Source organism: Glycine soja, chromosome 18 (genome assembly GCF_004193775.1).
Source record: "Glycine soja cultivar W05 chromosome 18, ASM419377v2, whole genome shotgun sequence".
Classification (NCBI taxonomy): domain Eukaryota; kingdom Viridiplantae; phylum Streptophyta; class Magnoliopsida; order Fabales; family Fabaceae; genus Glycine; species Glycine soja.
In genome coordinates this window covers 53,456,646-53,578,383 of record NC_041019.1, presented here as the reverse complement: position 1 = coordinate 53,578,383, position 121,738 = coordinate 53,456,646, and the positions used below count along the sequence as shown (strand labels likewise).

Sequence of the window (121,738 nt, the reverse complement as noted above, 5' to 3'; positions counted from 1 at the left end):
TTACTCTCAAAATAACTTGATTCCTCATTGATATTTTATATATAACCTTTAGAATAATTATCAAAATTTAAAATATTAAACATGATAATTTATAATTAGTATAAAAAATATTTACATTATTAATATATTTTAAATAAATTCTTGAAGAAATATTTTTTTAAAATTTTTTGACACAAATTTTGCAAAAGACAATCATTTCTCTAAAATTAAGTAAAATAAAATATGTAATTCTTCTCCTTCTACATTTTAAAAAAAAAAAGTGGGCTCTCAATAGTAGTGCTATGATAGAGATTTGGGTTTTATGTGGTGCTGAGTCCCACATGGATGAATATGAGATGCTCAATGGAGTATTTAAGTGCTTGGTTCTCCCCACTCTAACAGGTAGATTTTTGGGGTGGATTCCTCAAGTGCTTAGGTGTAAACAATATGTAATTAAATGTCAATGTCAATTAAGATTTGAGATGGAACCAAAAATATACTTCTATATTTTACACTTTTTCACAACAAAATACAAACAGAGTAAAATAGGCATAGAACACAAACCTTCATAAGATACAAAATCGAAGTAAGAAAAACAGAAAGTGTGGGATACCCAACACAATTCAACATGTGGCATAACATATTCTCCCACCAATTTAGACCCCTAACAATTGTATAAATATTTAGACTCTTCACAAATGTAAATTAACTAAGATCATATTAAGACAACATACTATTTTCTCACTCCCTCCCTTATCCATTTTCTCTCAATCTCATACATCTACACACTTGTGGGAAGCACACCAACATATTCCTATACTTTAATTTATTTATCCTTTTGATCTTTGTCATCTAAAGTGATCAAACGTTGTTTGAAATGAATGTTGATTGAATGACAAAACAAAAACATAAAGAAAACTAAGTAAGCATAGAGCTTACTACATCAGAAGATAAAAAAACAGTAACATAAGAAAGGAGAGTCTCCAAGGAGATAAAACCAAGAGGACTCCTTATAAAAGAATGTTATTACAACTATAGGAATAATAAAAAAAGAAATTAAACCAATTAAGATTTGATGTAGCTAAGTGTCCAATACGTGAAGTAAATGCCAGTATTAAATTAGTGTAAATAGTCACTTAAGTTCTTATTTTGTATGTGCTGATAATTTTGTCTCTATACTATAACATGGTCAATTTGACTCACAAATATGCAAATGTACTAATATTTTAGTTCCACCGTTAAGTTATCTTTGTTTCAGTTAACATTGACAGTAGATGTGGCATGTCATTGTTGATGAGACAAATCCACATGTGTAGGAAACATTCTACATCAATCAATAGTATTTTGAACTAAAATGTCAGTGATTTTTTCTCATTATTACCACTCTTTGATGGCTTCGTGATTCTGCCTTTAATGGCTTAGCGATTCTAACAAATAACTCAGCAAGAACGTATTGATTCTGGCAAACAACCCTCAAAGCCATTCTTCAAACCCTGATTTTGTTGCAATTCTAACTTGTCCTAGTCAAACTCACTCTAAGTCAAGACCTTCAAGACTCTGGAATGGAGCTGTGTGCAAGCAGCTCTCAGCGTTCACCTCAACCATTGAAGGATGAAGGGAGAAAAGGGAGTGGAGTTGTCGAGGAGGGTTGGTGGGTGGGTGATGACAATGATGGATACATCTTGATGAAGCTGCCATAAGTGGTACACAATGGAGGGATTGTTGGAAAAAAAAGGGGGATATTTTCTTCAAAAAGATAGAACTAACAAATTGATACCTAGTTACTTGGCCTAACGCGTGGAAATCACTTTTGTCATGTGTATTTGTCACATTGTCCTATACTTGCCACGTCATCATAAACAATAACAAAAATAGATACAACTTGATAATTGAACTAAATTGTCATTACATTTATATTTTTGTAGACTAAATTAATCATTTTCATAATATATGAACGGAATTGTCGGTATTTGTAAAATGCAAGAACTAAAGTGGTCATTTACACATTAAATTATTAATGTGTCATGCCATCCAATCTCGTTAGAAGGTTGGATATTATATAAAAAGGCCTTTACAAGGATTGATAATGGAACCGAAGTTCCTAAAAAAAATAGGATTGTCTATTGTTCACAAAATCCAAACACACAGTCACCAATGAGAATTGCTTTGTCAATTTCATCGATGCTGTCCTTGCGGAGATCACAACATATAGATAATAAAATAATTGTAGGCCTGTGAAAGCGAAAGTTAATTGCTAGCACATAGTATGGGAGATATTTTCTGACTTTTCTACACCAGCCACCAATTAAGACCTTAATCAAATCCAAAATGAATCAGTCTCTCTAAATCAATCCTTATCTACTTGTTTGTGTATGATTCAATCAACAGAATTTCATAATCAGCTGATACTAAGAAGAAAGAGAAGAGAATAATATGAAGAGCCATGTCTCAGAAAGGGTTCAGCCTTTTGCCAAGTGCCTCCAGAGTTGAGATCACCTCGGAATAAAACTTGGAGAATTATTACAATTTTCAAGGTGACAAAAGTGCATGTCATAGATTTTTTTATCCTTATAAAATCGAAGACAAGTATGGTAATTTACAACAGTCCACGCATCCTGCTCAATCAAGACCTCCTGGTAAAGGAGATGTCATAGATTAAAGCTACACACATGCTCAACAAAGTTCTTACTCTCAATCTCCCTTAATTATGTTGCAACCCTTCACTACTTGCTTCACCTTTCTTCATAGGAAGACCAAATTCTTCCTCAATAAACCAAGAATCAAGGACATGATGAGTGCATGCCGCAAGAGGAGACAATCCAACAGAAAATTCACTTCAAGTTCTGACTTGTCAACCTCTTCTTTCCTTCACATGGAGCTCTCTACTCAGTTTCATCAAGTTTTCAAGCTTATCGACACTAATGGGGATGGGAAGATATCAGCTACTGAGCTCAGTGAAGTGCTCTCATGCCTTGGATACAACAAGTGCACTGCTGACAAGGAAGCTGAAGGCATGGTGAGAGTGTTGGACTTCAATGGAGATGGGTTTGTGGACTTGGATGAGTTCATGATTGTCATGAATGGCATGGAAGAAGAAGAAGAAGAAGAAGAAGGAGAAGAAGAGAAATTTGGAAGTGGCATGGAGCATGGTGGTGGTTACCTCATGGATGCTTTTCTTATCTTTGACACTGACAAGAATGGCTTAATTTCAGCCAAGGAACTGCAGAGAGTTCTGATCAATCTAGGGTGTGATAATTGTAGTCTTAGAGAGTGCAAGCGCATGATCAAAGGGGTTGATAAAAATGGAGATGGGTTCGTGGATTTTGAAGAGTTTCTATCCATGATGCAAAGTGGACTTGCCAATTAGATCTTGAAATGGGTTTGTGCTGTATTTCAATATTACTTCCTTTGTTTTCTCTTTTTTTCACTATACACAAACATATCTTAAGATAGCGTAATGTGATATGTTTGCCAGGTGATGATCCTGTTAAAGTATGTGGTTAAAGGTTTGTTTACCAAGTTTATGTATATGTAAAATCATCTATTGAAAAAAACTATCAGCTTAAACAAATTTTAATACTTTAAGGAATTGGTCTCTAGTTTTAGTTACGATTTAGTTATATATGATATCCCATAATTATCTATTTACTGATTAAAAAAAACCCGAACTCCTTATTTAATATAATAATGTAAAAAAAATAGAAAATGTGTACATTAATGGAGAGATGCATAGTATTATGTTATGGTGTATAATTATGTCAAACTTAAGGGATGCAAGTATTATTTGCTTTTTTCTTTTACTTCACGAAGTACTCCATAGGAGTGTCAAATAGCAAGATGAGAGATTAAGCAACGCAATTTCCTTCTGATTAAGTTGGTTGAATACTTTAGAGGACAATTATTGTATATAAACTGTTTATAGGAGATTACTTTTCAAACAAGCATTTTGTGATGAGATAGATAATGCCTTTTGAGCAAGGAAAATGATAGGGTGACATCACAAGTACACAGAAGAATGAACACGTGTCTCTGATTTCATATCTCGGTTTCATGTGCACTCTTTTCCTTGGGATTTTTTTGTGATAAGTGGATGTCATTTGATGAATTTGTCTCACACTATCAAACTGTCTCCCCACTCTGATGATTTGATCTAACAAAGAGAGAGAGAGAGAGTTATGGGCACTGTTCTCTTGGACTCTTTGGTCTATTCCTCAAAAAGAAAATGTCAATTTGTTAGGCTATCCTTGTGCCTTGAAAGAGCACATACGAGTCATTGGATACCACACTTTTCACAATATGCCAAGGAACGAGGAACTTTGGTGGAGTCCTCAATAGCTCAATCAATGTCAATGAAAATGAGCATGAATTTTTATCATGGGATGTCTTTATTTTTCTTTTGTGTTCAGTGAATGCATCTTGTCCAAATATTGTGAATTCTGTTTTATACTCCTATCGTTCTAAAATGATTGATATTTTAGATTTTTTTACACAAGAAAATAAATATTTTAAGAGAATTAATATTATTAGAGGAATAATTTTACTATAGTATCTTTGTTCTCTCTTAATTTCAATAAATATATTATTAAGTATTTTAAAATAATATTATTTATTATAAGAAAAAATTGAAATAGATATTTAAATATCTCATTAAAAAGTAAGAACATAAGTTAATTTGAATTTTTTTCAAAGTTAAAATTACAATTATTTTTGGGAGAAAGAGAGAATTGTTTTTCCATGCTCTGTGCCAATCATTTAATTAAGTTTCGGTATTATTATTGGTGGAAAAAAATCTTTTCATGGTGAAACTTATCATCTTTATAGATCATTATGTACTGTAGCTTAGGCAAGCATGAATAGATCACGTTATTTTAGGGTATTTATAGTGAAGAATTCACTGGTTAGAAAATAAATTAAGAAGAGGGTGAAATCAAATTATACAGTATAATATTTATCAACTATTATATCGTTGAATAACTTTTAATTAAATAATATTTTTTCAAAATCTATAGTTAGATTTAAAGTTTATTTCATCAGAATAAATATTATATTAATACAAAATTATTTGATATTTAATTCATACAAATTAAAATTATTTAAATATTTAAAATTCATGTTAAAAACTGAACTCTTATAATAAATGAGTTGAACTTACTCAAGTCATGTATAGTTTGATTCAATTGTTTCATGAATCAACCCAATATATATTGAATAAAATGGCTTAATTGTAAAAATAGTCATCATATTTCTCTCAATTCAATAAGTGGGTCTCCCTACATTTTAATTCACTATTAGAGTTTTTTTTTTCAAATTGGCTATTTGAGTTCTTATGATTAAAATTGGATGTTGACTCTTAACAAAAAATGTTGTCTGTCACGTGTCATTATGTAATTAGATAATGACACGTGACAATTAACGTTTTTTCTCTTAACAGTCAACATCCAATTTTTGCTTTAAGGACATATATAGCCAATTTAAAAAAAGAAAAAAAAAATAGGAGACTCTGATAGTGAATTAAAATATAGAAAGACCAATTTAGTAAGTTGGGAAAAATAGAAAAACTATTTTTGCAATTAAGCCAATAATATATTTATATTATTAACTTCATATAACTAGTTTTTAAATTAGTTTCATATTATTTTTAATTTTGTATGAAATAAATAAATATAAAATAATTATAATTAAAATAAATCGAGTGGCTCATTAGCTTGTATCAAGTTGAGTTTGAACTAAAAAAAAGTTCATATTAAACTCAAATCGAGTTTCAAGTCAAGTCAATTTTTAAGTGGAGTCTAGTTAGATGTAGCTCAACTCAGTTTGAGTTAGCTCTACTTATAATTACAACACAACAATTTAATCTATCCATTATTGAAATCGATAAATTCGTTTAAAAAATGTTGATAACGTCAATGTTATTCTTCAATATGTGGATACCATAGGTGACCAGTCAGGTTTCTCAATAAAGATTAGTTATCAACAAAGTCAATAAATATTTCGTACCAATAGCATAATAAAAAGAATTCTTCAATATTATGGATGTAGTGATTTGGTTCTTGATGAGTTAATTTTATTGGGCCTACAACTCACTCATCATTTGCAATAGGCAATTGCTGTTGGTTCCAACCAAATTGTTATTAGCCCTTATCACCATTCCAAAACTCCAAATTTACCCTTATCCACAATACACAATGGAACTACGCTTATGCTACTAGGGGGTGTGAAAACTATAATAATAGAATTTTGATTCCATTATATTATTTTTGGCACATTCCTCGCATGCATAATGGTTTATGGAAAAACTGTATAACAGAATCACGATTTGATTGTGATCTTCATTGAGATACATAACGAATTCATATTTTTGTTGTTTTTTTAATGGTTTTTTATTAATTATAAATAAAAGTTACCTTTTTCTAAAGTAATCAAATTAATTGTGATATAATTTATCATTTTTATTAATACTCAATATCTTTTTTAATTAAAATTAAATTAATTGGATGCAAGTTATTATTTATAAAGGTAATCAAATTAATTATTATAAGAATCACCTTTATTAATAGTAACCAAATCAATTCATTATATTAATTTGATTACAATGAACAAGAGTAATTTATCTGATCGTTAATTTAAATTTATATAAAAAAGATAATTTATAGAACAATTAATTTGATTAATGTTGAAAAAGTAATGTATGTTGTCATTAATATAATTTATATCAAAATTAATTCAAGTAAGAAATAGGCATGCAAGTTGACCGAGTACGGGTTTGGAGATTAATTGACTTTTTTAATCAGGGTCAGGGTCGGGAACGGGGATGTCACTATCCGTCCCATATCCATTCTTGTACTCGCCTCGATGATGAAATTAAAATTTTATTAATTACTTGTTTATTTTTGTATAATTTTTACATAATTGAAGATTCATTTCTTGATGATTTTTGTAGACAAATATGTTACAAATACAAGCAGTTACAAAAATAGATGTGTAACAATCATTTTTAAAAAAATCAGATTTTTAATATAATTTTTTTACAATTTTTTTTTTTACAAATCTAAACCGGGAAGGGGACAGGATACCTGATATCCGACACCCGATCCACACTTGGGATAATAAATTTTAACCCATAGGATATAGGGAGGTGGTGTGGATGTGGTTGTCTTGATTGTCAATTTGTCTACTCTGTACTTACATTTAATTGTTATGTTCCTCCTAGGATGGTAAATGGACTTCTTAAAACTGCCCAAGGTGTCCCTCCTGGTGCAACGACCACAGTTTTGCCACCTCAAGCGGAAACACTAAAACATGAAGCCATGAAGTGCTTAGTTGCTGTTTTAAAATCAATGGGAGAGTGGATGAACAAACAATTGCGCATTCCAGATCCTCATTCAGGCAAGAAAGTTGAAGCAGTTGATAATGGCCATGAAGCTGGAGGTCTTCCCATGGCAAATGGGAATGAAGAAGAGCCAGTTGAAGGATCAGACAAAGTCAATAAATATTTCGTACCAATAGCATAATAAAAAGAATTCTTCAATATTATGGATGTAGTGATTTGGTTCTTGATGAGTTAATTTTATTGGGCCTACAACTCACTCATCATTTGCAATAGGCAATTGCTGTTGGTTCCAACCAAATTGTTATTAGCCCTTATCACCATTCCAAAACTCCAAATTTACCCTTATCCACAATACACAATGGAACTACGCTTATGCTACTAGGGGGTGTGAAAACTATAATAATAGAATTTTGATTCCATTATATTATTTTTGGCACATTCCTCGCATGCATAATGGTTTATGGAAAAACTGTATAACAGAATCACGATTTGATTGTGATCTTCATTGAGATACATAACGAATTCATATTTTTGTTGTTTTTTTAATGGTTTTTTATTAATTATAAATAAAAGTTACCTTTTTCTAAAGTAATCAAATTAATTGTGATATAATTTATCATTTTTATTAATACTCAATATCTTTTTTAATTAAAATTAAATTAATTGGATGCAAGTTATTATTTATAAAGGTAATCAAATTAATTATTATAAGAATCACCTTTATTAATAGTAACCAAATCAATTCATTATATTAATTTGATTACAATGAACAAGAGTAATTTATCTGATCGTTAATTTAAATTTATATAAAAAAGATAATTTATAGAACAATTAATTTGATTAATGTTGAAAAAGTAATGTATGTTGTCATTAATATAATTTATATCAAAATTAATTCAAGTAAGAAATAGGCATGCAAGTTGACCGAGTACGGGTTTGGAGATTAATTGACTTTTTTAATCAGGGTCAGGGTCGGGAACGGGGATGTCACTATCCGTCCCATATCCATTCTTGTACTCGCCTCGATGATGAAATTAAAATTTTATTAATTACTTGTTTATTTTTGTATAATTTTTACATAATTGAAGATTCATTTCTTGATGATTTTTGTAGACAAATATGTTACAAATACAAGCAGTTACAAAAATAGATGTGTAACAATCATTTTTAAAAAAATCAGATTTTTAATATAATTTTTTTACAATTTTTTTTTTTACAAATCTAAACCGGGAAGGGGACAGGATACCTGATATCCGACACCCGATCCACACTTGGGATAATAAATTTTAACCCATAGGATATAGGGAGGTGGTGTGGATGTGGTTGTCTTGATTGTCAATTTGTCTACTCTGTACTTACATTTAATTGTTATGTTCCTCCTAGGATGGTAAATGGACTTCTTAAAACTGCCCAAGGTGTCCCTCCTGGTGCAACGACCACAGTTTTGCCACCTCAAGCGGAAACACTAAAACATGAAGCCATGAAGTGCTTAGTTGCTGTTTTAAAATCAATGGGAGAGTGGATGAACAAACAATTGCGCATTCCAGATCCTCATTCAGGCAAGAAAGTTGAAGCAGTTGATAATGGCCATGAAGCTGGAGGTCTTCCCATGGCAAATGGGAATGAAGAAGAGCCAGTTGAAGGATCAGACACTCATTCTGAAATCTCCAATGAGGCTTCTGAGGTTTCAACTAATCAACTATTGAGCAAAGCCGGGCTTATAAACTGAAACTTCAGGTAATCAAGTGCAGAAATTTTGGAATTGCAAGCAGATCTCTGTTATTTCTTCAACTGTTTGACATCTGAGAAGCTAATGCTAAGTTTATGGCAGGAAGGTATATCACTTTTTAACAGGAAGCCAAAGAAAGGAATTGAATTTGTTATAGCTTGGCTTTCGAGGCCCAAGTAACCTCCTTAGAGAGAATAGACGAGAGCGAGAGAGAGAGTTGAGGAAATGCTTCTTCTTCTTTCATTCATAAGCGTTTCTTACATTTATAGGAGTTACTGTTACTAACAGAAAGCTAACAAACTCAACAATAAGCTTCTTCTAGAAGATACTAGCGCAGTATACCTACGTACATGCATGCGCCCATGATCGACTATGCCGTTACTACGTTACTACGTAATTTGCCTCTTGGGCCTTGCTGTTTGTAACTCCTTGTTGCTATTCGTATCAGAATTCCTCATCAATGCCAACAAAGTGGGTAATTCACCAGAGGAAATAGCTGCTTTTCTTAAAGATGCATCTGGGTTGAACAAGACTTTCATTGGTGATTATCTAGGAGAAAGGGAAGAGTTATCCTTGAAAGTAATGCATGCATATGCGGATTCTTTTGACTTTCAAGGGATGAAGTTTGATGAGGCAATCAGGGCCTTTCTTCAAGGCTTTAGATTGCCTGGTGAGGCACAGAAAATTGATCGAATCATGGAAAAGTTTGCAGAACGATATTGCAAATGTAATCCAAAAGTCTTTTCTAGTGCTGATACAGCATATGTCCTTGCATATTCTGTGATACTGCTTAATACCGATGCCCACAATCCTATGGTGAAAAACAAGGTGCAGTCTGTCAATTCTAGAAGTTGATTTTCATATGATTATGATTATGATTATGATATATGTAATGAGGTTCTTTTTGTTTGTTGAGTTATGCAGATGTCGGCTGAAGATTTCATAAAAAATAATCACGGCATAGATAATGGAAAAGATGTACCAGAGGAATACTTAAGGTCTTTGTATGAACGGATATCTAGAAATGAGATCAAAATGAAAGAAGTTGATCTGGAATCCCAGCAAAAACAGGCTGTGAACTCTAACAGACTTTCAGGCTTGGATAGTATATTGAATATTGTGGTCCGGAAGCATGGGGAAGACAGTAATATGGAGACCAGTGATGATCTAATCCGACATATGCAAGAACAATTCAAAGAAAAAGCTCGCAAAACTGAGTATGTTCTCTAGTATTTTCCCATTATGTTGGAAGGATTCTTATTAGTTGAATTTCTTTTCTCAGGTCATGAATTAACCTTAATCTATTTTTTTCATGAAGAACCTTCTGTTGGCTTTTGAATCCTAACGACATAATACACATACCACTTTTACTATTATATATCTGTTGCTTTACATGGTCCATGTTGATTTGAAGTGTGATGTGTGAACCTGAAATGTTCACAGTAGGGTGTTTTTATGCTTTCTTTTGGATCTATCATGCCAATCAGATCATTTGTTTGGAATTTTAAAGTTGATTTACTCCTCTTTTTATACTTCTTTTTCTTTCTACTACTATTTGTTTTAAAATATTTTGGGGGGGAAAGTTCTTATGTGTGTGTTATTGATATTTATTTGCTTGCAATTTGTAGGTCAGTCTATTATGCAGCAACTGATGTTGTAATCCTCAGATTCATGATTGAGGTGTGCTGGGCACCAATGTTAGCTGCCTTCAGTGTTCCTCTTAATCAAAGTGATGATGAAATTGTAATAGCACTTTGTCTTGAAGGCTTCCGTTATGCTATTCATGTAACTTCTGTAATGTCCATGAAGACTCACATAGATGCCTTTGTGACTTCATTAGCAAGTTTACCTCCCTGCATTCTCCTGCTGATATTAAGCAGAAAAATGTAGATGCAATTAAGGTTGGTAAATTTACAATCCTTTTTTAGCTGGCTTATGAATAGCTCCAAATTGAGGGGTGATTAGTGGTTTTAGTTTTGTTCTTATTTAAAAAAAAAAAGTGTCATTTACTATTTTTTCTTTAGAAACTTATTTATTTGAAAAGGTTTAGAAAGGGTTATACACATACATTTGAATTTGATGCTGACCTGTATTGCCTTCCCTTTCTTCTCTTTTAATTATCTAAACACGGGGAAGGCAACTTTCAAACATAGTCAAGTGGTATTCCTTAAATATTTCTTTTCATGTTTTGCACAACTCCATCCTGACAAATTAATCACAATTTCCCCTGATTTGATATGAATTCATTTATATTGGCCTGACTTTTTGATGCTGTAGGGGCATGTTTTAAATCGCTTTAGAGAAACTTTTCATTAATGCACTCTGTTGTAGAAGTGGTTTTGAAGAACTTATTAATTTTCACATTGCTGTACTTTTTGCACAAAGTGCTTTCAGCAGCAAGTTCTTATGCACCACCTTCACATAGTTTGAACAAGTGTTAGTTGCAAAATGGATCCTGCTTGATGATTCAGAAATATCTAAAGCTTTATTCTTTGCGAGTTATTTTCCACTACTGCATATTAATTAAAAAAGACTGTCTTTTTTTTAGTGAGATCACAAAAATTTCTGCTGCAATTTTAGTAATTGCTGAATTATTGGAATGTGTTGTGGACGTTTTCCTGCCCGAAGTGAGAAAACATTATGTGAAGATGCTTATACTTAATTCCACTTAGGAAAAATTATAAAATATCTGAAAGCAAACGTTAAACTCTTGTGGATTTGACTTCAGATTTTGCATATGAATTGTTGATAGGTGATTGTTACTATCGCTGATGAGGATGGGAATTACTTACAAGAAGCTTGGGAGCATATCTTGAACATCTACATCTTCTAGGAGAAGGGACCCCACCAGATGCCACGTTCTTTACATTTCCTCAAAATGATTCTGAAAAAACAAAACAAGCGAAATCAACTATTCTCCCCGTTTTGAAGAAAAAGGGACCTGGGAGGATGCAATATGCAGCTGCCACAGTGATGTGGGGTTCATATGATAGCACTGGAATCAGCAGTAATACTTCTGGAGCTGTCACATCGGAACAGGTGAACAATCTAGTTTCTAATTTGAATATGTTGGAACAAGTCAGAAGCTGAATAGTGAGGCCATAATAGATTTTGTTATGGCTTTATGCAAAATCTCCATGGAGGAACTCAGATAGTTGAGATTGCGTATGTATTATCTTTCTACTAATGCATGTTACTCCCTTGCTTCCCTCTGAACTTTATTTTCGCTCCAGGCTCTTGGTGATTAGTATAAAACAATAAATTTAAGGGCACTTTTGGAACCTTGATCTTCTTGGCAGTTTCAATGTCCATTGCTGGTTATAATCCAGGAACTTTGTTTTCCTGGTTACTTTTTCTCATTTGACACATTGCCACTTTTAAATCCCCAAATCTCATGCAAAACCCTTTGTAGGTTGGGAAAATTGGTCATTTGAATTTTGAACTTGTATTCTGTCCAATTCTTGTAGATAAAATGTGGGATTGCATGTGAAGAGACCAATTTTTTATGGGGAAACAATTCAGAAATTATTTAATTTTATTGGTGAGGGAAAGTTACTAATGCCCCTAAAGATGACATTGGGAAGGTGCAACTGATCCAGAAAATAAAAAATTGGGACAGAACATTAGGTTTATGATTTTGTGATTTGCGATTATTTAATGTTTATACACTGCTGCCTTAATTATACTGTTTGACTTTGAGGTGATTATTCTGTAACAGGCACTATAATATGAACCGCATCAGGCTTGTGTGGTCAAGCATATGGCATGTTCTCTCAGATTTCTTTGTAACCATTGGCTGTTCTGGAAACCTTTCAATTGCAATTTTTGCAATGGATTCCTTGCGTCAGTTGTCAATGAAATTTCTGGAGCGGGAGGTATTGGCTAATTATAATTTTCAAAATGAATTTATGAAGCCTTTCGTCATTGTTATGCGCAAGAGTAGTGCTGTTGAAATTAGAGAACTTATCATTAGATGTGTCTCAAATGGTTTTATCCCGTGTCAACAATGTAAAATCAGGATGGAAGAGCATTGTTCATGGTAGGGCTAATTTATGTTCCATAGAGGGCTTCAATTTGCATGGAAAATGTTTTTGTCTTCCGAAGTTTTTCTTTCATTATTTCTACTCATTGCTTGTGGACATAATTCCAGGCATTCACAACAGCAGCATATGATGACCACAAAAACATTGCACTGTTGGCTTTTGAAATTATGGTGAAGATTATTCGAGATTACTTTCCTCACATCACTGAGACTGAAACCACCACCTTTACAGATTGTGTGAATTGTCTAATTGCATTCACCAATAGTAGATTTAACAAAGAGATTAGTCTAAATGCCATTGCTTTCCTTCGATTCTGTGCACCAAAACTAGCAGAAGGAGACCTTGGATCTTCATCAATGAATAACAAGTTATGGAAAGATATCTACTCCATCACCTCGAACAGGAAAAGAGGGGAAACAAGATAATGGAGAGGTGACAGACAAGGATGATTATCTCTATTTTTGTTTCCTTTATTGGCTGGTAAGGACATTGTATTATGTTCCAGGCATGAATTAGAGCTAATCTAGATAGCTTATATTTTGTTACTGGCTCAAATGATTAGCGACTACTTTCTGCTATTTGCAATCAACCTTTGTTTCAATTTATATGAAGCTCAGTGGGTTATATATGTACTTATTCAACACATATTTTTGTGCAGGTTTGTCTGAGCTTAGCTTTGACCCAAGGTCTGAGATAAGGCAAAGCGCCTTGAAAGTCCTGTTTGAAACCTTATGCAACCATGGCCACCTCTTTTCACTACCTTTATGGGAAAGAGTATTTGAATCAGTCCTATTTCCAATATTTGATTATGTTCTTCATGCTATTGATCCTTCAGGGAGTAGTACCTCAGAGGTCAATGAAGTAGAGACTGATGGTCAGCTTGATCAAGATGCATGGCTTTACGAGACATGCACATTAGCCCTCCAATTGGTTGTAGATCTTTTTGTCAACTTCTATAACACCATCAATCCACTTTTAAGAAAGGTGTTGATGCTCCTGGTAAGCTTTATAAAGCGCCCTCATCAAAGCCTGGCTGGCATTGGTATTGCTGCATTTGTTCGTTTGATGAGTAATGCTGGGGAGCTGTTTTCTGATAAGAAGTGGTTTTGTCACTAAAAGAAGCAGCAAATGCAACACTACCTAACTTTTCATTCCTTGGCAGTGGAAATTTTGTGACTGTAAATCATGAGCATGCTTCAATGGCTGAAGATGACAGGGATCCTGCAGAGTCTGGCTCACATGATAATTTAGAAAGCCCGAGGACTCAAAATCTTTATGCATATTTATCTGATGCAAAGTGCCGAGCTTCTGTTCAGCTTTTATTAATCCAGGTAGGTTTATTTAATTCCTCAGAACATTGTTAAATGCCTTATTGAAAGAACGGGCTAAAAAAATTGCCCAGTGGTAAAAATGACGAAGAAACCATAACAAATGTTTCACTTGAAAATGCTTTTCTTAGTATATATTACCGTCATAGATTACTATTTTAGCATTACTAAAATTGTATATGCTCTAATGAGGAGGAATCAATTTCCATTAATACATCATTTCTGTTAAAAACATTCGTATCTAGTTTTTGAAAAATAATGTTAACTTACTGAAATTGGCAGGCGGTGTTGGAGATCTATAACATGTACCGATCTCAACTTTCAGCAAAAACCATACTAGTCTTGTTTGAGGCTTTGCATGATGTGTCATTACATGCTCACAAGATTAACAGCAATATTATTTTACGTTCAAAGTTACAAGAGTTTGGCTCTATGACTCAAATGCAAGACCCTCCACTGTTACGCCTGGAGAATGCATGAATCCTACCAACTATGCCTCACATTTTTACAGAACCTCACTGTGGACAGACCTCCTAGTTATGAGGAGGTTGAGGTCGAGACACATCTCATTCGACTTTGTATATTGAAGTTGCAGGTTCTGAAAAAGTATCTGAATCTTCTCATGGTAGACAGCTGCATTGGTTCTCACCACTCTTCAAGCTATTTGTAATTTGGGAGATATATCTTTTGAGAAGAACCTGGCTCATTTTTCCATGTGATTTTGTGTTTAGATATACCTTCCCCGTTCTTCTATATCTTAGAAGCCTAGAGTTTTACCAATCCGAATTGATCTGTATTACCAGGAGGTTTAATGTTGTATCTTGTATGCTTGATTATTTTATCCCAATTTTTTTAAAAGAATTTTGAGTTTTTCCACCATTAGTAGTTTCGTTTGTCAAGTTTGGCAATTTTCTTGGTATATGGATATTACTTTTCGAGTTGTGGTGCAATGCACGAGATCATTTTGTTGAAGCTACCTTTAACGAGGAGTCTTTAGTTAAAGAGAATTGGGATTTCAATAGATTAAGATGAATACAATTGTATATCTAATAGTTAAATTTGTCTTTTGAAAGTAAGATGCTTACAAATTAGTCTACGGAAGATATAAAATTCAAATTTTTTCTTTGAATGTGTGACAAATTAGTCTTATAATTAATTTAATGATAAATTAATTTTTAAGCTTTATAATTTAATATCAAATTTGTTTTTAAAGAGTATAAATTATTGATAAATTACATTTGGATTTTTTATCTTTCAGGGATTAATTTATCATTGTATTATACTTTTTGGAAATAAATTTGATTATTTATCCAAATTAAAAACAATACTTTATTTCAAATTTTTTTTTTAGATAAAGGAAAAAGAGTCCTGATTTTTGGCCATTTCATAATTTTAAATAATCATCAACATCTATTATTTTTCTTTTCCAATCACGTCATATAACCTATCATATTTATATATATTTTTTTCTCTCGCTGTGTTAACTAATATTTGGGGGTGTCCACAAATATTTTTCCAAACAAAAGTTATTAAAAGATGGGAGTAAAGGGGTACCCCTGCCCTTTACATCAAGATGCCCAAAACCTGCCACACCACACGTTACCACCAACACACACCCCAGGCACGAGTCCTCACAATCCCATTCCACCGTCAGATCATACCCCAACAAACAGACACAAACGTATCCACACACACCACACCCTCCTAGCTTAATCTGTGTGATACCCAATTCCCCAATAGCCCTTGAGTTGTGGACAAGGACTTAACTGGAGCACCAAAGATAGAGGACAAGCTCTTTTTCAAGCTCGGTGGCCATTACCATTTTTGTGAAAGTTGTTCTTTGTTTGAATACACATATTTAAATATCTATAATTTGAATATGAATAATGTAATTTAATATTTAAGAATTTGTTATGTTTTAAATTTTAGGATATTATTTAAATAAAGATAAGAATTATTATCAGTCCATGAATAAAAGTTCAACAAATTCCTCCACGTAATACATCTCCTTTAAAAATATTTTTTCTACAAAAAAATGAACAATTTGTATCAAAAACGACCTTTTTGCAAGATATATGGAATGGATGCTGAAGCAAATTTTTAATAGCGGCTCCCCGTCTTAGAAGAGAAAGTACTACCTTTAGAGAATCCTATATAGACTCTTTACATATATGGGAAGCCATGGAAGATTAGGAAGTTAGTATTGTTCTCAATAAAATTGTTCTTGTCCCCTACCAAGAGCAATTATTAAACTACTTTTTTTTATCCTATTCTTTCTCATCTCTCCTATCTCCTATCTTGAGGCTCCTCTCCACTTTTTCTTTTTTTTATTTGTACTTCCTTTTTTATCTTTCTTTGTGTTTTCGCTCTTCACTCCCTATACTCACGCTATCAAGTATATATTTTTTTTCATGGTCAAAAGGAATCATGATTCCTTTGTGAAATTTCGAACAACGAAATCATGATTTCGTTATTTTTAGTGTTATTATGTATTTTTTTTAAAAATAATTATATTTTTTGTATTGATTATGTAGGTCAATGGATTAAAATGTGTTTACATCTAACGAAATTACAATGCTAGTTAGATGGAGAAATATGGAAATGTATAATGAAAGTATGATTCAAATACACATCATACAATAGAATCATACTTTTGTAATAATATCATGTTTTAACCCCTTGCACAACATAATCAATTTGTTGTGTATTTTTTTCACATCCCAAAAAGTATTATGGCATCGTGATTTGCTGCAAAAAGGGGTGTGAAATTTTTGCACAATTTATTGTGCAAAAATTTCATATCCCTTTTTGTGCAATGAAATCATGATGTAATGTTTTTCAAGGAGAGGTAATCTTGAAATTTTGAGGGATTATAAGGGCTAGTAACAACTCCCAGAAGATTATAATATTCATCCACTACCAAATAACCTATAGTTTACTGGTAATTTGTTGGTCCGAGTAATACTAGACACGAATCCGTTAAGCAAAATCTCAACTTCAAGTCTAATAAATAAATAAAAAAAATATGATTATAAGAGAAAATCCCATTAAAATTAAGTTTTCAATAAAGATTAATCATACTCATACCAATGTCATCGGTAAAAAAAAATACATGTGTACCCACATCATGGTCAAGATTAAAAATCACGGAGAAAAAAAACAAACAAAACAAGGCAAAGGCATGTTTGTTTGATTGTCTCGAAAACCATCTTTGCGAAAACCAAGACTTAAAACAGTGAGTTTTTTATTTTCTTTTCTTTTCAAAATCAGTTTTTCAACATTTTTATAAAAATTAGAATACAAACTTCTTACCGGCATCAGCGGAAAGTTCCCACGCTATATATTTATTGCATAAATTTTATTTTCTTGTGTTGGTCTCCCCTATAGTTGCAATCTGGGTCCGCTCCTGTTTACCAGAATCATAGACTCTCAAAACAGCAGATTTTTATTTTTTTTTTCAAAAACAGTTTTTAGAAAACAGATTATAAAATTAAAAATTGAGATGAGAAACAAACAGATTCAAATTACAATACAATGATGATTTTCTAACATAGGCAACAAATAAAATGATGATTTTCATTACTTACACAAATCAATAATCAATTATAAATACAATATTGGGCAGCTCTACGTAAAATTGTGGTAGTCAAAATTTGACCAACCAATATTTAACAACATATTCTCACCTCTCCCCTGCCCAAAAACCTCATTTTTCTCTCCATCAATTTTCCCCCTCTATCAATTATACATACATTCATTCTTGTCAGTGATGGCTAGATATAACAAGTACCATCCTAAACCCCTGCTTCTCGTAACAAAAAAATAGCAAGGTAAGCAAGCATTAAACAACTGCCCCCCACATGCTACTAGAAATAATTCTCAAGAACGAGCCTCACGTGCTGGGGAACAAAAATAATTGCGTAGTCCCAGGTACATTTATAATTAAAAATCTATACGCAATCGCCGCAATTCCAATTTAAATGTTGAGACAGAACTGAGAGTTCGACGAGCAAGGTTTCGTATGTCCTCCCGTGAACAATCTCGAGAAATCCGGACAAGCTCCCAAAGAGCACCTCCACTAATCAAGTCCTTTGCATTCACTTCTGTAATATTTATATCACGTTGGATGTTTAAAGTTTACAAGAATGTGTTTAGAAAAACTGAAACATGAGAGAAATCACGTTACCATGTTGTGCCAAGTGGCAGAGTGCAAGCTCAATGTGACGCCGGATTGGTGCAGCTTCATTATTAGCATTTTGTACTATCCACGGAAGGGCACCATCTTCTATCAAAAAGGATCTGCCACTTTTTATCCCTGAGAGTGCAAAATATAGTTGTAAGGGGTCCAAACTACCTCTTTATTTTGTTAATTTCTCTTTGATGCTAATAATATTTTCAGTGGCTTTGTGAAAGTAAAGTGGAGGGAGAAAATTGATCGTAATGGCTTGCTTAGAAACATGAAATACACATTAAGTTAATCAATGCAGGACTGACATTTTTTTGGTGCATTCCCGAGTAACAATTTTGTACATTTTCTATCTAAGTGGTTAATGTTTTCAGCATTGAGAATCAAATAGTTATGAGGAAAGTAGACCTTGATTAGATGCACGAGACTCGCATTTTGCAAAGTTAGCAATTCCTCGTGCAACTTGGGAAAGAACATCAGGATGTCCGCATCTTACAATTCCCAGTAAAGCCTTAATACCTCCCTGAGATCTCAGGGTCATCAATATTCTATCTGTCGACCATGAAGACAAAATCACGAATGAACATCAAAAAACCATATATTGATGGAAATATGAATAGCATTGACTTCAAATGCAATATCTACGAGAGCACCATCTTTAAATATGCTACAATGTAACAGAAACACTAAATGACTTGCCACAAAACAACAAAATGTACCATTTCCACATAGGTTAGCAATTGCTCCAGCAACCATTCGAAGAGTTTGTGGATCTTCAGCATCAGATGCAGTCATTGATAACAGTGTAATTCCTCCTTCAGCCATAATAAGTTCTTGATTTGCTTCTGATTTGCCACAAAATAAAGAAGACAATATCAATACTAACATTAGCTAAATGCTCAGCTGCAAATAAACTGAGCTAGTACCAAAGTGTTAAGCAAGATCCAGTTATCTAAAACACACACACACACACACACACACACACACACACATATATATATATAAACACTACTATCAACATCACCATTCATAGCAAGATTGGCAATTGCCCCAGCAGCTACTCTGCGAACAGTTTCATCCTCATATCTTCGAAGAAGCATCAACAAGGAAGTAAGACCACCAGCTTCAACAATTCTCTTTTGATTAGCCTCTGCATATTAGATTGAGATAAATTACTAAACAAATCATACACATAAAAAAAGATGTATGAGCATATAATAAAAGACCACAGTCTTGATTTCTGGAAGGCTTCAATGTGAATGCACAGAAAATGAGGAACGAATGAATAGTCTGGAGGGCAGTGAAAACAAAGAGACTGCATGTTCTTTCAACATTCACTCAGACAAATTTTATGGAAAATGAACACATCAAAGGAAATTGTTTTTTAGAAAAAAAAATAGAGTTTCCCTGATGAATCACAACCAATCCAAAATAATCAATGGCCAATATCTACCATTATAAAAAAAAAAAAGATTACACAGCAAGATATACAACAAGCTGTCCTGTTTCCATAATCTTAAAGTTTGTTAGCCAATTGTCGGATACAGTTAATAGAAAGTAGATGATCAAATAGCAGAGCCTTAATATTTGGTTAACTTCTACCTTCAGCCGCTAAGTTGGCCACCACTTTCACGGCATGAATTCGTACATTGGCATCATCTGACTCCAGCAATGACAAAATCTTTTGCAATCCAACTGTTAAAATAATGTGAGTCATAAACATAGATGATGTAATGTTTCAATTATAACTTAAAACACTCATACCTTGCTCAAAGAGTGTAGCAACAGATGACTTTTGACCATTCGCAACATCCTTGAATTGGGAATGCCTAACTTGAGTCGTGGAGGAATCCATGGCAGAATATGTGCTTCCAGAGCTTCCATCCAAACACCTTCTCATCTATAGACATAGCATTAAATCATTCTGTACCATAGATTCAAAGCTATGCTATAAAGAACATAATGTAGCATGCAGCTAGAGGCTATAGAGAGACCAAAGAACCTTGATATTACAACAACTACTACTACATTGTTCAGAATAGGGTTATGTTTATGACTTATATTTGGTGCTCTGCTTGTGTTTGTTTCAAGAATTTTCTACAAATGATAGATATATTGAACAGCGTTGTGCATTTTATGGCCACTTTCCATTAAATCACTGAAAAGTCAATGACTCAATGTATGGAATTAGAATCCAAGCTAAAATGTAATACTCAAGAATATGCCGAATGCTCAAAATCTCTTGTCAAAATAAAACAAATACCTGGTCAGCTTCAAAGTTCAATTGCAATAATTGACTCCTTAGTAATATGATTTCTTCTTCAAGTCTTTTTTTCTGATTAGCCTCGTCCTCCAGGAGGTTGCGAAGCTTTATAATCTCCACATCACCTCCTGCCTATACACAAAAAAGTTTCTAATATACCAGAAATCCATTCTTGGAAAATGAAGAAACAGAAAAGTTTTCCAGTTAACTTAAATCTCACCTCTGCTTGTGTATGTTTCCCCAGCTGACTTTTTAGATGTTCTACCTCTTCTTCAGCTGCCTTCCTCCGATTTCTTTCAGTTTCAAGCAGCATTTTGACCTCAGCAACGTCATCTGTAGAAGATGATGCAGGCCCCTGTGCCAAAAAGACATAAACAACTGAATAACTAAAAACCCAAAAAATGTAAAAAAGAAAACCTCTAAGCGATGATAATAATAATTCAACCAGCCAATTGTTAAATTTTTAACATTGAGACCGGTGAAAATTTGTGTAAATTATAATATTGAATTTACCACAGGGAATGAGTACTTAGAAAATACTAAAATAGGAGATTGCTTGATATAAACATTTGTCATGAAAAAACAATCCCAATTTGATAAGCGGAGACACATGAATGGTTTCATATTTCATCTCCTGTTTTCCCTGTTTCCTTGTTTCCCTAATTTATTTAGTTTCCTTAAATAGCTTGATTGTGATTCCTAAACTTTAGGGATTGACAGCCTTTATATATATAAATAAGTGTACAAACCATTCAGGAATACGCAAGAAATCATTCTTCCCATTTCATTGCACATAGCCAAAAAAAGTAGGTCATTACTTCTACCAAAACTATGAAAGCAAATAATCAAGAATTGGTCCAGGAACCTAGGACACAACCAACAACCAACATTCACCAGAAATACTGAATAAGGAAATAGTAACACATGTTGATTTCTTAAAAAAATGTCACCATTAATTTTTAAAAAGTGGAAAAATAATCCACCTCCAAGATTTGCAGTGTTACTGTTAATATTTTTTTTTGGAAGGCAGAAAATATATAGTATTAATAAAAACACATCAGTACCAGAGGTACTGGTGAAATATGAACAAATACAAGACACCTATGGTGCCGCCCTCCAAAAACAAAGAAAGAAACCCAACCAGGACCCCACCACAGAAGATAAAGGTACCCAACCCAGCTTAACCAAAAGACTCTGAAAGATTGGTAGACCAATGGTTAAAAGGAGTGTTGAAATCTTTCTCTCTAGCTTTTAACCAAGACCAAGCTAGAAATAAAGCATCATCCATCACTTTGGATGAGTCAAAACTATTATGAGCTAATATTGCTTCAAAAGGAATATACCTCTTCATTATCAGCCACAAAACTATTACAGTCGTGTCGTTCTTGATTCAAAACCAACTTCTGCTCCAGCTCCTTTACCAATTCCATGTACTCCATCTGGCATTTCAGTCTCTCTTTCTACAGGGTACAATCATACAACTCCATTTAAGACATTGAGCAAAGATTAGAGGTGTTACCCAAAAAAAAACCTATCAGTAACTTAAGTTTTCAAAAGAATGGGGCATAAAGGTTTTGCACCATGTCTAACATTTGCTTCAGAATACAGAATAAAGAAACAGAGACAGCCTAAAAACTAAAAAGGTATAAAAAGAATGTTTGATAGCATAATAATGAAAATCAAACAAAGATAACATAGCTCATTCCTTGGACCTTAATAGCTGGAAGGGCATTATTTCAATACTTTACACCACCATGAAAAGGTTAGAAAAAGAGATAGGAGACAAGTCGCACATGACGCTCATCCTAAAATAATTAGTCCAGAAAATCTATGACATACAGATGCCTAAAACTTCATAACAATAACTTAAACCTTAGTCTATTAGTATACAGCATTCTGCATAACAATACTTAAAAAAGAAAAATAATTTGTAGTAAGATCTTTTGTATAGCTAATACAACAAACCTCTAATGCATCTGCAAAGTTCCTCTCAACCTCAGCAATACGACATTGTGCCTCAAAATTTACTTTTTCAACTTCATCCTCAAAAGCTTTCTGTTGTCTTTCATTTTCTGCAATAAGCTTATCTAATTGTATCTCAAGCTTTCGAGACAAGCTTTTATAATCAAATTCTTCCTTTATTTTCAGCATATTCTCAACTTTCATAGCCTGATGAAACAAAAATACACATTAATTCATCTGTCACAAAAACAGCAAACCATATCGATCATCATCTAGGTCTTTTCATTTTAAATAATGAAAAAATAAAATTATCAGAATTGAATATAGTTTGCATTTTGATGGGAGATATGCCAATTTAACAGTAAAAGCATCACCTGCTAGCCCTAGGAAACTCATTTCCCCAGGTTATGCTTCTTGTAGGTCCTCTCTTTCCTGGGTTTTGGAGATGGTTCACAAGTTTACATATTAAGTTTTGGGTAGACACTCAGGTGGGAGATGTTCCTTTTTTCTGACACATTTCCTAGACTCTAACATCTCTCCAATTAGCAGTCTCCTTTAATCCAGTTTTATTCCTCTTCTGAACCTACTGTTTCTGTGTCTATGTATTTTAAGTTTTTCAGAAATTCGAATAGGGAATTCTCTGAATTACAATCTCTTTTCGGCTTGCCGGATTTGGTTTTGGTCAATTGACACTTCAGGTGTTTTTCTTGTAAATCCTACCATCCAGCTTGTCACTTCATCTCCCAGTAATGATTCCTTCTTTAGGAAATAATAGCTCCTCAAAGGTTAAATCTTTTGTATGGACTGTTGTTCCAAACTGAATTAATGTCAATGATTTACTTCAAATTTGAAGACCTCTCTAACTGCTTGCTATCTTGATTACTGTGTTGTTTGCAGATTTAGTTTTGAAAATGCTTTTCATTTGTTATTGCATTGTTCAACACCATCATTTTTTTGGATAGATCTGTTTAGTTGGTGTTGTTGCTCAAGATTAGATTTTCGCCAAGGATCTCCAGAAGGCCTTGTGGATTAATTTTAGAGGTTTTGACACCAACAGAGATGCTGAAAGGCTTTGGCATTGTGCTCAATTTGCAGTTGTTTGGCATATTCGGTTGGAAAGAAAAGCTAGAATTTTCACTAGTCAATTCTTACCTTTGGAGATCTTTTAGTGTAGAGTAGTACACTTCTTTGGAAGATCTTCAGAGATTGGTGTGCAGTGGTACACGTTTTCTAGTTTTTATGTCTTTTGTTATTGGATTAGTTTTTTGAGGAAATCTTATCCTCTTGAATTTGAACCTCCTTTCTCTCTTAATATATTCTTTGATTATAATAATGATGATGATGTCAATAACAAGTCATTCAAAATATGTGATGATCGCTTAACTACAATAAGGTACTTGAAATTTTTAGGGGGGAAATTAACTTGACAAAATGAGCAAATTAAAATACCAGAAAGAGCAGATTAATTAATGGCACAAGGAGGAAGAGGTGAATCTAAGGGCGTAAAATTAAATGCATTTAATGACCTTTGATGCTAGAGATCTCTAACAATGGCTTTTCAAAATATGTTCCAACACCGACATCAAAATACTTGAAATATAAAATATGCACAATGAAACGGGTCTAATGGAATATAAATTTAATAATGATGTTTTAGTTCATATTGTATGAATAGAAACTATATACGAAAGTACAGATCTCAGATACGAAACTGACCCTTTGGCCAAACAATATGGTACTAGAAGTCTCTCCTCGATGACGTGGAGATGGGCCAATAGTCACAATCAATGAAGTCCTAGCTGTGCCTGCAAACAGGAATAGTGTCCAAGAAGAATATGGTATCTGATACAAAGACTAAGACAAAGATACTGTAAATATGTCAATCAAGGATTTAAGAAACCAGTTTCGTAAACCATAAATGACATCTCACTAAATATTTGATCACATCAAGTTGAAGAACTGAAGGATATGATACTAAGATATCTCATCTGAAAAAGATTAAGGCATCTTACCTCCAAAAGAATCTCGAAGCATCCTGGTAAGCTTCGAATCACGAAATGGAACATGAGCATTGTTCTCTGCTAGAGCATTAATACATTTTCCCAGTGAACTAAGTGAAAGATTGATAGATTTAGCTTCCTCTAGCATGTGCCCTTCACTTCCTGGTGGGGTAAAACAGGGGAAATCTCAAGTTTCAGCACATACCAACTTAATAACAGAAGCTACCAACTCATTGAAGTTAAAGCAAGGACTACCACAGAATGAACATACCAATTTCAAAGGCCACACGAAACAGGGAATATTGAAGCTTGTTTGGTTTAGAGAAAATGTTATTTATTTTCATTTTCTGTTTCATTTTTAATTAAAAAATGCCATCTTATTTTCATTTTTGTTTCTTATTTTCAAAAGTTCATATAGGAAACAGTAAAAACAATAAAAAAAAAGTATTTTCACTATTATCAAGACAAATATTTTTAAACAAAAAACAAATGAAAACGAGGTGAAACTTTTGTAATTAAAATTGAAAACAAAAGTCAAAAAACATTTTCTCTAAGTAAACAGACCCTTAAAGGGTGACTGGTTGTTTTCCAAAAAAAAAAAAATCAATTAATAGGCTTTTAACTAATAATTACAAAATACCACACTGTTTTAATTTTTTTTCCTATTTTCAATATTTTTTATGGAAATAGTGAAAGCAATCCTTCACAAAATTGAGGATTCGTCAAACAAAACATTTTCTCCCCATTTTTCCAATCCTTTTGTATGATTTTCAAATCCATTTTTCCTGCTTATTTCAATGATTTTTCTAGCCATATTTGATAGTACCCCTTTTCATCATTTTTCCAGATTTTTTTCCTGCCTATTACATTTTTTCCTCTAACTTGAATTGTTCTTTCCTGTCCATTTTATTTTCACTTATCTGTGCTAGGGGGGCATTGTTTTGGAGCAATTTTCCTAATCATTCACATAATTTTCTCTTCCAGCTCATTTGAATGATTTTTCCTTAAAATGCGGGTTTGAACCTAATTTAACTCCAAAAAGCTAGCTCAAAGAATGAGGGTCACCCTCACTAATATACTCTTTCTTAGCCTTATCTCTAACTGATATGGGACTTGTGGTTTTTCCCAATATTTTTCCTCCCATTTTCCAGTATACTGCATGCATGCGCACACAACAAACGCTTCATGAAGAAGCCACTCTCAAACAAGAACCATTGATTTATGACATCCACATTTACACACATATACAAGTTTTAAGTTCAGTATGCACCTGACTTATGGACGCGTTCTGAACCTGCCAAGTCTACCACAACCAACTTGCTCTTCCGAACAAGTGGTTTTGAAGGTTTAGTCAAATGAGAGGCATCACCATTTTGACTAGACATATCTTCATTTTCCAAGACAGATCTCTTAATATGAACCTGTAAGAAACAATAAATTTAACAAGATTGGATATTATTTAAAGAAACAGAAAACAGTGACTAACTGGTTCAATAGAAAAGGTAATTAAAACAAAGAATATTCTTTCACCATTAGCATGGCATGACTGCGAGAAGATTCAGTATTCAATTTTGTGTTAGCAGCGATTCGATTAGCTTCACCTACTCTTAACAACTCCAAAAAACTATGTTGGTCTGTGATTTCTACAAGAGTTGCCCCGGGCATAGATACGTCACCACTTCTTGGGTCTTCCACTATAGGAATATTATCATTTGCTGGATTCAGCAAGTCCTGGAGAGTCTCCATGTAAAGCTACACATTTTTTGTAGACAAAATATGAGTAAAATAGCCAAGAATAGTTATAATACAAAACAAAGAACACTTTCATGATCAAACAAAATAGGACACAACCTCAATGAATACTAGAAGGTAAAACTCAATGATGCAAAAAACAGTATACAACCTGCAGATAAGAGACAGTGACAGAATCGGTATCTGGTGATAAGTCAGCAAAAATATCCTCCATGGAACGAACCATTATACCACGGTCAGAGGCATCTACTTCCCCCAGTCGTCCAAGTGTAAAAGTTTTCCCAGTTCCAGTTTGACCATAAGCCATCACAGTCCCATTATAACCATCAAGAACACTCTACAAACCAGACATCAAACACATATTAAGCTATAGAGAATTGAAGAATATGACGATATCTCGATGGATAGAATGCATTAACTATTAAACCAAGGAAATGATGTTATCAAATCATGAACACTAATATAAAGCAGAATTAGATAGGGATATCTCAGTAAAGGATGTTCATGAACAATTAGGATATGCACCATTACAACTGACCTCCACAACTGGCTTAGCCACAACTTCATAGACACGTTTCTGTGATGCAAATTCGGTAAGCACCTCATCAAACTCATAAGTGTCAGAATCCCAATTGTTTCTACGAAGTTTCAGTCTTTTAAGCTGAAGGATAGTAAAAACACAAAAGGCTAAACATTAAACAAGATTTATGCATAAAACAATCCAAGAAGTATATCTATAAATCAAAGCAAAACTTGAAATCTACAAACAGTAGTTAATCAAATAAAATTAATGTACCTCTGGTTGTAATTCAACACAGTCAGCAAAATCAGCATCCGCCATCATTTCTTCAGCATTCCGTGGTCTCAATCTTACTGCCACTCGAACTCTTCCAGGAACTGTACACAAAAATGTATAACAAGTGTAGCAATACCACCATACCAGATAGCACAATAAAAAGAGAGAATTAGATTTAAACAGCCACACTGTTTACAAGCATTGGCTTTCATTCAAAATATAAAAAATAAGTATAATGATGTTGCAAGGAAACTAAACTTCTAAACCCTGATATATCTAGAATTTGTAGAATTATTAGTGGCCCTTAAACCCTATACTTTCCTCATGTGATTAGCTGATCTGTAGCCTTTTCACCGTTGTAATACCAAAAATCTTCTCCTACACAATATTCATTTACCAGATTGCAATAGATGGCAAATGATACAGGAGCATGCATGAGCCCCAAATAGTTTAGTTGTTAGATGAGGAACCTCTGTTTAAAGTAAAGGCTCTGCCCTGAATTATTTTATGTGCCTGGATTTTAAGAGTGGTTTCTCTTCTACACCAAGTGGTACCAAAACCTGGTTGAACCATATCATCTACACCGAGTGGCACTACCAAGCATTAATGGAGTGCTCTTTTCTTTCCAAAATATCAACACTGGAACTTCAGTCAGATCCATATCATCTACATATGGACCAGGAAAACCCTATGAAGTAGAGGCTGTCACCCAATATCACTCAGGCTTTTAGGAATGGATTCTCCACTACACTACAATAGCATGTTCCCGATGAGCTGAGCATGATCACAAGATTAAGTAGATGTTTTTGCCTTTGATTATGTAATCTACATCTAAGATGCTAATTTGAGTCTAGCCTTTCATGAAAGAAAATACAACCTATGTCATTTGGGTCTGGATATTAGCATTTCCAATGTCAATGGCATTTTAACACAAGCCCTCCAACCACACACAAAAACCTCACCAATCAAAATTCAAAAGCTAGTAGATATTTGCACAAACAAACTCTGCACTCACACCTTCACCCCTAGCTCTAATGACACAACACATCCAAAACTTCAGATCTAAAATACACTCGAGGTAGATGCGTAACTAACCAATGTCCAGAGAGAGCAATGCATCTAAACGTTTGGTCCTACATCACAAGCTAGCTTCCCAATTCATCTAATCATATATAACAGTTTAAATTTCAAAGAAAAAGAAAATAAAACACATTGAACACCAGAGCATAAATACAGAAGCAACAAACAATGAGTGCTTGTATAAATACGAACAAAGCGAGCCGTGTCTCTAAGCAATCGCTCTCGGAAGTGACAGACTCTGATATTTAGAGGTCATAATCATGAGAGAGCGGAATCTTCCAGAAATAGAGAAGGAGCTAGGGAGCTTCATTATTGTGTCCTAATCCTAGTTACTTACAAGTTAGAGCTTCATTACACTCTTTCTACCAAACACACTAAACACACAAGTACACACTCTATTAGTCTGTGTCTAGGGTTTGGAGAGGGACTCACCGGCGTCGCCGTTACGTGCGGCGGCGTTGGGGCGGCGAAGGGCGGATCCCGGCGAGGGGGAGGATGGGCGGGGGCGGGACTTGAGAGGGCGATCAAACTTGGCGCTTCCCCTTTGGAAGCCGTTACGGTTCGACGCCATCGTAGACGGAGAAGCGAGGTAGCGGTTTCGGAAACTCGAAGCCAAGTAAGGAAGAGAAGAAAGAAATGAAGAAGTCGTGGTGGGGCCCAAGGGGTGGGAGTGTGGGGTAGGTGATTGATTGTGGGGACCACGGTCTTTCCAACTAATCATATGAAATATTAATTTTGCTTGTGTTTGTTAGCTTAAAAAACTTTACATAAAAGTGAAAACTGTACCTGATTTCTTTTATTAAATAAATTATTTTTACTTATAAACATAATAGCAATTTATATTATTATCTCAACCTTTGCTTATAGAGAGAGAATGTGACATGGGAGTGGTGATACCAGGATAGTGTAGTGGTATTCATGTCTTTGTTGTTACATTTTTTATTCTTATTTTTAACAAAATTTTAGTTGGAGTGTCACTAACGTTTTTGTGTTGTTTTTAGAGTTTTATCCAATAATTAGCACCTTAACTAAGGAAATTTAAGTCAACTATATTTTTGGGAACTCAAATTTTATATCTGCTTTAAATTGACTAGCCGAAAGACAAGGTTGTCTGGCTATATCTTTTACCTTTATCTGATACTTTTTCTTCTAATCTAAAAATACGAAATTAAAATACTTGTTTAGTATTATAAATTATTCAAATGATTATTATTATGTCTCTGTCACATTTTCTTCTTAATATCGAAGCATAAGTTTGATTTTATCGTATATTAATGATGTGGATATAAAAAGTTCCCTTATCAATGAAAAACATATTCAGAAAATCCAAAGAATGTGATTGACACATTTTTGTTGAATGGTTTGTAAAATGTTGTTTGGTAAGAGTGTGATTGGTGTTGTTGGAGCATTGGAGCATCTGGGAGTACGGAATAAAAGGAGAACAAGATGCCATGTCACAACTTACAACTCACACCGTGTATATTGTCCGCAGGTTGCAACTGGAGATTATGGTAGGAATTCAAATTGAACAATGATAAATTAGGAGTGTTTAGTCCAGTTAGCAGCTAAGTTAAGTTAAGTAGTGTAAGTTATTATAAATTTTTAGCACTTGAATTTGATTTTTAAAATAAAAAAATTATTGATAAATATGTACCTTACAATTGATGGATTGTATTGGGGATGTAAAGAAAGAAAAAAAATGATAAATTTGATAAGCAATGGAAAAAAGAAAAAGAGAAAAAAAAAATAGAATAAAAATAAGATGAAATATTCCTATTATGATTGTGACCGGATAAAAAAATTATAGATGGTAGTTACTTTTCCTATAAAAAATAAATAATAATTCTTGTTTTCTAGTGAAAAATTAATTGATTGGATCAGTTTTAACATGATTATAAAATAATGTCAAGTAATTAAAAAGAGAGAGAGAAATTTACTCCTCAATCATTAATTCTCAAACTATTTGAGAAAATATTTGGTATAAGTGATGGTAACGATTTATAAGACTAAAGTGAAAACAATACAAGCAATAAAAAATAAAGATAAAACTGCAAGAATATAAATGACTAAGTTTGAATTTTGATTGAAGGTCCTCATCCCTTTGAAATACAAAGAGTATTAATAGATATTTTATCTGCAAAGCAACATTAACCACGGGTCTACACTATATTTAATCTAATAGATTGGCGTAGTAGTTAGACATCCGGACATTATGAGGATAATCTATGTTGTGGGGATAATCTATTTAGTGGGGAATCTCTTGTTTGATTTTCTTGGTGTGTAAAAATTCTTTGGACCAACACAATATAGTACCGCAAACAAAATAAATCTATGATCCAATGAACTAGGATACCCAAAAAAAAAAACAACTCACAAGTTATTTGAGGCTTGTAATTAATAGCAAAATAGTTGAAGCTAGAAACATGAAATGGGTTAGTACCTCCCAACCACATGAGAAAAGTTAAGGCCTTTGTTTGGGGTGATATTTAGTTTTGAGTTTTGAAATTTTTAAAAATAACAATCAGTTTTTAGTTTTAGTTTGAACAATATTTTTAAATAGTTTTTAAAATATGATTAATTTCAAATAAACTCAATTTAGAAGTTTTATATTATATTAAAATTAGTTTAGGAGTATTTTTGTGTAGTGATAATGATGATAATGTCAATAGTAACAACACTAAAGATATCAATAGTGGTCATAGTAACATTGGTTACAGTGGCACTAACGACGATGTTAATGGTGGTGGCAGTGATGACATGGTGGTTGTAACATCCCCAAAATAATCTAATAATTATTTAGATAAAAATTATCTAAATATTATTTTTAGTATAATATATTAGATTGGATAAAAATAATAAAATTAAGAGATAAAAAAAGATTGATTAAACAAATATCAAAAGATACAATTTCAAATTATGTACAACGCTTATATAAGGATAGACGATTTATTTTTCTAGAATCACACAAATAAATAGTTTCTCTTGACATTAGTGGGTTACTTAAGGATTGAGAAGAGAAAAAAAAGTGAAGAAATTTTATTGAGACAAAATAACAAAAAACTCAAATTACTTGTTTGAAGATATGAGTAAAATAATTTATTTTTTAAACCTTCCATGACGTTTTTTGAAAGATATGACTTTTGGGGTTCTTTATTAGAAGGTGTTGGGTTAGTGAAATCTAGATTTTATAGCCTGACTTATATATGTGAGTCCTTTTAAATTTGGGTATGACTTTCAAATGATTGAAATTCATTGAAGTGTATTCAAATTTTAAATTATTGCACGTGAGTCCTTTTAAATTACTTGAAGACTATTTAGACTATGACCATGTATTACATATTTTTTAGAATATTTTATTATATAATTTGGAATAAAGGCTTCGATGATGCTGCACATTAAATTATAATTATAATTCATTATAATATTCTTTCTTCGTTAATTATGTATAACTCTGATGTGTTACTCTTGATTGTTAGTTGATGTTGGAAGTGCTATAGTTTGTTATCATGGTTAGACTTTTAAAATTTATTTGTTATATGAAGTTTGAAAATTTAAACAGGTAATTATAAGAGATGACATATTAATAGTTGTGAAGTCGGTCATTACCTTCTTGGAAGGAATGATGGTAAACATTTTCTACTCCAACTAATTAACCTAAGGTGAGGGAGGAACTATGAAGGCAATATAACCCTATAATTTATGGATGATAGAGCCAATCTACTCACTCTTTGAGTTTGAGCTCTCTAAAACATTTTCTATTTGTTTGATCTTATTTAGAGCTTTAATAGGTTGAAAAAAAATAATTTCCCTAAACCTTTATTTTTTGTACATTCTGTGCATATTGGTTTTGATGGGTTGATCTTCAAGTTTCTTAGTTATTTGAGAGATTGATGATGTTAAGTGATGGAGATATAGTTGCATACAAGGATCCATGAGATTAAAGCATCTACATGACCCGTTGATGGTATTATATATATGGACTATGGATTATATATGTGAGTCCAATAATTTTGGCATGTATTCAACTTATATTCAACTTTTACATCTTATCATGTAAAAATACCACCATAACCTAATAATCATATAAACCTCAGTATAGTCTTAAACTTTTACACACTTAATTTTACACACTTACAGAAACCTCAGTATAGTCTTAAACTTTTACACACTTAATTTTTTCTGAACAATATTAACTTGAACGTTGAAATCCTTTAAATACATTAGCAAAAATCAACCGATACAAACTATAAGAAAAATTTACTCGAATATTCTATCCTTAAACTAGTGTACTTAACACATTCGGAAGTCTTCAATTTACTTATCTCAACCAATTTCCAGTGTTTGGTATTATGTCATTACTGTCATGTACCACTGGATGCATGTATAATCTATGCGACAAAAACTACCTTATCCATAATAGGGGTGTTTGATGTGGAGAGACCGAGACAGAGCATAGGATTTGTTAGGAATAAATATGTGTATGCTTAATATTTAATTCATCGTGTAATTATTGTTTTTGTTTCATTGTGATGATTTTACTACTTAAATAAAATAGTTAAATTAATAAGGTTGTTGATTAAAATTATACTTGTGAAACTTAGCTCGGTCATTGATCCGGTCAGAATAGTGGGTCAGTGATTTAACCAGTGAATCAGTAATTGGTCTGGTTTGACTCAGTATATATTAAAAATTTAAAATTATATTTGTATCTATTATATATAAGTATATAACTAATATTATTTGAGTAAGAAAAGTTTATCCAAAATCCAAAATATCAATTAATAATAATGACACATCAAAACAATATCGTAGAGGTTGTCTATTTTTTTTTGGTAAAATCGGCCGGGTTGAATCGATCCAACCGAGATTAGATACTTAACTGACCGGGTTTGGTCGAGTCATTCCAGATCAATTGCATGACTGATCTAATAGTGAAATAGATCCGATTAGGCCATCGGGTTCCGGTTGGACCAGACCAAACCAGATTTTACAACTATGATTAAAATCATAGATTTGTTTCGGCAATAAAAATTATGATAATAAAAAATAAGTTTTTTTTTTTTATAATTTTAATCAAATTTGTTACTGATAATAGGATTATTATGAATAAGATACCCATAATTTGGATAAATTAATATATGGGACGGTTTTTATTAGATAAAAGTTAATAGATCTTATTTATTCAATTATATATGTGATGATTTTTATTTGATAAATTTTAATCAAATTTGTTATTGATAATATGATTATTGTGAATAAAACACCCATAATTTAGATAGATGAATATATATGTTGGTCTTTACTAGATAAAAAATAATTAATAAATTTTATTTATTAAATTACATATATAGATAATCAAGTAATTTGACACAAATGATTAATCTATTAAAGTTAAAGTTAAATTGTTAGGATAATATCTAAATTTAATCATTAAAAAAAATAATTATTGATTAAAATTTATTTATCTTTTTACCTAATGTTCAGGTAAATTTAAAATTAAGATAAAGTGGAAAGATTAGAAACAAATCAAATCCGTTTCCTCAAAGATGGTTTCTAAAAGGAATATTAGCGTCATTCCTAAAACATTACTGTCACCCTCATTAGATTGCGTATTTTATATTGTTTCGCTTCTCAGCCGTTTCAAACAAAACTTAGTTTCATTATTTATATAGCTTAAGTCTTGAGACAATTGAAGAAAAGTTGATGTTTCGTTACACAATTTAAATTTCTCAATTTGATTGTTATAATATATTTTTACATAAAATAAATCTTTTTATTCCATTAAAAAGTGTGTTATGAACGAACGCTCCCTTTAAATTATCAGGATACACGTTCAATAATTCGTAGCAAACATTCGTTAGAGGATAGTTTATGAATTTTGAGTCCCATTTATGTGTCTACCTAGCTAAGCTGTTTTCAAGTCTGGCGCCCCTAAATTGGGCCTTTTAAAGTATATTATGTTATTTTGAGTGTTGCTAGGTGCACCAGCTTTATTGTTTGCGTATTTAACATTTTTTATTAATTTTAAAATTCTTGCGTCGAAGATATGCGGGTTTGTGATTGATTCGTATATTTAAATTAAACTTACAAATTACATGATTTGTATATTTTATACGGATCATATAATCCATAAGTTTAATTTAAACATACGAATCAAGTTGATCTGTATAATTTGTATGAATAAACTTGATCTGTATGAATCATACGAATCGTGTTGATCCATATGAGTCATACAGATGAACTTGATTCGTATGAGTTATACAGATTAACATGATCTGTATGACTCATACAGATGACTATATACGAATCAAGTTCATCCGCATGACTCATACAGATTAATTTGAGTGAATGATATTTTTGTTCATTCACTTAAAATATTAAGTACACTAACAATAATGTTAAGTACATCTATCATTATCCTGTCATTTTTGGTCTCTGAGCCCATAATTTCAGTTTTTCGCTAACTGCACACGTACAGTATTCTGAGCCTATTAGGCCTATTCTGTGTGCGTTTATATACAAAGAAATTGTATAATTATCAATTGTAATTGTATGTATGCATTGTCATTTGTTAAAAAATATTTTATTATTATTGAGAAGTAAAAAAAAAACAACAACGTTTAAAATTTAAGATAAAATTCTATTTTTATCTAATATTGTCCAATGCATTTTACTAATATTATATATGGATTTTTTTATTAAAACAATGAGTTATTACTAAATAAAATTTTAGACTTTGATGTGGGATCGTTAGCCAATGTCAGACGAACATGCCAACTTCTTAACATCCAACATGCCAATGGAATAATAGAGCTAAAAAAAAGTTGAAAAGACAACTCCACGCGGTTCACGTTTTAATTTTATATGCTTATAAATAAATAAGTTTGTTGGAAAATGCTTACTTAAAATTGGATTTAATTTTTCATTTTTCGAATGATATCTCTCTTTACATTTTTAAATATTTTACAACATTTTAATAATAAAAGGAGGAAGGGTAACAACATACTTTTTAATACTCTATTGTCAACATATTTTTTATTTGCTTTTATATCATAAGTTATGTAATATACATTTTGGAGACTGAGATTTTTTTTCTTATTCTTTCAATTAAATATTTACATTATTCTTTCTCTCTTAACCCTATCTCTTGTTTATTTTTGGGAAAGCCTAATCCTATATTTTGTGGATGTGCACTCACAACTAGCTTTTTTGCCCCCCTCTCAATCACAATAATTTATTCTTATTTATTTCTATCACGGAATTAAATTTTAATATTTTAAATTATTTTATCAATAGTTAAAAATAATTTTCTACTTCAATTTAAATTATTCACCATAAATCTAAAATATACTATATATTCAAATATAGCCTATAAAACTATATATTCTTATTATGAATTTAATTACATTATAATTTTATATATTTAAAATATTTATTTATTAATTAAGAATATAAATAAAAATTATATTATACAATATGTGAATATATTGAGTTAACTACTAGTTAATTGAAGTTTACGTGTGTCTTGTGAATTTAGAATTAATAGTAAAACTCATAAAAAATGTAATTTACAATATACTGTATCAGTAAAGAAGATTTTATTATATGAGATAATGTGACATGATAATTTTATATTTATTTTAAAAAAAATATTAAGTAAAATTATTTTAATGGATATTAAAAGCAATTAATTATATTTGATTTAAATGAATATTAATATATGGTTGCAACCAGGATTTGAAAATGCAATCAATTCCAATTTAATTGATTAATCTTATATTAATTCATATAATAAATAAATTAATAATAAGATATTAATATATTCTATTTTACTTTTTTTTATCTAATTATAAATTTAGATTTATTTTTCTCTCATAATAAATTCTATTTTATTTTTATTTTCTATAATAATAATTATAGTAAATGAACCAAATAAGATATAAATTAGTTTGATGAATTTGTATTTTACTAATTGATTAGCCTAATTGCACATGTATATGTTTAATATTTAACCTCAAATCTATTTGTATTTATAATTTTTTTAAAAAAGGTTCGTGTTTATAATTAGATAATCAAATTTTCAAATTTTATAAAATGTTATTTTTTAATTACGTGTTTTATATAATCATTATATTATTCTTTTACCTAAAAAAATAAATATTAAAATTTTATTAATATGTAATTAAAATAAAAATAATTTACATATTAAAATAAATTTACATAATTTGTATAACGTACATATTAATTTAACTTAATTTATGTAATTATATTATTTTATATAATCAGAGTAAAAATAATATAATATGTATATTAAAATTAATTTACAAAATAATTTATATATTAATTTATGAAATTTAATTATAAACCAGTAAAATTAAAATATGTAAATTATTTAAAATACAAATATATAAAATAAAATAAAAAATATTTCTATATTAAATATTTTTTTTAATTTATAAATTTTAATAATTAAAAAAATTAATAACTCTTGAAATTATAGAAATCAAAATCACATATTTCAAATTATGAAGACCAAAATTGTCTAAAATAAAATAGTTAGGGAATTGAGTGACAGTAACAGTACTAGTGAGCAGTGTCAGGTTCCGTTTGTTTTGCTTTTAGTCCGCACACGGCACACAGAACACACAAGTCTTCCTCGCCGCCAATTTCTTCTCCTGTCATCTAAGATCTCTCCGCACAAACACTTCGAACGACACCGTTTTAGGCTTCGTCGGATTCCGATCTTCCTTTTTTCTTCCTCAAGTCATGGCCACACTCAAGAGCGTCTGCTTCAGAGGATCCACCTTTCCCGTTTGCCCCTCCAATTTCACGAACACTAGAAACACCAGGTCCATTCTCATTCTCATCGTCATCATCATCATCATCATTATAATGTGTTGTTTGTTTTTTGTTTTCTGAATTTGAAAATTGAAAATCCGACTTTGATGGTTTATTGATGTGTTGATTTCTAAAATCTGAGTAATAGTGTGTGTGTGCTATTTGTCCGTGATGGATTGTGTTTTAGATTCTTTTTTAGTTCTTATTTTGATTTGTGTGGGTTATGGCTGAATCTGCATGTCATAGGAATAATAAAGAAGGGGTTTCTATGTAACCATTGTTGGTGAGGTTGTTTATTACTGTTTTACAGTCCAGTGGTTTAGGTGTTAACGATGGATTTCTAGGTTTGGTTCATTTTTGGATAAGGTTTCTCTGAAGTGAAAAAGCCTCTAATAAGGGGCATGCATGAGTTAGGGGATATTAGCTTTTGGATTGAACCACTTGAATTTGAATCAACACTGTACGCACCCTTTGCACTTCAGAGCGTACTGGTGAATAGTTCAGATAGATTGCGGTGTTTTGTGCGGTATAGCGGCTCAACTTGATGTGTTCTAAAACACCTTGTTTGATACCTATTCAAAGCATTCATTCAACATGCACGACACTCTCACCCCTTTTTTTAACTCAAACCACCAATATTCAGTGCTTGCCAGTGTTGTTTCTAGCAAAGCCAAGCAAAACATTTTTAGGCAGAGCCCAGGCATACCATTTCTCTGTTGTATTGGTCATGCATCCTTTACTTATATATTAAGACTTGAAGGCATCCACTTGGAGGCTTACACTTCTAGATGTTTGTTGTTGTTGACTTGTCTGTTTAGAGAAAACAAATGAGAGACATATGATGGATTATGTGTGTCAATTACACTACAGAGAATATTATTTGTATCTTAAGACTCTGAGTCGTAAATACATGGAGTTACAATTACCAACATAATAATACACTACATGAAATCAGCAGTCAGCACATGATATTTCAATGTGTTGATGAGAAGTGGAATGAATTTTAGAGACATAAGATGGTAGTAAAATGGGGGTCCCTTATTCTCCTTGTTAATGTATGGATGTATTAAAAGTTTTGTCCCTTGTAATTTCTTTGTTTGGCTTAATGAAAGGTAGTAAAATGATCAACTAGAGTGAAAAGAATGCTGTACTCTGCCTCCGTATTTGTGGGCGACTGTTTTATACTTTTTAATTTTTAGTTAAGGTTAATGCTTATTCTTTTTAAATTAGTAATTCTGTTTACCTTTTTAGTTGCAATATGGTTTTATCAGCGCCATATATATGTGTGTGTATACCGGTGCAGAAAATACCACTTTTTCCAAATTTTGGTATGTTTGATGCTAAATATTTGTCTTTATTAATCAGGAGCTCATGTTGGAGGCCTGCACAAGCAGCTGTGAAGTCCAATTTCCATCTCCCAATGCGCAGTTTTGAGTTAAAAAATAGGTTGGTTTGAAATTTACTGTTCTAAATTCATTCATTCTTCTACTAAATATATCTCTTTATTTGTTTTATTCTTTTCATTTCCTTTGTTTTATTCTTCTCATTTCTGAGAAAATGTTTTTTATATTACGTGTTCTTATATCTGTATTGTCCAAATTAGGTGGGAACTATAGAATGCTTGCTCTGGGTATGATTTCTGGAAGAGAGAGAGACAATGATCTTCTATTCTTTTTTGTGATGTATCCAGAGTTTTAAGCAATGTTCTCTCTTACTAATTTACACTTTGAACTTATTTATCACTCTGTCTCCCATTTATCATTCACTAGGAGATTTGGTTTGGATATACAAGGAATCCTGGATCCAAACAACTGTATGAGTGTGCGTGTATTAAAATAGTGCAGTTGTATTAGTACATATTTTATGGAGTTTAATAAAAAAATTGTTCAATTCAGCTAAAAATAAAAAATTGTTCAATTCAGCTAAAAATAAAAAATTGTTCATGTGTTTCTGGCTTATTTGTGCTGGTTTTGTTTACAAGTCTGTATCATAATAATTTGCACTAATGAAGCTATATGCGTTGTATTTACAGGACTTCTCCAGAGGACATAAAGGCTCTGAGATTGATAACTGCCATTAAAACTCCATACCTACCTGATGGTCGTTTTGATCTTGAAGCATATGATGACTTGGTGAATATGCAGATTGGACAAGGGGCTGAAGGTGTTATTGTTGGTGGGACAACTGGTGAAGGCCAATTAATGAGCTGGGAAGAGCACATAATGCTTATTGCTCATACAGTCAACTGTTTTGGTGGGAAAATTAAGGTTATTGGAAATACTGGAAGCAACTCCACCAGGGAAGCAATTCATGCCACTGAGCAGGGTTTTGCTGTTGGAATGCATGCTGCCCTTCACATAAACCCTTACTATGGCAAAACCTCCTTGGATGGTATGGTTGCTCACTTTCAAAGTGTGCTTTCCATGGGACCCACAATAATCTACAATGTGCCTGCACGGACCGGTCAAGACATTCCTCCGCATGTAATTCAAACCTTAGCTGAAAGTGTTAACCTGGCTGGTGTCAAGGAGTGTGTGGGAAATGACCGAATCAAACAGTATACAGATGATGGAATTGTTGTGTGGAGTGGGAATGATGATCAATGTCATGATGCTAGATGGGGTTATGGGGCTACCGGAGTGGTATCTGTTGCGAGCAACCTGGTTCCCGGTTTAATGCGAGAACTCATGTTTGGCGGTGTAAACCCTACTCTAAATTCTAAACTCTTGCCTCTGATTGACTGGCTTTTCCACATGCCAAACCCCATTGGTTTGAACACTGCTCTTGCTCAACTTGGGGTCATCAGACCCGTTTTTAGGCTACCTTTTGTACCTCTCCCTGTGGACAAAAGGATAGAGTTTGCCAATTTGGTGAAGGAAATTGGTCGAGAGCATTTTGTTGGAAATAAAGTTGTTGAGGTTCTTGATGATGATGACTTTTTCTTGGTTAGTCGTTATTAAGCTACATTGTAAGATCGTTGTATCCTTTCTAGGGGTTTGCCAAATTTAAAATCCAGATGAGTCTATTGTAGTGAACTAGTTAATGATCATTTAGTTTCTTTTTACTGACTACTTTGTAGTTGCAAACTGGTTCAAATTTATTCTGAATTTTAAGTGCTCTGCATATTGTATTGACCTTGTTTTGACCCTGATTAACATCATTTTACAAACACAAACCCATGTAACTAGAACTCACTTAAATTGTGGAAGGTAAATATCCAAGCAGTGGAACATTATAATGACGAACAAATCTTTGATTTTCTACCCTTACGTTCCTCTATTTATCATATAATGAACACACTTGGAGATGTGACTTTTGCTCCCAAGAATCCCCTTATAAATTAAAAAGATACGCGGTGAAGACGAAAGTAGTGGGGTTAAGTGGAGAATATTTCTTTGCTTTCCTTCTCCTTAGTTTTCTGTGTTGGAGTGTGTAACTCTTATTAAAGTCAAGAATTTTGCCGATTAAACATTTCATTTGGTCTAATAATCTATAATTAACGAGCACCAGAAATATATTCTGTAGGTCAAGGAAATCTAATTTAATTGATTAAGGGTGCCTAAGCTATGGTAAATCTTGTGATACTATCTTTAATTTCTATAATATATATATATTCTATAGAAATAATAGTTAAGGTATTGGATCACGAATCTCTTTTCGACTCTTGCTTGATAACATCTGCTGCCATTGTGATTGCATCGAGTCAAATAATCGAAACTTATCTATTTGTACACTACTCTTTATATAACAACGTTATTACAAACGAATTCATTAGCTTAATCAAATACACTTAACAAGAAAAAGAAAAAGCTAGGACACTATTAAGTAGTATTCTCGAGACACACCATCAGGAAAATTAACAAGAAATGATAAATTTAAACTCTTACACAAGTTGCACGATTCTATATTCCATGTAATGCTTACAATTGGCATATTACCTATTTATCTTTATTTTACCACTCTAAACTTATTGCTAGAAAATTAATTAATTTAACCTCCCACTAAGATGCAACCTAAAAAAAAAAAAGAAGCTAAGTCAACAAGATATAGGGCTAACATAACATTTGAGAAAAAGATCATCGACACAGACCCTTTAATTTCTCCTACCCCTTGCCACACTATGACACAAATAAACTGTTTATATATTAATTAGCTAATAGCTAGTTATTGTTGGTATTGTTGTTTTGTCCAGAAAGCTTCTTTTGGAGCTGAGACGAGAGGGCCTGATTCTCTTTGTGCAGAAGCATGGCTTGTTTCCTCAACTTCTCATTCTCCTCTATGATGGTTTGGTTCTCCATGTACAACTTCAAGTTCTTCATCTGAATCTCTGATTTCACAACAATCCTTTTCCTTTGTCTGGCTTCTTTCAAGTTTGCCCTCCTTCTGCATCATCATCATCATCATCATACAACAAGCCAATGTTACAACACACACAAACACATATGCACACAAGCTGTGAAAAACAGCAGAAAAAGACATAGTAGAAAGCTACAAGACTATATAGAACAGTACCTGTTGAGCATGCCCAACCGAAGGTGCCTGTGGCTGTGGTGGTGTCTCTTAGATGTCCATGGACGAGGAAGTGCCAAATAAAGGGTCTGTTTTGAAGAGAAAGAGCACATGCTGTTTCCCTTCTAAAAACCAAGTCTCTTGAGGGAACAAGAGCTAGAACTATAAGCTTGAGAGATAAGGTTCACTTACAAAAACTGAATAACAAAATAAACAAAAAAATGGGATGGTGAGATGTAACAAATAGGCTACAAGGGGTCTTTATAGGTGAGAAGAAACTTGGTAGGAAACTACTAGGGTGAAAGAAAAGTGTTATAATATAGCTGTGATTTTGTGGTTATATGAGAGAGAGAGAGAGAGAGAGAGAGAGAGAGACTTTTATAGCAATGATGGCACAAGGACTCATGATTACGAAGGGCAGCAATAGATGAGGGAAAGCAGAAGAGGATGAAGAAAAATGGCTCTCTTCTTTCTAGGCCTTTTTGATTGCTTTGGTTGAGAGTCTAACTTGGGGTGGCGGGGTAACATTTGAGAAATTGAGAAGGATGGGGGAGGCACATAGAAAAAGTACCATACCCATTATTCTATTAGTTGAGTTACACTTTTTGGAATAATTTAGAAGTTTCCCATTCAGTTTGTATGTAAGACTGTTTAGGGTCCTCTCACTCACTCTTGACACCATGGGATCCTCAAAGCAGAAAAATAATAATAGTCATAAAAGTCAGTCATGTGGGTTGTGATCAAATTAATTGTGCTAATTATGGTAGAATAGAAGATAAGTGTGACATCACACTCAAAATGGGTTATGCATTTACTCCAGGTTCATTTAAAATGGGCCAATGTATGGTTGCTTGTGGTTTCCGCAGTTATTGTTGCTGTTAGCACTGTGGTTGCCCACTTCCTTCAGGTAGTCCCATGTAGCACAAGTGCCACAGTCTCACAGATTGTAAAGCTAACCGCCAAGGGCTTTTCTCATAAAGAAAAACATAGATTTGGTTGCTCCACAGTAAAAAATTTCCAAAGATTGAGGATGAAAAGAGATTCACTTTATCACATTCAACAACAAATTCTTATTCCACCGGTGAAATTCAAAGATTAAGTTATCATTCCATACAGTTAAAAATCAAAGTTTCAGAAAAAACAAAAATAGATTCACTTTATTACATGAACTGATTTTCTTTTAGAGACAAAAGTTATATTTGAAAAAATTCTCTTATGAATATTTAATGTAGTTATATACTCAAAAACTTGAATTTAAGACAACGGATTGCTCCATGTCAGTTTATCTAAAACTTCGGTGAAATATGAATTGGTGATACTAGAGAGGAGAATCAAAATTATATAATTAGTTAACAAATTCGCGGGTTTATGAGAGAAAAAAAGTTGGATTAGATGTATGAGATGATGAACAACATCAAAATATATCGTCCAAGGTAGCTGAGAATTTATGAGTTTAGTAACTAACTACATAATATATGGTCATATATAATAATATGCCAACAACCAATCGTTTCTACTAAGAAATGTTAGGTAAAAGATCCCCAACATAGCGCATAAGTTGATATTAGGATCTATGGGAGTAGGAACAAGCTAGCATCCCTATAAACATGTATCCTTAAAAGCATAAATTTTTGGGATAGATAAATTATTTGCTTAAAATATGTTATTTTCATTCCAAGAAAAAATTTACGATTGGTTATATTATGCATAAATACTTTTTATTATATTATTTTTCCTCTATTTATTCCATCACATCAACTATCTTATTATACAGTTCTCACTCGTTTTTCTTGTCTCATTCTTTGTTCCACAAAAAATGATACAAATGAGTAGTGTAAATACAATTTCTAGTTTAAGATTGCCAATGACTTTTAATTAGTTTTTGCAGCCTGTGTTTCGCATAATCTAAGCTTGTTGTGATAATTTTAAGTTATTAACATAGAATGAACAATCTGTCATAAAAAAAACAGAGAATGAACAATCTGGCATTGCTAAAAAAGGCAGTAGAAAATTAATTGTAACATGTGTAGATGTCTCTTTAAGCCATAAATAATGTGACCGTTTTAATTTAAGTTGTAAAGCATACTCTCTCCCTCAACTTTGTATCCCAATGATAAATAATCCATGTGTATATGAATTTATCAGGATTGAGAAATGCATATTGGTGTCTAATTAAAGTCTAATTTTAATTTTCAATTTAATCATCAGCCTTAGTCTTTGACCTTATAAATCTTTTTACATCCTATGATATGTAATAAGGAGACTAATAGTCCAGTAATTGTTAGATTCCATAGTAGAATAGCTTCTTCCATATCCTTTTACCATTTATGATAGTTGACAACATGAGTAGGCTAATAAGTAGCATACAGTGTAGTACAAAGTTCTACAAGAAAGGGAACTTTTCAATCATAGCTAATATATTTTTAAAAACTTTTAAGAGGAAAAAGTCATTTACTTATAAAAGAAATGAATGCAACTTGATTTTTTTTACTGGGTACTACGAGAAAGACATATTGTCATATTCTTCCAAGAGAGAAAATTTTAATTAAAAACTTGCTAAAGGTGAAACTTTTACAATAAAACAATTGATTCCATTTGTTATTTATCCTTGATAATACAAATGTAGCCTTGTATCGATCTTTCAATTTTAGGTTTCTACTTTATAGTATTATGTGAAAGATTATATTTATACTTATATGCAATTAGGTCAACCCTATTCCACTTGTTCCAACAGGCTGTATTGGGGAAGAAGCGCTACGTTTGAGAATTAACATAACATCACAAAAACTGTGTAAAAAAGAAAAACACTTTCCTTGTCTTATTGGAATCAGCACTAGCAAGAACGATTAAGATGATAAACATTCATCTGATCATTTGTATTTTAGTGATTTGTGTGTGTAAGCAAATAGGCCTCTCTAGATAATCAACAAGCACAAGTATGTCTACCTTTTAGAGCTAACTTTTTTCACATTCAATCTTGTACTATTGTAAATTTATATCTGTTTTGGATTTTCCTACGATAGTAAGTAAATTTAGGTCATATGTAAGAGCCTCCATTGTTTTTATGCTCATCCTTTGATAATCATTTCTTTTCTTACTTCCTATACATTTCGACCGAAAGAGATCATAAGACTTTTCAAAACCTACAAGTTGGCCTGAACCTCTCACAGTAGAAGTTGACGGATCATTTCTTTACCTTTGATTTGTCGACACTGTATATTATTTTATTTTTGAGTATTTTCTCTATTTTCATTAAACTAAATAATATTAAACCATTTCAATTACTAAAATATATCCTTTTTTGCTGTGCAAAAAAGAAATGAGAATTATTTTTTGTGTAAGGGAATCGCGCACACCTAAACACATAACAAATATCATATTTTTAATTTTTTAGTTCTTGAATAAGCACTTTAAAAACACTTATTTATAAAAGTTGAATTAACGGACCCTTGTTTACATATATATGGTCAAAAGTTGTTATTTGTTTCATATAAAATCGTTAAGACTGGTCTTATGTACGTTAAGAAAGTTTTTGTTTCAAAAGTAGAACCAACCTTTCTAATCCTATTTTTTCTCTTTCACATTATGGATTTGTCTTTACGTGTTAGGATTCTATTAAACAATGAAATTACACAACATTGTCATTATGCTTAATCTTTTACTCTCTTTCTCCGAAAGTATAACCCACAACGTTTTATTTTTTATCCTCTAGATAGCTTATTAGAGACGTAATCACCATTTAATTAATTAGTTTTGGAGAAACAAACTGCGACCAATTAAATATCCGGGTCAAAACACCAATTAGATACAGCTTCATTACAGGACATCACTTATTTTATTATATAATTAAATTAAAAGAATTGAGTATGTGTTACTTTAGAGGCTCCAATCCAAGTCCAACTTCAAAAGAAGAGTCACATGGGGTGTCACGTGAAAGTCACATGCGATTTAGATGAAGCCAATTAAAAATGAGTGGAGTATTGGGAGAGGTTCTATAGAGGTAATGGGGATATGGAGGGGGTAAGTAGTCAATGTGGTTAGGTCCCTTATTTTGTCCCTTTTCTTCATGTAATCGAGTACTAACGCCATGCTCATTTATTTGGAAAATGAACCCTATTTTGGCTTCATCTTCTTCCCTATCATCATGACCACCTTGCCCCCTTCTCACATTCATTGGGTGATTTTTGTTTATATATCATGATGGTATATAGTGGAAGCTAGAATCTTGTCCAACTTCGGCTGAACCATTTCACATATTTTCCCCTTAACTTGTTGGCGGCAAAATTTACTAATTAAGGTGTGGCTCACAAGAAATTTGTGACATATTTTACATTGGAAGTGCTACAAATGATCATAGATAGTAGTTAACCAAGATGGTAAAATGAATTGATTGTTTTATACATTATGAGTTGTACACAAATATTCCCCTCCTAGATTTAGGATGAAATGCATCAATGAGACACAGGTAGAACTCATGTGGATATGGTGTAGCTAGGAAAGCGAAGTGTCACACTAGGGCAAAGCGTGTGGGGATATTTTGATCTTGAAGGGGAGTCATTTTCATTTAGTAAAAAAGCTAGAAAGGAAAAGGCAAAGGGAGGGGAGAAAAGCAATTTGCAAACATGGCTTTATATTTGGATGGTGATTTGTATCTATTTTCATGATAGCGTAAATTTATGAAAATACTTTTACAAGTTTGATCTTTACCAAAGATACATTTCAAAGATGGGTTCGTCTTGAGCCCCTCATCATACCCTTTTGAACAAGGAAGGTTGAGCTATTTGATGAGGACAAGGACCACAAGCTTTCACTCATTTCTTGTATTACTACCACCAAAATACTTGCACTACGTGGAGGAAGTAGTCAACTATGATATCAAAATCCCTACCCATTTTCAAGATTATCTTATAGCTTTTTTTGTGTGTGAGCATGTGTGAATAGTTTATAGGAGTACAACTTATCTATATATATTTTATTTAGTTTTAGAGGAAATTTTGGGTGCATGTGTGTGTGGCATTTAAGATTAGTCGGTGATATATACTGAAGGAAGGTTATAAAACTTTCCCTCCCCTCTAATTAATAGGACAACAACTTATCTTTAAATATTTTACTCACGTCTAATATTGTAAAACCAGAAAAACAAAAAAGAAAAGAAAAGCAAAGGAAGAAACATCAATTTTAATTGATTGCTATCCCTACCTATTTAGTTATTTCGCTCATCAAAAACTTTTTTTCATATCAATTTCACTAAATGAGTTTCTTAATTTCACTTAAATATACACAGAACTCATCTTTAAAAAAAATAGAAATCTTATAATCCTATTTGAAAATTCAAAAGGAAAAGTGATTTAAAAAAGTAATAACTAAATATATATTATTGCTAAAATCAAGTTTAATTTGGTTAAATATAATGTGTATGTGTGTGTCATATCTCTTTAGTTTCTCCTGTCTAAAATATGGTTGGCCTACTAGTATGAGATTTAGATAGTACGAATAAGGTTTTAAGTTTGATCTTCAATGTAACAATGTAAAAAGAATTAAAATTTCTCTTACCTCCGGTTGAATTTATGATTTTTAATTTTGATATTGAGTAGCATGTTTTTTATCTCTGTATTTTTAGTCAAATTTGATTTTAATTTTTATAATTTTAAATCTATCAATTTAGTCTTTATACCTTAATAAACACGTGGATTTAGTCTTTGTTTGGTCCTTGGTTGTTATTGCACAAAAACTAAATCTACCTATTTTTTTAAAGTATATAGATCAAATTGATTAATTTAAAATAATAAAAACTAAAATTAAATTGGACTAAAAGTATAAGACTGGATACATATTTTATCCTTTAATACTTCATCATTCGTTATCATTTTGATAAGTTTAATATATATGGTCCCTTGTTTTATGATGTAATTTTGATCACACATTCATAATGTGACACCCTCTACCTTAGCATGTATATAAATGAGAAAAATATATAAAATACAAAATCTAATTAAATCAATTTTATTTAATAAGATTGTGAATAAATTCATGCGGGTAAAAGATTCATATTTATTTCAATGTTACCAAATAAAACTTTTTAAAAATATTTCTAGCTCAAAACAAGGTCATTAAAGTTTACAAAAGAACTCAAGTTAAGCAACAAAATAAAATAAAGTAAAATAACATGTTCAAAACATCATGCAATTAAAACAAAAACTCATATTTCAATGTTATATTTTATCAAAGCATTGTGTCCCAGCATCCTCCAGCACGAGGTTCCTTAAAGCAATCCACCTAGTTATTTGTTCACGCGAACACAAGGTTCGAGATCATCACATGATCTAAACACAAACAACACATGGGGAGTGAATCATCACATTCCTCAATGAATAGAGATAAATAGAAGCATACAAGTATGATATAAATATAACATCAATATAGGTATAACAAGACTCAACTTTGACACAGTTTGCATCATTTCAACACTCAATACGTAACATCACTTGTCCTAGAATTTAATAACAAATCACATTTCACTCCTTCATGATTAATCATATATTCAAGACAACACATCTCAAATACAATACCGCATCTCACACTTACACAATTCATTACACACCATCGTATAACAAGTCACAATGATCATTACACAAACGTTATGCAACAGATACACTAAGACTCAATCCTATATGTAATGTGGTACCATGTTAGTGAAAAAAACACCAAGGCGCCTAGGAGTACATAACAAGACACATCATACAAGGAGTATGTCAAGTCACTCCCACTAAGTGAAATCATAAGGTGACCAGTCAGGATCACTCTATTTTGCAAGAATGTTCCAACCATATGGAATCAACATAGACTTAAAGGAGCACTCAAACCGAGTGTATTTACCCGCAAGGCCTAGACTTCAAAGAATCTGTTAGGAAACCTTCCTAATTCAGGTCCAACCCATAAAACAACTTTTGCACGCAGATGCTGCTCATGAATTATACAATACTCATGACTTCACACTTGTTTTCAAACAGGTTTAACACATTGCATTACAATTTAATATCCCAGGTTCCTAACTTGGAACCCTACACTTTCCTTTTAACACATCACACATAAACACTTTAATCAAGGTAAACACCAGTCAGGTTATTGTATAATTCAGAATTCACAACACAAGTAATATCACATTAAGTATTAACCAAACACTTATTTACAACCATATTCGATGTCCAGAGTTTAATATCTTAAAACGTCACAATCCACCATCACATGTTCATGTGTATCTCACAAATTAACGCATGCTCAACTTGCCATTTATACTCAATCTGAATCACAATTTCATAATCCCAAAACATCATGTCACTATACCTCATGAATTATATATAAATCACACAATAGTAATATTTATATGACACAATATATATATATATATATATATATATATATATATATATATATATATATATCATACAATAACAATCTTCAAACATTTAAGGCATATAATCATTCACTTATTCATTCAGTTAATAGTAACCACACGTACATATATAATAAACAAGTATATCCTTACATTTTCTCATAAGTTACCATGATCTTTATAGAGTAAAATTACAAGTACAGGGAATGTACTAATCCTATTAAGTTCATACTTATCTTGTTTTACAGCTAAGACAATTATCTAAAACTCTTATGTTGATCACAAAATCCAATTTGACCATTAACTATGTCTAAACCTAAGGTAAACATTGGATCTTTACTTAATCCTGACAAATCGACCTTTTCTCAGTAATTTGACTCTCTAGGGGGCTATACAACTCCGAATTGGGTGAAACTAACGGAATTCGTTAGCTAACATTTGGGGATAGAACTTTCATGACCACAAAACTTAATTCAATCATTGTCTTAGTCATTTTTAGGCTACAACTTAATTCACATTGTCAGGAAAATAGTATGGGCTTAAAACAACTGATTTTCACTAAGCGCGAGTGTGCTCTCACTAATCACGATCGTGCTTTGCAAAAAACCTCCGTTGCGTGAAGCAAAAGAGGAACAATTTAGACCTCAAAACATACCCAAATTCAAAATGAATAACATAGAACATGTGATCACATCATAGGGAACAAAATCCCTCAATCAATTTCAAAAAAACATGCAAGAATTCTCAAATTTCTAGATTTCTAACATTCAAAGTCAAACATTCAATTAAACCATCCAATTCGCATCACGACATCAATTGACTCATCAAACATGGAAAATTCTTAGTTATCATTGTATCGAAAAATTTAAAACGCATAAAACACCCCACAATTAATCTCAATTTGATCCTATAAGGATTTCTACACATGTTCACTCTAATCTCAATTGCGACAAGCTCATCTCTTACCTCTAGGTGGGTTCACGTGTGTAATCTGGAATTGATAATGACATCTTTAGCGGTTTCCTAAGATTCTTCAAGCTTTTCCTTTATTTGTTTTACTAGAGTTTCCAAGCATTAGAGAGAAGGAGAAGAGATTGAAACCTCAATTTCAATGTCTTTGTGAGAGGGATATTTCTCTCTCTACAGACATTATTTCACTAATTCCAACGGTGGACATGCGAGAAGATGAGTTTCGAAGGTGATGTCTAAATTTCGAAATGATCCAACAGTTAACGAATCCGTAATCATAGTTTTAATGGGACAAGGTTTGAGAGTATCCAAGAAGAAGATAACGTTTTGGGAGGGGAAGAAAGAAGAACATATTTGGGAAGAAGAGAAAGCGTAGACATATATAATAAATGTAAAAAATTGACCTAATATGTCTATGTTTATAGTTAGGATACTCTAAGTCTATTAAATGAATAAATAAAACATCTTTTTTATTTTCTAAAAATACATTTATTTTATTTATCTTAAAATCATTATTTTAATCAATAAAACTATTTTTTCTTATTTATTTAATTACAAAAAATTCATTATTTTTTTAAAATTCTATTTATTTTTAACTAAAACCTTTTTTAATTTATTTTACGAAAAATATGTATTACACGTACTTTTTTTAAATAAATTAAAACAAAGACTTTTTTTTCTATCTTGGGAAAAAGGCCTGTGTTTTGATTCTTGTAAAACGCATTTTGGGAGAAGAGTGACAAAATTTTAGTGTAATTATTTTTTTCAAGAAGCGATTCTAAGTCCTAGCAAGAAGCGAAAATCATTTTTTTTCATGTTTGATTTATCTAAATTAAATTATTGAATCCTGAATATTAACCCTTGTTTCTTCACGGGGGAAAAATCAGTACTCACAATTTTCAATTAGCCAAAAGTGTCCCTAACGTAAGTATCAAATTAATTAAACTCCTTTTTGCCTTTGATCAAATAATATTGCATGGGGAAATGCATAAAGAAAAAACAAGAGGTAATATAATATTATGGATGGATAATTATAAGTTGAAGTGAGAGGAGAGGAGCTGTAGTTTCACATGCACTATTTATGTATGGACACTGTTTGCTCATTCATCTCTCACCATCAACTATGTGGTCCACCTCAACATCACAATTTCCTTACATTCAAATTAGAAATCTATGATCTTACTCTCTGCCACTCAATCATCCACTGCCATTGATTGCCTTCAGAATTGGTACACATCCTCATCATCATCATCACTAAGCCTCGTCTTCTATTACCATCATCATCATGACATATTTAAACGTGTACAATTATAGCTCTATGAATTCATTTGCCCCCAGATTGTTACAGAGCCTGGATCACTCTCATGCCGTATAGTAGTAGTAGCTGCCATCACCTTACAATGTAGTATTTAATTTGCATATCTCTTAACTTATCATAGAATATATTGTGACAATTTTGGAAGTACTACATATAGAGAATCTTAATATACATTATCCACTTCTCTCAAATACATTGTTTAACAAAAGTTGAATGAGAAATTCAGAGTGCCACATATAAACCTAATATGATATCTTCACCTTCATAGTAGAAATTTTTCTTTGCTTCTATTTTTTTTCCACTCGAAATATACATTCTTTTTCAAGAACCTGCTGTTGATGATACTCAACTATTTGAAACATCCAATCAATTTAATAAATGATCTGATGATAACATAAGTTAATAAATGTATTGTCTTGTTTGGGTCGTTTTAAGTATCACTTTTCTTTTTGAGAATTTGTATTGTTAGGTTCCAAATAAATTATTTATATATAATTTTTACTACATCGTTCTTGCACTAATGTTTTATATGATAAAAGAACGTACGTACATCACAGATTTTCTTATCTATATTTCTAACGTGCAAATACAAAGCTCATATTCTAGATTGTCCTTTGATTAGACGTTAACATCGTTTCTTGTCACAAAAGTGTTATCAAATAACGGATTGTGATCTTCTGGAATTGTAAAATAACTGTAGAACATAATATTTGTTAAATTATATTTTAGTTTCTATCTTAATGCACAGTAAAAACATGAGTTAGATATCGTACAGTTCATTTAAAACTGTATAGGAACAAAATCCAAAAATAGTATTAATCAAATAATTATAAGCATGTGAGTATTAAGTTATAATTTCATCAGAAAATAAATAACAAAAGCAGCAGAATAACTATTTTACAATCAACACGACAAAAATTATTATAAATTGGATTGTTGTTTCAATATTAATTTTACAAATATGCAAGAAGCAACTTGAATTGAAACACTTATTTGATTCATGAAAGAGAGAAAAAAAAATATTAATCAACCTCTTTCTTTTTCCTTTCCTTCAAAACCAAAGTGTAAAATTATTGAAAGAGTTTGGGCACTTAAAGTCCCATGCTCCTTAGTCCTTAGCCATTGATCTAGATGGGTGTTTGCAACACCCAACCATACCCGTTTTATATTTGAATAAGTGATTTAGTAGTGGGCAAATGCATTCTAATGCTCGCCCGTTTCAAATCATAAACATAAGGGAATTTTTCTTCCATTTGTCTTTCCTTTTTTTTTTTTTATCAGCCAAAATAAATATATATGTGTATTAAATAAGTACCAGAGGTACTAAAAGGTACAGGATTGAGATTACAATTCTGCTGTGTTTGAATTCAGCCAACTGTTTGATCCACCCCAGAATGGGGGCCTCATAAAAGAACCTATTACAAGTATTTGCCCTGCACTCCTAATGTCAACTACATCTAAAACCGTGTGTAAGATTTGAATACCACTGATTTGTCTTTCCTTTTCTACTTTATTCTTTTCTCCTTCCATATACCAAAATACGAAAAAGATTCCCATTATTATACCAAGGGCCAACATTTCAACGCTGAAACGCACATAACGAATTCCAAATATAAAGGAATTTTTCATCCATTTATCTTTCCTTTTTGCTCAATACTTTTTAATGTTATTTTTATTATGATAGTCTCTAACTTTCTAATTTCCTGTTGCCATATGCTACTAATTACTTAAACCATATCCATAAAATATTATTGACAATATCGTCAGGCAAAGTGGCAACATTAGCATTCATGTCATGCCTGGCGAACTACAGTTTCAGATTCAGATTCCAAGCATACAAGATACTTTCCGGCTAAAAAACTTCTGTCATTCAACAAACTGATACTTTAATAGAAAGATAATCATACTTTATCACCTTTGCATTTAATCAAACAAACAAAATGGCAGGAAAACCCATACGAATAGTAAATTAAATAAAATGCCTTAAATATAATTAGGGGGGGGCAGTAATTGCAAAAATACAGGAGATTCCTTCGGTATCTATACAACTTACATACCCAAATATGCAACAAAATCAATCTTCTTCAGTGTCTTCATCATCATCATCATCATCCATGGCATCATCCTGCTTTTGATCCTCATCATCATGGTCACTAAGCTGAGTTTCTTCATCAGATATCGTTCCACCCTTTGCTTTGGCTATGTTTTCAATGCTAGTGTTGCTACAACTCTCAGTATCTGAGTCAGATGAACCACCATGGTCTTCTCTCTCTTGGTCACAATCATATGCAGAACCTCCAAATTGCTCCCTCAAATCGGGAGCAACAATGCCAATCATCTCACTTAGTGCTTGTCTTTCATTCTCTCTGGCAACTGCAGCATCAGAAGTTGTGTTCTGACTCTCAGCCACTAAGATATTTGAATCATGCAATGCTCCTGAACCTTCATTATTATCTCTGCTTCTTGGAGATTCATTTTCTCCGTGCGTGGAAGGGGCGGTACTGCAAGCCCAACTACCAGCAACTTCAGAAGTTAAGAGGTCCGCTGTTCTGATTAAGCCTCCAGCTTCTGTATCCTCAATGGTCTTTTGAGTGTCTGAAGGATTATTTGATTGTGAGTGATGTAAACCTTCACGAGAAGTTTTTTGAGCATGGTCCTCGGTTTCTTGTACGTTGTTATCATCATCATCAATTTGCATTGTGTCCCCATCTAAACACTTGTTCAAATCAATATTCTGTTCACCCTGATTTACAGGACTTTCAGTTTCAAGAACTCGCTCAGTGCCTACAGCAGCATCTCCCTCCACCATAGTTGCTGTGTCGACACCATCAATATCAGAACCAAAGCCGCCTCTAACACTATGGTCATGATCAGCACTGGTGAATTCTCCCTCCTGTGTATTTTGACATTCTTCACTTCTTATATCACAGTCATGCTTCTCAGTGACACTTGCTTCATTGCTCGACGTTTCAACATGAACTACGTTGAGCCTTTGTGCAGAAGTAGTTGACCCTGCCTTGGCACAATTTTGGCCATGGAATCCATCAACTTCTTTTTCTCTGCCAGAGGTTCCAACAATGACTCCATCCATTTCTACAGAAGTATTCTCATAATTTTCATCATCTTCTAGAGTTCTCTGCATAGACTTCAATTGTTCCTGTTGCTTAGCAAACAATATTTGTATCTCTTCAGTAGTGGAATAAAATGCTCGAAGCTGTGTTTCCCTGCATGACAACACAGAGCTTCAGCTGAAAAATCTAGAAATCTACAATCATTATGAAGAATAAGACAGGAGTGCATGATGCATTACAAAGCAAAACTGTCAGACAACACTTCATATAGTACAATTCAGTAGTACACTAACCAACTGGAACTTGTAACATACTGCTGGAATAAAAAAAATATGAATGACAATACCTACTTATGGGACACCAGGATCTCCCCATTTTCAATTGAAATAACATTGCTGAATAGTGTATATTCAAATCAAAGTAACACAAGTAACCACAGCAGCCCTTCTTTTGTTATAATCACAGCCCTCAAATTAGTCATGAACATGCTTGCATAGACACTCTACAGAGATGCCAACTTTTGATCTTGCACTCAATTATAATAAATGAAGTATGAATAGAAAAAGGTTTATGAGCAACAAATACTCTAAAAACATCTTCTAAGGTTCCTTAAATCCTAATCTTGCCGAACATGACTCTACATCCTTTTTATCCAATTTCCTTTTTAGATCAGTTCAAAAATTAGTTAAGATCCATGAAAGAAATGTTTATAAAACCCTACTATTAGTGCTTCTTTGAAGATTTTATTAGAAAGACTTAGAATCCCTATTTAATTCAATCTACATAAAGAATAATTAGTAATTATTATAACACAAAAATCCAAAGAATGCAACAAACAAGTAGCTGGAAGAAGTAGCAGCTAGGGTGCTGCCCTGTGTCCTCTGATATTCTATGCCAGTATGTGCAGTCTATGTTGGAAATCCTACATACTTTTCAAATTGCAGATGTCCAATGATTATAAACAACAACAAATCAAGCCTTACCGAAGCATAAGTCTTTCCCTGGCACCTTTTAACCTCCGCCTCTCAAAATCAAGATCTCGCATTGCAGCATTTATCTCAAGCTCAAGAACAGAAACTTTAGCCCAAGCTTCTTCTCGAGCTGCCTGCTAACAACATCAACAAATATCTCGGCTTCAAATAAGGAAACTTGACCCCCAGGAAAAGGAGATTAAAAAATGAGGATAAGATATAGAACAAAAAGAGAAAAAAAAACTAATTAGAAAGCCAAGCAGCATATAAATTATAAGTTTTTCTTCATTCTTTGGACCAAGAGCATTAGTCAGTTAAAGTCATGGCATTTGTCATATCAATAACTTCTTCTGCAGTCTTGTCAAAATAACATTAGCATGGCACCTGGATGTAAAGCAGACAAAATTCCCATAAAAAAACCTTTGTATCAAAACAAATTTTGTATTCAATGACATGAGATTCTCATATCTACCTTTTCGCTCTCAAGCTCTTTCCTTAATCTTCTTGTTTCCTGTTGTTCAAGTTCTACTTTCTGCTCCATGAGTTAGAATTTATTTTCAGATAGATATCAAGCAAAATATGATTAAGGAATACGATACTCTATGTAAAATTATCAGATTACCTTCATCTCATTTTCAGTGGCAAGCTTCTCTTCATGTACTTGGGTCTCCAATTGGCGAACCTTATTATCAGATGCAACCAATTTTTGCCTGGTATCTTCCTGCAACAGAAAAGGAATTAAGAGGAAAATCTCTATATGAATTCTGAAACTGAAGTGCAAAAATTTTCTTAAGGCTAACAGGAGCAAAAATGGAACAATACCAGTTTGAACCTCAAGGTTTCAACCAGCAGAGACATTTCTCTCTCTGACTCCTACAATATTGAGACAGCATGTGAGCTCCTGAAAGTAGAAAGGGTCAAGTTTCTTACTAATTTAGCATCAAAACTTTCAAACCTGTAGCTTATTTATTGTTTCTTGTAGCTCTCTTTCTCTTCTTAAGGAAGCATCTGAGAGTCGTTTTAATTCCTCCTGAGCCTCAGACTGGGCTCTATGAACAGCAGCTTTTAAATCACCAGCAGCCTTTTCTCGCTCTTCTTTTCGTTGAGTCCGCTCTTCATCCAATTGTTCCTTCAGTTCAGCTATATTTACCTTTTGACTGCATCAGGAAAGAGAATTACTGTACCGTGCAAAATAAATATAAAACATTACAACTTTAAGAATTTAGATTTAGCCATCTGTAACAAATTAGTAGAAAGCAAAAGTCCACACTCCTATGACCATCATATACTAAGTCAGTCAAACTAACTGAGCAAATTACACTCACCATCACTGAACTTAAGCAAAATTACATCCAATGCCCCATCTACTTTAGTCCCTACACAGATCTCCTTAAAATTCAATTTATATACCAAAATAGAACCATGTCCCCTTCCCAATCCCATTAACACAAACCTCCCTTATTTTGTAATGCTCTTCTATAAATTAGGGAGGTCATGTGGGGTCAAAAAATGGAAGGGTCTCAAGTGCAATATTGCTAAAGTTAGGGGGTGTATGTCTAAATGTGTAATTTTCCCAAACAAATTTAAGTGTTCAGTAACTTTTACATAGAAAGACAAGTTCTTAAAATTCGGGCTTAAGGCATAACTCAACCTTCCAAGAAGTTGTAAGGTAAGGACTGCCCAAACCTTATAAGTACTTCTTAGGCTATATAACTAGGCAATGTGGGACTAAACACCCCCTCGCATAATAGATTACCATGACAGGAATAACTGAGGGAAACCATTTCTATACTGTGTATTCTCTTGGCAACATAAAGATCAATCAACAAAGGCTGAAACTACATCAATATGAATCACTTAAGTCTACAATACTTAAAAGAAATATTGAAACAAAATGATATTACTAAGTACAAAAGTATTGAAGATTGAAGAATTAAACCATAAGAATTAAATAATTCATAGTTTCATACCTACTTATTATAGAATTTGCTTCAGCACATGACTGTATAGAAGCACTAAGCCTCTCATCAAGGTCTTCAATGGCATGTTTTTGTTCAGCAGATGCTCTGTTAAGATCCCCTAATTCCTTCTGTTTGAGATCCACCATTTGCTGTAATTCTTTTAATTGATCAAGGTAACATTTTTCAACTGACTCTTTGACTGATTTTAATTCCTACATAATGGATCATAAATTAGGTAAGACATTGTAAATTACAAACTATATGAATAAGTAAGATGAAATCTAGACAAACATTTCTTTGAGAATCAACAAAATTGAAGAGATAGTTGTTGTACATCAAATCTTTATTTTTTTTGAGACAAGGAAAAGTTACAAACTCAGTGACAGATAGAGTATCATGAATACCATTGCTGGGAGGTGTTTAAAAGGGTAAAATAAAATTGAATGTTAAAAGTTGAGAGAGAGAAAATGAGAGGTATGTGATGAATTCTGTGTGTTTGAATCACACAACGTAACATATATTTATATGAGAGGTCATTAATACAGGGATAATTAAAAACATTACAAGAATAAACAGTTAATCTAATTATCATAATTACATAACATATAATCTGCCTTTTTTACATTATTTCTAAAATTAAGTATTAAGTTTAAAACATTTTTAGGGGAACCTCAGCTTAATCTAGGTGTTGTCTCTCTAAGTTCAACAATGATTGCGTACACTTTCATGGCGTTCAACAGCTGCACGATTGTCACTACGCAAAGTATCAATTGTAACCACCTGATTCTCCAATTGCTTTCTCAATTCCTGTCAAGAAAATTGGATACAGTTAAAGAACGAAAAAAGTTTACAATGCTCATTAATACTGCAATGCTTCTAAGTTAACACACCATGTTTGATCTTTGAAGACTTCGAAAATCATCTAGAGATATGGGACCCTCAGGAGCACCAATGCCTAAACCTTTCAATCTCTTGTTTTCAGAAACAAAATCCTCTACACATTGAAGATAAGAGGATGAAAGGAAAAAAGAAAGACAAAAGTATTAGAAAGTGAAATAAAAGTAAAAATCAGCATCAATATATAACATAATATATCTTAAACATCTATAAAATGTGAGGTAATTACAAAGAGTACAATCATATGCACTTGAAATTATGAACGTCAGCACACACATGAAACTCCAAATCCACATAATATTAGAAGCTTGATTCCACTTACAAGCATAAATCAGAGAAGAATGCAAGAATGACTAAAAAAAGGTAAATGTATGAGCTGCGGATCATAACACTACCAGCTTTTCGTTTAGCAACTGCATTATCTGGCATGGGGCTGGACACAAGCACCTCTCGATATACAAAAGCAAATGCCAGATCTGCATGATAAGACCAAATTATAATAGTTAGAAAATAGAACAAAACACAGAAGGCAACAGATACTCAAAAGCAGCAATTCCTCGATTTCATTAAAAATAATTACAGTAGTTGTCCAACTTTAAAATAAATGTTCAGAAACAAAAGGAAAAGTAACAGAAGTCTTCTTAGTACAATAAAAAAAATATTTTATATAGGATAATGCTTTATTTTATTTATTTTACAAATAACAGCAAAATCATAAAAAAGAAAGGATAGATAAGTAATTTCAGTAATATTAACTTTCCCAAAGCCAATTTACGACAAAACAATTTAATATTTTTATAACACTTTTCAAAGTTAAAGGAAATTAAAAGAACAGATAAAGGGAAATAGTGATGAGAACCAAAGCATTGACCAGTAAAACAAAACTGCAACAGCGGTGAGAAAAGGTGGAATAGGAATAAAAGAAAAATTGAAATATTAAGCCCATATAAGGAATTCAAATTACCATACCATGCTGCGGAGGAGCAGCAAATGATATAATATCACCATGGCAGACTTTCACAGCAGCACCATTCTTTTTCAATTTCTCCCAGTTAAGGTAAGTTCCATTTGTGCTGAATAAAGTTTTACAAAAATCAGAATATGAAGAAAAATGGAGAAAAAAAACTCTTTACCTCCTCTTAAGTGGGAGGGAAGAGAGGACCCCAAGTTTTAAAAAGAATCCAGAACCTTGTATCTTTCAAGAATATTGATGTGGTATTCTCCATATTTTCATTAGTAACTTTCATCCTGTATATTCGGCAATGATTTGCACTAACAGAATTTGAATCAATCTGGAAACGCACATCCTCTACCAATCGACCAATACAATGCTCATCAGCAGTTAATAAAATGTTAATTCCCTGGTTACAACAATTTAATAAAAAAAAATTAAAAGAGAAACGAATAGTTTAACAAAAAAATTTGAAGACAAAGGAAACGCAAACACTATTGGTCACAGTGAAAACGAGTAGGAATAAAATACCACACACAATATAATTCCAGCACAATTTCACAGATGTTTACAGCTCAAACACAGCACAATTTGATTAGAAGTTTATAAATTCAAAATCTTGGACATTTGTGGGTCTGAGTCATTTACTTAAAATACTACTAATACATTCAATTAAATTATGCTAATCAAAATTTTCCTTAACATGTGCTTTGGATGATCAGTAGTAATATTTTAGTTGAATATTGTACAAAAGCAACCAAGTGCCACCCTCATCTAGTAGGGTCTGGCCGTCTGGGGTGGGAAGATAATACAGATAATACACAGCCTAACTGCTGCAAGTACAGAGATCGTTTCCATGATTTGTACCCATGACATGACCTCTATCTATGTCATAAGGCACTAAGGCAGCAACCTTACCATTGAGCCAAGGCTCACCCTCATACAGGAGAACCCAGTTTCCACTAAAATTGACAATATATTATATATATGACATCAACAAACAGCTCTTAGTTTAAACAAAACAACAAAAATTTCCTTCTGACAACCTCTGTTTTATCTTTTTCACCACAAAAAATACGGTTTTCAGTGTGGTTGACACAACCAACACTTTAAAGGACTCAATGAAGATTACATTTACCCAAAAATAATGAACAATAGGGTCAATTCCTCATGACTATTGTTATCAAGTAACCAAGTTAACAACATTTTAACCTTACCTTCAACATAATAACCAAAATTTAATAATGGGTCCATTCTACATTCTAAAAGTATAAATTTTATATAAAAAAAGGGATAAAATGGCATTTTAATCCCAAGAGCTAACCTACAATTCAGTCTTTTCATTTAAGAATGGTTTTTCCCGATCCTCCCTTCCTTATAGCACCCTTAAACTCAAAATACTTAATTCAAAATAGAGACAAGACAAGGAAAAAAGGATAAACCTGGTGCCTTTTGCGGGCATTGTTGGAGATAGCAGTGAGAACGCCCCAAACTTGAGGATCGGAGTTGTGAAGAGGCTGCGAGGCGATGTTGGAGGCGACGGAGACAATGCGCGCTCTAGGGCTCAAACTCTGCGAGCAATTGTCACCACCACTGCCAATGTTGCCTCTCGACGCTGTCATCGGAGTTTCCACTTTTGCCTCTTCCATCGCCACTTTCAAAACCCTAATTACCTGAATTTTCCCTCTTCAGTCTTCGCGCGCTTCCACCACTACTGGGAACTGGGAACTGTGAACTGTACTGGTAAGTGTGTGTTCACTTTGATGATGGGTCACGCACTCACTCACGCACGAAAAGAACAACAAACTAACCTTAAGCTTGCATTGGAAGCTTTGGAACTTTTTTTGTCCCCGTCTCTTTTATTAATTGAATAAATCATCATTTATCAATCAATTTTATCCTTAAAAATATTACTCTTTCTTTTACATAATCTTTTAAAATAATAAGACTATGAAGCAAGTGATTGGTAAAAAAATATTAATTTATTGAAATTAAGATTGAATTTTTTCAATAGTACATGAATTTGATGTTTGATAACAATAATTATTAATTAAATTTTAGTTATTTTATGGTTGAATTTTGAATTAGTGAGATCTTTTGTTTCAAGGGTTAAAGAAAATAATAATAATAAACTATGTAAATATTTTTTAAAAAATGTAAATAATCTCTTAAATAAAATCATATATGTTATATCAATCTCCCGAATATTATTCTTTCTCCTAGTGAAGCTTTTTTCCACAATAAAAAAAAAAGATAAATCGTTCATTAGTCCTTCAACATTAATAAAAATATATGAATTCAAGGATTAAAGTAGATATTCAATATATTTGAGACTAATTATTTAATTTTAGTATTTTAAAATTTATTTAGAAGAGATTAAAGGAGTTTAGCTTAGTTATTTATTTGAGAATGAGGGTAAGTGTACTACCTATTTGATTTTTTTTTTACAGAAATAAATTTAAGGGTTATGCAACGTGGAGGTTCATGACTCGCAATGATGTGCGTGGTGGTGATGGGTGGCAGTGTGGTGGTGGGTGCAGTGCTGGTGGTGGGTGACGGCAGGGTGTGGTGGTCATGAAGGTTTGGAGGAGAGGTGGTCATGGAGATTTGCTTGGGACAGAAATGGTAAGAAGGGTATATTAAGAATTTTGGGAGTACACCAAACAAAACATGGTGTGCTAAGTAACTGTCCATTCTTATTTGTGTTATTACATGGTTGAGTTAATTGAGACTTTATCTTACCTTAGAGTCATGCTTATAGAAATAAGTAACATTATATACATTTATTATTTAAAATCATCTACAAGACACGATGTTTGTTAGCGAATATAGAAAACATGCAACTAAATAAGGCATAAGGCAATATAGAGCTCTTTGCTTTGAGAAAATGTTAGTTTTTTTCACGTTTAATGAGAAAGTGTTACCTTACTTTCACTTTTTATTTTCAAAAAATTATGAACAAATAACGAAAAAGCTTTTATTATTTTCTTATCTTTATTTTCTGCCACACTTTCTTAATTTCTTACACAAACTTAAAAACAGAAAATAAAAATAGAAAATATTTGCTCCACCTAAACATCCTCTAACGTATGAGTCGTGAAGATCGAAAGAGTAGCTTGTATAGATCCTCCCATATCCACAATTAGGCCTTGTTGTAGTCTATCAAATCCATATATGTAAGTGGCAAACCCCTTTGAATAGAGTTGGTGCGCCATGATCTCCATAGCAATGTTAATCTCTTGACACAATATTTGTCACACAATGTTATTAGTGTGACCATTTGATGCAACTCAACCACCACAAGTAAAAAATAAAACATGTACTTGATGTGCCACCACGAGTCAGAAAGAAGAAGTGACACCAAAGAAGCCAAGGAAAACGAGCCAAAGAGTGTCATGGCAATGCTTAACTGAGTGGCATATAAGGGAAAACATAGCCATGCCCTGAAGGTCAAGTAGTAGCATAGTATGCCAAACACAGAAGCTTTTGTGGTCAAAGGGTGCAATTGGAACGGGGAAGCTGTGTTCCCTGCACTTTGAACTTGAAGGAAGGACAAGAGTGTTGGCAGTGTGAATGCATAGATTTTGTGGCGTTGTTTGGTGAAGGAATCGTGAGCAAAGTTGCATGTAACTGAGACAGGAGTGCTGAGGTTGAAGGTTTGGTGGTGGACATAGAAGGTGGCTCGCCATTGAGAAGGACCTGTTGCCATAGTCATATGCTATGATATGTATGTATTAAGCTATGATACTAAGCTAAGGAGTTGTGGTCTGTGGTTATTCTTTAGTTTCTAACTTTCTATTTATAAACTTTTTTTTTATTTGTTTCAAAGGTCAGAAATCACCTATGTTTTTTAACTCATTAGATTAAAGATTAATCTATGTGATTGTTGTTGACTTAAAAAAATTTTACACATGAAAGGAATCAATAATTATCCTGTTAAACATATAATTTTCTTACATGTGATTGTAACGAGAGTTTACACGCGTTAATCTTATGATTTTTTTGTATGTGTGATTTAAGGGTGTATTGAAAATCTTTAAAGTGAGTTTAAATATCATTTTATGAAAATTAACCTGATTAATGTAGTATGAATCTTTAGCAATCTGTTCATAATATTTGAAATTGAAAAGAAGAATATAGAAATAGCAGGTCAACACTTTAGGATCGATCTTTCCGATTTGAGGATTATTTTGTTTTCATAAATAATTACGAAGATGTCAAGTCATTTTCATTTTATTCACTAACTTCAAAGTTTTGTATGAGAAATGGTGAAAACAATTTTTTTCCACAATTCTTATACAAAATTTTGAAAATAGGTAACAAAATAAAAATAATAATATTTTTGTAATTATTTTCGAAAAGCAGAGAATGAAAAAAAAATGTTTCCTTAAAGAGCAAAGATGCCCTTATGCTCTATTCAATTATCTCATCAGAGTTTGTAATAACTCTCTCTAATGGGTTAGTTATTTTCGATACCAAATGTAAATTGCTTCTCTTTCTTTCTAAGAATTTTACAATAAAGTTTTCTAGTTTTGCATATGAAAGTTTACTTTAGGTTTATCTATCTCAACCCATCTTAATCTAAATTTAAAGTGAGTTCCGGATACAAAGATCTCAAATCAAGAAAATATATACGGGTATCGTATGATGTTAAAGTTTGTGATTCTTGTCTTCAATTAAGTATCATCTTATCAACCATATTATCCATGCATGAATCATAGTATAATAGGGATAACAGTGGAGGATCCGTGTTGACGTTCGAAAATGCCAAAAACATAGATCGCAGAGGAGAATCCAGGTTGAATTTGGATTGTCTGTCTATGTTTTTCAAGATTTAGACGTAGACCCTTTAAAAACGCCTAAAGTTTTGAAGACAATGAATCAAGTTATTTAAAATCCAAGAAGGTTTTTAGTATCACTAATTTTTTAGTGGCTGAATCACCCTTCAAGGATCTTCCAAATCGTTCTTTTTCTTTACTTCAATTTAGACTTGGCAAACCTCATCCAACAAAATACATACATCTTTGAAATTACAGATAGATATTGAAATTTTATTAACTGTTTGCCAAAAAATTCTACGATTTGAATTTAATAGAAATTTCGTGTTAAGTTAAACAAATCCTAATCTTCATCATGACATGCCTTTATGATTCTGTTCTGTTGAACTGAGTATGCTACAGATACAGTTTTGTTACTATGTGCATTGAGATCATGACCTTAATTTCGATTTATAATATCAATGCACTTTTTTTCTTTTATAATTGTCCAAGCATTAGTAAGAAAAAACACAAGAGCTCGGATTTTTTTATTCTATCATATATTACACAATTACACGATAGATCAAAACTAAATCTAAAATCATTAAGAAATATTGTCCTCAACATAAATATTATTATAAAAAATACTTTTTCCCTCAGCCAAAACATTAAACTTGACAAACAAAATTGCCAACATTTCGTGCACTTAACATCGGCTCCAATATACCTTTAAGAAAAGAAAAAAAAACCATCGGCTCCAATATGAAAAATATGATATATATTTTGTGTCCAAGGCTAGCATGAATTTATCGGATTTCCATTTACTATAAGAGACTAAATGTTATGTTAATTTGGAAAATCCTCTATATAAAACAGATCCTTGTACTAGTATCTTTTTTTATTTAATCTGTAATATCTGCATAGATCAACCTATGACTATGACCCAGTATCGTTGTCCGAGGCAGTTCAATCGAGAATTTTGTCTGCATGTCAACATTATTACAGTAGACAATGTGGTGCGACAAAATTGTGAATCAAACTAGTTGATGTGACATGGTAAATTTGTTTATAGTTTGTGCAGTAACTTAGCAACAAACAGGTGATTTACTTGAACACGCTTTTGTCAGCAATGGATGTATATGGAGACACATTCTAGCCAGTTTCACAAGGGGAGAAAAACCTTAATGTGTAATTGACAAAGGGAAAAAGAAAAGAAATAAAAAAAATAAAGTGAATTTGATGTAAGTCTTATAACTTCTAACACTATATTTTAATTCAAATATTTTTCTTATTTTCCTATCTCAGCAAAATCCAACATAAATGTATGACATTGAGACCAAGTAGTGTAAAACACAGTCAAACCTGACATCAGCCTATCGCTTGAGATTGATATTGTACACTGAATCGAGAATTTTCTTTTGCCATGAGAGCAATGTCACAAAAAATAAATTTAAAATCTCTACAAATCAACACCATGCACATCACTTCACAATAGTGAGGAGGCAGCATCAAAATGAAGGTTAAAATGAGGCGAGACCATATGTAATCAGACGATGAAAAGTATGTAAAGTGATGTGTGTGGGCAACCAAGTGTGAACGTAATAGCATTAATCATTGTAAAAAAAATATTACTTTTAGTCTATTATGTTTTAATATTTTTTTTTATTTTAGTGTATCAAATTTGAAAATTATCCTTTTGTTTTTTATATTTATAAGATTTCAATTGATCTTTTTTTTCATTTTCAATAAAAACGTTAATATTCTGATAATGTTTTAAATTTTGATGGAATATAAATATAAGTAAAATAATGACAACTAAAATAATTAATTGTATCAAAATTTAAAACATTAACAAAACACTAATGCTTTGAGACCTAATGCCTAGTAAAATAGAGTCGAAGAGACCAGACTTCCAACAAATACCCACACAGTGAAAAATAAAATCAAATAATGCAGTATCAGTGTCAAGTGCACTTCGTCATTTGCTGTGTTCATTTTTGGCAGAGCACAAAGTGTGGGAACGCAGTACGATAGCTGTTTTGATTCTACCTGTATTAATGTTGCTTTGGAAAACAATATTTTCTCCCCTTCAACATCATCAGCTCATGTAATTTACCATTCAGTTCTTCCCCCATGGCTGCTCCCCACCCCTCCTTATTTCTTTCCCTTTTTCCAACCAAAATTACTTGAAACCAAATCAAGAACAATGGATATTTGGAGCGAGCTTGACTTGCACAAAAGAAAATTTTTAATATCTAAACACACTGTCATTGATCTTCTAGGATCTCCCTGTGTACATGCATGCATGATGTGCTGCAGTATTTGTAATTATACCGGTGGAATGGAACTTTACCATCAAGTGATGAATTACAACAGGAACAGTAAATGTCACCTGCTAATCCGCATTTAGGTTCTGACATGCTAGCTGCAGTGATTGCACTATTAGCTTGAATTTTGAGGGCGGCTATTCTCCTCTCTGCAGCAGCTGCTCTCTTTTCTCTTTCAGCAGCCTGTGCCATTCTTATTTGGTCCTGTTTGAAAAAATTTAAATATTAAACAGTCCAGCAGTTAAGAGTGGAAAAGATTCAGAAAGAGTTACATAGTCTCATAGGTGTAGCATGATTTCAACACATCATTAAAGTTTACAAAAGACATGGCCAGATTTTCAGCAAGCAAAAAATCAGTATCTAACCTCTTTGGATAATTGCACACCACTTTTTAGTTGAGATTGTCCCTTAATCGATGTTGAAGCAGTTACTTGCTTCTCTATAGTTTTGGAATCATTCTTAGGCAAGGTGGCTTCAACCTGAACACCGCATTCAAGATTCCTCAGAAAAATATTTTTGACCACGGTCCACAAGAATGATGAATAATGAATAAGAAAAGTATGTGTGTAGATATATATTTATATGATTGGAAATGCAAAATATGAAAAACCAAAGCTTATCAATGAAAATTCTTCAGAAAAAAGTGTAGCTGGCTGAGGTATTGGTCTAGGACTGAAACCACAAGCAACAGAATAAAGCACAACAAAAAATCCTCACAAACTGGTGAAGTACAAGTTTTCCTTTCCTTTTCATAATTCACAGAAAGCTCATTTGTTCATGCACACTTTCCCAAGACTCAATCACAAGCTAATTGTGTGACAAGTCCCAACTAATAAATTGAAATCACAATGATTAAAGTCTGTAAATGTTATGAAACTATGAATTAAATAACATTTTATAAACCAAGGTAAAATGCTTTCAGAAACAAGTCCCAAAAAATGAGGTCATCATATAACATGAGATTCAATTATTGAAACCAATTAAGATGTACCTGAGCCTTCTTTTCTTTTGCTTTACGCAATTTCTTTAATTCTTTTGCTCTAGCTTTTCTCTTAGCATCTTTTTCTGCCTGTACTAGCATAAAAAGAGGTAATCATTAAATAGAGATGGAACTTCTTAGATTTGATCATCAAAAGTCAAAATTTTAAGATCAATAGGGCGAACAATCATTTAGATTTTAAATCATAATTCAAAACTTGTTTTAACAAGTAGCAGAATCACCTGCTTAGCAGCTTGTGATTCTTCCATTTCTTTGGTCAATGCACTGGGCACTTTTGCAGCTTGCCAATCCCATTTGTCAAGATTTGACGCCATAAACCTTCTGAAAGTATCCCTCACTTCTTTGTCATGTGCCAACATATATGGGGTCCTCCCCCTTTCATCTTTGATGCAAGGATCCAAACCCTTTTCCAAGAGCTCTAAAACCTTTAGAGAGTCACCCGATTGTGCTGCCTGATGTAAAGGAGTTGATTTACCAAATAGTTCATCCTCACTTTCTCCATTACTCAAAATTGGGAGTTCATCATTTTGTTTACTTGAACAAGCTTCAGCTTTATTTTTGTCATCCAACTCAGCCACTTCAGCTTTATTTTTGTCATCCAACTCAGCCATGTCCCCCTTGCTTAAGGTTGGACTGACATTTATTTTAGAAATGTGAATTGATACCGAATCCTCTTGGTTTCTTTGCAAAACTTCCTTCTCATCGCCTTCATGGGTTACCTGGGTCAACTGGCTATATACACGTTTTGCTTCCCTGAAAGTAGGCCTCCGAACAGTCAAAGCAATATTTCTAATATCACATTGCTGATTGGTAAAGTATGATCTCTCTCCATCATAAAGAAGTTGACGACTACTTGATGGTGCATGTATAAAAATGCTATTGGAAGCATCAAAATAAGGTTTCCAAGCAGCAAACAGTTCATGAACTTCCTAAAATATTGGCAGGCGAATAGTCAGTCCAGATTTAAATATTGGTGTGCACAAATGCACATGCACTCAGTCTCACACAAACAAAGAAGACACTAAGTAAGAAAACATTTTCCACATCTCCATGTGTGTTTGAGAATGAATAATTAAGTAAGAATTGGAAGAATAACTGTTGTAACAATCGATTTGTCAAAATTCATGACCAATTATAAGAACCCATTGATTTAAGAAAATGTTTTCTATTCTTACTTCCTGCTTTCACAAATAATTACAAAAATGTAACCTTGTTTTTATTGCATTTCCTATTTTCAAAGATTCATACCAAAAAGGATGAAAACAAGATTTTGATGTTCTCACTATTTGCCGTACAAAAGCGCAAACAAGGTGACATATTTTGTAATTATTTGTGAAAACATAAAATGTTTACTCAAACCAAGAAAACTGATATGTAAATATAAAAAGAAAAGGATGTTAGTTAGTTAGTTTTAGTCAGCTGCTGTTATTTTATGGCTGTTAGGTAGTTGTCTATAAACAAGGCAGGTTTGTTGTATTTTAGACAGACTGAATGATAATCACAGACTGAAATTTCTGGTACAGATAAAGTTAAACATATGATATATATTTTCGATATAGGAAATAGCACAATAACAGATTATATTGCCCTTGCCCAAATAAATTAATAATAAAAATTCAGTAATTTTCTAAAAATACCTTACTAGACTAATTTCAAGTAATTATAATTTCAACCACACAAGTTCCTACTTCCCACATTATGAAATGAAATAAGAAAAAATAGCACCATTTTCAATTATTTATTAACTTGTATATAACTACCTCCAATTCAAAGACTGCAACACAACAATTGGCTAGCATGGAATTATCAATAAATAAATAAATTGGCTAGCATGAAAATAGAAAACATGACAAGCAAGACAATATAGCTTTGATTTGAACACCTTCTTTAATGCAAGTTCATTATATCGACGAAGTGAAGCCCCAGCAGAATGAGCAGCCCTGCCAGAAGCATCTTTAGACGATTGTTTTTTTCCTGCCTTGGCCCTTACAACATATCTGTATAAGAATGATAAGAACTTATGAATACAAACAAAAATCAAACTCCTTTTACAATTTTTAGCAAATAGAAACTAGCAATAATAAAATGAATAAGAAAATAATGATACAGGTATTTGGTCAACTGGGAAGTACAATACATGCTTTACTGCCTTAGGAAATAAAACAGGGACAAGGAAATAAAAAGAACTGCTGAAAAATTAATCAACTACTTACAGAAGCTCAAAAACAAATAATACAACATTTCACACATCCTCCTGCAAAAACTAAGTGAAACAGACTAAAAGAACAACATTTGTTTCCATTCAGATAGAACTCATTGCACCTAATCACTTGCTTGTCTATTCCTCATAATAGATAAGCTAAAATGTGAATAACTGAATCAGTAAAAATTGATTCAAAGATATATGGGATTTAATTCAATGTCTCAAGGGAAAAAAAAGATGTGTGTACCAAAGATGTTGTCAACATAATAAGGGTAGTTCCTAACGTAATCCAATACTCTTAGGAATGGGTAGACTGGATTCTTGTGAAATAGTGCTTTTGAGGGAATATACTCTAACAACAAGGGCTGTTACACATACAATTTCACACAAGCTTTACAAGATAGGCTTGCAACATTACATGTCAGGGCAGAATAATCGAGTTTTGACAGCTAATTCTCATGCTTGACTCATCCAGGTAAAAGAAAAAAATTGTGAACAGCCAAAATTGACCCCAAGTCCTAACACAATATTTCCAACAGACTAGAACTCCAATGGGACAATAATTGACACAGATACATGCTTCACAGATATTCTAATAGTAATCTTTGTGCACAGTTGAATGGTGTATGCATTATGCATAGATTGCTATTCCCCCTCTACACAGTTTGCCTAAATGAAACTACAATCGTATTCATTTTTATTGAATAATACTCAGAAATACTATAACTATTTTTCTATTGTTCAGTAGCAAGAAGCATATTCTAACCTGTGAAATGTCTTGTGAGCCACAACAGCATCACCATCAAAGACACAACCTGCAAAGTGTCCACCGGACACAAGCAGAACAATTCTCAAATGGGTATTGTCTCTGGGCTCAGCAGTCAAAGATTTCAACTTCTCAACCACTTCATTCTCTGCCTTTTCATTATCATACAATACATTTTCAGTCACATTCATAATCAAGCACTTCCAGACAGAAACTCTCTGCCCTGTCTGAAGACGGAAGAATAGTTTATGTTTAAAACTTTCGCTCAATTTGTCATGCAATGCACTTTGACTTTGAGAATCGGTTTCACTATCATCGTCACTTTCTGATCCTGATATACTTGACACATCATAGTCTTTAACAAATTCAGATGTTAGAAACTCAAAATCTTCTTCCTTCACAATATTCTTTCCAGCAATTGTCAGCTTCACCTATAATCAATACAATCCCGTTTTAGAAGCTACAGGATAACCACTAGAATCCACCCTCATCCCCATACCACAACCCACATTGTCATTGTGTTAGCATTTTGAACTTACACATAATCATATCAAGCTTCCAAAAAATAAAACAATCAGAATAAGTTTTAGCCCTTTAAAGAAAAATGGGTATTCTAAGTTCACTGCAAACAGGACCACTCGGGAAGGGTTTTTTTTTTTTCTCCAAATAAGAATAAAACAAAATTAAAATTTCGATTTTTTTTTCTTTTTTAGAGCCTAATTTTCATGCATCATTACAATGAAGATTTTTCTATTCTCAACTAATCAGAAATCATTATATCTTTTAAAGTAGTTATTATGAACGTCATCAAACTTACCGTACATGCTAATTAGTTACAATATTAGTGTATTCTAATTAAATTATCTTTCTAAATGCAAAAATGGGTATTCTAAATTTTACGAAAATTCACTGAAAACAGAACTACTCTGGATTGATTGAATCTTACATTGAATCGATGAATGTCGGATTTGAAATGGGAACGCTGGTCCTGAAGGGAATCGAATTGAGTCTTGCAGGTATTGCAGGTCCACCTAGGCGCGGAAACGACGGCGTTTTGAGGGGCATCCAAAACGAAGTCATCGTTTGAGGATGTTTCGATGATTTGGGTTTGGCCTACGCTGTGGTGGTCGGAAACGGATGAGTGAGGAGAAGGGAGAAGACGACAAGAGTCGAAGAAGTTCCGTGGAACTTCGAAGATCGAACGGTGTCGTTTCTCCTGAGACGACGTCGTCGTGGTGGACTTCGTTGCAGGAAGATTAGTCGCCATAGTGTAGCTGTCGATAGCCAGAGATCCTCCGAACAGCTTCACGATTAAATAATTAACACCCGAATTTATCATATTAAATATTAAATGATGTTTTTAATCTTTTATCTGACGTTGGTTTGATTTTACAATAAAGGAATATCGGCTTTCAGTCTAGTTAGCATGTTTTTTATTATGGGTTTAGGTAGAACTGAAAAATAAATCCATTTATTCCCTATTCATTAAATTTATTCACAATAAATTCATCTAATCTATCTATTACACACAAAATAAAAATGGATGAATCATTCATTTAATTTTATGAATATTTAATGATTCATTCATTAATTTTTAAAATCTAATAAATACTGTAATCAATACTTAATGGATTAAAATTGATCCAAATTAATAATAAAAGAATATATAGGTAATATTCAACCAATGTCAGCTAGAATTTTGTTCAGTCGTAGTTGGTCGGGATAATTTTTTGGCCGATAATGTTTTTTGCCTAATATTAATCGAGATTATTTTCACCTAATGTCAACTGAGCCTATTTTCGATGGAAGTCAGTTGATGATGTTTTTTAACTGACATCAACCAATGCTATTTTTTAGACGATTTCAGTTAGGAATTTTTCGATCGACTTTGCGTAAAACTATTTTTTGACCAATGTTGTCTAAAGTTTTTTTGGCTGATTGCAATTGATGATGTTTTTCAGCCAACGTCGATCAATGTTATTATTCAGGCAATGTTTGTCGGGGTTTTTATGTTTGACTTTAGTTTAGGTTATTTTTTGTTAATGTCATCCAAATTTTTTTTGGTCTACTTTAGCTAATGATGTTTTTCAGCCAACGCCAACCGATCTTATTTTTCAGATGATGTCGACTAGGGTATTTTTTTGAATAACTTTGTTTGGGACTATTTTCTAGTCGATGTCATCCAAAGTTTTTTTTTGGCTAACTTTGGCTGATGATATTTTTCAGCCAATGTCGGTCAATGTTATTGTTAGACAATGTAGGATAGGGGTTTTTTTGGCCGACTTTGGTTTAGGTTATTTTTTGGCAGATGTCGTCCATAATATTTTTGGTCGACTTTGGCTGATGATGTTTTTCAGCTAACGTTAGTCAATGTTATTTTTCAAATAATGTCTGCTAGGGTATTTTTTGGCCAAATTTGTTCAAGACTATTTTTTAGTCGATGTTGTCCGAAATTTTTTGGTTGACTTTGGATAATGATGTTTATCAGCCGACATCAGTTGATGCTATTTTTCGAACAATGCTGCCTTGGAATCTTTCAACTGACTTTGGTTGGGGATATTTTTTGGCCAACATCTTCCAAAGTTTTTCGGGCCAAAGTCGACTAATGAAGTTTTCGATCGACATTAGTTGAGGTTATTTTTGGTCGACGTTAGCTAGGGTTTTATTTTGGTAGATATCTTCCAAGGCCATTTTTTGGCCGACGACGACTAGGGTTTTTTGTTGACATCAGTCATGTCTATTTTTTGCTAACATCAACTAGGTTTTTTTTCTACCGGTGTTAGTTGAGGCTTTTTTAAGATTGACATCAACCAATGTTTTTCTAATCGATGTTAGTTGGAACTATTTTTTGGCCGATGTCGACTAAAAAATATCACCGACTAACATCGTCTAAAAAATCCTAGCCGATGTCAATCGAAAAATTTCCTCATCTGACAATCAATCGAAATAACCCTAGCCGACATTAGTCAAAAGATAACTTTGGTCAATGTTGACCAAAAAAACCTAGCCGATATCGGCAAAAAATAGCCATGGCCGATATGTGCCAAAAATCATCATCGGTCGACGCTGGCAAAAGAGTAGCCTTAGTTGATGTTGATCATAAAAACCCTAGTTGATGCAAGCAAAAAGTAGACCTAACCAACGCCAGAAAAAAAAAGCGTAGTTGACATCAGTCAATAACATAGTCATGGTTGATGTCGGCCTAAAAATAACCTTAGTTGGCGTCGATAAAAATAGAAAACCTTAGTCAATACCTGCAAAAACAAGGCATGGCTAATGTCAACAATAAAACCTAGTAATGACAACAACAACAACAACAAAAAAATTCAGCCGATTTCAACCAAAAAATCCTAACTGATGTCCACAAAAAAAAAAAGATCGACATTGACATAAAAAACCTAGCCAATCATTACCAAAAAAATATTCTTAGTTGACATCGGCTGAAAAAAGCACAAGCTGACGTCGAGAAAAAACTTAGTTGATATCAAACAAAAAATATCATCGGTTGATGTTAGCTGAAAAATAGTCTCGACCAATGTCAGCAAAAAGAATTAAGTTTTAATTTTTTAAACTAAAAATAATTAAGTTTAAATTTTTTTTGTTTGTGGATGGACTTGATGGATATTCATCCATGAAAATAGTGTTGATGGATGAATTGGATGAATTATTTAAATCAAATGGATCATATTGGATCGAATCCATTAAATAATTTTTAATTGATCAAAATGGATTATTTGAATCCAATCTATTAGGATATGGATAGGGATTTATCCGGCTTGTTTTGTTTCAAAATGGACTATTTGAATCCATTTACCACTCCTAGGTTTAGGTTTATAAATTACTCATTTTTTTTTTGGGGTTTGTGGTTTCAATCTTCCTTCACTTTTGTTGGAGGATGGGGTGGTTGTTGAAGGATTACAAATTATAGGGTTTTAAAAGATTGAAATTGGATTGAACCCTAGTTGAATAAATTGGGGATTTTGTTTTGAGTTAAAAGCTAATGGGCCAAATTGAAATTGGGGATTTTGAGAAATTTGGGAATAGAATAAGAAGTTAAAAGAAAAGGTAATTTATGATGGTTTAAAGCTACTAGAAAAATTATTTATTCTCGTGAAAAACTAAAACAATTATTGGGTTTGTCAAAAATACTAACTTGCATTTTCTTCTAACGTTGAAACTAACATTTGTGATAGAAATGGATGAAAAAGATTAAACTGAACCGTTTTTAAAATGTAAATGACTAAAATAAACTTTTTAAAAGATAAATGATCAGAATGAAGATAAAAAAAAAGATAAAGAACCAAATTGGTCATTTAGCTTTAGAAAAATTAATTAGCATTTTGGTTATCAATGTTTTGCTTTAGTGTGTGTTCGGGTGAATGTTAAGAAAATTGATTTTGTAAAAATGATTTTGAAGTGATGTGATTTTTGTTTGTATGTTTTATTATAAAATTAAGTAAGGAATAAAATTCAATACCAAATTTTGAATTAAACATTGAAACTACTCAAAGTTACTTCAATCCAAAATTAATTATAAATTCTTTTCTAATGTGAAACTAAATACTTAAAAATATATCCAAAATCAATTTCTCTGTATGAAACCAGTCTCACGCTTACACTATACCTACAAAATTTACGTTTTAGTTCTTAGGTGATTAGGTGAACAATTTTTTTTTATATTTTAATTTTTATGCCTCCATTATTTTTGATTGATTATGCCTCCATTTTGTGACAGCTTTATATTACTAAAAATTTGACTACAAGAACTAAAATAAAACAAAAAATGTTTTTATACGCATTAAAACAAAAAGTTTAATTATGATAACTAAAACAAAAATATTACTTAGAGAGAAAAAAATATTAAACCTTAAAAAAATATATTATATTCAACTTCATTTACAAAAAAAATAAACTTATCGATTTTTTTATAGATCACAAACTTATCAATTAGTCATTATAAATATAAATATTTTTTAATAAATCGTTTCTCTTTTAAATAAAAAACTAAGTAAATATAGGTTATATTTAGATGGATAGAAGAAAATGCAATAGAATCTTTAAAAAATGGAATAACAAAATTAAGATAAAATCAAATAGATGAAAGTAAAAATTTCATTTTCTCTAGAAGCGCAACGAAGATTTCACCTCCATTACATGAATTACTAGATGAAGGTAATTTCAACCACATAACAAATTAACAACACTATCACCAATACATGTTATCTCATTTTGAGACGAAGTAGGATTTATAATTCTTTGCCATTACTTAGTGATAATTGTTGGGAAATGGTGGGTGGTTGCAGCGAAAGCGAAGGCGAGATCCCAGGAACAGAGTCTGGCTCTGATATCATGTTAGATTTCATCTTAAAACCAATTGGCATTAAGTGAAGTTGCTCAACAAATATATAATTAGCACTCCAAGGACTGAGGCAACCGATGTGGGACTTGGGTATTTCCCAACAACAATAAATGGAATTCAAATTTCGCTTCCCCGCATGTTAAAGTGGAAAAGAACCATTGTTTGAATATGATGAAGGCTTCTTACGTGCAATGGTTGTTGTTGTTGTTGCAAAGGGTAGATCCTAAGGTTGATATCAACATTATTAGGGGTGGAGAAATGGTGTTTTGCGTGCATTGATGTAGAATTCGATCTTATTCAACCTGCTATCGGAGAAGTAGAGCTTAACAGTCAAGTACGAGGGTCTTTACATAATTTGTGTTTAGGATGATTGTTATGGAACTTAGTCAAAAACTAAACTTTAAAACTCAAGCCTACTTTTGATTTTAAATTAAATAATCTCACCGCAAAATGTTTAAAATAAGAAGAATTAACACATGTTTTTTTTTTTTACAGAAGAATCAAACATGTTATTAAGTGTTAAAAGTATAGAAATGATTTTTTTTATAATCGAATATTTTTTATACATAAAAGTACTAATATATAAATTACAAGTCATATTTATGTTTTATCTCATGTGTTATATTTAAATTTAAATACATTCTTTCTTTATAAATTAACTATATAAAAATTGCATTACCCATTTGTGCAAGTTAAAATACAGTAGGAAGTTCTAATTGTACTCCCATTTTTCTCTTCGCACCTTCCAACTCTTTTATTTTATATTCCAAAAATTAGTTTCTATAATAGAAAAAATAATTTCAAAAACTTTTTTTTGAAAGATCAAGAAAAAAAACAGAAATTATGAAGATATGAAAAAGGAGTGCTGGAAAACCTCCCAAATACTACTAATGAAAAACGTCATTATGAAGGCATGCACATAGCCCACAACACGACTAGATTAATAGATTATGATTCGTATGAGTATGAAACATAGTCATGATACTGAAGCTTCATGAAAGTAATTTTCCAATTTAGTGATTCTTTTTTGTGTGTGTCCAATTTAGTGATCCTTCACTATGGAATGGTAGTAGAAATCTCTTACAAACACCCAAAGGTCAGGATGAAATTGTCTGTCTGTTGATGATACTCTAACTGCAACCAAAGTACATTACTTCCTAAAAGCCAAAGAGAAAATTCCCCATGAATCATATCTATGGCCAGACTTGCAAGCACAACATAGCAACAAGAGATGGTCAAAACTTTTATAAAAGAATCAAATTATGGCGTGACATGCGCCACGTTGTTAACAACATTCAATTTATTACTCTAAATTTTATGAAATCATCCTTAACACAACATTAACTCCTAAAAGCATCATAAGAAAATAGTCACTTTCTTTCCCGGTTATCTATCCAAATTTAACTCACTTAAAAAGAAAAAGTAGTCTTTGATGACAAATAACTGCATTTATGTACCAAAAAATGATTAGTGCACATACATAACAAATATATCAGTTATTAATTTATCAATCAAGAACTAAACTTTGTTCCTTCACTTTTAAAAGTACCAAATTCCTAAATAACACCTACAACTCGATTTCAAGTTAATTATTGAGACTCTTTGCAATTATTTTAAAATTTAAACAAAAAAAGTCTTGTTCACAGTTCACACTAATTTGAATTAACATGGCTTGTTTGCTTCTGAAATTCAAGAAAAATGACGAAGTTGACCAACATCTTAAATGGAAGACAAAAAAGTTCCACAAGAGGAAATATTTTTGACATCTTACTAATTGTTAACTACTCATGCAGTCATGATTCTCATTAAGTCATTATATTAATCCCAATGGCTACCACCATTTTTCTAATACAAACAGAATCATGAATTGAATTAGTGCGTTTAAAAATCTTAAACCTAAACTCGCGCGTGCATCACCTAGATTTCTAAACCATTCAAGAATTGAAAAAATGTTGGAAAATGTAAACTATTCGTCGCACAGTACTCAGAACCAGATCTGAGTTCTATTCCATTGTATAAAAGAAAAACACATTAAAATGCGATGGTCCTCACCAAAGGAAACACGTAGGATCCACTAATACTCCGCCACGTGGCCTTCCTTCACCTCCACCAATCCCACCCCAAAGGATAACCCATTCCACAAAATACTAAATAGAAAGCACCACAGCAGATTCCACCACCCAAAAAAACACCAGAATCTTCCATAACTCAAAAATTAAAATAAAATAAAAATACACAACTAACACGTCGCAGTGTCGTACATCACCACATGCCTAAATTAATTTATAACAAAAAAATAAATAAACCAAATTCCCTCGTCCAATCACATCCCAGGAAAAATAAAAATAAAAATAAAAATAAAAAGCGCAAATTTAAAAAAAAAAACTCAAAAACACTTACAAAAAGAAAATCAATAAAAACTATAAAAATATTAAAATTACATAAAGGTAGCAGAAATCACAAAGGCAGACAATGCAATCACTGCAACAGTGAGAGTCGCAGAAGCTTTCACGTGAACACCGTCACTCTTGCCGGAAGTGCTCCGCTCAGCCTCCGAGGACGGTGCATCCGCCGGAGCACCGGCAGGAGTCTCTCCCGCTGGAGCCGGAGGCGATGCCGGAAGCGGCGAAGGTGCTTCCGATGGAGTTGACACCGGCGAGGGAGAAGGCGCAGTAACCGGTCCCGGCGCCGGGGCAGGAGACGGCGACTTCGCGAACAGCTCCGGCGGAAGAAGAACGCTGTCCACAGAATAAATCGAAAGCGGAGTGGAATCGAGAATCGTCTCCGCTATCCTCGAGGAATCGACTCCGGTGTGGAGCGTAAGGGAATCTCCGGCGACGGAAACGGTCAAATCGAACTTTCCGGCGCCGTTGGAGGCCAACGTGTTAATTGAATCCTTCGTCGTTTTCAGAGATCCAACGGGAAGATACTTAGCGGCGGCGTGATACTGTAAGAGCGAAACAACTTCAGCGTTCGTGAGCTTGCTCAAATCAGGTACGCCTTTCGCCTTAAACGCTTCATCGTTAGGAGCGAAAATAGTCAAACCTTTATCCGCCGTTGACTGAAACGTTTTAATGAGTCCGTTAGAGGAGATGAGTGAGGCGAACGTTTTGCATCCGGCTTTTTCGATGAGCGCCGTTATGTTAACGTCGGCTGAGGGAGGCGGAGCCGCGAGGATCCCCGGCGAAATGATCGGCGCGCTGATTTCCATGACGGAGATGTTGTAGGGGATTTGTTTGACGGATTTGGTGTAGGAGGAGTCGAGTTTGGAGCCGGGAGCAGCGGAGCCGAAGCCAACCTTACCGCCTTTGAGGTCGGTGATGTTGACGGAGCCGACGTTGCCGTTGGCATTGCCGGTGGTTTGGTAGAGAGTGGTGGAGAGCGTGGTGCCGTTGGGGATCTGGTGGAGCTTTGTGTTGTCGAAGTAGTCGAGGAGGATGTGGAGGCTGAGGAGGTTTTTGACGACGGAGAGGGGGTGTTTTGCGGCCACGGCGGAGAGGGCGGCGTTGTTGAGGACGAGGACGGTGATGGTCTGGCGGGTGTTGATTTCGCCGGCGAGGCCGGTTTGGGAGAGGAAGCCGTTGAAGTCGCTGTAGTCGGGGTTGGCGGCGAGAATGTCGGTGATATTGTGGGCGGAGGCGGTGGCGGCGAGGAGGGTGAGGAGGAGGAAAGGGAGAATGTGAGCCATGATGGAGAGACAATAAGAGAGTGTGTGAGAGAGTGGAAGTGGAAGTGGGAGTGGGAGTGGGAGTGAGGAGTTAGAGAAGGAGTTAAAAGATGGTATGGGAGATTGGGGTGAGTGTGAGTGGGGTTAGGTTGGGTTTGGTTAAACCATGGTTAAAGATTTTTTTTCTCTTTAATTTTAGTTGTTTTTATGAAAAAATAAGGTACAGATATCCAACAAATGGATACATTCGTTACGTTTTTTGTATTTTATATATAATAAATCTTTTTCTTTTTACAAAAAAACATGTGTTTTAGTTCTTTAAAATTATTTTTAAGGACTAATATTAATTAAGGATAATTTCAAATCATCGAATGCAAAAACTTTGTTTTTTAATATTTCAACACATTAAGTATACTTACTTTTTTTATTTTATACCTATTTTAATAAAATAAAAAGAAAATTATTAAAATAACATTGTAAGAGGGGATTTAACATTTAATCAAAATTGCTGTAAAAAAACATTTTAATCAAAATTTTAAAATAATAACCATGGCCATATATAGTTTAATCAAAGCCCATATGTTTATTTATTGATATTTATGTAAAATTCAACTAATTTAAAGATACCCATCCTATTTCAGTATTTTCTCTTTTAAGTTTTTTTTTATACGAAATCTCGATTATAACCTTCAGAAGCCTCATCTCAATTCTTAATAGTTTTTACAAGGGAAAAAAGGAGTATAATGGCTAAGGAAATGGTAACTAACTAACTATGGTTGAGTTGTGGAGGGCCATGTGAGGGGGGGCTAGGATGATTTGGTCACAGCTGGAAAATGGAAAGAGGGGTCGTGGCATTTGTTGGCTTGGTTTCTGCTCTTTATGGTGAAATGACTCATGTGCCCTTGTCCCTTTCTTCTGTCTTTTTCAAAGTTTTTAAGTTGTGTTTGGGGTCTTATGGAACGCTGTCTTGTGTGTGTTTGTAACGTTCTAAATTCGAAAACCGCGGAAGGGTTTTTGTATTTGTAACGTTACCAACTTTGCCATAGAATAGAATAGAATCTTTGTTAGGGTTGCCCATTTGGGAATAGTTTTGTAGCCAACAATCAAAAGAGATTTGGGAGTAGTCTTGATCTTGATGAAGGATTATTATGGGTGAATCATGAATTGCTGATAGCTAATAAAAGAATTTCTAATAACATGTTTTTATGAAAATATTGTTGATTAAATTTTATGTACAATTTATCAGATGATAAAGAAACTCGTGTAATTTAATAGATTTTACATAAATTTAGCATATGATGATCAAACTTAATATTAATAAGCATACATATTATGCATGGATAGTGGGAAGAGGCCAAAGGTAAAAGACAAAAGTCAAAATTGATTATAAAAATTTCCAGTCACTCGCAGTATGTGTTATTTTACCAACTTAGCCAACCGACACACTTAATTGTACTATTTTTTTTTTTTTTGAAAGATTTAATTGTAGTACTACTAGTATGTACACTCGTGTCGTGTCACGTGTGACATCAACAATAATTTTTAAACTAACTTTTAATTTTAATTATTTTAAATGTCCAAACATTCTTAATATTTTTAATTATACAGGTAACTAGCAATAAAACTTATTTTTTGTCAATAAAATATTTCAATTTCATTATTTTTAAGCTGTTTCTATTAAACTTATTTTTTGTCAATAAAATATTTCATCCTCGATTGCAAATTGAAATTTAAATAAAATATATTTTATATTATGCTTAGAATTAATGCATTTTTATGCTTAAATTAATTTTACAAATTAAAAAAATCAATTATAAAAATTAAAAATTAAATGTATAAGATAGCATATATTAAGTGAAATATGTTATTAATTAAGTATGTACAAATCAAATTAATTGAAAATTATTCAAATATTATTTTCATTAGTAAGAATAAAATTGAAAGATGATAAAATTATGAATTCGTTAAAGTAGTAATAACTTATATTATATTAATGTATATTTTTTCTTTATTTATGATTAGTACAAGTAAAAGCATTTTTTTTGTAATTTTTATAGAATTAATGCATTTTATGTGTCATTTCTTTTACAAAATTTGTAAAAAAAAAAAAACTTTACCTATGAAATGATAAATTTGAGTAGCAAAAATTTGAAAGTATAAGATAATATATATTTTTCTATATTGAGATATTTAACTGAACAAAATTCAGTTTCCTTTGACTTGAGAGAGAGGGGACTACATTCCAACAAAAAAACGAGAGAGGGGACTACATGAATATATAGTATGCATTCTTAAATATTATATTACTTTTCGAATTAATGTTAAAAGTTATTTAATATCATCCTCAGTTATTTAGAAGATATATATTATTGTTATTTCAAAAAAGAATATATTTTATTGTTTGAGGCAAAATCATTTCATGCAAATGCAATTTGATCTAAGTACATAGTATTAAAAGATATAGGACTTAGGAGTCATAGGACAATAGGAGTATATGCCTTTTTTATTTCTTTCTAGGACAATCCTATTTGAGTATACATTCAGTACCTCCATATAAAATAATATTTATGTACTAACTTGTCAAACATTTCTGTGTATGAAACTTAAACCTTGAGCTGGGATTTCCCAGTTCAGTTGCATTTACCAAGAGCTAGCTCAATTAAAAAAGAGAAAGTGGTACAAACAAGACCATACTGCACGTGGTTAACATAAATTTGCAGCGAAAAGGGGTTTGCAGAGAGACTTATCTGTTTGTTTGTTTGAAAGTTCAGCACTCAAGTGATGATTTTCTCCCTCTTTTTGACCCTCTTCCAACGGTTACTTGCTATGATGAATTTGTCCCCTTTTTACCTGCTTCAAATTCAACTCTTGCTTGGTCAATATAATCATTCAAATACTCCCCCAGTTTTGTTTATTTACCTTTTTCTTTATCTTCTTAAAACATTAGTGAAATATTGATGATTTGCTTTTAGTTTTATCCTCATTATCACTAAAGAAAAATAGCGTTAAAGTGATTATTAGAAAAAAAATCATAATAATTATCAATGCCTAAAATGATTATTATTAATTTTCTCAAATAACCCAATCAAATACCGTAAAAGGAAAAGGAGAAAAGAAAAACTAGACAAATCACGAACGACGCCATGAAAAAAAGTGTTTGGAGGTAACTTGTACACAAAATCTGATCCCATAAACCATATTAACTTTTCTGAAAAAAAAAAAAAAATCTTTTATGTATTCATAGAAAACTGTAAGGGTAGGTTACAGAAATACCCTCACTAGGAACAGCTAGCACAGCACGCCTTCAAGTTTCCAATATTAATTCATAGGTAATTTATATAGTTGTATTATTTTTTTCTTGATTAAATTTACGTGTATGATATGTAATCCTCTATTCCATTATAATTATTATGTAAGAAAAAAATTGTTCTAAAATAATTATTATTTTAATTTTTTAATATATCTTCAATTATGTTTTTTCACTTATATTTTTTATATATTAATGATAAATTATAAAATTTAAAAATAAATTAATAATAATGTAAGAGTAATTTAGTTAAATTACTATTTGCTTTCATCAAGTAATTATTTTTTCTTAGTTAGTCAGTATAAAATAATCTAGAATTATAATTATCTTGCAAGGGATTAAAAAATATCCACACATAATTAAATGCATTTTTCCATCTTTAACAAAATGATTTCTCCTTAAAAGAAAAACAAAATGATTTCTGATATATATATATATGGCTGGCAAGAGATAGGTAATAATGCCAACTTTAGTGTCTGCAATGTTAAAAGAGATGGGACCAAGAGATGCTATAAAAAGAGATAATATTGTGAAATGCTAGAAGCATGTTGACGATTGAGTATTGACCCTAGTGCTTGGCATGATCCATTTATGGCTGGAGGAAAGTGGAATGCACATCATAACGTAACCATAAAAACTTTCCCACATGTCCCCAACATAACCATCACCCACTATTATATGATACTTTGGCTAGTTTTCTTATTTATCCCAACGACACCATGCTTGGTACTATAAGTATATATAATTTCAAGCTCCTTTAATTTGGCTTTCTTTGCCCTCACAAAAGTTTTCCTCCCTTTGCTTGTGTCAAGAGAAAATAAAATATGACAGTTGTCATATTTTGTTAATTACTTCACAATGTTATAGAAGAAAAATTCCGTAAATGCTACCTTTGAACTGTGGGCGAAAATTCATGGTGGTTTTGCTTGCTTATGAAGTTGGTAAATAGACAAACAAAGAAATCTTAAAGGGTAAATGATCTTTGTCTTTTATTTTTTTAAATTTAGTCCTTTATCTCTTAAAAAATTTAATTTGATCATTTTATCTAAGATGATGTTTGATTTAAGTGTTTTTTGTTTTTATTCTAAAAAAACAAATAAATAAATAAAAATACGATTGTTTAAAAGATCTAAAATTGAAAACAACAAATAAACATTTTCTGCCTTTTTTGTTGGTATCTTCAAATATTTTTTTCTTGATACGTGTTTTCTAAATCTTGAAAATTTAAAAATAAAAATTATTTCAAAAAATGAAAACAGAAAATAATAACTCTAATTAAGTGTTACTTTGTTTTTTTTTTCAGTTTAGTCATTTGTATTTTTTTAAAAAGTTGAATATGATCATTTCTCTTATATTTTGGTTTAATTTAAACATATATCTTTTTTTTGTTTAGTTTAATATGTGTCTATTTGAAATTAACATCATTAATTATTTAAAAATAAGTTGTTGTTCAGTTTTTTTCCCTTCCACTTCACTTCATTTTTAACTAAAAAATTTCATTCTTAAATGATTTAAGATGTGAATCTTAAAAGGATTGAATGCCTGAATTGAACAAAAATATTATATAAATGATCAAAATAATCTTTTTAAAAAATAGATGATTAAACTGAAAAAAAAAACGATCAAATTAATTTTTTTAAAAGATAAAAAATCAAAATTAAATAAAAAAATAAGATAAATAATCAAATAAATCATTTGATCGATATTAAAAGATGCTAACTAAGAGTAACACTCATTTTAAGCTATGTTAGATAAAACATTTAAAAGATAAAAAATCAAATTAAATAAAAAATAAGATAAATAATCAAATAAGTTATTTATTCAATTTTTTAATTATTATTTTTAAATAAATTATGATTTTATTATTTTTCTATAATTTTACATTTTTTAATTACTTCATTACTTAATTTTATAAAATACTTATAATTTAATAAATTAACTTTTCAAACTTTTATCTAATACCTACCAAAACTACGCTACAGCCCACATTTTATATTTTAGCTAACTTTTAGTTATAAATTATAACAAGATTGTAATTACATCGAGAATTACATGGGATTATATGTTGTAATACACAGATTCGTGAAATCAAGTTAGATATTATAACCAGAGCAGGACTATTGATCTTAATTATATTTCATTCTATAGCAAGCAAAATTATCTGAAATTTTTTTCCCTTTCATGTTACTTGCGTGTCAATTAATTTTCATAATAATAATAATAATAATAATAATAATAATAAATATTATATTAGTGGATTATACTACATTTATTAATAAACTTATGATTTTTAATATTAATAAAAATTATTGAAAAGATTATTACTAAAAAAATAGTTATTAGAAATTTTATATTCAAAATATATAATAACTTTTATTAACTTTCATTATTATTTAGAATAAAATTTGTGCATAAAACATATGTTTTATGTAAATAATGCTAACTTTATTAAAAATGATATATAAAAAATTAAATGATACTATTTAATTTTTATTCATTAACAATGTATAATGTATTTAATTATTTATTAGATTCATGACTGTTCAATTAATTTGTGGTTGCAAACCACACACACCTGATACCACATATATGCAAACCACCACTTTAATTTGCCTTGTTGGTGTTGAACCGAAGGTTCTTCACTCATCCATATATCTCTCCAATTTTATTTTAAAACCATCTAGATATGCCAGGATAAATAAATAATCAACTTTTTATTCATTCTATATTTAATGTTTGTGGTGTTTTATTTTAAATTTTCTTTATAGTAAATCTCATGTTCCCACTTTATTTATTTTTCAATTCCTTAATTCATTTACTAAATACTTTTTTGTTGTAGATAGAAAATAGATGCCCCCAACAAAGAAATACAATTTTTAAAGGAAATATAGAAACCCCAACATTCAATGCAAAAAGTAACCAATGAGAGTTGTTGTAAACTAAACTAACAATCGTTTGAATAATAAATTCATTATAATTTAAAATGATTAAAGTAAATAATCTGATGTTGGTTGCAAAATTTAGATATTATTAAACATGTGCAACACTTGATAATAATTAAATATGTATAATTTGAATATTAATTATTTCCATCATATCCACCTACACAGCTATACTCTTATACAGATTCTCCATCGGCAATTCTGATAATGATTATGCATAAAGAATTAAACAAAAAAAAGAGAAGAAAGTTTCACATAAATTCTCTTATAACTTTTGGAATGTGAAACAAATAAAAAAAGAGATTAAAAGTATTTTCTGGAGCACATGGGCTCAATTTGGATTGGTGGTGGCTGTGCTAGAAGATACAGTATATTGTCAGACAACAACAAAGTAACACAATTGGTATGAATACAAAATGAGAAGTTGTTCCACACTTAACTCAATCATAGTGTGCCATGTGTGTCTTTGGCCTTATTTAGGCTTCACCGTGTGCATAGATATTAGACACTCCTTTCCACGCTCTTTTTTTCGTGGATAAGCTTCATTTGATTCATATCCTATTTAGGTGGATTTTTTTTTTTAAATAAGAAGTTAAAAAATAAAGTCGGTGTTTGATAATTTTTACTATTTTCTAACTTGAAAAATTACCAAGAGAGAACATAAAGAATGGGAAAGGAGAGACCAAAGAGTGAGGAAATAGATGGGGAAGAGAGGGGAGGGCGTAAGAGAGAAAAGAGTACGGAAAAAGAGGGGGGAACAAATATTTATATTTTTTTATCAACTCATTTTTTTACTTTTTATTACCTCTTCCATAAAACGAATTTGATCCGCATATATAATTTATCATTAATTTTCATGAAAAAAAATGTTTAATTCTTGATATTTAAGATATTACCTGTATATTATGAATTATGTAATATATCATGAGAGATTATACAAATATTTCATTCAAATTATTTTAAAAAATAATTTATTTTCATTAACTTTTTTGAAATTCCTGAACTTGTCTCAGACCATGAATTTCAAGGTTTCTAACTTGTCCTGATGATTGGATTGTGACACAAGATTAACAACCATTTTTTAAAATTGAAAAAAATAAATCCTGAAACTGAATTAAAAATTGGTTTTTAAAACTAAACCACTCAAAATGGGATTTTAACATATTTTAAAAGAAATTTATTTATTTATTTCTTTTAAAAAATTAAAGTGCTTAACTTTTTTTAAAAATCTTTCATAAAATGTGTTTAGTTCATCTCCTTTTAAGAAGAAAAAGATTCAAAAAGTTTGTCAAGCATTATATACAATTAATTATGGTGCATTATATAGGACCCAATTTATGAATTTAGATACCATTACAATACAGGTAAATTAAGAGTTGTAATTGATAATTTTATCACACCGGTTTAAGTATATTCAAATACTTTTTCTTCCAAGATAGGAGACTAGCATTTTCTTGGACATTTGTGAATATCCATTAAAATTTCCTTCTGAGAACGAAGATTTCCCCATATTTTGCTAACCAAGACAAAAATTCTGTCAATTTTTAAAGTATGGAATAAGCTGTAATAGGTATCTCATTTTTTATTTCTTATTTTTTAAGGAAAAATCCTTAACACTGCATTCAGCTTAAAACATTTTTTACTGCATTTTATTAACAACGTGAAGAAATGCTAGTCATGTCCGTACATCAGATTGGATAAGATGTGAAATCTGTTAAACTTATTTTTTTTTAAGTTTCTTCGTGAAAATTGAATGATACAAATGTTACATTTAACGATTAAACTAAATTAAATTAAAGCATACAAGAGAAAAATAATAGCCAGTGATATGAGAAATAGACGAATACTTGTGACGTAAAACATAGTCTCATCATCATAAATTATGTCCAATATGCTCTCGAAAACTAGGTTTATGATAAATCCATTACCCTGGTTCAACTAAGTCTCAAAGAATCACTATACTCTATTGATAAAAGCAAAAAAGAATAAAATAGAAAGAATTACTACACTCCGATTTAAAAGCTTGAAAATTCATATACTGCCATGTTTAAAAAAAAAAAAAAACCTTCTTTTGAATATTTTTCTCCCCTCATTTCCAGGGCAATTTATCAATCTTTTTTCTTCCCAGAAAACCCCCGGGGGAAGGGATTTACAATTCCTAAATATGGTAATCTCAGAAAGATATACAAAGAATAAATGTTAAAATAAATAAAGGCAGTCATTTAAGGCTAGCCGCTAGAATTATTTTAGCCACTGACCTTGATGCCTTCGTCTAGTCTAATTTCAGTTATGTACACAGTTTTTTTTTATTTTTATTTTTTATTTCATGCATATATATGCATCAGAATATGACTTCAATTAGAACCAAAATCCTCATTCCAACGCTCAAGCTCTTCCCACTTACTTTTGTTTAAGCTTGGCCTAATGGTAGCCATTGCCTTCTTAAAATCCTCGTACCTCAGTCCTCTTACCTGGTAAAACTTAAAATAGTTAACTTTTAACAATAAAAGAAAGGCTTTCATTTACAAGATTATACTAATCCTATCCAAAGACATAGTAATTTCAATTTTCAAATAGCATACCTGATTAGCCTTAACAGTAAGAATGTCAGCACCCAGCTCTCTAATGGGCATCATTGCGGCTTCTTCACACAAGGCTTGTAGATCACTGCCAGAATATCCTGCAAACCAACAATATCGAGTATATCGTCATATTTAAAAAGGAAAAAAAAGAATATCTCAACATTCTGGTTTCTTTCTCATCAGGACTCAAACTTGTAACAAGCAAAATGTGTATTTTAGCTACAAATATTACCTTCGGTCTCCTTTACAAGCCTCTCTAGATCTCTACCTGCAACATAAAATTCCGAAGTTTTCAGTTAAAAGCAGAGCAGGGAAACTAATAATAATAACGTTGAGCTTTCTTTTATGAAAGATGTAAATAACAAAAGTTTAAAGCATACAACAGAAATACAAACTCTTACAATTAATAAAAAATGTCTGTTCCCTGTGAAATCAAGTATCTTGTTGGGCAAACAATAGCAAGTAAACTAATTTGTCCAAATTTTGCAATAAGTTCCACACACAACCATAATAAATAAGATTTCACACACAACCAGAATAAATAAAGAAGGTATAAGCCAGCCACAATAAAACCAGAATACTTAGAAGAATAAATAACCAGGAAATACATTCAGTAGCATCACATAGTATACAAATCAAAAGAAGTATAACAAAGCATAAAATATGAGCAAATTGCTTACTAGGTAAGGAGAATGCTTGACCCTTGAGTTTGTGTTTTAGCAGTAGCTTCCGAACATTTTCATCTGGTAAAGGTATGTATATTCTCTTTACCTAGTAAATATTTCACAGCAAACCCAAGAATAGAGTAAGTAGAGAAGCAGCATGTGGTTCAAAGATCATTATAACCACTATCACTATCCATGGCATACTATCATGCATAGATTTCAATGGGCACAAATGGCATGTCTCTTGAAAAATATAATGCAAAGTGTTTTAATGATTCTTTTTTTTATTTGAAATCTATTCTATTTTTCCACTCAACCTTTTAGAATGTTGTAAGAGGAATTGTAACAGAGAACATAAGTCCAGGGGAAGTATACGAATTCCATATTGCCATGCAAAGAAACTCCCTATAAAACAATTGCTAGGAGCCTAAGAAATTTGTCAAGGTACATAGAAGAGAATACTGATTATTAGAATAGAAGTTTATGGTATACCAAATACAGTCATGTTACAATTAACAAAGGTATATATGAAACATAATATTATCAACAAAAGGGTTTCTATTTCATATGACCATTTTAAAACAACTATTCAAGACAATACGATAGAATCACATTATTTATCCATTACTTAAGGTATATCAACCTAACCTATTGCAAGGCATATAAAAGTCATTGGACTAAAAATAAAAAAATATCCCTGTACAATATTTCACACCATCAGCTCAAGAAAAAAAAAATATGTATTCATATATATATATATATATATCAATGAGAATAAAATTAGAAGATCGTTTATATCTAACAGATAAAATATCATTTAAAAATCACATTAGCAACATGACATTCTGGAATTATATTTCATACACTTCCAGTATAGGACATTAAAGAAATTTTTACCAGTCTCCTAAGAACTGCATCATCCAATTCTTGTGGCTTATTTGTCGCACCTATATTAAGAAGGAAAAGGAAATTTATGAGTTTAGGAAGACTAACAGATTTATAGACACATGACCAGGCATTCACTTATCTATATTCAAACTCACATAATATTGCGAAATAAAAAATAAAAAAGATAAAGGAAGCAATTCCACATCTACAATAGCTAAATTAGTCTTGCATCCATCATATTAAGATGCCATGTTTTTAGGAGGACAGAGTACAATGCAAGCCATATAGCAAAGGAGTTAATATTTTTCCTGACATACCACACAAAATGTGAGATACAGCTAATGTAAAAGAGAAAAAGAGAGGTAACTCTAATAATTGTGTAATGGCCTCACGATGTTCCAATAGATGAGATTAAACAGCTATTTCTGGAACAGGCCAAAAGCCCATCTACCAATTATAATTGCACAATACATGTTATTCTGTTAATTACCACTGTAGTGGATCTAAATTCTAGATCATGCTCATTTTTAGAAACAGAATGATCAAGAATCTTCAGATCTAATGCTTACCAATTACAATCACAATATCATCAGGATTGGAGGTCACCCCATCAAACTGGATAAGAAATTCAGATTTTAATCGTCTGCTGGCATCATTCTCATTTGCCAACCTTGTTGACATTATACTATCAATCTGTTATCAGTTAAGAAAGGAAATTACTATTGTTTGAGCGGAGAAAAAAATTGAGATGTAAAGAATACAACCTTTTCTTTCTGCTTTATGAATTCTCCTATTTAACTAGCATGGCTTTGGGAAAATAAAACTAATAGTTAAACACAACAACATAGCATGACTTATTAACTTTACACTATAGCCATCATAAGGGATTAGAATTTGGGACAATCAATGATAATGCTGGTCACCCTGAGACTAAGAGTGCTACAAACCAGGGCAGACTAATGTGAAAAAGAAATAATCTTTGTTTCACTAAAAATTGACACTTTATTTTTTTATATGCAAGGCTATCAAACTCGAGAGTTTGCATAAACTCGTGAGAGTTCTATAAACTCGACTCGTGGACTCAACATGTAGACTCGTAAGCAAGGTTATCAAACTCAAGAGTTTACGTAGACTCGTGAGAGTTTCATAAACTCGACTTGTAAGAGTCCACTTCATATAAAAATAATAATAAAATATCTATAAATAACATAACAATTAAACATTTCAACAATATAATAAAGTAAAATAGTAAATCATAAATTTCACAATACTTAAATAACCAAGTCTAGTAATGCATCACTACTAGATAATAACTTACAAATGTTATAGTAATGGTAGATCATTCCTATCGAGGATTTGATATTATTAGAGAACAAGGGTTTGATGTTATTAAAGGTGAGAATTTTTGTATTTAAGAATAACACACTAAATGAAGGTATGTTGAAAACTAAACAGACAAAAAACAACCAAAAATGACTTACATTTTGGTCTAATTTTTTTAACTTATTGACTCGTTGACTCGGTGGTAAATTCGAGAGTTTATCAAGTTTACTTAGAGTTTATAGAGTTTATTAAAAAAAGAGTTTACTCAAGAGTCAACTCACAAAGAATAAGTAGACTCATAAACTCGTAAGAGTTTGATAACCATGCTCGTAAGGGTCTACTTCATATAAAAATAATAATAAAATATCTATAAATAATATACCAATTAGACATTTCAACAATATAATAAAACAAAATAGTAAATCATAAATTTCACAATACTTAAATAACCAAATCTAGTAATGCATCACTACTAGATAATAACTTGCAGATGTTATAGTAGTGGTAGATCATTTCTATTAAGGGTTTGATATTATTAGAGAACAAGGGGTTTGATGTTATTAAATGTGACATTTTTTTTATTTGGAAACAACATACTAAAGAAAGGTATGTTAAACACTAAACAGACAGAAAATAACCCAAAATTACTTACATTTTGGTCTAATTTTTTTAACTTGGTGGTAAACTCGAGAGTCTACCTAGTTTACTTTATAGTTTATAGAATCTACCCAGAGTCTACTAAAAAGAGAGTTTACTTATGAGTCAACTCACAGAGGGTAAGTGGATTCGTAAACTTGTAAGAGTTAACGAGTTAACTCAAGAGTTTCATAACCATGCTTATATGAGTTATATGCATCATCAATCTTAATAAATATTTCAAGTCATTAACTAATTCAGTTAGAAGATAAAATTACTAGATACAACTTTTATCAAAAGGGATCCTTAGCCACATCATTTTAAAAAAAAGCGCTCTACGCTCTTTAAGAATAGTAGTTCAATGAAATTTGTTAGAAATAAAGTAAATAGGGTGTGTGGATATATTATTATTATTATTATTATTTAATCAAGATAATTAGGTTTGGATTACTGTAATCTTTGTATTTATGACATGACACTTATTGTATATAATAGCCTCCATTGTTTAATTGACACACAGAATTCATCACATGTTTCTTGCTTTCTTTCTCTCAACAATTAATGTTGTGCTCTGAACCAAGTTTCAAGCAAAAATAGTTGAAATGCAGAGTACATTTATTTGGACATTTTCAAAACTTCAAATAGTTATCAAACAAAGCTCTGGGAGAATTGATTCTGAAGTGGTTCATTGCTTCTAAAGCAAGCTAAAAAAATATTCCCTATTCCCTAAACATATTCTTCTATGATGTCTTTCTAGTCATGTTTAGTAGGGGGAGAACAATTTCTTTATCTATACACATGAGAAATACCTCATCAATGAAAATTACAGATGGCTGTCTGGATATAGCTACCATGAATAGTGTCCGGACAAGCTTTTCACCTTCACCCACCTATTGAGCACAAGTTAATCATGGAGAAACTTCTGAAGTCATAACCATTCCTTAAACATATTAACATAAGAAATAAATGAGTTAAACAAGGATACTACTAGAATATCTGAAAAATTATCCAATAATATCTTGATTTTATTTTGGAATAATTCAGAATATCTAGGATTAGGACTACCTGTTGGGGATTAGCTTCCATATTTTCTAATATTTCATGATTTGTAATTATACCTAGCATTAGTTTAAATAAGGATTTTGTAACACATAAAGCATCATATCAAATCAAGTAAAACGTCAAATCTCCATGTATTAAGTTTCTTTTATTTCCTTTTCCTCCTTCTATAACTAAGACCTTATAATTCCAACTGATACACAAATAGAGACATACCCATTTTGATGTCAAGGAAGCTGCTGTGACATTAAAAAATGTTGCTTGTGATTCTGAAGCCACTGCTTTGGCAAGCATTGTTTTTCCATTACCAGGGGGACCAAAGAGAAGCAAACCTAGAACAAATGTTCAGCAATGTCAATATTTGGCATTTTCATTCTACAATTTTCACCATGATCCAATATAAAACCAAATGAAATGAGGTCCTATGGCATTACCTCTGGCTGGCCTTCGAAGACCCGTAAACAAGTCTCTTCTCTTAGTTGGCAAAATAACCATCTCCATTAAAGCTTGCTTTGCCTTTTCAAGCCCAGCTGCATTTCCACACTAATAATCAAAGAAATGATAATATACAAAACAAAGAAGCGAACATGCATAGATTCTTACCAACATCTTCCCATCTAACAGAAGGACTTCTATCTACTATGGCAGTGTTAATCATTTCAACTAGTTTGTCATCATAATTTACACCAGACCCTTGACTAGATTTTGGGCTTCCAACTTTATTCACCTGACCTGTTCTTTGAGGGGGCTTTTGTAACACATTTTTTCTAGTACTTGATGGCTTAATCGGAACTGCCACAGTTTGGGCAAGTTTTGAGGTGCTCTGCAAACATTTTTGAGGAAAAAGAAAAGAAACATTAAAGGTTTATCTAATCATAAAATTAGTACCCTATGACAAATATGAAGTAAGAACACTCGATGATTGTAATTTAACAGGGTTGCTGAAAAGTCCAAAGGCTCTGAACTCTGAACATTGGCCAACATAATTACTTCTTAAAAATACAACTATAACTGCCTACATGGAAGTAATCCGAATCCCCTCATTTATGATACAAAACACTGCCTCCATTCCATATCTATTGATGTTTAAGGTTAACACAGATTAAGAAGCACTTAATATATGTAAAAAATAATAGTTAGATTTGAATTAAAATACCTTATTTAATAGCTCATTACTGGTTATAAATTACTATTGTAAGTCAGTAACAATTGTTAAATAGGATATATAAGTGAAAATCAATAAATTAATCAGACCTTTTTTTTCTTAACACAACTGCATACTCAGGCTCAGAGCTCAAACTCAAGACAACCGTTTACACTGAAACAAACCCATGTCAGTTGATACACAGTCTCGGTAGTTTAATTAACGAGACTTTGATGTACAACATCAATAATCAATAATTATGAAGAAAAAAAAGTCTAAAACATCATGGAACAGAGGTAACAGTTTTAACAGTTAATGTGTTCCTTACAATGACACTTAGCAATCTCAACCTCAAATTTCAGAACAACAAAGCAAAAACTAACTCTGCAAACAACACATTCTGCTTTGAAAATCTAAACACCAACTACATTCATACCTGATTAGCAGATGAGCTACCAGCTCGTCTAGCGAGAGTCTGCAATCTCTCAGAAACCTGACTCTGCCATTTGGATATCTTCTCTCGATAAGATTGCACCTTCTGCTGTTCACTGCCACAGATTCCATCAACAAAAAAACATTCATATTATTAGAACTCATTCAGAAACCCTACTTTTGCATCGAAGAAACAATTAATTGGCGTGAAATTGTGAGTGCCTGGAAGTGATGTAGGACGGAACGGGAGTTGAATTAGCTTCGAGGAGGATCGAGTGCGCGTTACGGTAGTGGAGAAGCGCATCGTCGATCAAGCCCCATTCCTCAGCCCTAACGCCCTTCGCGATCTCCTGCGTCGCCAAATCGAAGTAGCCTTTGAGCTTGTAGGCAACGCGCTCGTTCGAAACCGAAGGAGGAAGAGGAGGAGGAGGAGGAGAAGCTTCCATTCGATTCGTTGAGGAAGAAGAAGAAGAAGGAGAATTGGTGTCGTGATAATTGTTGTTATCGGGTATGAAGATGGAGTTGAAGGAATCAACGATACCCTGCAGGAAACTCATTCCTCAGTCGCAAACGCGATTCTGTGTTTTTCATCACTCGCAAAAGCCAATTTGGGTTTGCGTGCGTTTAACTTATTATTGTATATTTAGATTTGATTTTTGTTTTTACTTTTTAATGAATGTGTTGTTCGATTTGATTGATTTTTGGTAAATAAAAGTGTATTGGGTAAGCTTGTTTGGCTCAAAGCCTCAAGCAGTCACACGACAATGACGTGCTTCGGTAAGCAAAGGAATAACTGAATATTTAATTTTTTTATTTATGACAATAATATTAATCTCATAATTGATTAAAAAAAATAAGTTTGTAAGAATCTATCAGAAAGTTAAAATTTCTAATTATGATAATTAAAAAAATTGTAATAACATGTGTTAAATATTTAAATGATTCTGTATGTCTTTAAATTATATATTTAGTTGATTGATTACAGTAAAATTTGTCACGAATGTAACTGGTTTTGTATAAGTTATCAAATATATACTTAATTGGTTGTAGTAAAGTTTTTAAAATATTTAACTGATTAAGTAAATGCTATTGATTAATCAAATAGATGTATCAGACAGGATTTCACTTGTAAAAAATACATAATACACTTGAAAACGCCACTATCATCATGCAGTATTAGTATCAATTCAATGCTACATAAAAAAACCTCTTTTTACAACAGACTCACAGACTAACTAGTTTTTTCATCCTTATATCATCATGGTAAGTTAAAAATCATCATGTTAAGAAGCGAAAGTAATCATGATTTTCTCCTTTAACAATAAATGTGACCCTTCGAGTGTATTGAAATAAGCAAATTAATTACAAGAGCTTACTACTGTCATATAAACTTTTCATAGCATTTACCTCAAAACTTGTCTAAAACTAGGTTAAAAAAAACTTGCGAAGAAATATAAGTCCCTTTCTTAAAATCACGTTCCCTTCATAAGCTTAATTAAATTCTTGCTGTAGTACACAACGAGCTAAGCTATACAAGCTCTTCCAAATAACCTTACAGATTCTTTGAATTAGCTAATGGAATATGAAATGGGATTGGAGAGAAACAAACTAATCTACACGCAAAAATCAACTTAGTGTTCTCCAAATAAAAATTAAGCAGTTAATATGTACAGTAAATACAGATTCGGCGGATCAATGCTACAAAAGAACACTAGTGGTTCAACTTGATAACACGAGATATCCTTTCAAAGAAGATGGGGCACATGCTAGGGCTGAACATGATGTCCTCCTTCATCCATTCCGGTGCCACTCTTTCAAATGTGCCTAGAGATATAACATGGTACAGCAGCTCTGCTTCCTCCTCTCCTGGTGATTTGCCAATCCACGATAAACTGAAGGAGTAACCTACCAAGGTTGCAATAAAAGAAACATGTTAACCAAGCAGTTACATGTATGCAAAATGTTAAATCACTAGAATTTTAGTTAAAACTTAGAACCAAGATCAGCTTTGTCAAAGAAATACCCACGAATGAAACAAAAGGTCTTGCTGAACCGAGAATAAAATAACTTTGAACTAAAACTTGAAGATCATCAAGTGTCCAAAAACTAACACTTGTTCCCCCCACCCCCAAAAAAAACGAAGAAATCCTAGATATTCTGAAAAGAAATTGTGAGAAGACAGGAATACGAGGAAAACGAAAATTTCACTGGCAACTGTGTGTCATGTTTGTGTCTCAGACTGAGGTAGTACAGATAATGAGCAGAGTATCTCCACCCCTTCCCTGTTTTTATGCTCATTGCAGAATTAGGATCTGTGTGTCCTGATTCAATGCTCTACTTTTTTTTTAAGAAAAAAACCCAGTAACCCTCCCAATTTTTACCTTTATATAGGTAGGGGTAATTTTGTATTTGTATGCAATTTATTTATTTATTTTTATCAGCAAAGGTAAGATTATATTATATACTAATAATAATAGCAGTACAAAGGGTACTGTTGTATATACAAACCAGCACCAAAAAATGCAGAACTATGGTGTCCTAATACAAGCTATACAGCAAGAATTAAGTAACCATAGATCTGACTGTAAGCTTGGCACTTAACTACACAGTATCTATATGCTAATCCCCCTGATATAACTGGACCAATGCTGGAATGGGATGTCAAATCCTTTTTCCAAGTTTTTTAGCCATGTCCCGCAGAAATATAGAGCATCCTCCGTCAATAATTTATCGTCAAAGCTGTCGTTTGAAAAAACAATCCTCTATTTCTATGGTGCCAGATACACCATGTTAGGGAGATCCACCAAGTCTGCCATCTCTGTAACCTAATATCAGAAAAGTTGCAGTAGGAATGTTGGAGGAAATGATGTCTTGGAATTCGCAGGAATACTCCCACCATGTTTATCCAAGACACCGATTCCCATCAAAGCGGCATGATTTAAGCACACCTGAAGAATAAATGTGCTGCATCCTCTTCATTATCTCTGCAGAATGGGCATATGGCATCATTAATTTCCACGTTCCTCCTTTTAAAATTGATCATTGTTGACAGTTTGTCCTGGATTAATCTCCAAGCAAAGAAAGAGGCTTTACTTGGGATTTTGAGTTTCCATAATTCAGTAAAGACTCCATCCTGATTCTCATCTGTCGAATCCCTGTCAAGCAACATGTACACATTCCCTATTGTATATGTCCCACTTAAATCTCATTTCCAGACCCAATTGTTTTGTCGCTAAGTTTGTACAAGGAGACCTTCTATTACCTCCATAAACTTAGAAGTCATGTCTATTTCACCTTTGAAAAGGAATCTCCTCCACTGCAATTTCCATTCCCAATCTACATCTGAAATCATCCCCATCTACTAGATATATTGGTACTGCTGTTGAGAAATGTGGTAAAGTCTAGGGTACTTCTCCATCAACGGTATACCATCTTCCTTCCATCATCCTCCCAAAACATCACCTTTGATCCACACCCAACATTCCATTTTGTCCCACTTTTAAACCAGCTCCCCTCCTCAGTCGAATGACAAATGAAACTATGGTCCTGCCACCATAAAGATTATATGTTGTTCCTTCTTGCCTCATCCAAGTTCCTCCATCCTCCATATTGAGTCCAAAACTTGAGCCCACAGTTCTCCTAGGTGGTGAAACAAATTCCGATGCCATTTTTCGAGAAGAGCAAAATTGAATTTCACCAGATCCCTAATTCTCATACCCCCTTTTTTCCTTTGGTAGACAATAGATTGAACCCCAATTCACCCATGCAATCTTCTTCTGCTTTGTGTCTCCTCCCCACAAAAACCACTACTACAACCTCACCAACCTATCCACCACTTTCTTTGGAACCCTGAAAAAAGAAAAGAAATAAATAGGGATCGAGTTCAGGACTGACTTTATCAAAGTCACCTTACCCCCAAAAAAAAGATACTTTTGTTTCCATTTTGACAATTTTCTCTCACATGTCTTAACAATAGAATCCCAAGTCGCACTACGTCTTGGGTTTGTCCCAATAGGGATGCCCAAGTAAGGAAAAGATAAAAACAACAATCTGCAATTTAAATAACTTGCAGCACTATTCATCCATTGCTAAAACATCCCAATCACCCCAAAACTACTTTTTGCAAAGTTAATCTTTAACCCTGATACCAACTCAAAATTCATCAATATCACCTTGATTGCTCTTACATTTTCCATCGTTGTTGCCTCGAAGAAAATTGTATCATCTGCAAACTGTAATATACTTATTTTCACATTATTTCTTCTAACTGAGAAACCTTCAAGCAGATTTTTCTCCTATGCTTCTTTCATCAAACCAGATAACCCCTCTGCAACAATATGGAACAAAAGTGGGGCTAGTGGATCCCGTTGTCTGAGTCCTCTTTAAGGAGTGAACTCAGCTATGAGGCTCCCATTAACCAATATGGAAATAAAAGCTGATTTGAGAAAACCATGAATTCATGCAAATCTATTTAGAACAGAAACCCATCCTCCTCAACATGTACAACAAAAAGTCCCAACTTACTGAGTCATATGCTTATTCGTAATCAACTTTGAACACTAGGCAGCTCTTGTTACATCTTTTTGTTTCCTCAACCGCTTCATTAGCAATAACTACATAGTGCAACATATGTCTACCCTCTATGAAAGCAATTTGTCGCTCATCTATAATGATTGGCATCACCTTCTTCAGCCTTCTTGATATAGCAGTTTAGCCACAATTTTATACATGCAACCTATTAATGAGATAGGTCTATATTCATTGAGATTATGGGGATCATGAACCTTAGGGATCAATGCTAGGAATGAAGCATTGCTTCCATTCAAAAATACTCTATTAACATAGAATTCATCCAAAAAATGGAGCAAGTCAGGTTTGATAAAGTCCCAAAATTCCTTGATAAACTTAAAATTTAGCCCATCCGGTCCATGGCTCTTCTCATTGCCACATTCCCACAATGCAACCTTGACTTCTTTCTCATCAAAGCGCTCCACCAATAACTCATTTTGCTGCTAGCCAATAGACTGAAATCTGAACCCATGTAATTTGGGTCTCCCACTCAATCTCCTCAAATCTCTTCTTAAAGAATTATTGAATTTCCTCTTTGACCCTGCTAGGTTCATCAATCCAACACCCATCAGCAAACACTCCTCTCAACATATTGTGTCTGTGGTTACAATTTACTATCAGATGGAAGAAGCGAGAATTGCAATCCCCTTCCTTGATCCATTTACTCCTTGCCTTTTGCCTTAAAATGGATTTATGAGAATGAGTTGTAGCCCACAAATCCTCCTACAATTGCTTTAGCAGCTTCTTGATCATTCCATTGTCTTTCATCCCCTTCATTTTCCAGCTTGTTCAACTCCAGCTCAATTCTTCTTAGCTTATGCTGAGTATCACCAAACCGAGTCTGGTTCCAAGCTTTTAACCTCTGCTTTACTCCCTTAATCTTTTCCTTTAACACAAAGCCCCCCCAACCCCCTATAGAGTTCGCTGTCCAACACTCACGAACAACATTCCTGAAAGATTTGTCTTGAAATTAACAGTCTAGAACCCGAAAAGACTTCAGGCCCTAATCAACAATTGAAGATCTCAACAGAATTGGACAATGATCTGAGAAATTCTGCTCCATTATAAACTAAGTACTTCCTTGCCATTTAGTAAACCATTCAGCAGATACAAGAGTTCTATCCAATCTACTTTTAGCTGTCCCATTTGGTCTATACCAGGTGAATTTTCTTCCCACACAAGGCACATCCTCAACCTCTAAGTCTGCAATCCATTCATTGAATTCCTTCATAATCCTCTCATCTTGCCCCCTTTGACAAATGCCTACTCTTTCTGATGTTCTTTTGATGTTATTAAAGTCACCTAATATACACCATAGGCCTCCCAAGTTTGCATTTCTCAATTGTCTAATTTGTTTCCACAAGTTTCTCTTCATAACCAAATCACATGGTGAGTAGATGTTCAGTATAGTCGCTTTCGCACCATCAGCAACCCAAATTCCTTCCAAATAAATGAAACCACGGCCACTGAACTTCTTCTCCAGTTTGAAGGTTTGTTCACTCCAAAGGCATAGTATTCCTCATGCACTATTACATGTTGGCTGCAATTCCCAGTTGACATCCCAATCACCCCACAAAGCTTGGCATACAGCCTTATCTAATTGTTCCTTCTTAGTCTCTTGTAGGCATAACATATCAATTCATTCTTTTTTTTACTAATTTCCTTATTGAGGCCCACTTTACCCCCCTCCCCAACCCCCTTATATTGTAAGCTAGGATCTTCATTAGTCACCCTCCCTATTTCCCAACCTTCGAGCCTCTTCCTTATCTCTTTCTTCCATACTAATCATCTTAGAGACCATTGAACCCTCTTGTTTACTGCAAATTACTCCCAAATTCTTTGCCATGACCCAATTCATTGTTGCTTCTTTTACCTGGTAACAGGTTGTAGGACTTGGAACTAATGTTGAAGCCCCTATTGCATGTTGTTCACTGTTTTGTTCCTCCCATCCAACAACTTCCTTCAACCCACTACCCCTCATCACTAATGGAGAAGTTTCGTGTTTACCTGAGTCATTGCTGGGCTTCTTTCCTTCCTTGTTTGTTTGTGTTATTTGTCCAACTTTGGGCCCATCTGTTTTGTTATGACCCAGTTGCTTTTTGCACCATTTATTTCTTGAGTAAACCTTCCAACTAAGGGCTGGCCCATTTAATTTAGAGCCCAGACAATTATTTTTCCCTTCTTTTGTTTCAGCAAAGCCCAATAAAGGGCTGTCACCTTCCTCATCTTCTAGATAGTCATGTGACCCCCTCCCCTTTAATTCAAAATTTTCTGTCAAAAGTGGGCCCCTTTCATACTCATTGTTTCCATTCTTGTTACTGCTGTCATTCTTCTCTTCCAAGACCACAACAATATTTCCCCTTTTCCGCCATAGTCCTTGCTGCCATTTCCTCCTAACAACGGCCTCTTTTCTCCTTCATGACCTTACCACCACACTATTGTCGCTGGGTAGGTCTGTGATTTCCACTAAAAGCTTTCCCATCCATTTCCCCTTGTTCTCGACTTTCATCTCTAGACCGAATTTGATTTGGTCCTTGTGTTAGTAACTCAAGGTTATTACCTTTAGGTCCTAACGCGAGACATTGCCCACCGGACAATTGCAACTCTCGACCAGTTTCGTTCTGCTGACCTCCTACATCTGCTTGCCTAGCTGTCGCTGGAAACTCGCCTTCCGACGACACATAATCAGCCAATAATGGAAGCCTCATTTTGCTCTCATCGAAGATTATCTCATCCAAAGACCCTATCAGGCTCCCCGTAAGGCATTTACACCTACAGGGGTTATAACATGTCTCCTCTTCCATATGAACCAAATAATCGTCCCTATTAATTGACACTGTTATATCGTGGTTAATTGTAAGGTGTCATGGGGTTTTAATGAGCACCCGTGCCTTATCTAGACGTTGAAGATCTTCAACGCCATCGTCGACCTCCACCTCTTCCCTTACCCCCGATGCAATCTTCTTAATGTTCTCCAAGTCCCATGCGTGTAGTGGGATTCCCCAACACAGAATCCAGACCAACCTGTATCCAGTCCTCAGGCTTGGACTCTACTTCTCTAGGGTATGGAACATCGACATTCCATTCTCAACTTCTTCCCTGCAAATTTCTTCTGCTCTAGTATCAGTGAGACCCAACAATAGCACCATGTCATCTCCAAGGTACTTTGTCTTAATATCTTCGCCTTCATCCCACATGAATTCATCTTCTATTCTATCAAACGCCACCAAGTTCCTCAGACTCCCTACCCAGACGTTGCTGAACCATGTCCTCTTCTCCATGGGTATACTCAGCTAAATTAACAAGTGAAGATTTGTTTTCACTAGATGCGTGTACCTCGTATCCACCTCTTCCCCATAATTTTGTTGCCTGTCGCCACTACTCTCGCATACAAGATGGGTGTTGTCATTCGATGGGGGTGTTGTTTTAGTGGTCCTGCATTCATGGAAGTGTATTTTGTTACCTTTCTACCTTGGTCTTTATCGCCCTCAACTATCTTGTCCTTGACCAGCCCCTTTTTGTACTGCTCCTCAATATTGGATTTTCCAGTCATCTTCCTCTCCCTTCCATGTTTCAGGAGGTTGGCATGTAATTTCAGACCACTAATAATCAAGTTGTACAGTTGTTCAAGCGTTCCCACATCACCCACTCCTTTGAACCGCACAAAGCCATATTTCCGGCCACTCCTATATGTTAGGTTATTTGGTGTGCTTACACACTCGTTAGGATAAGAGCTAATTATGCCCATTTTCTCCTTTTATCTTGCCTTCTTGTCCAATCCATGCTTATCATATCTTGAGTCTTGACCAACAAACTAGCCATCAGAACTCCAAAACTATATCCAGATTGAAACAATCTAGCCAACAACAACAACAACGCCTTATCCCACTAGGTGGGGTCGGCTACATGGATCAACTTCCGCCATAATGTTCTATCAAGTACCATACTTCTATCCAAACCATTAATTATTTATATTCCAAAAAATTATTAACTAAAACAAGTTATAAAAAGATTAAGAAATAATAAGACAAAGAAATCAGTTACAATCCAAAATTATGAATTACCGCTTGATTGATGCAGAGCAGACATGCATATTCGTCCTGTTTGATAGTCAGTGGATAATTTCATGCCCAGTGCATACTCAAAAAGAACTTGAATAAGCCCGTTACCATGACCACTTTCATGTAAATCAATGCCTGTAAAACACAATGAAGTATATATAAAATATACCAAAACCCTAACCAAACAATTCACATATAAAGCATGAATAACAATTGCTAACACCAACCAGATTGATCATTAGCCTTGGTACAGCACTCCAGCAGCTTTTTCACAACAAAATGTCAGCATATTAAGGTCATTATATTTTCCACCCAAATAAATTAAACAGAATGCATATGCATGTGTGTGTGTGTGTGTTTGCATATTCATATAATTAAACGCATACTTGTATATTCCCTTTTTAGGGTTTTAAATACTCACCTTATCAGAAGCACTCTCCTTGCAAGCATTTTGTGTTGATTCTCTCTCCACAGAATTACCTTCATTTTCAAAAGATGGAATTGTTTCTTTCTCCAAAGCAATCTGCCTTGTACGTTTTCTTGTCATTCTTATAGATGAGCTGTTGGAGTTTGCCTTAAACTGATCATCTACGGTCTTGATCTTGCTGTTATTATATAAATCATGACATGTTCTTTCCTGGTGAAGCTTTAGCAATTTCTCAACTTCTTCAGAAAGAGTTTCATCTGCCAAAAGTTCACACCCAAATCATCAATAGAGAAGAAGAATAAATGAAATTGAGATACATCTAGTGATAGGCATTGAAATGCTGTGGTGAACTTACATTCACAAAAGATGCAATGAAACATAGTCAAACTTAAACATTGAATATAGATTCCCACCAAAGTTCTGAAGAAAAAGATTAACTATGTAGCTATCCAAAAAAATAAATCACCTACATACATGCAGAAATTCTTTTATTTAAGCAACTTATTATAATGTTTTGGTTGAACTCCAAACATCCCAAACCTTCTAATTATTTAATATCCTGTAAGAAGTATTATTTTCAAAAATTACTTTGTTATCATTCTCCATGTGAATCAGGAACTAAAATAAAAACTATGTAAACATCCGCACTACCTACAATTATTTAACAAGCATTTAACTTTAATTTCAAGAACCACAAAAACAATCGAGAGCCTCACTTTTCTCTTTTTCCTCCATAAAAAGCTTCTGATAATCCGCAACCTCTTTCTCTTTGGCAGCCCTGAAATTTAAAGTAACACATTTGGGTAAAAAAACAAAATAAACCATTCCTTAAAAACCCCCAACAGAAAAATAACTAAAAAAGAAAAGGCTAAACATATAATTCCGTCCCTGTACTGCGGATTCTAAATTTGGTTCCTACGGATAAAAACTTATTAAATCAGTCTCTACCTGCTATCAATTTGGTTTCTATTACCATTAACTCTCTTACACATTCTTGATTTGGTCTCTATACATGTAGCACATTCTTAATTCGGTCCATATAAGTGTAGACCAAATTAAGAATATATAAGCAGCTTAACTATCAAAGTATGACAACAGGGATCAAACCGGTAATGTTTGCACATATGGGGGCCAATTTAATAAATTGTTAAGCGTAAGGACCAAATTGAGAATCCTTGACATGAACAGGGGCTAAATTATATGTTTAAACCAAAAAGAGAGAGAGAGAGAGAGAGAGAGAGAGAGAGAGAGAGAGAGAGAGAGAGAGAGGCTGCATTGTTGAAAACGTGCCTAAGTGAAGCCAATTCAGTTCTCAACTCATTGACTTGTTCAAGAAGTCCTTCCTTTTCGCTCTTCAAGTGCTCTATCAACTCTTCCGCAGCTGCAACACTCAAAGGGTTCGAAATTCAGAACACGTTCGTTCGTCGTTCTTCCGAGAATTCACGCGGAAAGGAATGGAAAGAAACGTACCCGTCAAGTAATTCACGAATTTAACTTCTTGTTCTTTGTTTATGTGATCCAAATCGGAGAGTTTTTTAGACTGAAACGACAAAGAAAACAAAGAATCAATGACAAAGCCTAATAACCTGTGTTGGTTATCGATGAAGCATCAACTAAAGAACAAACCTTGAGTTTGGTGTACTTGTCGTAGAGCTTCGAATACAGAATCTCCATCGCAGATACGTGATTTTCACTGCACTGTTTTAGGAATGGCGCACAAATTCAAAATTAGGGCTCGACAAAGTGATTTACTTGGAACGACGTACGCACCCGTCTTTCACTATTTCCTCCTTTTCCTTCTAATTAGCTTGACCCACTCACTTATATCTAGGTATTCATGAACGGATGCAATTGAAATATATATATATATATATATATATATATATATATATATATTACCAAAAAATGAATACAACTAAAACCAAATAGATAAAAAAAAAAATGTTATTAAATCGGATTTTGGAATTAATTGTCGAAACCGATCCAACCTTATCTATATCAAACCTTACATATGATACATATTTGACAATATCACTCATGTTTTATATTTTTATTTCTTATAGTTATATAATGATATATAAATAAAATATTTAATATTTTAAATTATTTATTATATTATGTCTTATTGTTATTTAATATATTTTTTTAAATAAAAGTATAATTAAAATTGAAAATCGTATCAATCTAAATCACTTTAAATTTGATTGTATCATATTAATGTTTTGGTAAAATTGAACTTTTGGTCCCTCAGTTTATCTTCAATTTCGAATTTAGTTCCCCTATAATTTAATTCTCAAATTTGGTCCTCCAATTTTATAAATCCCTGCAAAATTGGTCCAGGAAGCCCGATTTGGACGTTGACCGTTAACCTCAGACATTGACTGTCACATGTCAATGCCACGTGTCAATGTCTAAGTGGTTTCCTGTAAAAGCTTCATTTTTTTAGGTAAAGTTGTACTTTTGGTCCCCCAGTTTTACTCCAATTTCGATTTTGGTCCCCTTATAATTTAATTCGCACATTTGGTCCACAGTTTTATAAATCCCTTTATAAATTCAGCCAAATTTCATTATTGGAGAAATTGTATTTCAAATTTCAAACAAAAATACCATTGTCATGCATAGACCACTTAAGCAGTCGTATACACATAATACCGCATAGGGAGCCAAAAAAAGAAAAAAATAGGGGGTTATTACAAAACCTGTTAAAGTAAGAGTTCTGAAAATTTCTAACACAGGTTGAGATTCATGCGCCACTTTCCCAAGTTGAACAACCCCGAAAGTGGGAGAGAGACAAAGAGTGATTTTCTCTGGATTCCAAGTGAGTAAAAAACTTGCGATGAAAAAGAAGTGCGAGATTTATCAAGACCTACCATGTCTCTAGCACCAATAGCTAAATCATTCAAAAGACCAATTTTGTAGGAACAATTTTATAAAAGATTTATAAAAATGGGAGACTAAATGTGTGAATTAAACTATAAAAGGACCAAAATCGAAATTGGAGTAAAACTGAGGAATCAAAAGTGTAATTTTACCTACAAAAAATGAAGCTCTTACAAGGAACCACTCAGACGTTGACATGTGTCATTGACACGTGGCCGTCAACGTCTGAGATTAACGGTCAACGTCCAAATCGGACTTCCAAGACCAATTTTGTAGGGATTTATAAAACTGGGGGACCAAATTTGTGAATTAAATTATAAGGGGACCAAATCCGAAATTGGAGATAAAGTGGGAAACCAATTTTACAATTTTACCTAATGTTTTAAACAAAATGAGTTAGATGATGTTAAAAAGACTGAAATGATTGGATTGAATGATTTTTTATTCAAAATAAATCTGATTAAATTCAATTTTCAAACATCCCTATCAAGAAGAAGAGAGGGGGAATTGAGGTGATGGTTCCCAAAGTTTTCTAAAATATGTTAATATTACTATAAAAATATTGTGGTCCTTATTTATAAAAAAAATATATTGAAAAATGATACATTAATTTATTGTGTTAGTTGACATTAACAAGAGAAAAAAGAAGATGAAAAAATATATATAAGTAACTTGATCCTAGAACAAAGAACTAAAGAGAAATGATAAGTTTTAGTGGATTATTTATGATGTTGAGATATAATTATTCAAAATTATTTTATCTGTCTAATTTATTTTTTTTCTTATATATTATCTCTATTTGATTATATATGAAACAAATAACTAATTTATCAAAATTAATAAAAATAATTAAGTCATTTAATTTTAATTAATATTTTCATAGAATTAAAGGTTTAAGTAGTGAATGTATTTAATATCATTAGTTTTAATTTAAGGAATATTTTTTCATTAATGAGTGTGACTTAAATTGTTAATAAATCAATTAATGAATCTATTAGTGAAATGCTTGAGTATTTCATTAATAAACTTCATAATAAGTTAATGGTAATATATATAATTAACACCTTTTATTGTAAAAATTAAAAAAAAAATATTTGAAAAAGAATCTGTTTCTATAATTAGAACAAGAAAAATGTATCATCATTTCTTATATAAAAATCAAAGATAGTATTATTTGTGTAATGATATAGTTATATTTATTTTTATCTATAAAAATATTAGATACATGTATAATATTAAAGTTTTTTTATATTTTATGTATTTAAAAATTTAAAATTTATTTACTAAATCATTTTTTTTTCTTGATCCCCCTCAAGTTCAATTTCTTGCTTCGTCCCTACCCTTACAAGTTACAACTACATGCTTGAATTATTACTCGGGTGAAAAGTGTTAATTGTTAACATATATTATCTAACACACTAGTTTTAATATACTCTCTTGTTTATTAAAAATTATAAAATCATGATAGAATCTTTAAATAAAATATGAAGCCACTAAATTTTATAATTTACAAGAAATTCAACAAATAAAAATAATGTTTAAAGAATGTGTAGCACCTTTTTTTATTGGGATTCTATGTTCACAAGTAGGAAACTTTTATTCTCATGCCCACCCAGTATGTTAAGTTCACATCCAAACTTTTTGGTTTTTCTTCCTCTTCTTCTTCTTATTTTTTTTGAAAAAGAAGACTATGTCTTAATAATTTTATATTATTAATTCGTTATCCAATCATAAATTACAATAAATTTATTGAATTTTATAATTATTATCTTAAATGTCATACTAATAATTGGTTATGATTTGATGACAATACAAGACTATTTTACAATTATTATTTTATATTGTTAGAACATAATCATTACATTGTCTTAATTATCAAAGTTATTAATAAAAACATATTTTCATTTTATTGGAAGGTGTAAATTCAAATAATCCTTCGACTTAAATAACAATATGGCTCCTATAAAATAAGATTTTTTTATATACATTTTAGTATTTTTCATTTTTTAAATTTAGTTCTTATAAAATTCTTTTTTGATTTTAGTTCTCATTATTAATGAATTTTGTTAAGTGTTAACAATGGTGATAACATCATTATGATGTTATCATTGTGTCATGTCAGCAAATGATGACATCATAAAAATATGCTATCAACAAATGATGATGTCATCCAAAATATTAGTCATTATGATGATATTATCAATGATTAAAATAAAAAAATTGCATAATTTTGAAGACTAAAATAAAAAGTAACTTTTTAAGGGACTAAGAACAAAAAATGACATATTTACAATGATTAAAAATAAAAATAATATTTAGAACAAAAAGTGATATTCACAAAAATATATTTAAGCATTGAGCTAAATTTGATTGAAAAACAAAGATAAACAACTTTAAAAAAATAAATTTAATTGGAAACCTTGATTACGTCATTTTTGTACTATTGATACCGTATAACCGACATTAGTCATTTTCATATGATAACTATCTACTATTTACTTTTTTCCAAAGAACACGATATTATGACAATTTGGCTTGAAAAACTACTTCTAAATGCATCCCATGTTAGGCTCTATTTCTTACTTGGCTTCTAGATTAATTTTAGTTGTAAGCCACCTTAAGCCTATCTATGTTGGACCCTAATCAATCCTTAAATCATTTATCCATACAATTATCAAAATGTGTTTTGCCTTCGATTTTAAAACTAAGACGACTTTATCAACCATTAGTAATCAATTGTTGGCAAATAATTATCAAATTCTAGTTTTTAAATATTGGTCATCTATTGCAAGCTATAATTAACTGTTAGTTTAATGCATTTTGCTTTAGTTTTTATACTTTTTTTAGTCCCTAAAAATATGTTTTTTTTAGTCCTTGGTGATGTCATCATATTACATGAATCTTTAGAGTTTCAACTTTCTATAGAGTCTAACAATTGAGATGTTTGTGAAATAATGTTTAGATTAAATTGACTTGGAGAGGTTGAAACTCTAAAACAAAATCTCTTATAATTGATTTAGTTATGCTTACGATCACTCTGTAAGCACTAATCCACTGTTTACACATCTAATTAAGTGTTTGTAATTAATTTTTCATAATGTTAATTAGAAGAAAGAACTCAATTGAAATTAAAATTTTGGTAAAAGTATGAGATCTACAAAATGATTAAACCTTTATTCTTTAAACAATTGATATAAAAATATGTTAAATTGAAATCATGATTAATGATAAATATAAAAGAATAAGGTTAATTGTGGGATTAATTTAAAAAATTAAATTAAATTTACAGTTCAGGGGAAAACATAACTATATTAGTTAAAATAAAAATAATAATAAATCATTATAAAGAAGTATGCAAATTATAAAATGCTAAATATAACAATAAATGTTTGAGTTACTTAAATGGAAGTCCTCTCTAACAATCCGTCTTTTTCATATATTGTTCAATTGCGTGGTTGTTTTGCATTTTTTTTTTATTTTCCACTGAATTAAAAATTATATTAATAGAAGAATTATTTCTCTGCCAGTCGTTTATCCAACCTGTTATAAATATATGATTGTGTTCTGATGAAGACTTTCCAGAAGAAAAAAAAGTCTGTACAAGTTTTTTTTTCACAATTCTGCTAGTCGTTTATTCAACTTGTAGTAAATATATTCTTCACAATTCTTTATATATAATCGTGTTCTGATGAAGACATTAAGAAAAGAGAAAAAAACGTGAACAAATTGAATAAACGACTAGCAGAGAAATAAGTGTTCTATTAATATATTTTTTAACTCAGTGGAAAAAAAAAAAGAAATGCAAAACAACCACGCAAGTCAACTATATATGAAAAGACGGATTGTTAGAGGACTTCCATTTAAGTAATTCAAACATTTATTGTTATATTTAGTATTTTATAATTTGCATATTTCTTTATAATGATTTATTATTATTTTTATTTTAACTAATATAGTTATGTTTTCCCCGAACTGTTAATTTAGTTTAATTTAATTTTTTAAATTAATCCCACAATTAACCTTATTCTTTTATATTTTATCATTAATATCGATTTCAATTTAACATATTTTTATATCAATTGTTTAAAGAATAAATGTTTAATTATTTTGTGAGTCCCACAATTAACCTTATTCTTCTAGCTTTGGCCAATTTATCAGGGTTTTCTCCATGCAATTATTATACACCAAAAAAAATATTGGACATAACCCGCGTCAATATCTAGAGGCTATACTGATGTTTAAATATACATTCATAAACTAATTACTTTGATGGTTATTTATTTTAGGATTAAATATGTTAGAAATTCTTGAAATATATTTAAATTTTGTAACTGAACTCCGTAATTTTTTTGTTCTTTATTAGATTTTTGAAACTTCAAAAATTTTGTGAAATTCATGTTAATAGTCTCTATCCAAAATGTGATGACGTCTCTGTTAATTAAACACATTAGCCATACATGTATGAAGCCAGCCACGTCAAACGTCCAAACCCATAAACTACACCTTTGATATCCAAATCCATGAACTACATAGTCGATGATAAGACAACAACAATGAAGCCTCCTCTGCCGCATCACTGACTTCCTCACCTCCCCCTCCTTTCACAACTCCACCTGCACCATCCTCTTCACCTCTAGGTGGGTTCTTCGCCTACTGCCCCTCCCCCGTCCACCCCTCAATGCACGAATTCTTTGTCACATTCTGTTGGGGATAAATATGTATGTCTAAGATCCAATCCATCGTGTTATCAATTTTAGTAAATAATTGTTCTTTATTTTATCATCATATTTATTATTTTATTAAATTATTAATTTGATAAGTCTTTGATTAAAATTAGAAACTTGTTATCATGATAGAAATTATGATAATGAAAAATAAGCTCTTTATAATTTTAATCTAAATTTTTATTGATCGTAGAATTATTGCGAATATGACATCAATAATCCAAATAGATCTATGTAATGATTTTTATTGGATAAAGATTAATAAATCTCATTTTTTAAATTGCACATATAGATAATGTATGCGTAGATGTTATCATTAAACTAACTCAATTTATAATTTATAATAGTTAATATTATCTTGATATGTCAATAGAAAGTTCTTAAGAAGAAATATAATAGTTTCCTCTCACATGTTATTTGTTATATTTTAATTTTGGGCACCTAATGTCTTAGGACACTAGTTGAATGAATATTGAATATGATTAAATACTTGTAGAATTAATGATCAATCAAGAAGGAATCCAACTCTAGGTAATAAGTTTGAAATCTATGATAGAATTAAAACCTTGACCAGAACAATTGAATGAAAGAAGAAAATAGTTTATTAAGTCATTCATTGATTAGATATAATGAGTTAACCTTGAGCTGCAAATTATGGAAGAAAATATTACATTATTCTTCTATTGGTTTTTTAAGGTAAAAAATTTTACTTCATGTTATCCGGACATTAAAGAGTGTTGATAGACTCCTACTTTTATTAGTAAATTAATTATGATTAATTACTACCGGTTTGGTGTTGAACGTGCCACACATAAATGAGTGTTCCGATCTATAAAAAAAATTTATTTGATAATTAAATTAGAGTAAATAGTTTAGTTGAATATTATTATATTCTTTCCTAACACAAAAAATATAATTAATATAAACAAAAATAAGAATAATATTCTATTCCTACATATCATAATCAAATCATGTGATTAATTGTAAATTATCTTTTATTTTTTTTGAAATTTTCCTTTTTGAATGCAAATTTTAAATTAATACTCTGAAACAGATAAAAGGTAACAAATGTTAATTGAAAGTCGTATAATCTATTAAGATTTTTTTTTACATAGAAGTCATAAAATTTTTTTGACTACAATTTCTTTTTAAGTAAGATTTTAAAGTTGTATGCTTTTTTTATTTTTATATTTTTTAAGAAGGAAATAAGTTTTTTTTTCAATGCTTTTTGCACGTACATATGTTTACTTTAAAATTGCAAATAATTTTTTTTTATTTTAATTATTTAATGAATTAAGGTATGTTTTATTGTTTTTAGTTTTATTTAATTTTTCTATATTTTTTTGATATGGTTTAATTTAATATTTTTATATTTTTGTATATTTTTTATTTAAGATTTTTAATATTTAATATCTTCTATATTTTTAAAATTGTTTTATTTAATATTGTTTATTGTTTTATTTAGTATATATTTTTATATTTAATATTTTATATATTTTTTACTATTGTTAAAGATTATTATTTGTTTGTAAATTAAAAAATAATGTAAAAGAGTTACATTTAAATGAAAATAATAAAATGTACTACATATATTTTTTTTACTATTGTTAAAGATTATTATTTGTCTTTCATACTTTATGTTTGATTCTTTAAAGCCATGACTAACCATTAGTCGTGTATGTAATGAGATGGACAAACCAATTTTAAATAGACATAATTAATGTTCATTATATAAAACTAAAGGACATAATCATAATAACTATCCATACAAACTAATATTATTTTTATTTTTTAATTTTATGTTTCTATTTAATTTGAATTAATTATTTTATGTTATGTTTATTTTAACAACTATTTTTATTACTAAATTATTTTTTCTTGTCAATATCAAAATGATTTTTTAAAAACATTAATTAATACTACTTTACAAAATTATTAATTTACTTAATGATAATTGTAAAAATCAATTAATTTTTTTTTATAAATTATAAGTTAATATTTTTGTTTGTGTTAGTAATTTTTTAATATTTTTGTTAAACGAATATATAGTATATTTTAATATTTTTAATTAAATTTAACTCTTTTTCATTATTTTTTTAATTTGCAAAACAAATAATAAACCTTAAAAATAGTAAAAAATATAAAAATATTTTAAATAAAATAATATTCAAAAAACATAAAAATATTAAACAAACCCATATTAAAAAATATTAAATAAAAAAATAAACATACATTAATTCATTAAATAATAAAATATTTACAATTTTAAAATTAAAAATATATGTTTAAAAAAATTAAAGTGACAAATTATTTTATGATTTTAATAAAAAAATTATTCCCTTCACGAGTTTAAAGTTGTACTAAAGTAATTTTACGATGTTAAAGTCGTATTAAGAAAGTAATTGAAGTAGTGAAATATTTTCAATTTTAATATAATTTTTTTTAGGAAATAGAAGTGGTAACATATGTTCAAACTTTCAATTCAGAATTAGTAACAAATTGGTACATATCCAAAGGAAGTTATTAAGTTTTCTAATTTTAAGGGATTTTGTTAATATATATCCTATTTTACCCCTTTTAAATGATTTATTTTAACAAAATTAATAAAACATACAAGAGAATTTTAACTAAGGAAAATAATCTATTAGAGAAGTTTCTTTAGTCTAAAATTCATTATTTGGATGTTATTATATGAAGAATTTAAATTTTTGAAATTTTAAAACCGAATTTTAAATAACTAAAAATGTTAAATTTTAATTTTCTTCTAAAATTTTAGAAATTGAAATTCTCTTCTTGATAGAAGAACTTTCTAACACATTTGTATATTTTCTTTATAATCTTCATCCTCTTTTCCATTTAAGTTCCACAAATTCAATTTTCGAACTTACGACTCTTCCCTCACTGATGATCCTCTTCTCCTTGCATTTATTTTCTTTCGGCCTCACAATTTTTATCTTTTTTATAAAATACGAAAATAAAAGAATTTCAATTAAAATATTTGAAATTCTTAGAATTTAAATTTTTTTAAAATTTTAAATTCAGTCATCGAAACACATTCTTAATTAATTGTCATAAATTTCTTCTCCCACATTTAAAGTTTCCAATGATCTTTCTCTCTCTTGAAATACAAAAAATTATGGTTATTTATTTTCCACTAAAAATTCTCAAATTTCTATTAGAGGGTCATTGCTAAAAACAATTGTGAAGAAATAAAATATATGATGAAAAAAGAAAAAAATATGGAAATTATTATAAAAGTTTATTGTATAAATAACGTACGTTACTCTCATTTTTATAATTAATATTATTAATCATACACTAAATAATAATTTCTATACTTATTTTTCTCTTTATATATCTTTCCCTATCATATACTTGCACACGTTTTTTTTTTCCCTTTCTGGAAAGTCTTCATTAGAACACAATCACATGTTTATAACAGTGACAAGCAGATAAACGGTGATCTTCTATTAATATATATTTTAATTCAGTGGAAAACAAAAAGAAATGCAAAACAACCACGCAAGTGAACAATATATGAAAAAGACGGATTGTTAGAGAACTTCCACTTAAGTAACTCAAACATTAATTGTTATATTTAGTAATTTATAGTTTGCATACTTCTTTATAATGATTTATTATTATTTTTAGTTTAATTAATACAGTTATGTTTTCTCCAAACTGTAAATTTAAAAAGTTTTTAAATTAATCCCACAATTAACCTTATTCTTTAATATTTTATCATTAATCTCGATTTCAGTTTAACAAATTTTTATATCAATTGTTTAAAGAATAAATGCTTCATTATTTTTAGGTCCCATAGATAACTTTTATATGGAAATAAATTGGTGCACGTGAAAAATTTAAATTTAACCTCCAAAGAGTGGTCAAATTGATTCTATTGTAAAGTTTTAAAATTATTTTGTTATCAATGTTCAATTATTAATTTGACATTAAGTTAGGAAATTTACAGGACTAATCTGTAACATTTTTTATACATTCAAGCATTAAAAGTTGAATTTTTCATCTTTTTTGCTTAAGAACCAAAATGAGTATTTATTCATAAGCGTATATAGATTATATCCTCGCCATAAGGGTTGAAGCCGTAAGCTATGGACTACCTCACAACACTTCTGCTACTGATTAGCATAGTGAGTGCAAGCATTATTCGCATATTGATTCGTAGATTTGAATCTGTAAGGCTTCCACCAGGGCCACGTCCATTTCCTATCATAGGAAACATCTTAGAACTTGGCATAAATCCACACAAATCACTCACCAAATTGTCCAAGATTTATGGACCTCTTATGACTTTGAAACTTGGTAGCATTACCACCATAGTCATTTCCTCCCCTCAAGTAGCTAAACAAGTATTGCATAAAAATGGCCATGTCTTTTCTAGTAGAACAATCCCACATTCAGTGCAAGCACTTGACCATCATAGATTTTCTATTGTGTGGTTGCCCCCATCACCCAAATGGAGGAACCTTAGAAGAGTTTGTGCTACAAAAGTATTCTCTCCACAACTTCTTGACTCCACTCAAATCCTTCGCCAACAAAAGGTTCATGATTTATTGGATTTTGTGAAAGAAAGATGCAAGAAAGGTGAGGTTATTGGATTTTGTGAAAGAAAGATGCAAAAAATCTTGGTCAATGTGTGGGCCATAGGAAGAGATCCAACCATTTGGGAGAATCCAGAAATGTTTATGCCTGAAAGATTTTTGGAGTGTGAGATTGATTTTAAAGGTCATGACTTTGAACTCATTCCTTTTGGGACAGGCAAAAGGATATGTCCTGGATTGCCATTAGCTCATAGGTCAATGCATTTAGTGGTGGCATCCCTTGTGCATAACTTTGAATGGAAGCTAGCTGACGGGTTAGTGCCAGAAAACATGAACATGGAGGAGCAATATGGAATAAGCATAAAGAGGGTCCAATCCCTTCTAGTTGAAGCCATTTCAATCAAGCACGATTAGTTATATATTAGAGCAATGCTCCTGAATTTGCAAGGATATGTATATATATATACATACTAGTATGTAACCCGTGCATACGTATGGATCGTGTATGGATCGTTTGGTTTTTTATCCCGTAAGTATTGTAATTTTCTATTGCATTGTAGGAATAAAAGGAAATATAGCAATGGATGTATGCTACAAAAACAAAATCAAATATTTATAATAATATTGTGCTTAAAAATACAAAATATTGGATATGTATTTATGAGATGTGAAAGAAGAATTAATGAAATGCAAATTTAATTTGATTAATAATAAATTGTAATCTTAGAAACAAATAGAAAATAGAATGCAATTGTCTATCAGCAAGTGTGTAACTTTCCTAGTCCAGTCTTTTGTCGTTGGGCATAGAAAGTGTTTGTTACTTTCTTCTCTCTCTCAAAGCAATCAAATCTACATGTTTTTTGTGTTTAGATTTTTTTTCAAGTCCCAAATCTTTATAATAAAAAAATACCAGAGAGTTTTTTTATTCTTTTCTCTCTCTCATAGCAGTCAAATCTACATCTTTTCTTCTCTGCCCATCACAATCACCTGTTTGATCTGTCTCAACTTGATCAATACTGATAAAGTTATTACCTTCTTCATGATCATCTACATTTGTTGCATTTGGATGCCTTATAGGTTTGAAATTTTTCTTAATGACCCGCGACATCCACATCAATCCATCATCAATGACATTGTCTTTCAACAAAGTGCTTAACATATCTTACCATCACTCTACACAGTTGCCAATTTGACATTTCTTATATCAGAATATAAGCATATATGTACGATGAACAAAAGAATAATATTGGAAGCACAACATCAAAAAATACAAAGGAAAATTGATAATTAAAACAAACACAAAATTACATAGACACAAAACACATCAACAAAAGGAAGAAATCGGAGCTTATTTGCATGACGTAGGAGGATTTTTCTGCAGATCCTCGAGAAATTTATTTAAAGATAAAAACTAAAACTCCTTCGATTTTTTATTTTACATACACCCCAACAAAAAAGAAAAAAAAACAGAGAAAAGGATAGAGAAGCTCATCTCCATGATGTAGGAGGAGCCATCTGCAAATCCTTGAGTTTTTTCAAGATGTGTTTGGAAGCCATATCTAAGTTTGAAAGAATAAAAATTCTAAAAAATGAATGAAAATCAAATAAAAATTATTATAAATGAGCATATTTCGAAATAATTAATTGTTACAACATAATCTAATACAAAACTCATGTCTAAATCTAAAAAATGGAATATAGATTTAAGATTAAAAAAATGTCCATTTTGGACATTTTCACATACTACTCCTTTACATTAGATGTATTAGATAACACATTGCAATAAATATATAAATATATCATCACAAATAATAGTTTTTGTTACATACACCCCAACAAAATAGACAGGAAAAAAATAGGAAAAAGGATCGCAAAGCTTATCTGCATGAAGTAAAAGGATACTCTTGTAGATCGTTGAGCTCCTTCAAGATGTGTTTGCAAGCCATACCTAAGCTTCAAAGGAAAAAAAAGAAATTGTGAAAAGAGCATATTTTATCTATAGACTAAAGGGAGGTATGAAAAGTAAAAGAAAGCAACCAAAGCAATTATGACAATCTAATTCAATAACAGAAGCTAGCAAAAGTAAAATAGTTATCGTATTCTTATTACAACAGATAAGGTTGAAAATAAAATCATTTCCCTTCATCGAGAATAATTTAAGAATTGTACCATTGTAGTTTCATTCCTGAAATTATTAAATAAGTATCTTAAAAATAAAAAGCTAAAAATCATTTAAAAAGACTAATTAGCAGGCAACATATATTTTCTAATTAAACCATAATAGTATTAAATCTATGTGAAGACTAATTAGCTGATGCAGTTAGATGGACACTCAATTGCATCAGTGATGACATAAGTAGATGTTATTCAATTGATATAAAGTTAAATTTCAATTAATAACACAAACAAATTAAAAGGCTGCAAACATATGTAAGGTTGAAAAGAAAATCATTTCCCTTCATTGAGAAGAATTTAAGAATTGTACCATTGTAGTTTCCTTCCTGAAATTTTTCTTAATGCAAACACGTGTAAGGTCAAACAGATCACTATCATGGTCTGTACTCAACATAGTGAACAATCATGCCTATGTGAGAGATATCTTCTATTGCATAATGATAATAATAATAATAATAATAATAATAATTAGAAAGGAAGGACATAGATATTTGATTAATTATGGTATTCCCTTGCTTCCAATGCTTGAAAAAAAACAAACAAACTTGAGAATATGCTTATTCCTCTTTTGGGTAATATATTGTGTCCTTCTCATTATGAATGGCATGGTTTAGGTTTGTTCTTGCTATTTTCTTGACTTATTCTCAGTTTGAACAGACTTAGAATTAAAAGTAATAAGAAAATTACCAAATCAGCCTTAACTGTGTTGAAATCTTTTAAGTGAAGAGTCAAGACCACAATGTATGCATAATATAAATTAGGATTAGCATAAAAGAACGCAATTGTAAGGGACCGTATAAAAAATAATAATAATAAACAATGTAAATACTAACATGCAACAAACCCAGACAAAATTTTAATGTCCAAACTCCAAACTTCCAAATAAAAAAGAGTTTAGAAAAATACAACAACTTCTTGAACATTCTTCTATGAAAATCAAGTTATTTATATGACTGAACAAATATACCATATTATCCTTAAGCACTCTCAAAATCAAAATGAGATTAAATTGTAGTTCGTAGCCAAAAGTACCTTCTTTGAAGCATAAGGTGTCGTATCACTACACATGCGTTCCCTAGAGGAGATTGAAATTGATGGGAAGGGAAAAGGAACAAATTCTAAGTCTTCATCAACAATTGATGGCTTGTCTGCTAACGACATACATTTTCTGCTGTACACCAAGTCCTCATCGTAAACACCCACATCAGTAGCACAGTCCCGAGCTTCCTCAACAACCTCTCCTATCAAAGCATCATTTTCTGGACAACCCGATCCAATCACATCACTGCTTATCAGCTTAGCATCTCCATGGTTCTCCATTAGACCAAAAGTCGGATTACCAGTGGTAATCTTGAACTTGGGAGGCAACGATTTGATAGAATGGAGAGCAGGTGGAACCTTGGATGTCCCTTAAATAGCTCTGCCACAAGCTCACAACACAACCAAGAATAAGATAGATGTACAAATTTCTGGGGCAAACAAATAGATAGATTCTCTTTCAAATAAATAAATAAAAATGGTTATTTTTTTCAACCAAAAGTGTCTTTCAAACTTTTAAGAAAGACCCCATTGAATGACTATATCAGATAAACATATATAACATAATGAAGAGTCAAGACCACAAAATAATAATAATAATAATAATAATAATAATAATAATAATAATAAACAATATAAATAATAACCTGCAACAAACCCAGACAAAACTTTAATGGCCAAACTCCACACTTCAAAATAAAAAGAATTTAGGAAAATACAGCAACGTCTTGAACATTCTTCTAGAAAAATCAAGTTATTTATACAACTGAATAAGTATATCACAATATCGTTAAGCACTTTCAAAATCAAAATCTAACTATTAGAAATCCAATGCAGATTTTGAAGACATAAGGCACATAGAAGGCAAGCGTGCACCTTAGTTCAAAACCATGCAATAAACCTAGCACAAAATGAAAGTAATTGGCATTCTCAAATCTGGAATTTTAATTAATGGTGAATGAACCTTTTTATATATTCATAACCAACTGTTGTGAGAAATTACCAACTATGTCTATGTTCTCAACACTCTGTACGCCATTTCAATAAGGACAGCTAAGTCAGGCAAAACCTTGGATGTCCCAAACATTTTCCCTTAAATAGCTCTGCCACAAGCTCACAACACAACCAAAAATAAGATAGATGTACAAATTTGTGGGGCAAACAAATAGATAGATTTTCTTTTTCAACCAAAAGTGTCTCAAATTTTTAAGACAGGCCCCATTGAATGACTATATCAGATAAACATACATAACATAATGAAGAGCCAAGCCCACAATGTATGCATAATATAAAAATTAGGAGTAGCATAAAAGAACACAATTGCAAGGGACCATATAAAAAATAATAATAATAAACAATATAATAATAACCTGCAACAAACCCAGACAAAACTTTAATGGCCAAACTCCAAAGCTCCAAATAAAAAGATTTCAGAAAAATACAACAACTTCTTGAACATTCTTGTAGAAAATCAAGTTATTTATACAACTGAATAAGTATATCGCATTATCCTTAAGCACTTTCAAAATCAAAATGAAATGAAATTGAAATTCATAGCCAAAAGTTCCTTCTTTGAAGCATAAGGTGTTGTATCACTCTACCTGCGTTCCCAAGAGGTGATTGAAATTGATGGGAAGGGCAGAGAAACAAATTCTAAGTCAGGGAGAACCTTGGATGTCCTAGACATTTTCCCTTAAATAGCTTTAACACAAGCTCACAACACAACCAAGAATAAGATAGATTTACAAATTTATAGGGCAAACAAATAGATAGATTCTCTTTCAAATAAATAAATAAAAAGGGTTTTCTTTTTCAACCAAAAGGGTCTCTCAAACTTTTAAGAAAGACCCCACTAAATGACTATATCAGATAAACATACATAACATAATGAAGATAAAAATTAGAATTAGGATAAAACAACACAATTGTAAGGGACCATATAATAATAATAATAATAATAATAATGATAAACAATATAAATAATAACCTGCAACAAAACAAAAAGATAAGATAAAAACATAAAGATAAGATTGCAACATAAATCCGTAGAAATGAATACTACCTGGAAGTCAATAAAAAGTTCATCGAATGACTTGAACAACCTAACTATGGGCCCAGAAACTGATGACTCTCCTCTTGGAAGGAGTTTGGCATTCAGAGTGTGACCAAAGTCATTATCAGAACGCAACTTCTTAGAACGCAACTTCTCTGCTAAGGCAGAAAAGTTGTCAAACTCCTCTCTAGAAAAACTCCAACCTGAAAACATAAGAAGATATTATAAACAGACCAATGTGACTTGAAATAAAGCGAAAACAAAACAATCGGTCACTTACAGTAACAACTTTATTTTCACCAACAAAAGCAATAGGTTCATCAACAAATTTAATTTCAGTTGAAGCAGGACCACTTTGTTTCTTCAAATAGTCAACAATGCCATCTGCTTCACGGGGACCTTTGTATTCCTGAACATTATTTCCCCCATTCCTCAGAATGTTAATTGTTGGGAATCCCTTAACATCATATTGTGATGCAAGGTCTTTGTTCTTCTCCTCATTAGCATCTACTTTAGCCAAAACAATAAGAGGATTATGACTACTCAAGATAGAAGCAACTTTCTCATACTACATAAAAAGATATTCCAGAAAACCATCAACTTGCATAATATGACCATATAAATCAAAGGGAAACCCCAAAAATTAAAGGTGAACAAAATTACCTTCGGAGCAAGGTTCTTACAATGGCAACACCTATAAAGGAAAAATAAAAAATCATATGAAAACCAAAATGCACTAATATTGATAACTATCGATCTCCATGAAATCGATTTTGACCATTTGATTTAAAATGCAAATCCAACAATAATCGTTGAAACAAATACACAATCCCTGAACAAAGTAAGGACAAATTTTGTTTAACCA

At 31.9% G+C, this 121,738-nt stretch overlaps 11 protein-coding genes and 1 pseudogene across 17 annotated transcripts; 4 read left to right on the top strand and 8 right to left on the bottom strand.

Annotated features, from left to right (window-relative positions):
• Nucleotides 1-2,314: 2,314 nt before the first annotated feature.
• Nucleotides 2,315-3,564, top strand: LOC114395689 (calmodulin-like protein 7). The gene has a single exon (XM_028357521.1). The coding sequence runs from the start codon at nt 2,687-2,689 to the stop codon at nt 3,344-3,346; it is 660 nt and encodes a 219-aa protein (XP_028213322.1). The 5' UTR covers nt 2,315-2,686; the 3' UTR covers nt 3,347-3,564.
• A 5,102-nt stretch (nt 3,565-8,666) lies between these two features.
• LOC114395658 lies at nt 8,667-15,290 on the top strand (annotated as a pseudogene).
• Nucleotides 15,291-17,960: 2,670 nt separating this feature from the next.
• LOC114396818 (kinesin-like protein KIN-UB) lies at nt 17,961-29,019 on the bottom strand. The gene is made up of 19 exons (XM_028358994.1): nt 28,881-29,019; nt 27,369-27,469; nt 27,111-27,233; nt 26,724-26,909; nt 26,351-26,572; nt 26,091-26,241; nt 24,833-24,982; nt 24,537-24,625; nt 22,824-23,027; nt 22,202-22,318; nt 21,079-21,213; nt 20,859-20,990; nt 20,360-20,495; nt 20,198-20,290; nt 19,620-19,745; nt 19,315-19,440; nt 19,004-19,147; nt 18,596-18,724; nt 17,961-18,512 (listed from the first exon to the last, which is right to left on the bottom strand). The coding sequence occupies exons 1-19, from the start codon at nt 29,017-29,019 to the stop codon at nt 18,352-18,354; spliced, it is 2,664 nt and encodes an 887-aa protein (XP_028214795.1). The 3' UTR covers nt 17,961-18,351.
• An 8,010-nt stretch (nt 29,020-37,029) lies between these two features.
• On the top strand, nt 37,030-40,420 carry LOC114396833 (4-hydroxy-tetrahydrodipicolinate synthase, chloroplastic). The gene is made up of 3 exons (XM_028359019.1): nt 37,030-37,297; nt 38,652-38,732; nt 39,319-40,420. Exons 1-3 carry the CDS (start codon nt 37,215-37,217, stop codon nt 40,244-40,246), a joined length of 1,092 nt encoding a protein of 363 aa, XP_028214820.1. The 5' UTR covers nt 37,030-37,214; the 3' UTR covers nt 40,247-40,420.
• A 605-nt stretch (nt 40,421-41,025) lies between these two features.
• LOC114395408 (protein LITTLE ZIPPER 2-like) lies at nt 41,026-42,310 on the bottom strand. The gene is made up of 2 exons (XM_028357182.1): nt 41,799-42,310; nt 41,026-41,669 (listed from the first exon to the last, which is right to left on the bottom strand). Exons 1-2 carry the CDS (start codon nt 41,906-41,908, stop codon nt 41,447-41,449), a joined length of 333 nt encoding a protein of 110 aa, XP_028212983.1. The 5' UTR covers nt 41,909-42,310; the 3' UTR covers nt 41,026-41,446.
• Nucleotides 42,311-53,360: 11,050 nt separating this feature from the next.
• LOC114394436 (uncharacterized protein PFB0145c-like) lies at nt 53,361-61,166 on the bottom strand. Of its 3 annotated transcripts, none has more exons than XM_028356009.1 (13): nt 60,770-61,166; nt 59,564-59,736; nt 59,345-59,448; nt 58,771-58,851; nt 58,369-58,472; nt 58,199-58,285; nt 57,488-57,690; nt 56,473-56,674; nt 56,340-56,390; nt 56,140-56,238; nt 55,990-56,049; nt 55,530-55,654; nt 53,361-54,699 (listed from the first exon to the last, which is right to left on the bottom strand). In XM_028356009.1, exons 1-13 carry the CDS (start codon nt 60,974-60,976, stop codon nt 53,550-53,552), a joined length of 2,646 nt encoding a protein of 881 aa, XP_028211810.1. In that variant the 5' UTR covers nt 60,977-61,166; the 3' UTR covers nt 53,361-53,549. The 3 variants fall into 3 exon arrangements, with proteins under 3 accessions (XP_028211810.1, XP_028211811.1, XP_028211812.1); XM_028356010.1 differs by having other exon boundaries at nt 55,530-55,651; XM_028356011.1 differs by lacking the exons at nt 59,564-59,736; nt 60,770-61,166 and having other exon boundaries at nt 59,340-59,441.
• A 4,715-nt stretch (nt 61,167-65,881) lies between these two features.
• On the bottom strand, nt 65,882-71,719 carry LOC114397463 (ankyrin repeat and zinc finger domain-containing protein 1-like). 4 transcript variants are annotated; one of them, XM_028359500.1, is made up of 8 exons: nt 71,327-71,719; nt 70,381-70,811; nt 69,294-69,408; nt 67,633-68,340; nt 67,403-67,480; nt 66,777-66,890; nt 66,477-66,615; nt 65,882-66,373 (listed from the first exon to the last, which is right to left on the bottom strand). In XM_028359500.1, exons 1-8 carry the CDS (start codon nt 71,717-71,719, stop codon nt 66,363-66,365), a joined length of 1,989 nt encoding a protein of 662 aa, XP_028215301.1. In that variant the 3' UTR covers nt 65,882-66,362. The 4 variants fall into 4 exon arrangements, with proteins under 4 accessions (XP_028215301.1, XP_028215299.1, XP_028215300.1 ...); XM_028359498.1 differs by having other exon boundaries at nt 65,882-66,615; nt 67,633-67,967; nt 68,001-68,340; nt 71,327-71,718; XM_028359499.1 differs by having other exon boundaries at nt 65,882-66,615; nt 67,633-67,980; nt 68,014-68,340; nt 71,327-71,718.
• A 6,191-nt stretch (nt 71,720-77,910) lies between these two features.
• Nucleotides 77,911-79,494, bottom strand: LOC114396540 (fasciclin-like arabinogalactan protein 10). The gene has a single exon (XM_028358571.1). The coding sequence runs from the start codon at nt 79,425-79,427 to the stop codon at nt 78,177-78,179; it is 1,251 nt and encodes a 416-aa protein (XP_028214372.1). The 5' UTR covers nt 79,428-79,494; the 3' UTR covers nt 77,911-78,176.
• Nucleotides 79,495-87,669: 8,175 nt separating this feature from the next.
• Nucleotides 87,670-95,052, bottom strand: LOC114394504 (spastin-like). Its single transcript, XM_028356096.1, has 12 exons — nt 94,607-95,052; nt 94,389-94,500; nt 93,412-93,631; nt 93,243-93,338; nt 93,025-93,140; nt 92,559-92,639; nt 90,360-90,483; nt 89,800-89,849; nt 88,918-89,008; nt 88,470-88,505; nt 88,238-88,335; nt 87,670-88,126 (listed from the first exon to the last, which is right to left on the bottom strand). The coding sequence occupies exons 1-12, from the start codon at nt 94,939-94,941 to the stop codon at nt 88,010-88,012; spliced, it is 1,476 nt and encodes a 491-aa protein (XP_028211897.1). The 5' UTR covers nt 94,942-95,052; the 3' UTR covers nt 87,670-88,009.
• Nucleotides 95,053-95,838: 786 nt separating this feature from the next.
• On the bottom strand, nt 95,839-105,269 carry LOC114396732. The gene is made up of 8 exons (XM_028358868.1): nt 105,068-105,269; nt 104,912-104,981; nt 104,732-104,822; nt 104,158-104,219; nt 103,436-103,698; nt 103,242-103,278; nt 103,018-103,149; nt 95,839-96,289 (listed from the first exon to the last, which is right to left on the bottom strand). The coding sequence occupies exons 1-8, from the start codon at nt 105,113-105,115 to the stop codon at nt 96,096-96,098; spliced, it is 897 nt and encodes a 298-aa protein (XP_028214669.1). The 5' UTR covers nt 105,116-105,269; the 3' UTR covers nt 95,839-96,095.
• Nucleotides 105,270-115,154: 9,885 nt separating this feature from the next.
• LOC114394829 (cytochrome P450 76AD1-like) lies at nt 115,155-116,166 on the top strand. The gene has a single exon (XM_028356504.1). It carries the CDS (start codon nt 115,158-115,160, stop codon nt 116,019-116,021), a length of 864 nt encoding a protein of 287 aa, XP_028212305.1. The 5' UTR covers nt 115,155-115,157; the 3' UTR covers nt 116,022-116,166.
• A 124-nt stretch (nt 116,167-116,290) lies between these two features.
• On the bottom strand, nt 116,291-121,401 carry LOC114394714. 2 transcript variants are annotated; one of them, XR_003662823.1, is made up of 4 exons: nt 121,154-121,401; nt 120,883-121,076; nt 118,815-119,202; nt 116,291-117,555 (listed from the first exon to the last, which is right to left on the bottom strand). XR_003662823.1 is itself a non-coding variant. In XM_028356382.1 (2 exons), the coding sequence occupies exons 1-2, from the start codon at nt 119,100-119,102 to the stop codon at nt 117,532-117,534; spliced, it is 312 nt and encodes a 103-aa protein (XP_028212183.1). In that variant the 5' UTR covers nt 119,103-119,362; the 3' UTR covers nt 116,291-117,531. The 2 variants fall into 2 exon arrangements, 1 of the variants encoding a protein (XP_028212183.1); XM_028356382.1 differs by lacking the exons at nt 120,883-121,076; nt 121,154-121,401 and having other exon boundaries at nt 118,815-119,362.
• Nucleotides 121,402-121,738: the final 337 nt, after the last annotated feature.

Excerpts from the sequence above, each read along its gene's own strand:
- LOC114396540 (XM_028358571.1), bottom strand. The coding sequence starts at position 79,427 with ATGGCTCACATTCTCCCTTTCCTCCTCCTCACCCTCCTCGCCGCCACC.
- LOC114395689 (XM_028357521.1), top strand. The coding sequence starts at position 2,687 with ATGTTGCAACCCTTCACTACTTGCTTCACCTTTCTTCATAGGAAGACC.
- LOC114397463 (XM_028359497.1), bottom strand. The coding sequence starts at position 71,647 with ATGGCGACTAATCTTCCTGCAACGAAGTCCACCACGACGACGTCGTCT. Across the intron at positions 69,409-70,380 it reads GCTCACAAGACATTTCACAG|ATATGTTGTAAGGGCCAAGG; the intron begins GTTAGAATATGC and ends ATTCTTATACAG. Across the intron at positions 67,481-67,632 it reads AATCACAAGCTGCTAAGCAG|GCAGAAAAAGATGCTAAGAG; the intron begins GTGATTCTGCTA and ends ATGCTAGTACAG.
- LOC114396833 (XM_028359019.1), top strand. The coding sequence starts at position 37,215 with ATGGCCACACTCAAGAGCGTCTGCTTCAGAGGATCCACCTTTCCCGTT. Across the intron at positions 37,298-38,651 it reads ACGAACACTAGAAACACCAG|GAGCTCATGTTGGAGGCCTG; the intron begins GTCCATTCTCAT and ends TTTATTAATCAG. Across the intron at positions 38,733-39,318 it reads AGTTTTGAGTTAAAAAATAG|GACTTCTCCAGAGGACATAA; the intron begins GTTGGTTTGAAA and ends TTGTATTTACAG.
- LOC114395408 (XM_028357182.1), bottom strand. The coding sequence starts at position 41,908 with ATGTGCTCTTTCTCTTCAAAACAGACCCTTTATTTGGCACTTCCTCGT. Across the intron at positions 41,670-41,798 it reads CGGTTGGGCATGCTCAACAG|AAGGAGGGCAAACTTGAAAG; the intron begins GTACTGTTCTAT and ends ATGATGATGCAG.
- LOC114396732 (XM_028358868.1), bottom strand. The coding sequence starts at position 105,115 with ATGGAGATTCTGTATTCGAAGCTCTACGACAAGTACACCAAACTCAAG. Across the intron at positions 104,982-105,067 it reads ACAAGTACACCAAACTCAAG|TCTAAAAAACTCTCCGATTT; the intron begins GTTTGTTCTTTA and ends TTGTCGTTTCAG. Across the intron at positions 103,699-104,157 it reads TATGGAGGAAAAAGAGAAAA|ATGAAACTCTTTCTGAAGAA; the intron begins GTGAGGCTCTCG and ends AACTTTTGGCAG.
- LOC114394436 (XM_028356009.1), bottom strand. The coding sequence starts at position 60,976 with ATGGAAGAGGCAAAAGTGGAAACTCCGATGACAGCGTCGAGAGGCAAC. Across the intron at positions 57,691-58,198 it reads CTGTTGAACGCCATGAAAGT|GAATTAAAATCAGTCAAAGA; the intron begins GTACGCAATCAT and ends TCCATTATGTAG. Across the intron at positions 56,675-57,487 it reads GCAAATTCTATAATAAGTAG|TCAAAAGGTAAATATAGCTG; the intron begins GTATGAAACTAT and ends TTCCTGATGCAG.
- LOC114394714 (XM_028356382.1), bottom strand. The coding sequence starts at position 119,102 with ATGGAGAACCATGGAGATGCTAAGCTGATAAGCAGTGATGTGATTGGA. Across the intron at positions 117,556-118,814 it reads CACCTTATGCTTCAAAGAAG|GTATGGCTTGCAAACACATC; the intron begins GTACTTTTGGCT and ends TTTGAAGCTTAG.
- LOC114394829 (XM_028356504.1), top strand. The coding sequence starts at position 115,158 with ATGGACTACCTCACAACACTTCTGCTACTGATTAGCATAGTGAGTGCA.
- LOC114394504 (XM_028356096.1), bottom strand. The coding sequence starts at position 94,941 with ATGAGTTTCCTGCAGGGTATCGTTGATTCCTTCAACTCCATCTTCATA. Across the intron at positions 89,850-90,359 it reads TGATATTGTGATTGTAATTG|GTGCGACAAATAAGCCACAA; the intron begins GTAAGCATTAGA and ends TTCTTAATATAG. Across the intron at positions 88,127-88,237 it reads TTACTGTTAAGGCTAATCAG|GTAAGAGGACTGAGGTACGA; the intron begins GTATGCTATTTG and ends AAGTTTTACCAG.
- LOC114396818 (XM_028358994.1), bottom strand. The coding sequence starts at position 29,019 with ATGGCGTCGAACCGTAACGGCTTCCAAAGGGGAAGCGCCAAGTTTGAT. Across the intron at positions 22,319-22,823 it reads ACTTTGCAGATGCATTAGAG|AAAGAGAGACTGAAATGCCA; the intron begins GTTTGTTGTATT and ends TGTACCCTGTAG. Across the intron at positions 20,291-20,359 it reads TGCTACACTCTTTGAGCAAG|TTGGATTGCAAAAGATTTTG; the intron begins GTATGAGTGTTT and ends TTATTTTAACAG.